The sequence below is a fragment of the Hirundo rustica genome, chromosome 8 (assembly GCF_015227805.2).
Source record: "Hirundo rustica isolate bHirRus1 chromosome 8, bHirRus1.pri.v3, whole genome shotgun sequence".
NCBI classification, from domain to species: domain Eukaryota; kingdom Metazoa; phylum Chordata; class Aves; order Passeriformes; family Hirundinidae; genus Hirundo; species Hirundo rustica.
Window position 1 is genome coordinate 33,006,302 of NC_053457.1, and position 121,896 is coordinate 33,128,197.

The window sequence follows — 121,896 nt, forward strand, 5'->3', positions numbered from 1 at the left end:
AAATCCACACTCTTTGAACCTCCCAGGTGCACGTGCTGCTCTGCTTCCTTGCAATTCTCCTGTTCTGGTGAGCAGGGGTGGGAGGAAGGCTACAGATGCTGTCAGACAAAGAGCCCGTCCCCGTTACTGTTGCAGATGGTGGAAGCAGAATCCTCTTTCTTTTCACGCTATCAATTAAGCAATGTTGCCAAACCCACATCAGCTTCTCAGTCAAACATTTCATTTCTCAGCAGTCTGTGTGAAGTTTGAGAGCTACAGTATGTTCTGCCAGCGGCCTCCAGAAAGCTGCTTTGCATTGTTTTGTTTAAACGGCTACAAAAGTGCTGTCAAAGAGACACTGTCAACTGCAGCTTTTGTGTTTATGTCTTTTTTACTTAAAAAAAAAAAAAAAAAAGAAAAAAAAAAAAGAAAAAAAAAAGAGAGAGAGAGAGAGGGAAAAAAGAAACAAAACCTTGTGGAGTTGAAAGAACTGATTTCTGCTTGTTTTATCAGTCCTTTTTACATTCCTTTGGCAGACATTGGGTTTTCCTTTCTGCTATTCACAGTGCAAGCATATTCAATATTGAATAGACCTTTTTGACAGTTTTTGAGCCAGTTCCATAAGATTCCAAATGCACTGATTCATGGGGATTTGTAAAGTTCCTACAACATTAAAAAAAGTCTACCCTGACTCAAGAATTGTTTTACATCAGGATAATTTAAAACTTCTGCTCCTTCATCTGTATGATTTCTCAGAGCCAGAAAGAAACACTTTCACAACGGATTTGTCTGCCTTGTGCACTGAGAGGGGTACAACAGCAAACACTCACTGCCTAGAAGTCAAGAAATCTAATATTATAAAGGCTCTGCTTTTGTCTTTGAACACCCAAATGGGGGTAGAATGCTGGTCTCAGAAAGAATAGGCCAGTGATTCTCATATTTTAATGAGTATCAGTGAGAAACAACCACTGGACACATTCAAACACAAACTAAATTTCACTACTATGGTTGTAGATTTTTTTATTTGCTGCACACTCTCATATTTTGAGTTTTCCAGCAGCCTGGGTATATTATATTCCTTAAGTATCCCCTCCATTCCCCTAATGCTGCTTCTCTAACAACCAAACAAATACTGATTATAGTTTAAAACTGCTCCTGTTTTCTTACTTCAGGAATATTTCCAGCCCGATCCTCACTCTGGAAAAGCAGATGTGAATCTGTGTAAATTAATAAATGACAATAGTGATGATGACAGTAATGTGTTACGAGCTATTCTCAGCTGCTCCCAGACACACTGGTTACATTTTCTATTCCATGGCCAGCATAAAGGAAATAAATAAAACAGTGGTCCTCAATTTGTTGTCCACAGATTCCCTGGAGTAATTCCCACATAAAGCAGTGAAGTCTACGGTCACCGAGCACAAATTCAATACACAAGAGCCCACATGTTCTAGTGGAATTTTTTTTGGTAGCCCACAAACAAAAAAAGGATGAAAGCCACTGAGGACTGAAGCACATACAAATAGAGCATTAGATCTCTCACATATGTCCTCCCGGGGAAAAACTCCCACAGAAAGCACCAGGAATTAAATCTATACAAATGTAATACAGCTCTATGGAATTTCCTCTGAAGGCCTATAGAATTTAGTACAGCAGGGAGTCCTTTCCAGAGCCCTTTTTTTTTTTTTTTTTTTTTTTTTTCAGACAACTCACAGAAGGATATAATTCTAATGAATGGGATTTAAAAAAAAAAAAAATGTAATTGATCGACAATAATCTTCTATTAAATTATTTCCCATAGAAGTATTGACAGCAATAGCTATTCACATTATTTTATAAAACTGGAGAGATATATTGATTAGTGGAGCCATTCTGTCCTGACAAGGAGAACTCAGAGGATTTATGTTGCTATTCATTGTTAGGCAAAGGGGTTTGTTCTTTTTCTTTTTCTTTTTTTTTTTTTTTTCTTTTTTAACATCTGGAATCCCATGAATAATTACTTTAATTAAAATAAGAGACTATTTTATCTGCTCTCCTTGACAAGAACTTTGCCGCATGCTACCTGGCAAATCCACTACTGCCACAATGTAAATACTTTTCATGGATTTTCTGTGATTTAGGATGCAATTCTCCCTGGGGATTCCCAGCTCTTGGACTTTGCCTGAGCATCCCCGGGTCACCCAGGGAGGAGCAGCCAGTGCAGCAGAGCTGGGCTGGCTCAGTGATGGACAAGGCTTTGGTCCCATGGCAGTGACAAGCCTGGGGACAGCAGAGCTCCTTGCACAGTGAGTGAGGCAGGGGCAGCCAAGCTGCAAAAAGAGAGGGAATCATGGAATTACAGAATCATTTAGGTTGGAAAAGCCCTGTAAGACCATCAAGTCCAACTCTGCCAGCACTGCCAAGGCCACCACTGCCTGATGTCCCCAAGTGCCACATCCACATGGATTTTAAATCCCTCCAGGGATGGGCACTCCCCCACTGCTCTGAGCAGCCGTTCCAGGGCTGGACAAACCTTTGGGTGAAGCAATTTTTCCCAATATCCAACCCAAACCTCCTCTGGCACAACTTGAGGCCATTTCCTCTTGTCTTGTCCCTTGTTCCCGGATAGAAGAGCCTGATCCCACCTGGCTGCCCTCTCTTTGTCCTTTGTTTGTTTGTCCTAAGGAGTGGGTGACAAAGAAAAGGGGAAGAAGAGGATACAGGCTTTGGGAATTCCTCCTGTCCCAGCTTTCTCCCCTTCCAGTTACAAAGGGGAAGAAAAAAAATGTAATGAAACCAACCTTACATGACTTGTAGTGCAGGGGTTTGTGAATTGATTAAAATATCCTGCAGAAAATACTGAGTCTATCTGGGTTTGACAATTTTCTCTAGATCCTCATTAGTTTTATCATAGATTCACCTCTAATCTTTCCTGCAGTGAGGTGGCAAAGTCAGATTTGCAAGGATCTGTTAGACAAAAGTAAAAATCAGGGAAGGAAAAGCTGTTTCTTCCTTTGATTATGCAATTATCTGGAAAGAATTTTTTTTTTTTACATTTTATTTCTTGTTGTCTCCTCAAGTGTCCTTCATTTTGTCTTCTTTTCCCACATTTACCTGAATATTGGCTAAATACATGGAAGCAAAATACTGAATTCTATCAAATTTGGGAAGTCAACCTCACAGGAGCCTGATTTTTTTTTTTTTTTTTTTTTTTTTTTTTTTTTTTTTTTTTTTTTTTTTTTTTTTTTTTTTCCCTCAAGAAAAATGTGCTCTCCGTGCTAAATCCTAGGCCCACTGAAGTCAGTGGCAAAATTCCTAGTACCTTACTCCCCTGGGAGCAGGATTTGGCCTGGCAGGGATGGACAGTAGCTAAACCCACCACCTCCCATCCCTGGAGATCTTCCCAAGGCAGCAGTAATCAAAATAATTCATTTGCAGCTCTAAGCCTTTGATGCATGACTGCTGAGAAAGAAGATTTGTGAAAGCTGTGACAAACTTACACCTCAGCTTTCAGAAAAGGAGAAAAAAATCTGTTACTGGAAAATTTGCCAATTTTTTCCCCCTAGCCCTTCATGCAGAGCAATCCATTTGACCATATAATTATTACTTAAAGGAAAGGAGTTGGTAAAAGAAGCGTAATTTATGAGGGTGAACAAGGAAACAGATGAGATATATGGAAGAAATATTAGAAGAAAAACACAAAAATAAGAGAAACAATGCTGTATAATGCTGTCAGACCTAAATCAAAGTCAGGAGGGAAAAATGAGATGCTCATGTACACAGATTATGCCACCATCGGTTTTTGCTGGAGAAGGAATAACCTTGGCAATCAAGATTATCTGATAATTACCTTTCTTAATGCATTAAATTCACTCAGCTTCACCTTCAGGCATTAGCTGAAGAAAATAATGACACACATCCTCATGGTTAATGGTTAAACCCTATTTCCAAGAAATCTATTACATGTGGTGTCACCTCCAAAGCCACACAATAAAGCATCTTTAAAAGAAGCACTGATAGAAAAAGGATGGGGTTTGGAAACATAAATAGGAGTTGTTTGCATCAAAACATTTTAACATGCAGGCTGTAGTAATATTAATGAAAGTTTGATTGTCTTTGTTAATTAGCTCCCCGCCCTCCTTTGTCAGCTGCAGAACAAACCTTCTCCTGCCAGCATCTCAGGATGCATTAGACATCATTAAACATAATTTTTAAACGAACATTTCATTTAAAAGAGATTAATTTTCAAAGTATGGCGGTGCTTGAAAACTAATCTGTACAATGATACAGCTGCTGAAGAATACCTCCACCTCCTAATTCCCCAGTATTTATGGACAGATCAGTCCACATGCTGCTGCTAATGAGGTTTGGAGAGTCTATTTGATAATCTACTGCCTCACAAAGGGACTTTGCCAAGTGGCCAACCCCGTTCCCATAGCATGTGCAAACTAGCCCTGGGCCAGCAGAGAGCCAGACACATCATATACCCAGTCACACAAGCTCTGGAAGGAATAAATTTAACCTGAATCTGCACATGAGGACATGTCCCTCACAGGCAGCATCTCCAAGATGAAGTCCTGGCGGGATGACTCCGATCTCAGGGGAGCAGATGCTTAACCCAGCACATTCCCCACAGTGCAGACCCCCTCCATAGCACACTCCTTTTCCAGACCCTATCCTCTGCTATTTCCAAAGGAGTGATGGAATTTCACCTTAAAATACTTTGCAGGGAGTTGTTGGGCTCTTCTGGGTGTTTGAATTAGTCACACCAGACACCAGCAGGAACCAGAGTCTTCTATGGTTCATTGCCATCACGATGGGGTCAGCATGGGAGAAGAAAAATGGACCATAGCTGCTTTGTAAATATAGAAAGAAGCATCATTTTAACAAAAAATTTGGTTGGTCTTACAGAAACTGTTTTTTTCTAATGAATAATGTGTTACTGAAGAAATGATCATTTCTGCTTGAGAACAAGTGAAGTCTCTGTCTGCAGCATGCACAAATTCATGTGCTTCCAGAAAAACCTGGGAAATGGTTCTTCCCAACTGGATGCCCTTTATCTCACAGTGGGTTTCCTTTAAAGTGCAAACTAAAACTCTCTGAGACAAAAAGACCAAGAAATTTTAGACAATTCTTCTAAAATGGTCTGTGGACTCTGTCATGTCTCCAGCTGCTCCACTGAAACACGGAGAAGGAAACCTATCAGTCACATCATGGAACTGCTTTAATGGTGCATAATGAAATGGAATTTGTTACAGGATTTGGGAAAAGAAATTAGAGCTTGCCAGGACAGCTGATTTTCTCCCGTGCTAATATAACTCTGGTGACTCCCAAGGGACTCCTGCCTGTCATGGACCTTAATTTAAGCCAACTCTTCAGCAATGTCTGTGAGTAAAGACAGAAATTTAATAACTTTGCTGAAGTCTCCGGAGTTGATGAGATTTCAGCATTATCTTTGGGCACAATAAATACTAAAATGGAAGCTGAATTGGTTTTCACTTGCTATCATTTGAAAGTGTTCTTGTTATTTTTTTTTTTTTCTATGTGGATTGCTTAATTAGAAATACAGGTGCATTCACTGAGCTTTATTTCACTGCTCAACTTAAAAAGCAATTTTTAAACTACTGATATAAAGCAAAACAAATACTTCCCGTTTAATTGGTTTTACTAAAAGTCATTTTAAATTAGTCATTTCTTAAATTAATTAATTTTAATTATACAGCGCCAATATTTATCTGTTAAGTGAAGACCCATAAAATGAATATGAGAAGGGAATAAAGGTGTCACTACAAGGGATGAAATGGGCACCTGCTGTGTCAGTTACTAATGACTGGCCATTATAAATAAGATTTTCCCTTCTGTTGTATGGCATTGTTGATATTTTTTGTACAGTCTAACCATTAACGCACTTCATGTATGACTCAGAGTGTCATTTTATTCTGTCTAACTCAAGACTACAATGTACTTTTCCATGATCAACACCTACACATTCCCCAGTGCCCTGTACAGTGGAGGGGAGTGGCACCGACAGAGCCGTGCCCCAGACATTTTGTGCTGCACTTGGCAGAGCACAGCTTGGCCCAAGAGAGGCTGCTCATCACTGATGCTGTGCAGCACCAGTTGGGGAATGTCCCAGCAGCTTTCCTCAAGCTCTTATGGGTCGTGCTGGAGACCAAAAGCCATTTTTATCACCCACTGTCTGCACCTGACCATCACGTATTACCTACAGATGCCGTGGCATCATTCCTCTCGTGTGTAAGACTCATGGAAAATGCTGTTAAGTCAGTCCTTCAGCTCTCCCAGGAAAAACAGCCACATTTCAACCCTGATTCTGTGCACGTTGGTTATTTAAACAGATTCCCTGGAGTTTACTGCAGGAGAAAAGCAACCCAGATTTGGTCATTAAATTTAGATTCCTTTTGCTCATCTTATTCACACAGTCAAAAAAGGTATTTGTATCATTTTGCTTTTCAATGGATGGAATAAAATTAGCTGCACAACAAGTGTCCGTGATCATGAATTATATAAAGCAACACATTTATTTGGAATTCCAAATGGACAAAAGAATTAAAGACGGTGAATGAGAAAATACACCTGCCAAAAGAAGAAAGGATCCAATTTTCCATGTATAGTACAGATCATATTCCTAAAATGTCTGGAGCAGTCTGAAAATGTTATTCCAAGGGACATATCTTGTTAGTCCCTCTGACAGATGCATCTTAATTGTTGACTGACTGAGATTTTAGGTACCTGCACCGGGGTCAGTGAGCAAGGCCAGGTGGGTTCATCTCATGGAACTGCTTAATCTTTAATGCAATTAAAGGAAAACCTGTGGAACCACTGAGAGAACCCAGTCTGCCCCATGTCTTCATTCCCATCTTCCCAACAGTTATATTCAAAATGTAACTGTGCCTCTAGGCAGAAATCCAGTCTATGGAAGTTCAACATAAGGATGGCCATGCTTGAGGTGAGACTGGAGGTTCATCTCAGGTAAATACCTCTGTTCTAGAGTGGCCAGACCAGTGTTCCAGTAAATATTTGGAAAAAAAACCATTTTTTGAGCATGAGGTTGGTTTTATGGATTTATTAATCCCTTGTTGGATTTCCTTCCCATGAGAAAAAAAAAATTCTGTCTCTTTGAGGCTATAGGAAGCAATATGAACCTTCAGGTGCCATTCTCCACCTTAGATCCAGATCTCAGAATGAGAATCATTTGGGTTGGAAGACCTTTAGGATCATCAAGTCCAACAGTCAGCCCAGCACCACCACCATGGTCACCACTAAACCATGTCCTTAAGAGCCATATCCACACATTTCTTAAACACTTCCAGGGATGGAGACTCCACCACCTCCCCTTCCAGGTTTTCTAAGTCTTTTCATCTCCAACAGTGCTGATCCATCAGATTAGCAACAGCAAGTCTCTGCTTTTGCAAACCAGTCTAGGGACCAAAGAGGTGTCCCTGTGAAGCAGGCATTGAGGACAGTCAAACTGACCCCACAACAAACAAGCTTCTCCAGGAGATGCTCAGCTTGAAAGGACCCTGTCTTTGGTTCCAGCACTGCAGGTGGGCATCCACAGCTCACCAGCTCAGACAAAATCTCCTCCCTGCTGAACACCACACACCATCTGGGCAGGTGGAAACCCTCACATTTTGGTGCCCATGCCCTATGATCCATGACCATTCTAAATGACGCCATCAATGGCTACCAAAAAAGCGCAAATGCCAAACAAAGGACCCAGTCCTGGCTCTATGGTTAAAGGACCTGGAGCAATTCCAAATGATGTAAGGAATTATCAAATTAATTTAAGTTTCCTCCAGGTCAGACAGTCCTGGGCAGCCAACTGGACTGGGTTCAGTCTGAGACCCTGGGCAGAATGGATTCCAGCCAATATTAATAATTGCTTTGCTAATTGAGGCTCTTTGTTTAGAATCTAAAAATTATAATTTAGGGTCTGAGGCATCTGCCATTCCCTTTCACAAAAAATTAAAGCACCTGGATGATGGTATTACTATTTTTCAGCTCTTGTTGAGCATAAGGGTTTTGAGACCTTGAAGTGGTAACATGATTATTTTACGTAGCTTGGTGTTTTCCTTGCTTTCTTTGATCCTTTGGAAATGACTGGAACCATTAATATCCTCTGGGTGACCACCTTTGACCAAATGGAATTACTGTTCAGCGATACAACCGATTTTATCTGCACTAAAAAGAAGAAGGAGAACTCCATGCTACCATTTTTCCACTTTATTTGTGCAATGATGTGAAAGCCCAGATCAACTCAGAATTATGCAAAATACTAGGACATGAAGTGTCTAATTACATTCTGACTTTACTGCTTTCTAACACCCTAAGTCAAAGTAGGTGAACTATGAAGAACATGAAATAATTGCAATCATTATCACATAAAATGCACTGTATATGATTTTAGAGTGGGTTTGGGCTAAATCTATCTTTAGTTTAGCCTCACGATATAAGGTCCCATTTGTGCTAGTAATTCCAAACCTCAGATCAGGGGAGTGCAACAGAGCCTGATGAAAGCCAAATTTGGGTGGTGACCAGAGTGTTTAATTCCTCTGGTGCATCAGAAATTCCTCTGATGAAGAGATCTTGGATAATATTCCGTTGGTGTTACCTCTAGCAGAGCCTCATGGAAGTGGTGAAAATGGAATCAGCCTCTCAAAATCTGGGCCTTGCACAGCTGAATTTTATGATAATATGTCAAGATAGAGAACTTTAATTGCTTATATCTATGCAACATTTTATGAGCTCTGCTACATGCCTGTAGCTATGAGATCTGCTGCGAGCCTGCAGTTCAATCCATTTGCTCTTAAAATCAGCTTCTTAAATAAATTTTTAAGAAAACCCTCAGCTCAGCTCAGCTCTTTTATCCTTTATTTATGCTTTGTTTAAAATTACCAGAGTTGATAAGACCGAGCGAGGTTGCTTTGCACCTCTCAGAAGATGTGTGCACATTAAACATATTGGCAATATTTATTTATTCTGCCATCTGTCCCACCAGCTCCACGTTCTCAACAGTTTGGCCTAGAGAGGGCCAAAAATCACCTGAGCATCATAAACCGAGTCCCTGGCTGTCAGCGTAACACATTGAGCCCACAGCTGCTGTCCTGCTGCCTGATTTAATGAGGTTCCTAAAGTATGTGGACAAGTATTCGGGCTCTTGGTTGCCATGGCGATGGAGCGGGCGCTCGGAGCGGGTGTCAGCAGCATCCCGATCAATGGCAATCAGCTCACGGCCCATCAGCCGTGCAGATGCGCCCGGCCCGGCCGCCTCAGCCTGCACAGACACGGTGGAGCTGTGCCCCCACAGCCCGGCAGGGCTCAGGGCATGGGATCTGTCGGAGGAGCAGCGCTCTGCACGGACATAAACACCTTGTTGTTCGCTCTGTCTGTTCGCTCACTGTTTGGCAAACGCGGCGTTTCGTATCCTCTGAACTCGATCACTTCCGTCAGGTTCCAGGAGAAACCTAGAATTATGGAGTCACACTTTATGCTGAGTTGAAAGGGACCCATCAAGAGCAGAAAATCCAACTCTCGGCCCTGTGCAGGACACCCCAACACCCCCCACTGTGCCTGAGATCATTGTCCAAACTTGGTCAATACTACATTCTTCAGAGGAAAAGGATTCATCCACGGTTGACTCAAACATCTCAGAATTTCCCATCACTTTTCACAGCATTTACTACACTAGAGCAGCACCTACATTTCTGAGGCCAAATGCTTTTTTTTACTGAGTCAGTTCACCTGTTTTCAGAAGACAAACATTGATGTGTAATCTGTGATTTGTGTAGAAGTGTCCTCACCCAGAAGGAACTGAAAGCCAGAGTAGCAATCCAGTGACAGGAAGAAAACATGTCATGCTAGATAATTCAGGTCGGATTCCCACACATGTCCACCACAGCAGACGGGGACAGAATTTTTCCCACACACTTTCAAAGATAAAATTTTTAAACCTATTTTTCCTTCTGTCCAGAAGCAGGTAATTTAGCTATTTAAGTATATCTGGAGCACTCAAACCTGAAAGAAAGGTTGTCTCAGACTCATCACACCCCAAAAAACCCAACAATTAAACATATTTTAATGATCCAAATATTAATTTACCACCTTACAGCCTTGTGAGATCATTCTTCAGATCCAAAGGAAGCTGTTTCTTGCCCCTTTCCCAGCCCTTCTGACAGGAGCATTCAGAAATTATCTTTCAGCCCAGAATATTAAAGCCCAAACAGCACCATATCAGAGGGATTAGTTGCACATGTTTACATTGCATTGGCCATTCAACCTCGCTTGTCCTCAGATGGATCTTAACAATAAAGCAAACAGCTACACTGTGTAACAACCAAAGTGGGTAATCAAGGCCTGAAAACAAAGACAGGGAATTAGAGGGTTTGGAGTTTTTGTGAAAGCAGCAAAAGACGTCATTGAAGTTGGCACAAACTGACATTTAAGAAAGTACCATGTCAAGTCTCCAAAAATCCTGTAAGTATTTTGTAAGGGTAGGTGGAAAAGCACAAGACCATAATGACAAAAATTCAATTCCTCTGGGATCATCTTAGAAAACAGGATCCACATTTCAAGCAAAGAAATTCCCCAATGAACCCACTCCTCTCTATATGAAAAAGCATCAATAATCAGACCTATTCTTGACATGGCATTTTGTCACTCATCAAATCCTGTGTCCAGAGAAGGAAACAAACACCAAAGGAATTCACCTGGGGAGTAGGAATTTCCTTCTGTAAGAACTAATACCATCATTTTTGCTAGAGTTCTGAACAGATGTTTTACAGCTTACGCTGCTCAGCAAAACAGAGCTGAGCCCTCAGGAGCTGAGCCGCACCAGTGCTGCAGCGGGGACAGCATGGTCTGTGTCACTCTGTGGTTTGCCACTCATTGAGGTCGGTTCCAGTGCAAACAAAGCAAACACAGCCCACACAATTCTATTTACAACTGGAGATTTATTTTATGCCATTTACCACAGCCGCAGGTTTCATCAGGCATGTCTCACAGACTGGATTTCCTCATTAAAATGGTGCCATCTTCAAAGAGAGGGTGTTGTTTTCTAAACTTCCATGTCCAATTTTTCTGTGGCAGCTACAGCGGCCAAGGGACGTCTACAACTTGTAATATCGCCTCAGCCCAAGGAATCCGTGACTTGGTCACAATCCAAGACACGCTGATCTTCAGAACAAAATCCACTGCTCTGCTGGTGCTCGCTGCCAGTCCTTGTCAGTCTTACCAGTCATGGGAAGAGGGGATTAAAGGCAAAGGCACATCCAAAGTGTCTCCGGTGAGGAGTGAAGCATTTCAGCACTGGGCCACAATGGAATGTTTCATCTTGGCGAACCTGTCCTTGGTAAAAAGCCACTTCTGCCATGGCATTTTATCTCGCTCTTTTCAGTCAAATTGGGTCTCATGGCATCTTTGCGACATCTTTGGCTTCCTTTGAGTAATTGGAATGGATGAAGTTAGAAAAGAGAATCTACAGTTCACTTGGAAATGCTGCTAAGGGCTGGCAACATATTACCCTGTGACCACGCAGGCTTCAGTGGTCAATCATGAAACCCACAGTTCATGCAAAACATCCTCCCACTGTCTGCACAGGGCCTGGACCCACCAAGCAAGGCCAAGACAAGAAGATCAATAACAATCTCTCCACCTAACCAGATATTCAGACTATTCTGATTGGCAAACCTCTCAAAGCTGTGTTTGCCTTACCTGACCCCTTGCATGGTATTTTCATGATCCTCATTTAAACAAGCAATAAAACTAATGGCACTGACCATTCCCGGTCACTGCAAAGGCAAAACATATGTTTTATTGAACTCAGAGGAACATGGCTCATGGTTCAGAACACACCTGAAGGAACAGGTAGCACATTCCTAACAAAAACTGACTCAGCTGCCCGAGGGCAGAAAGATGAACTATTGCTATGTTATCTGAGACATTCACTTTACTACAGGAGTAGATGGACAGGTGGAAAAGCACTACGGACTGATCTGCTCATTGTCCTCCATACTGCACGATGAGTCTTTCCTTCCACAAGGAACCTCTCACCAGGCTTCAACTTCTCAGACTGACCAGCCCAGAGCATGGCATGGCAGGAGAAACTTCCTGTAACAGAGCACTGGGATGAATGAGTTAATCAAAGTCATCCCTGGAAACACCAGGCTGGTGTCTCCACTGACACCAGCAGATAACTGCCTTCAAACTTGATAATGAAAGCTTACTCACTTATTTCTGCAGTGGTGATTTCCACACACAGCATTTCTCTAAAGATGAGTGGTCCAGAAAACTCCAGCTTGGGATTTTTTATTTGGTCTTTCCATTTTATGGAATATGCAGAAATTGTAAAAGAAAAAGTTTTTAATTGTTTGAGATTGAGGTTGTTCTTACAATATACAGACTCCAGATTTATAGTAGTAAATGAGAGCTCTGTTCCATCTTCTGCACAAAGGCACAATTCTGACTTCTTTCCCAACGTGGATATTAAAAGTTAACTTCAAATCCCTTCATGAAATGGATGTTTATTCTGGGGTTTTTTATATGCAGTTTTTGGCATAGTGTGATTTGGTTTATATTTACTTTTCCCCACCATAGCTATAATTTCCCCTTTCAGGATAGTGAAGTGTTCTCTAATCGGCTTTTATTTTGCTTCATATACTCTTTGCACCTCATAACAGAGCTTTGAAGAGCTCCCACTCTGGTGAGAGAATTCCTATGGAGGCTGTACTTGCTGTAAAATATGATGACATTTGTTAAGTGATATGATTCTCCGAACACATATCCCTGACATCGGCCTCCAGGAGTCTGCATTACAGGGAAGCAGCAGTCCATAATAAGTCCATATACAACAGGGAGTGATGTGATCAGAGCATGTCCTACTGAAACACTTGTTCTTATGAAGTCCATGAATATTGCTTTTAAGTGTAAAGAACAGTAATCTATTCTGGAAAGACACTTATGAACAGAAAGGGGGAAAGAATACTCTCTGATCTCTTGAGCCGAGCTCTCAAGACATCAATGACTATGCACTCATTTATAATCTCCACTAATTTACTGGCTGCCCTAGAGACACACTTTGATCTTTGGGAAGATCTACTGTATCTCTCTGCTTTGCAACAGGCAATAAAAACTGTAACCCTTATAATAAAGTGGTCTAAATAATGTAGTCATAGCATCCAGCCCCCAATTCATCAAGGAAGATGCCACCTTGCACTCTACATTCTTGGCATAAATATTCATCACCAGCATGGGAAGGCTTGGCTGTGCACAACAAGTTTTGTAGGAGATGTCCTTTCTCTGCAAGTACATGTGCTGTGCGAAAGTCTATATAATTAATGTCAAGGATCACTGCTACACTTTGAGCTGAGGATGGGAAGCGAATGCAGTTTGCTTCCCCAAGCTGGCTGGTTCTGTCGGTCAGATTGCTGCCATCGGAGGCTCTGGTTGTTCAGTTTATTAACCTACAGCGTTGGGTACACATGACAGCACCTCACATCCTGGCAGAACAGGGATGTGTTCTGCAGGAGGTTTTGCAGGGGAAGGAAAGCACATGGAAACTTCAGCCCAAGGGCTGCAGGTGCAGAGCTGTGCTGGCAAAAGAAACCAGGTACCATGGGAGAGGTGAGGAGCAGCACTGCTGCACGCCCAGCGCTGAAACACTCCTGTTTCCCCACGTGCAGCTCCAGAGCTCCAGCAGCAGCACCTTCTCCTTGCCACGGCACTCTGAGACAGACAAGAGGGCTCTCACTGCCCTCTCTGATTCACTTCAAATGTTCTCCTGCAGGCCCAGGCTCAGCCCTCTCCTTCTCTCACTTGTCCTCGGCTCTCTCCCTTTCTTTGGTGTTCAGCCCCACTCTCACTTGGAGCACCACACAGCCATGGAGCTGACACACTGTTTGGTGCCACGGTGCCACTCATCCTGCCTGTGTGTCACACCTTCCCTCCACATCCCTACAGCTCAGTTCTTTCATTAAAGTCCAGCCCAGTGCTCAGCAATCAACAGAAATCACTTCTACAGAAAAGCCCCATCATGCACCTGCTACTCAATGCAGCACAGAGGTATTTCTCTGAAAGGAGCAGAAATATTCCTCTGAAACTTCTGCTCTCACCAGTGGAATGGGATGTTCTGCACTCCTTCAAAAAAACAAGTTCAGGAAACCCAACTAAAACTCTGAAAAAAGCAAGGCTCCAGAGCCAACAGACATTTTTTAATATTTTGGCCTAAATAATGAATAAGGCTCCCAAGCAAACACTCCTAGGATTAGCCAAGATTATGAATGTTTCAAGACTGTAAAACAATAAAAATCACAGCCAAATTTAACAGCATTATTTAGCATATGGTACAGATAGAGGAACAATAATAAAATAATTCAAAGAGCTAAAAGTTCCCCATTATAGCTTCTGAATCTGTAGATCCCTTGTACAATTACTTCATAACAGCAGAAAGAAAATCCAGCTATTGGGACTACAGGAAATCCCATGGGAAGCATTTTTCTTAATTGTGCATCTAAACTTCATTTTGCTGGAATAAAATGGATTAAATGTTTTCTGCAGTTATAGGAGCAAGGCATGAAGCACCACCAAGAATCCCAGATCTCCTGTGCATTCACTTTCTGTCACTCAGGGCAACTCTGGAAGAGAGATGCAACACAGAGCAGGATCAATGACAGCACATTTGTGCCAGCTTGGGTTTGCCATGTCAGGATCAGCTTCCCATCCTGGTGTACCTGCCTGGGAATCATGCTCTTAAACAGCACAGTGCATCCACACAACCCCTTGGTGGGATGCTCCCAACTGTATCTGAGGCTGAAATGGAGAGAGAATTGCCCACTTGCAAGCCAGTGGAAAGGAAGGAAGGAAAAAGGAAAGGAAGGAAAAAGCAGATTTGCTGCTGACTTTGCCGAGAACCCTTTGTAATAACACAGGTGTCACACAGGAGTGGGTTTTTTTCTTATGAGGAAGCACCTCCTCAGTGTCAGCAATGAAGTAACAGCACCAGATGCCTCCAGACCTGTCCACACTTGCTGACCCATGGATGTGAGAGACAGCACATGCACAGCATGTGAAATGGCAGAATACACATCTGGGTGCCAAAAAGCATTTGCTGCAGCAGTTGCTCTGGGAACTGTCTTCCCCACTAAATAACCAGATAGACAAGGCTGGAAATATTACCATGGGATAGGCAGATCCAACTTTAGCAGGTTAAAAGTTAACAAATAGTGAAGAAACACAGCGGTATTTGGATAAAGAGAATTAAATATAACTCCTGTTCCCGAACAGACCTCAGCCCCTGAGGGAATAAAACAGTGAGAATTGAATTTTCACAAGCAACCAAAGCCAAGAGACAACACAGAGAGAGGCCTCAGCATGGAGCCCACTGCTCACCTGGAGCCTGGCTGCAGGGAATGGGGAGACTCTGGCACAAGTGAGGTGCTCCCACAGTCACAAAGGAGAGGAAACACCAGAGGAATGTTTTTTTCTGGTGGAAAGGGCAGATGCAAAGGTCTGGTGTGACTTCTCCATGGGATTTCTGCTTTCTTTAAAGTGCCTGTAACCAAAATTAATGACCAAATAGGCAAAGCTAATCACTCATGGCAGTTTCAATACATGAACTATTCATACCCAGTACAATTTAACCTCACATTTATTCTGAACCTTTCATCCCAAGGGTGTAAATGTTCTTTGCAAAACTTCAACACTAAAAGGGGACCTAAACCTCCAAGTTTATTAGAATTAATGATTAATACTCCCTAGAAGGCAGTCCTAAACCAAACACCAACACACAGAGTAATTTTTTTCAAACAGAAACAGAAATGCCCTGTAAAGTCTCCTCACAACAGATTGAGGGGAAGGAGGAACCCAGAGTGATCAGGTATCAGGGAGGGAATATGCAGGTGGACAACATTTAGTTTTGACTCCAAGACGAAGGTGTATAAGGTCCAGGATAGGCACTAGAAATATTATTCCTGCATCTCAGTTTAGTGAGGTATTGCTGTCACGAAATGACCCCCACGGCCATCCAGTTGACATCCTGGCCTTCACAGGTGTATGTCAGAAAACCAGAAACCCAGCAGTAGGGAATGTTTGTATCCCAGAAATGGGAGCACAGGGTTTGGCCAGCGCTCAGCTGGGCCCTGGCTGAGAGGAGCAAGACAGAAGGAAAAGGGCAGAGGGTGTATTTGAAACAGAGAACTGGGATAGGAAGGGGAGCAAGGACCCTGGAGAGTCTGTGGCTCTCTGCTGGCCATGGAATGGACAAGGAGAAGATTTTCTGTTGCTGTTGGGCAGACTCCCCATTCCTGGTGGCCGTACCTGCCATGCTTTCCCTCCAGGGTGATGGTTTGCCCAGCAGCAGGAGCTGCTCTGCCCATGCAGGGGTTTTGCTGCAGCACTGGGAAAGGGCCACAGCCATTTCTTCATCTCCTGCTCCAGGCAACTGCCTCATCTGCCTGAGCCTGGAGGGGAATGAAACTCAGTGTTACTGTCAAGATGCCAGAAAAAAAATACTCAATACCAAAAGACTCCTCAGTCTGGTCAGTCTGACAGACATTAGATGCTCCATGGCTTTAGCTCCCCAGGTAGAAGTGATGACAAATGGTGGTCAAATAGGTGAAGTACTATGGATTGCACTAATGAAACATAGCAGAATTTTGTCCTGTAATTTGCCATGGATAAATGAGATATTTTATTCCATTCACACCACATCTTTATTCTTATTGGAAAGGCCAAATCTCTGTGACTAAGGGTGAAAGAGCTGAAATTAACTCATGGTATATAAGGTTTATAGAATTATGCATATAACAAGGTAGCTTTCCTGTAAGATGCTCAGGCTCAAACATACTAATGTTTTTATTTTTCTAGATTGTCTTATTTTTTAGGGGAAAATACAGAAGTGTAGAGCAAAGCCAATGCTGTTCATGTCCTGGAGTGAGCACACACATGGGAGAGCTCAGCTCACTTCTCTTTTCTGCAGCTCCAGGGCCATCCTGGCCTCATTTTCTGCCCAAGGCCATTCCTGCTCCCAAAGTATTTCAATGCTGTTGGGATCTCTTTCTCAGCTTTGCAAAAACTAATCAAACACTGTTCAGAGGGGTATTTTAAGAGTTTCAGTTTTTTGGTTTTCATTGTATTAAATTTGTAATTTCTCCGTTAAGTTTTCTGTTTCTGCCTTGTTGCACTATGTCCCTGTTTTGGAATTTCAGACACCACTGGCGTGAAAATGAAAACTCCACTTTAACTGTGAGTGAAGAATCAAATGCCATTTGCTGGAACAGGTTTCACACCAAAAAGAGAGCACGGAACATGCTTCTTCTCCATAATTACCATGGAATTTGTGCAGTAGGAATTTGACACAATCAACAAAAATATGAAGAAGAAGAAATGTGTCTTAATGAAATATCATGTATTTGGAATTCATACAGAGATCATGAGAGCTCACAGCAAGAACACACAGCAAACTCCAGCTGCAATCACGCCACAATTTGAGCAGAAATGTCCTCATCACTGAGCAAAATGTCATGGTATAAAGTGATAATGTATTGAATTAAGAAAACTTTTTGGAAAATGCTACTAGAGGGTCTTTTCCTAAATGGATGGTCAGGTTTAATTAGGTTTAAGAGCAAATATGGCAAAGGATCCTCACACAACAGAGCAGACTGCTGTTAACTTTGGCTGCTTCCTGAATTTTCAATGAGATCTCTACTATAAAAACCATTTTGCCATTGCAAACATTAAGGAAAAACTGCCTTCCTGATCAAAGAATGCCCCCTTTTGGAACATCCCAATCCCACAGAACACAGGTGGTTCTGAGCACCACATTCACAGATTAAAGTCTTTTTTCCTGTTGGAGAAGCGTGTAGTGCAGGTTAAAACCAGAGCTCACTTTATGCCCCTCACTCATGGACTGTTATAAAGGCAGACCAACATTAACTATGCACCCTCTGCCAGCCCATGGCTGCACCAAGCCACTCGTTTGTGCCATTTGCTTTTCCTGACCAATTTTACAATTCCTATCTAACTACATTGACTTATCAGCGTGGCATTGAGCTTCATTTCCAAAGCAGCAGCCAGGAAAAGTTAATGATCCAAAAACTAAGCTATTTTAAGCTCTTTGTGGGCTAACCAATCCCTTCCATCCATGGAGTGAAGGGTTTTTCCTCTCAGCCCTGTGGGGACACAAAGCTTGAGGGCTCCAGCACTCGTAGCAGTTCTGCCCCACTCAGAATCACTGAATGTAGGTGGCAGCCCCAGTTTCCCCTTTTCTCTCTCCACTTTCCATTACAGAAGAGATGGCAGCTTCCTTTCAGTCCAGGACAAGATATTTCCCGGTGGATCAAGTGCTCAAGAAGAAGGAAGCACAGCAAGGGAAGTGCTGGTAAATCGCCTCTGGCCTTTACGAGGGTGAAAGTGACTGACAGATAAGCCAGAACTAAATCTCTGAAGGCAAATCTTGGGGCTCTGACCTTTAAACAATACCAAATCCCTCAGAGAAAAAAAAAAAAAAAATTCAAAGCTTAAACTTCTGAGGAGCTCTTTAGACCATTTCAGATCCAGGGGTCCAGTTATAGTGCAATTCTTTTCAGCACTATTTTGTTTCTGCTGGGGAAAATAAAAAGCAGGCACTACTTTTAGACAGACAGGAATTGCAAAGCAATATGGGCACATTCTAGCAGCTGGAAAAACTATGCCTAGAATTAGCCAATATAAGTGGACAGCATAAAGTAGAGCTGTTCTTTCTGATTTGTTTTTTGGTTTTGGGTGGTTTTTTTGTTTGTGGGGTTTTTGTGGTTTTTTTTTGTTTGTTTGTTTGTTTTTTGTTTTTGTTTGGTTTTGTGGTTTTTTTGTTTTGTTTTTGTTTTGTTTTGTTGGTTTTTTTTTTCCTAATGCCACAAGTAGAGCTTTTATTACAGTGCCACATTCAACCTCAAGCAGTGGATGTCCAACTGCATCCTTTAAAAAGCATTGCATTTTAAGAAACACAAGAACATATTAACAATGGAATTAAGTAACTGGCACTATTTGTTACCGCTGATTTTTGAATTCCCATTGGCTTTCCTTATTTTCTCTCCCTCCCCTCTGCAGAACGAGATAATTAGACAGAAGCAAATAAGATGTACAGAGCTAGAAAACAGAAGAGCCTGACATGTGTAGTGCATGCTGTCAGCCATATGGCATTCTATATATATTGTTACAGATGAAAATTGTACCACACACTGCGCTGTACATTAACACTGGAATGGTATACAGTAATTCACGGGAAGAAACTGATACTATCTGCTGTGTTGGCTAATAGATTTTTGAAGTTTTCTCCATAGCATTTTATTTTAAATGACAGTGTTTTCTATTAATGGGTGGGCACTGTCAGTTTGTTGACCCCGGTCGGGAAGGACGTCTTTTTGTTCCGATGGCAGCCATCATTTCTGTGAAGTGATGCATGTAAAAAAGCCAGGAAATGCAATTCACCTCACACGCAGCTGTCACTCAATCTGACATCTACATGTTGGAGTGTTTTCTCAAAGTTTTCTCCATGTGACCTGCAAGTTAAAGATCAGGGAGGTTACCTTCATCCGGCCCATCCATGTGTCAATCATCCCCACCTAAAAATGAAAGTTACAAATAAACTGCAGCTCTATTTATACTCTGCTGTCTGTCCCATCTTTTCCACGTCAATCTCGCCGTCTCTCATTACAGTTACATCACACTGCCACCCTTCCTGCTTTGTGTATCCCAGATTAAGTGTCTTTGTTTTTCTGCTGCTGTCCTTCTGAGCATGTAAAGCCCTTAACGCCTTGGCTCTCTTTTTTTACCCGGTAAAACTCTGAAAGGAAACTTAGAAACATATTAGTGGTCTTTTTAAATCAATGTATGGCTGTAAATCAAACAAAAACTCCCCTCTCCAGACACACAAGGGAAATAAATACAGTCCGAAGCTGAAGTGTCTCAAAGAGAGTAAGGTTAGATGGGATATTGGGCAAGAATTGTTCTCTGGGAGGGTGGGCAGGCCCTGGCACAGGGTGCCCAGAGAAGCTGTGGCTGCCCCTGGACCCCTGGAAATGTCCAAGGTTGGACAGGGCTTGGAGCAACCTGGGATAGTGGAAGGTGTCCCTGCCATGGCAGGAAGTGGAATGAGATGAGTTTTAAGGTCCCTTCGCACCCAAACCGTTCTGTGATTCTATGATTTCGTTCTTTCTGTGCCAGTTGTTGGAGCACGCTGAGGGAAATGCCGACTGCAGAGCCAGGGACCTGGCTGTGTTTTCCAAAGTCCTTGGTGTATCACTATCACTGCACAGTAGAGATGAGGGGTTTTATTATGTGCTGAAAGTTGACTTGAACAGAATTACACCAGGGAAAAGAAAATATTACCAAAACCAAAAAATATTACTGCAAATCACCTCTCCTGGTATTCAAACTCCTTCCTGTATTTAGAAAAATGCTTCATAAAATCCTGACCTCTTCCTAATTAACAGAGGCAACCCTGTTCCCCAACCCCTGAACAGGGAACAGAATAATAAGTTGCAAAGCCCACAAGAAATCTTTAATTACCTCAGCTAGAATAAAACTTCATGGGAAGGACTCTCCTTCAAATCCAATGGCTTGGGATCACGCTCCTTGTACTACCCAAGGAGATAAACTCGACTGAAATATCCACAAAACCACAGAGGGACGATTTGGGAACAGTTTCCTCTCAATTACAAAGCAGGACCATACAATTCCTTATTTTACTTAGGTTTTGTTGCCAAAAATCTGGTCTGGGTTTCAAGCATTTTATTTGTTTCACTGTTAAATCCCAGTTCCCATTGGGAGATAAGGTGAATCAGGGCAAAGTAGACAAATTCAGAGCCTCATCTCCATGCAGGCAGCAAATTTACTCACAACAGTCTTCAAATGTGGTACATGGGGGTTTCAAACCTTGGCCATATCCAGGGAATCCAGAGGTGAAAGAATATTTTCTGCCTGTCTTCAAAGGAGTGTATTTCCAAGCACCATCCTTTGGGAAGTGCCTTATCTGGCAGGCAAAAATAGCTATTGCAGTGCAGAGAGCAGAAAATGAAGCAAATTACCTCCATATTTTTGGCTGGAAATGTTATACCAGGTAGTTCCTCTCACAGTCCTTCGCTTCTGCTCCGTCAATATTTGAGTGCTGCCTACAAAGAGGAACTGGTTTCACAGAAAATGTGCATGGCAAATACATGGAAATGTCTCCATATATCCAAATAAATCTCTAAATATCTCAGCAATTGGATTATTTTTCTTAGGGGCGGGGAATGCAAATTCCAGACTTCCTAGGCAGAAGAGGGTGTTGAACCTAGGCCTGTTTCGTGCTCTCATGCTAGACAAGCACCCGACTCTTGAACGTAGGCAGGTTGGGATCACCACTTCCCTGGTTTCCTCTTTGCTTTCAAAGATTTCACTTGAAAAGTGGAAGTAAAGCAAAAAAAAAAAAAAAAAAAAAAAAAAAAAAGGATTGGTTTGATCAAATGCTGTATTTTCCTCCACAGTTTTAGTCTGGCTGCCAAATTTGGGCTGGGGGAGGAGGTCACCCAGCCAGAAGCACAATATGTTCAGTCTGCTGTGGCTTCCAGTGGATCTGCTCCCTTGGGCCTGCCAGATGGAGCTGCACAACCTCCACTAAAGCCCCTCAGCCATATGCCAGGACTCACCCGTGGCTGTGCTCGGCTCCAGTTCTGCTCTTAACAACAACCAATGGAAATACTTTGATCCTTTGTCTCAGAGCACCCATAGGTAGGTTCTTCAAACATGCCATGAACTCCAGAACAAGAACTAGTGCCCAGACTTCTCCTCCTCCAGCTTGTTGTGTTTTGGATGAAGCTGAAAAATCTCTGTTCCTGTAGGAGCTCACCAGGATTTCATCCCATCACTGGTGTGGCACGGTTGCCTCACTGGTTCCCACTTCTGCAGCCATGCCAGAAGACAGAGTCCTTCCTGCATCACACTGACACAGCCAGACTCTGCAGCAAAAACCACCTAGACCAGGCTCTGGTCATTTGTCATTCTCTGGCCGTCCCCGCTTTGTCCAGGTGCCTGTGTCTTGTGAGACATCCCAAGAACCAGCTGTCCTGAAGAGCTTCCAGCTATCATGAGAAATCTTCTGGACTAAGGAGGTAAAATGTCCTCTGTGCTTCAGCTTGTCCCTCTTGAGGGCAAATCTCCTTCTATGGGCTACAAAATGTGAGGAGTTCCTTCTGTTTTCTGACACAAGCTACGCAGTGGGGATGGTGTTTTCATAAGATGGTTTGTAGGATCTGGGACTGTATTAAATGACATTTTACAGCTATTTTGACTGCCTGGCTGTTTACATTTCAGACTTTCAAACCTACAAGAAACAGACTATATTTACCATTTAATCACAGAATGGCCTCTGGATATTTTGATTTAGGAGATCCAGCAGCGTGTTTGCTGCCCACACTCACTGACCACAGCCTGTGCTCCCCTCTGTTCACAGGAGGACTTGGGCACAAATCCCCCTAAAACAGTGAATACCTTCATCATTTTCTTGTGTCTCAGCTGGAGCACAGAGGAGTGGACTGAGAAACAGGAGTAAAATATTGCAGTGAACTTTTAAACTAAAATAGCAATAGAGAGTTAGATAATTAAATGGGAAACCAGATCCAAATGTCAAATAAGGAGGGGGACATCAAAGAGAAACAGCAATCTCTGATAAAGATCAAGAGAGAAAACTAAAATTTTTATGGCATATGCTGACAAATGGCTGAAGTAAAATGTAACAAAGTAACTTGGTTTAGTAATATTTCTACAGATTGTCTGAGCTACACTGCTGCAGAGATCAAAGGATAGAGCTGGAAACAAAATACCAAAAGAAATGACACATTACCCTTCTACCTCTTCCCCCTCCTGCTGACCCCTCCCCCTCCCTTTTAAATTCATATTTCAAACCCCGGACTCAGAGGCTGGAAATTTGTAAGAGTTTCTGGAAAGGTCATTCCATCAACTGGGCGAGTGGGAACTTTTTATTTGAAATTTCTTTGCAGTATCCTGTCATTTTCTGTCCCCATAAGCAAGGTGTTCCGAAGGCAGGTCCAAGCAGTCTCCAGCTCAGATCTCCTCTCAGCTGAGCACCAGATTTTCCCCGGGATGCTGAGCTCTCCTCTGCCTTTCTGTGTGGGACTCAGTCACATGGCTCAGGCAGATGGGTTTGCTGCAGTTTTTTTCCCAACAATGCTCCATTGTTGTTATTGAAACTTCTCCTCCTTCTTGAGCCCAGTCCTCATTATGTGCAGATTAATCCCCTGGTTCTGATGACTGCGCTTCTCTATCAACACTCGCCATTTGTGGGCATCCTCGAGAAAGAGAATCATTTCTTATTTTTGGTTTGCTTTGTTGACTTGCTTATCACTTCATCATACACTCCAGCTAAATATATTTGTCAATTGAGGCATTTTGAGCATTTTGTAAATAAACCAGCCATCTGTAATTTATTTCAAGTTTATTTGCAGTAATCTCAAATGCAAGGACCCTGCCAATTATTTTTTTTGTTCCTGTTTTTCAATTACTTAAAATTAAAAATAAAATTGCATGAGAAAAAAAAAAAAAACCAACCCTGGTTTTTCCATTCTATTTGAAAGTCAGCTCTCAAGATAGCTGCTTTTCTGTATTATCAGGAGACTGGGAGATAAAGATTATCTCTGACTACATTCTCCTCCTACATGAGAACAAAGACTCTTTTAATAAATGAAACTCAGATTCTTCCTGCTCAATGAGAAAGGATTGCCCTCAAAATAAGCCAGGTGAAATCTTGGGAGTAGATGTTACCTGCAGGACTAAACTAGATTGAATGACCCTTTCTGGCTTAAATCTAGGAAAAGATTGGGGGGATGTGGCAGATGGACAATCTACTTCTGCAAACATGTGATAGTTAACAGGAAATTGCAAGTCCATTGGAGGGCAAGGTTGGACAGGAGGCACAAACACTGACAGATGAAGTGGTTTAGCCAGTTTAAAATGCCTACTTAGTTTAAACACAAAATTACTCTTCAGGCACTTCTTGAAAGCTGGAAAAGAAAAAAACACCTTTCTGCATGATCAAAAGTGTGCAAAATGCTGCAGAGCCTCTGGGGAGCTGTCGTTTTCTGCTAGGTCTTGGTGTTTCCCTGGGAGCTGGCAAATACCAGTTCCCATCTCCAGCCCCACAAGAGCACGGCAGCTACGAGGCAAAGACAGATCACAGGACCCTGAGAGCAGGAAGAGGATGTTTATTGCTCTCCAAAGCACCTCCCCTTGCACAAAAGATGGATTCTATGTAACCCTGGTTAGTATTTAAAAATTCAGGAGAAAGGGATTGCTCAGGATCACAAGAGTGAATTGCTACACTTCAGAAAATGGACACGTGGGAAAGGACAAGCAATGAGCTGGACTGATGGAGACTCACCCCAAAAATTCACCAATTCAATCTTTATTAGCAGATACCACCAGAAATGAAGTGCATCCTAACTCCTTTTGATCCTTCAGCTTGCGTGTTTGCCAGGAAGAAAGTTCAGCAAAATAAACTGTTGATTTTAGGAAGCTATTTGTCCACTCTGTGTAGTATAGGCTGACATTTCCTCCCTGTGAACCATCTTTTGCCATTAATTACACTCATCCACTGAGTCTTTCCTCTGATGTCTCTCTATTTATAGTTCTGTGTCTCCTTTTTTTTTTTTTTTTTTTCTTTTTTTTTTTTTTTTTTTTTTTTTTTTTTTTTTTTTTTTTTTTTTTTTTTTTTTTCTTTTCCCCATTGCCTTTAGGACTGTGGAGTCAAAGAACTAATGTGGTGCCAGAAGAGACAACTGCCATTGGATTCTTCCAGAGCTTCCTAATCTGCTTCTGAAACTTCCTGGAATAAATCTCATCAGAGTGGTAGGGGCCTTGGTTTATACAAGATAAATGTGAGAGCAAACTCACATAATAGAATTTTGAGGGACTTTTTGAGGTCATGTGGTTCAATCCCAGGCACAAGCAGGAACATGATGCCCAATAACTTCTGAAGCCAACCCACTTCCTCAGATGGAGACACCAAACCTGTCTATAAGAGCGATTGCAATACCTTGCCTACCTCTTGTCTTGTAAAACCGCTCTAGGTTTAAAATGATTTAAAACAAAGATTTAAGTCTTGCATTTAAAAACAGACAAAATTCCTACCAAAAAAAAAAAAAAAAAAAAAAAGGAAAAAAAGAACGGGTCTGTGTAAAAACTCTTCATTCATGACTGTGCACTGGCAGAGATTTCCAAACTCCAAGAGCAAGGAAGAAATCCATCGCTGCTGATGACAAGCAACAAGAATTCTTTGCTAGACAATAAAACTTTTCATTTTAATTCCCCGTGACTTCAAGATGCAGAGGATCAAGTGGTTTTGGTTTCGCACTTCACTGCCACAGTTTATTTGGGAACAGAAGAGGTGAGAGATACACCACATAGAATTCCAGGACATTTCTAATGACCAGACAAATCCCTGTCTGAGACTCCATGGAAAATGTCTACCTATTTTCTACACTGAGCACAGAGTTTAGTACATGTATTGGTGGGAAAATTGTTGCACAGTGGTAGTAATTAATGGTAGTAATTAAGTTTCCAGATTATAAAGTGATAATGAAGTGTTGATTGTTGCAGGTGAAGGAATGAGTATGGCACTATATCCAACGGGGGTTTGGTGCCTGAAGCTCTAACAGGCACAGGACTTCATAAATAGATGATTTTCTACTCTTCATTTCCACCTGAAACAACAGAAAGGAAAACAACAAACTTGAAATAGATATTGATCACCAGCATTACATAAATTTAATACAAAATTACATCATTTCAATACAGTTTAAACCAGGATGGGTACTTTGCAGACTGGTCATAAATCTTGTATTCTGATTGAATTAATGACCAATACATGTCCAGCTACAAAATTTCTCATTCAATTCATAATTGATAACATTGCAATCTCCCCTCAGTTTAAATATATTTTTATCTTAGGCAGAAAAAAAGATCTTAACACAGCTTTGTTTCCTGTGCTGGCTCTTCTTTGGCTAGATAGGGATTTGGGATTCTTTTACGGTCCTTCAAACCCCAGAATTATATTTGCAAGAATTACATGAAATTTCAGAGAGGAAAAATACCTGAAAATGAGGAATTCTAAGTAGTTTATGGGGGAAATGGAGAAGGGAGAAAGGCAGGAGAGGAAAACAATAAATTGATTTTTGGTGATTTTAGAAGGGCTGAAGCTTTGCCATGATAGATGATGCATGAGTTCTTGCTCAAAGCTCACCTGGGAACTTCCAGGGTGATGGGGTAACCTGAGTGGCACTTGGGTCCTTCCTGCAGAACAAAGTACACCAAGCCCAAATGGAACAATGACAACAGCAAATGCCTCCCAAGGCAGGAACTGTGACCCCTGCACAAAGGGTCCTCTCCAGGGATCTCCCTCCCAGTCAGAAGGAGTTGCAAGAGGCTCATCAGCAGTGCTTCGGAGCAGAACTTCCAGGGGAACGGGAGAAGGGATCTGACGGCTGAGTGGGATCGGATGCACCAAGGCTCAGAAGTCACCTCCTGCCTGGGCTGCTACGTGACCCTGCTGCTGTCCATGTGCTGCCACTTTGGGATTGGGTTTCTCCTGTTACCTGGATTAGTCAGGGATGCACAGACAGAGAAAGGAAGAAGAAAAAGATTGTGTGGGAAATATCCGACTTCCGTTTGACAATGCTTTTCCTGGTGAATTCTCCCCTTTAACAGCCCCATCTCTGCCACGGCAGGAATCCACTCCCAGCAGAGTGCGATGGGACCCACCTGGGCTGGCTGCTCTCCACGGATTCCTGGCATCCTGTTTCCCAAAGAGGCAGCCTGCCTTTGAGGAGAGCCCTCCTGCCACAGGCCAGGCACACAGGCAGGGGAGGGCGGGGGGCTCCCCCACCTTTGATAGAGCTCGGGCCCATTCAAACCCAGATAAAAGGGACTATTCACTCCCATGCTCCAGGTTGTAAGATGATCACACACAGGCCTTAGAGCAGAATTTTCCCACAGAGCCAGGCACAGAGATGGGGAATACCCTGGGAGTTTCCTGCAGTTTGGGATATTAGCTGTTAGCAAACTGGATGGATCCACAGGCCATGCCAGTATAGACAGCAAAACTGTAAATGAAAGTTGGGGGTAACAACTGATCTAAGTTATTCCCACAAAATAACTCTGCAAGAAACCACAGAACAGCTGTCAGTTATTAATTACAACAAACCCACTACATCAGGAAATTGGCATATACAGGTACTAGAGCAATAATTAATCTCCAGCAACTGTTATCAGCACCAGCTTAGAGCACAGGACTCCAGTGAACTTGCTCAACAGTGGTAAAGAAGCCTTTGCAAACACCTACGTGTGCATGTGCACCATGTCCCACTTACCCACAATCCAGTGTAAAACAAACATGAAGACATCACATCAAGCTGAAATTACTCAAAACTTCTGAGTCAGGTCTTCAAAAACAGAGGATCGAATTTGAAGGTCTTTTGTTTTCCTCTCTGTCACAGGCCTTTATGGTAGACCTTTCTCCACAGCCACGAAGACTTTATTTCCTCTTTTTTTACTACATAAAATCTGATAGTCTCATAAATAAAGCAAAAATCTAAAAATCTGGAATCTGAACAATGCAGCAGTGCTGTGACTGTCTTTGGAGACATCAAGGCAGGCTGCAGTGCAGTGAAGGGGTAAAATCGGTGAATACATTGCCCATGAAAAGAAAAGCCTCAAAAGAAATAATACAAAATTTAAGTCAAGAATCTAACACAAAAATACAGAAAACAGTTTTCAAGAAGCAAAAAGCAAGAGATATTAAGAGAAAAACTGCAGAGGAATGTGGCCTAGAGTAAGATTATAGGCTTTTGGCTCTGATTCTTACCATGAGTAAGGATTAGCCTTGATTACACAACGGTTCTGCTACTATTAGTGACTTGCTCACTTGCCAGTTGCAATAAAAGCAATGCAAAATGTATTTAGTTAATTTTGACACCAGAAAAGCAGCCACAGGGCAGGTATTTAATCATGATTATGGGAGAAAAGTCCCATTTTTTGTTATCTTCCAGAAGTAGAGGCAGAGTCTGCTCTTAACTCAAATCAATGTCATTATGCACATACTGTCACTCCTTCCAAAATATCCTCTGTCTTTATCCCACAGAAATAAATCCAGCACCCTCTAACCTCAGTCTCTGAGGCAATGCTTCCAAAGCACATTTAGTCTTAAAAAAGGCACGGTCCAGACTGAATCAAATAATCTTTCAGCAGAATCAATCAGAACCATTTGCACTATCTTCTCACATGGATTGCCTGAAACCTGAGATTTCCAGAGATCCTCTGTCCTGGGAGATGGGGAACTCATCTGCAGCAAAAACACCCCCACACAGCAGCAGAGATTTCCCCTACAGCAGTCATTTTGTCCAGGGGCTCACCACATTCTTAGTCAGATGATACCACCACTGAGGGTCATAAAAAGACCGAGCTCTATATTGCACATAGTTTGACAAGCAGATAAATGCACTAGTTTCTCCCTCAATAAATTATATTAAGGCTTGATTTCAGGATTATTAGGATTTGGTAACTTCCCAGACATGCTGCAAGTCAATATATAATAGATTTCAGACTTGCTTTAGAGCATCCCTCCCTTGTATGCCAAAGCAGTCACTGGACCCAAGACAGATCCCACTCAGCCCTCTCCCTTTCAAACTGAGTACTCCATCTATTGGTTGTTGATTCCCGCTCCTACTGATGTTCACTGGACCAACAGGAAAAACTAATAAGGCTCCTGCCCCATCCATCTAGAACTCAGTTCACCTGAGAGATGAGATTTGAATTTCATTATTCCAAGGAGGAGATGGAACATACATTTGTTTATGCAACACATTACATTTCCTTGTGTAAGTACAATAGCTGTCTGATCACAGCTATTCAAAAGGCATTTTAGTGTTTGGCTCACTTCCCTCCTGCTGCCCTTCCATGCCTCCCCAGGTAGAGCTCTGACCATTTTGGGGATCAGCTGTGGGTTCTGCCTGGAGCTCTTCACTTGGTCTTGTCAAAGCTGATGCTCAGCCCAAGGAGGATTCTTGGGCAGTTGGCAAACACTGGTAAGGAACAGGAACATTTAAGACCTGGACATCTGCAAGTCTACAAAAGACCTGAAATTAAAATTTTTGGGAACCTAATTTTTGGGTTAGGCAGCAAATTTTACTTAATATCCAGGGTACAGTGTGGCAGCCAGCTGAGGTGTACTTAAGACTATGTAAACTCTCGGAGGGGTGATCCTGATGTCTCCACCCTGAATGTTTCTCCTGTTCTTCTTCAGATTCAGCTTTAGTGGGCCATGCAAGAATCTAAACTACACGAAACTAAACTTTCCATCCTCCAATGAGTGCACTTTCAGCAGCATCACCTTGCTGATCGGAGTGACTCCAAAATTCCTCAAGCTCTGCCAGTGCTGGGACACCCCACAACCATGAGTCTGAAAACCAAGAGAAAGCCCAGACCCTCTTTTTGGCACCATCTCAGACTTCAACTTAATTCGGCTGCAAAATGCATTCTTAATACTTTATGATATTGTCTTGATCCCATCAAAGGTAGGTAGGAAAACACACACACAAAAAGTCTCTCTCTGGAGCATCCACTCTGCCTATCTCTGTGTGTTATTCCAGCTGGGCTGGTCTCTGCTCCCAGGTCTTTGCTCAAGGTCATTCCACACAAAATCTCTCATTCCCAAAGGAACCAATGCAGAACTTTAAATCAGGTAGACAAAGCTGAAAATAACATTGTGGCTTTTGTTTTTCATTGAACTGCCCTCCTGCAACGTGGCAGGAGAGAGGGCAAAGCCCAGCTCCGCTCCTGACAGGTTTGTTCAAAGAGAGGGATGGTGGGACTTGGCTGTATCCATTTAAAAGTAGCATATCGTGCTAACTTTATCTGCAGTAACTGCAAAAGTCCGATACAGGCGACACTTTAATCTGCTTCTAATCTTTGAACTGATAAATACTTCCCTGTTTCGAATCCAAATTCTCTGAGGCCTCTTGAAGGAACAGGATCCTGCTGATTAAAGACGGTGTTAACACCTCCAGTGCTTGGCCTAGATTTTGAGAGAAAGGTTCAGATACTGAATCGAAAGTGCAACTCTTTTAAAAGCTCTTTCCTTCCTCATTACTCATCTGGCCAAGATGGAAATTTGCTACTTGAATTTTCAGAGAAAAAGCATTTGGAAGAGGGTTTGAACTACTGTTGTTAACCTTACCTGTTCGTTTTAGCCTAGAAGCCAGAACTGTAAGTAATTACTTTTACAGAAAAGGATTGTAAGTACAGACCCTCCAAGTCCTCTACTTATTTTTTGTACACCACAAAATACTGATTTTTCCAACACCAGAACCAAGCCAAAGGGAGCACACAGATTCCTATCTTTTTTTCTGATACACTGTTACAGATTTATTATTAGTTCATATTGATTTCTTTTTTGGTTTGTTTTTTTTAGTCGGTAAAAAAAACCTTTCTTTGAAGGTACCAAGACTGGTGTCTCCCTGGTCTTAAATAATGGAGCCGGTACATGGCTGAAGAACTTTCTGCATTGTTTTATTTATGAATTGGCATACGTAGCTATAATTAGGGTGTTTAAAACACACTATGCCATGCTAAGTACAGGCAGATATTTTTTTCCTGGAGTCTTTTGAGCCGGAAAAGCCTCTTTGGGACATTTGCGATGAACATCCATGCCCAAAGACCGCGTGTACAGGCACAAGCTGCCGCCCTGCACGGCCCGAGTGTGCGGCTCCTCAAAGGTTTCCAGCAGCACCATCTACCGGAGAGCCGCTCGCTCCGGGCACGCCGAGTGCTCTTCCCGGGATTCCGGCCGGGAACGGGGAGCGCTGACAGCGGCTTCGAGCGCCGGACACCGACCACAGCCACAGGCGATGCTCAAAGGGACAAAGGGACAAAGATCTCTGCACTGGGGCGGCCGCAGCTCCGGTCCTGGGGGAGCTCGGGCACCGCAATGTAAAGGAGGATATTAAACTACTAGAGAGTGTCCAGAGGAGGGCAGTGAGGATGGAGAAGGGCCTTGAGAGGCCGTGAGAGGAGCAGCTGAGGGCTCTGGGTCTGTTCAGCTGCATCCCTGTGTCCAGGGGAGGAAAGGAGAAAGTGTGGCTGCGGTGGATGATGTGGGAGCTCCCAGCCCAGCTCTCGGCACCGGCACCTCGAGGATTTGGTTCTTCAGGTTCTGGTGCTGTGCTTTCCCTTCTGGTAAACACAAGATCCACTTTTCTCCAAAGCAGTACTTGGAAAGCACTACGAGATCATAGATCTGAAACAAAACTCTGGCGAGATCTCAGAAATGTGAGACGGCTTGGGTTTTACTCTGCCCCCCCTAAACACCTTTTCTAAAAAATCTCAGAACAAACACTGAAATTTTGTGCCTGAAATAATGTCTTATTCTGAAGGAGCAAAGTCAATGGGATGCAAATTCCCAAACACTGATCCTTATAGCTTCACTAAATAAAACAATTACTAACAGCCTCTTATTCCAAAAGATCATTCAAAGAATTTAGATGAACTAAGGAATGCAGGAGATGTATTAAAAATTCTTCTGCTACGTACCTTTAAATGTGTGCCCATCCCCTATTCAAGGGTTTTAGCTCTGTTGAATATGGACTTGCAATCTTCTAGGACAAACTGTCCTTCACTTCATCTAAAGCTCTGCCATTAAATTCAAAGGCAGGAAGGCTGATCTTTAATGACATCCATCTATTTATATCTCGCTTCTTAAATAACTGTAGGAATCTCTTCTCGGTGTGAACAGACTACAGAATATTTGTAAATGCATGCAGGCAATACAATGCACAATTTTGTTCTGTGCTTTCTAGAAGTGTCATCCTCTCAGGTGGAATTACCAGGATTAATTTAAGGACCATTAAAGGACAAAGCCCTTCTTAAAAATGGAACCAGACCAATTTATCTCTTGGTTGCCAAGAAATGCATTTAGGAAAAAATCAGCTACTTTGCATTTTGAACATGAGATAATTTACTAATGTCAACATCCAGCAAAATGGACTCGAGTGTTAAAGTGACTCTGCCAGGGTGTAATTAAGGTTCATGTCTTAAAGGTTATAAAGCAGATATACCTGTACTCCACTGGGGTTGACTCCACTACACTGGCTAATTATTTTTTTAGGAATAATGGCACACCATGTCAGACATCTTGCTGCTGATTTAATAACATTAAGCTTCTAGGAGACAACCTCTACCTTTCAGTTAAATCTGAACTAGCAAACAGGTCATTTAAAGAAGGGACAGAAAAATTCCGGCTGTTCACCTTTTCTCACACAAATACCTCAAAGCACGTCACAATCTACAAAACATCAAAGAATCAATTTGAAGAAGTTTAAATGCACATCCAGACAGGGAAACATAATGAAAATTGCACAGATCTTTTACTAAATTTACTAGGTTTTATTTGAACTATCTTGGAGGCTTTTTGCTTGAGTTTATTATTCATTGTTCAAATTCTTTGGGGAAGTTTTTCCCAGTTGCTGTAATCATCTGTGTTAGCTCTTCCATTCCCACTAAACCCTTTCTAATACAGCTTGATCAGACTCAAGGAAAGCAATTCAGGTGCTGCTCTGCACAGAATCAACACAAGGCAGTAAAATAGTTCCCTTTTATGTATTTCTGAAAATAGTCTTATATTTAACTCCTGAAAGTTATGCATCTGAAAGGTTATCCATTATCTTCTTACAGGAACTTCTGGATTTTTTTCCTGAGGGTCTGGAAAGAATTTAGAAACTATCTGTGTTGTATCCATGTGGGGAGTTATAGTGATTCTCTCAAATATGCTTTGATGTAACTTTAACACCTAATTTCATTTCTTTCATGATGTCCAAACACCAACATATACTGGTTTCCTCATTTCATCCACTCCTCTTCAGCATTAACCATAAAATTAATGTAAATTTCCTCTGTAAATTTTAACATCTTTTTGTTCATGCTGTATCCTCACTGTTAAAAGATTGAATGAGATGCAATAATAATTCTTGGGATACATTTCTGGAATTGTTTGTCACATTAGAAGTTGACTGTTCTGATGTTTTGAGGGGTTTTTTTTTTCAGGTTTAGAAGTAATTACAAAACTGAAGAAGAATTAGCTCTCTCCTGACAGTTTACTTGTTCTACCAGCTATCAATAGACATTTGAAAATACAAATTTATTATCTGAACCAGTGAACCATAACAACAACAAAAAAATTCTACTAGAACAGAAAGGCATGATTTTCATATTAGCTATAATTAAAACAAAATCTTACAGCACAGTAAAGATTAGATCTGGTTGGAAACAGGAATTTTCCCCACAACTTTCTTTAATTTAATTTGTTTATTAAGACAGAAAGGTGAACTCTTCATCCAAACCCCAACCGTTCAATTTTCAACAGACTGGACCTTGATGATGCTGCTGGGAAGGCTGACAAGAGCTGAAATTTTCCACCGGATACAGACAAGATTTTGTCAAAAAGGAAGTGTTATTTAATAGTTCAAAGAATTCCATCTAGTTTAGCTTATCTGTTGTTTTTGAATTTTTTGGTTTATTTCAGCTCTGTCATTTTTTGACACACCAATACCCAGCCCTGCCTTTGTTCCTTATTCCCTGCCATTTTTGATTTGGGTATATCTGAAATAATTTCTTGTTTATCTTTCTGTCTTCAGTTGTTTGCTCTTCAAATTCCCTTCTTAGTCTTGCTTGACTTTTTTCCCGTAATGGTTTGTTCTTTCTGTTGGATGCATTTGGGCAGGATTTCCATTTTCTCTGTTTGGCTTGGATAACCCCCTTAAACCGTACCAGCAGACCAAAAATCTGTGATGCTGATTGAGCAATTAAGATTCTTTAGGCATGTTAATGAAAGGACGCTGACAAGTGACTGAGCTATATATAATCGTGGCCTTTTAGAACACCAGGAAAATAAATTCACTAATACCAGGTCTTTTAAACCCCATTAGAGAGCAAAGTCTGTGAGGCAGCCTGAGCGTTTCATCAGGTCGGCCAGGTCTGTGCTGGGTTTTGATGAGCTCCTCATTGCCATACATGAACTTTCCAGATGAGATTCGCTCGCCTGATTATTTCCCTGGGGGATGGGAAGAGCACAGCCCTAATTAGCAATCTACTTTGATATGAAATAAATATTAATTGCCTTCTCTAATCTGAAGGTGTCTACAACCCTTGCCTTTTACTATTAACAAGAACCCCCTTTTTTTTTTTTTTTTTTTTTTTTTAATTCTGAGATGTTTGTTTTCCTTTTACATATAAATGGGCCTTAAACTTGCTCAGGCAACATTTCATGCTTAGAGGTTTGGTTTGTGCTATGCTTGCAAAAAACACTGGGAGTTTTAATTCAATTTTCTGATTTCTAGAAAAATCTGTAGGATTATGTTTCTGAAATATCAGCCACATATAAACATTCACTTAAATTCCTTGCACAAACAAGTACAGATAATAAATGCAATGTCTTTTTTTATAGTATTTTTAAATACTGATTAAAATACTAAAGGACTATGGACTTGCCCCTGTAAAAGTGCCTACCTGGAATTAATCCAACAAGCTCCTGCTCAACATTTAAGGGATAAAGCACGATATATCAGGAAGTCAAAGAGGTGGCTCTCCACAAAAGCAATTAGAAGTTATCAGCGCAGAGGAATGATTAATAATAAGGTTGGCAAACAAGGCATGGGTATCCTGAGTGTGAGGAATGGGGGTGGAAGAAGAAAAACAGAGAGAAAACAAGAATTCTCCTTTCCAGACCAGTGCTGGATTTTCCTCAAGCAAACCTTTTTTGTGTGTATTTTTCTTTGAAAAAATAGCAAAGCAATTTTCCTACACAACATCCACAGAAATCATCTTCCTGTAAGAAACCTCAGGAATACAATGTAATTTTTACAGCTTCTCCTCTTCAGTAAGAGAGCAATGGCAACCTGGCAGAAATAAGAGGCAGGCATGAAAGCCTAGCGAGGATTTTTTTCTTATTATCACACCATCGCATCTGAAATAATTCCAGGATTCCAGCCAAGATCTCTGACACAAGTATTTGTAATGTTGAGCTAAAATACCAACCCAAAATGCAGCCAAGCACTGTTTGCTGAGACTGAAATCCTCCTGCAGGGTTTCCAGATTTATCTGTCTTCAGGAGATGGGGGGGGGGGGGGGGGGCGGGGGGGAGGGAAAGAAATCCAGAAGTTTTTCTGAACTGATACAGCTTCAGGATTAAGGGTGATCTGCAGACAAAACATTTTGCAAGGCTTTTTATCCCTGCCATGGGAGTAATTCCACTTGAATGTTCTATTTCTGGAGCAACGGGGGATTTTTAAGTTTGCTAAAACAACTGAACACATTCTTCAAAACAATACAGTGGGTCTTTCTTGTGAGAGCAAAGCTAATCAAACACACATCCTGTGCTATTGATGTCAGCCAGCTGCTCGTGGCACTACTGGAGTCTCTGCTTTTAGGCCAACAGGAGTACTATGGACTGTTTCCTCCATCTGTTCTCAAAGCAAATGCCAAGATGGTCAAGGTGTCAGAACATCCCACTGAAAACCACATCAAGGGAGTGACCTCAGCTGCCAAGCCAGGACCGGAGTCTCTGCAGAGGCAAAATCTTTAGAAATAAATATGACAGCGAATCTAGAAAACATTTAATAAGATAATTCAACAGGAACAGACCTAGATGGGCTTTGAGGGCTCCAAAAGACCTACCCCAAAATACCCAAAGGTGTAGTTAAGGAAATATATAATGTGATCCCACATAGCTGCAGCCAACTCTTTGTAACCTGACAATAAAGATATCCTAAACGTAGAAAGACAGGAGAAAGCTGGAAGGAAAGGTATTTACAGGATGGGTAAGTGAGGTGACTCAGGCTCTGAGAGGTTGGAAAATGGGAAAAAGAGAGGAATGGGAAAGGAGGGGGTGACTGACATGGATACAGTGCAAGAAAAAAAGAAAGGAGACTGTTGGCAAAGAACATGCTTTGGTGGAAGCAAAACCACTTCCCACAAAACTGAGAGTGGGGTTTGGTTAAAATCTGTCTTGGGAGCAGCATAAGTTTTCTAGAGGCTGGAAGGAATGGTACTTCTTACTGAAGTACCTGGCAGACAGAAGCTACAGAAGGACGCTCAGATATCCTTGGTCTCTGAGCTCCTCTCAGCTACAGGATCTTGGCTGGTTTGGAGACACTACAGCAGGAGAGCTGAGGGCTCTGCAGGCAGAGCTCGGCTCAGCTCTGAGTGCTCAGCTTCCACCTGAGGTCACCTCTAGGAAACAGGAGCTGAGCACGTCCTGGCTGAGGTTTGCCTCCCTGGAGAGCCCAGCCAGTGCAGGCAAAGCCCACAGAACCCATCATAGCTTCCTTAAAATCCAGATGTTTTACGTCAGTTGCCTGCAAGACATGTCTGAGGCTAAGCCAGCCCTCTCAACCACGATTCCACTGCCATGGGGAGAGGCACCTGCAGGACAGGGGGCAGCTAAAGAAGAGAAGAGCTGCCTTTGGCCAAAGCTGATACCACCACATCACTCCCACTCCACCAAAGATGGCAAAACTAGCAAATCCAAATGTGTAGGACTGTCCATCTCTACCACCTATCTTCCTTTCACTCCCCTTGCTGTAGCAGGAGGATCCAGTCCCTGACACCTCATCAGGGGTAGCAAAATTCAATTTTATCAGTGCTGCCAAAAGACCTGGCTGAATTCTGGCCTGCTATGCCCAGAAAAGAGTTTAAACTCGTTACAAATTCTAGGCAAGCCCTGAAGTTATCAGTGAGGTTTTTTTCTACAGCAATAGTCAGAAAAGCCTGTGGATTCCAAGCTTCCATTTCCATGCAAAGCACCGCATCTCCCTGACTGACCGACCAGGCTATTATGATTTGTGTATTAAAGCCTTGTGTTTTCCACCTATCGAGTGCATAAACAACAGTTTAACCTTTATCCCAAGGCATGTACACCCCTTTACTCCCAGAAAAAAATGAATTCATGTTTAGCAGTCAAATCAGTATCAACCTGACCTTTAAACACATCAGTGTTTCTTGGAAAAATATTATGGCTGGGATGCCTACTGTGGTAAACAATATTAGCTGCTCCAACCCATGGCTGAGCCATGCTGTGAGGAGCCTTATCAAAATAAGGGGATGAAAACCAGCAGGGACTGCAGATCTTCTGACTAACTCCACAGGATATGAAGAACAATGTAAATGTAACAGTACTGGCAGATATATTTCTATATTACTGTTCCAGAGATAACAGCTAAGGTGAATCATTTCCCATCACCTACAGCACTGAATTATTTCAAATTCTGAAGGGACCATATTTATTTCATTGGTAGGTAGCAATTTACTTAGCTGAAGATCATTATATTTATGTGTCTGTGAAATCCTCACAATAATTATATATTTGAGCTGTCTCAGAAGTGCTATATATATTCTCATTAGTCATGTACTTCCAAGGATATTATCATTTTTTTTTCCTTCAACAACCTTTGCAATCCGAGTGTGAAGTACTGCACTGCACATGAACCTCAATTCTTAGAGTTTTCTTAAACTCCAGTTTAATCAAACAGCAGGGTGGCCTATATTCAAATGCAAATGCTAAGCGTGCTATGAAATATCTTCATTCCCTTAAATGACTGCACTGTGGAGCTTATTTAAAACAGACCACACTGTGCAACAAAACAGAGGAGGACATGGGAAAAAAGTCCCCTGTTTGATATTACTTTTGCCAGACTTCTCCAAAAAAGGTCATGAAAATGTTTAGAGCAGGGTAAAGGAGATCAAGGCAAGGGGGTTTCTTTAGTTCCAGTCCTGTCTGTGCCAAGCAGTCAATTATACCCCGTGGGTGGAGAGAGGTCCATTTGTTTTCTTCAAGGCACTTCACAAGTCTCATGTGAAAAATATTTTGAAAACACAAAACATCGCAAGGCTCTAAATGCAAATGGCAGTCCATGGAGCCAGAGATTAATAACCCAAGGAGGACCAGTACACACTGACAGCCCTCAGACCTGGAGGAGAAGATCATGCTGTCCTTCACACCACCTTGTTACCCTCTTCAGCATTCCTGCAGGATCACCAGCTCAGTTTGCCCCTCCCCTTTTTAAAGCAAAACCGAGGTGAGGTGCCGGGCTGGCACACCCGGAGATGGATGCTGGTGGTTAATGCAAACACTCCACCCTTCTGCAGAAAGGCTGAGCCAAAGAAACCCAAGAGCTTTAAAAATATTATTCCCTCACATCGTTACTCACATTCTGTCCAGTTTCTTATTTATCTGAACACCTTCTACAAGCAATAAGGACATGGCCTCAGTTGTATTTTCCTTTACCATCCTTGCCAAAATCAGAGAGATTTCACAGTTTCTTTCTCCTGTTTTGGCTGGTGGATTTTCTTTCTCCTTTCTGAAAATAACTCAGTACAAAAAGATTTAATGTCAAACTTGTTTTGATACACCAGGTCACATCAATTACTCACTAGCCTTAGACATGCCAAAATGACAAGTTACAGCTAAAATCAACAAGCAGCACAGGTAGAAGATTTGATATTACATCTCATGGATGTAGCGCAGTAACAAAGCAACCACAGCCCCTGTAACACTGTGACAGTCCAGCAGCAATGCACTGCAACTACCAAAGTCTGCAAAGAAAAGGGCAGAGGTTAAATTCTGTTTCAGGCTGTGTAAGCACAGGTTGAAACAAAGAGAAATAATTCTCACTCTTTTTGCTGGTTTGAAAAATTGAGCAGTGAGGGAGATGCTGAGAAATATCAGCTCCTTCTATCATCAACCCATTTCTGCAGGAATCTTTACTCTTCCCTTCGGCAAGCACCTTAGTGCAAGGATTTGCCATGAAAATTAAACCCCCATCCTAGTGTTAAAAGAAGTTTCAGTTCAGATCACTGAAGAATCAATTAAAAAAAGCAAAAGTACAAAGTTTCCTGGAAATCACCTGCATAGTAAATGAAAATCAAGCAATGACTGACTTTGAGGAGCTGACTGCACCTCTCACCCTAGGTATTTATCTCTATCTGTGCTACAAACCCATGACACTCTTGACTTTGCTGGGGCTGCTTCCAAGTAGTCCAGTTACACACGGGATCTACCATTTCTCTTCAGGTGAGCATCTATTTCTACCTATAGAAATGTATTCATTTCTTTATTTAGACACTCCATGGTTATGGAAGCAAGCAGTGAGCAAATGTAAATAAGCATGACTTGGCAAACACAGGCTCACTGTGAAACAGCCCCCCCACAAACCCACCCCCAGCAAATTAATCAGCCTAAAAGACTCTCACAGTTTGAAATTGGGCCTCCTAATCTATGATGGCTGCCACGTTTAGTTTATGATGATATAAAATAAACATCACACCCTTAAACTTTTCCCAGGGCTGATAAATCAGCAAGGAGGGGATGACTCTCACGAGAGGATCATGCCTGTGGTAAGCAGAGTCCCACAGATACACAGGAGATGCAATTATGCTGGAATAGCCAATTCTAGAGCTCTGACATGGCTTATTATTTGACTAGCAAACAAGGAACTTCTTCAACTTAATTGCAGCCTAGCTATTCTAATGCTGATCTTTTTCGTCCTTCTTTTCCTTTAACTATGGCCTTCATAGAATTTTGTTTTATTTTAATCCTTTGGTTGTTGATGTGCCCATTTCTGGGATGATTCGTAGCTGCTATGGATATGCACAGCTTCTGGGTAAGTGCAGTTGCTGATAAGATTAACCAGCTCACTTGTCAGAAATTTGTGATTCAGAATACAGGAATTTGCAGCATTAATTTCAGCCATGCACTGTTAGGGGTTCTTAACTGTGGCAGCGCAATGCTTCTGAAATGTACGAAATTACTGACACTCCTGGTGCAATGTTTACCTTTGGATGCATCAGATGATATTGTGCCTTGTACCATGTGTATGGATGTGTGATAAGGAATTTATAACTACAGGAGGCAGCACTAAATATGCATCAGGAATCACCTGCATGATCTGCAGTGTGTGAGGGCAGCTGAGCTCTTACGGGGGTGAGAATCCATGGAGCTGCAGGTGCTGACCAGCACCTCAGCCACACACCAAGGACACAAACTCGTCCTGCCTGAAGCCATTTCCATCCCTCTGCAAGGTAACCCTTCCGTCACCCTAAACACAAGGAACAAATGATTTTCACTAATTAACAAACAGCCTTGGCACAGGGCCCAGGCCCCGACTGCCCGTGCTCCAGTACCGGCTGGAAGGAGCACGGCAGAGCAACTGCTTTGGCAGGTTTGGGACTTTAAAGGTCAAGTAATTACCAGCCTTTCGGAAGCATAAACTGCCTTTAAAGTCAGCAGAGCCAGCAAAAACTGTTAGGAGATTCATCCAACATTTATCTTTTAACTTGTTATCTCAGATACACAAACTCATTCTTATACTGTTTGCATTGCAGTGCATAAAATATTAAAATTAAAAGGCTCAGGGACTTCTGAGGGGAAAAAAGAGAGTAAAACTATTTTAGATTCAGAAACATTTCATCAATATGTAGTGTATTTGCATACTGGAATCAGAGAGTCCTGATTATGCATGTTTATTGATTTTGGCTTTGTTTTGATTAATGATAAAACTATGATCCATCTTGTAAGGTAGCAGGGCTTGAGGGAGCTCAGTGCAATACAAATGGTTTGTATTTTAAGAAATCCTATTTATGCAAATAAGACCACATTCACATGCATTTTGCTCAAGCATGGTTGTAACAAAGCTCTCCAAACATTCCGTTTTATACTCTGGATAGTTTGGAGAGGCATGTTTAATACGAAAATGCTGCATAACAATTACTTTTTTTCTTCATTATGAATGACTCCCATTATATCACCTTGGACAAAAGAACAAGCTTCAATTCCCACTGCGCCTAATTTATTATCACAGCCGAAGATATTGTTTTGTGTCAGAGTGAATGCAGTATTTCTAGAAATGGATTGCAAAAATCCTGCTGGGGAAGTTCAAGGGGCCTAGGGAGAAGTGAGGAAGCAAAAACAATCCAGAGCTGGCTGGAAAAGTTTTTGTATTTCTGGAAAAGCAATGGTGGCATGTTTGCCTCCAGTTTGGAAAGGGGGAGAGGTTTCCATCAGACAAAGCAGCCATAGATGCTCATTATCAGAGTGCAAGGAAAACGCGAGGACAGACTCCCAATGTGTCATGTCCTAAGGACATCAAGAGTTGTGACAGATTCTATTCCTGCCTTATTTACCAGCATTTAGACCATCCACTGGGCAGTGGACTGAAACGATTCTGAATTTATCCAACCAGACATCTGCACATCAAGATAAATAAAATTATCAGCTGGCCTGTGTTCTGACACACGAATTATCTCACAAATCTCAGCAGGATCTTTGTCTGTATGACAGCTCCCATATTGGCCTCTGATGTCTACTTTGGCAGCAAGGTCAGAATCTGGAGTCTAAACGTAAGAGCAACCTGAGAATAAATGACAGAGTGGAGGTAAGGAAAATCTTCCTCCTTAAGTTTTAATTCCAAAACACTCTTTTTTGACAACTTAATAGTCCAAAGCTGTGTTGTAGAAGACGAATATAGAACAGAAGTGTCCACATCTGCAAGTGAGGCTGACCCATCTGCTAAGGGTTCCTGTGACAGCTTATTTTTAAAGGGCGGTGGGGTTTATTTGACTTCTGAGGGCTGTGAGGGCTGGGGACAACAGAACACCAAGAGAACACCAAGAGAACACCAATGGAACACCAAGAGAACACCAATGGAACACCAATGGAACACCAACGGAACACCACCCTTCCCATCATCCTCCAGTGACTCTGAGTATTTGCTTACACAGCAGTTCAGAGCTGCTCCATGCTGCAGGAAATCTGCTTGAACCCCAGGTGCTCCTGTGTGTTTGGAGACCCAGTCAAGGGAAGAGGGAAGAGGAGGGGTCAGGTGCACAGCAAGAAAAGGTCAGGCTGCCTCACCACCATTCCTGCAGCTGAAGGACTGGATTTCTCTTGGAAATTTTGGCTCTTAATATCTTCACTGCCTAACAACCCTTCTTCTACTTCAGGGACTTTGCTAATGAAATAGATGAAGCATCCACCTTGCTCTTCCAGCTCCAGCTGCTGGGAACTTTCCTCCAGTTCCAGAAGAAATGGCATTGCCCATGGAAAGCCTTTGCTGGACGGCGTTCACAGAACTGCAGGGCGGCCTCACAGCTCCACAGGGACACTCCTCTGGAGGGACTCAGGTCAGGAATAAGAGTCAGCACACACTGGGGAGATCCTCGCTATTTCCTGAACACATCCATCCCTCAGCAGGGAGCTCAGGGCACAGGAACTGTTGCCACAGGGCTCCTCCCAGGTGCTGTGCAAGAAGGGATCAGATAAGCCACGAGGCCACACACACATTCCTGCCTCCCAAAAAACAAGTTTCACTCGTTTTTCAACTCACTTGAAAAGGCAAATATGGTTTGAAATTTCAAATTTTGTATGGAACTATTTAACCCAGAGGCTAAAGTTGTTGTATATTTAAGACTGAATTTAGCTTGAAGCATAAAGAAAACTCTAGCATAAATTAGCACATATTGAAAACTTGATGCTAGAGAAATAAAAAAGTTGGTTTAAATCCAAGCAGTAAACCAAAAAAACAATTTTGTGAATTTGCTGGATACTGACAGTGATTAAATAAGTAATTGTAATTAGATTATAGGCTCACTGAGACAAAATAAAATAAATGAGTATTGAAAAGCCTTTGAACTTTGTAAGCATCAAACCCCATGAGATATTTCTATTTATGCTGGAATCAAGTTGTTGCATTTCTTTGAAACAATTTCAGAGCTCACTGATATCAGCATAAATCTGATAATTCAACTCCCAACTGTAGCTCTTACACTAATAGAACACATACCAAAATCAAGCCGTTCAACACATCTGCCCTCCTATGGAACCAAGCTGCATTGCATGTCACAAAATAGTTTGAAGATCAAATGTTAATTCTCATCTAAATGATAACAAGTTTAATTCAGAATGAAAATTAACATCCCACGTGCACTGAAAATCTTCGTAGCAATGATGAAAAGCTGGAAGTGCGGAGTTTAACACCAGGAACAAAGCTAGGATTAGGCATTTTGGATGGGAAATATTGTGTATCAACAGTCTTCCCCTCTCCAGTCCTCTTTCTTTTTTAGGTCTCTAAACCCGGTGCTTAACTCGGCCCATGAAATATTGTGCAATATGTTGATCACGCTGGGTTTTAATTTCAACTCAGCTGAAGAAGCATTGTTAAAAAGAATCACTATATTCCCAGGGGAATCAGGAAATTAAACTTTATTTATTGGGTTTGGCTCTCCTCTAAGTAGACAGAGCCATATAGCATCTGATCACCCTGTGAGGGGAGACGCAGCTTGAAAAAGAGCCCTGCCAATGTGCCGCCAGGCCATTGATTAATGAAGCAATAAGATGAGGAGGTCTGTCACTTAGGGTCATTAATGCATGCCCACAATGCCATTTGAGGCACGAGGGTCTGGTTAATACCAGAGGGCCTGAGCCCACAACAGTTTACATCTGGGCACAGGACTTGGCGCTTGTGCTGCTCTGTTTGCACATGAACATTGCCGTTTGGAGGTGTTGGAATGTACTGGGCAGTCTAAACACAGCCTTCCTTTTCGGGGGTGGCGAGGTGAGAGAGGGACAGGAGACTTTCATTTTAAATCTGTTTTCATAGAATTGTCTGAGTTACAAAATTTGTCTCTCATACCATAGAATACTGAAAAGGATCACAAAAATACACACTCGTTGCTATTAGAGTAGTGCTCTATGAGCACTGTTTCTACACATCCCACAGCAAGGAATTAAAAGAAAAGGTGTTCCTAAGATTCTTCTGATTTTCTGAACTGGCTCAGGCAATGTGGAAAACCACCACACTCCACCTGGTCTGCCAGAGCTGCTGCATTTTGTTTGCAACAGTTAAGCACTTGGCCTTGTGAGAAAGCTCGAGATTTTCCCTGGTTCAGGGGCTGGGCACTCACCTGTGAGTAGGAATTCCTGAAGTCCTGAGTTCCTGTCCTTGCAGTCCCACAGGTCTCCTCCAAGCACTTCTTTCCTTCAGTTTGAATTCAACTTACCTGCTTCAAACTACATTTTTTTCTGTACACCACATTTCAAAAATGACAATTTGAAATACTTTCAGGTGAATATACAAAGAATAACAAGCTTGACCAGACAAGAGGTAACATGCTTTTCATAAAAGCAGCTGCCTGTCCAAATCATAAATTGTGTGTTTTACTGGTTCACTCATACCCACTATGGCTAAACATCCAATTTAAGGTCAGTTAGGATTGCCCCCCTGTTGAATGGACTTTAATTAAATATTCCACAGACAATGTTTTAACAGCTTGTAATTTATTACTTTGTTGGGGAGGCAGGAACAGACCAAGAAATTTGGGATAAGGTAGCTCTGTATAGTTCTTTCCCACTCCAGAGTGGAATGGGTCTCTGTCCTTGCCCTCTACTGCTCATTAGATATTGTTTCAGCAGCAGGAGAGTCTTAAGGAAATTTAGCAATAATAGCAATAATAATAATAATATTAACAGTAACAAAGCTGGTGCATTGTGGCTTGAAGACAGAGATGCCTAAGAAGTTTCTATTTAATTTCAGAAATTTCATTTCTGAATGGCCAATGTATCAGCCTAAACACTGCCACTGATACAGGCCTGTACTCTTGGTTTGACATCAGCACCATCACAGTTATACCAATATTGACCTCAGGTAGGGAAATGTTAAACCAGTAAAAGAGTATTTAAAGAAGCTTAATATCATCCATACATCAACTGTGTCACTGTAATAAATGAGCATCAGCTTTGGGCTTAGACAGAGCTGGGACAGAATTGTCACTGTGCAACCGTGCAGCACAGGGAGGGAAATGGACTCATCCCCAGTGCCACATCCACATCGAGTTACTTCACTCTAACCTTGAGAGTACAAGCTAAGGAACAACATTGCAGCTACATGCAGTGATTAGATTATGAACACAGTGATTAGATTAACAGCAGATGACTTGGAAGTCAAACTGCTCCATCCACACTGAATTACCACCTCCAGCAGCAGCAGAACTCCCCTTTCCAGTGCTCTCTACAGCCCCAGCTTTAAGGACTTCTTTAAGTCTTTAGATACCAAGTAAACAAAAGACAAAATTTCCATTTTTCCTCCTTTTGTACCAAACCCAATCTGCTCTCATGGAACACCAGGGTCTCTAACGACTGTAAACAGCATTTCATTGGTCACAACACCTCACAAATGACACGGCTATAAAAGGTGACATCCAGCTTACCAGGGCCATCACGGCTGAGCATCAGCAGCTTTGAGGGAGGCCATGTCCTCACATCTTGTTATTAGCAAGAAGGACAGAAAGAAGGAAAAAAAACCAAAACAAACACAATTGAAAGAAGTGAACATAACACTGCAGACACAGGCACAAGACTGTCACTGGCTCAGCTCCACTGCCCACCTGAGAACCAAGCTGGCTTCAGCCGGGGCTTGGAAACTTCAGCAGCAAAGTTGTTACTCTTCAGCTCAGCTCCACTAATCACAGAATCACAGAATATCTTGAGCTGGAAGGGTCCCACAGGATCATCAGTGCAGCTCCTGGCCCTGCACAGACACCCCAACAATCGCACCCTCTGCATCCCTGAGAACATTGTCCAAACTCTCCTGGAGCTGTAGCAGCCTTGGGGCCGTGCCCATTCCCTGGGGAGCCTGTTCAGCCCTCTGGTTATCTTTTTAAAATCGATTTTATTTGAGTTCTGTGAATTTAAGTAACAGACTGAAAACACTTCTTAATTAACACAAAAAAGATTTCCTAAAAATGCTGTATAGGCAGTCCCTACATTGATGCAGGCTCAGGAGAAAAAACAGAAGGCAACAATGCTCCTCAGAAGGACTGGAGGATGAAGGCCGTTGTTCCTGTAAAGAGGGTGTTTGGGTTTGATTTTTTTAAAATAAAACAATGCACAAAGTAAGTCCATCCTTATCAGCAGCATTTAGAACAGTATTTGGCTGATTTAACCTACAGTATGCTCATTCTGCTGAGCCTACCTACCTGAGCCTACCTGCACCCACCTGATCCCAGTGAACCAGGAGCCAGGAGCACTTTCCTGTACTCACCAGAAAATTTTAGGGGAGTTACCACCTTATTTCAACCTCTTCTATTCCCAAACAAACAAACAAACAAAAATGTTTTAACTCAATAGGACCTTCCTCACAGAGACATTATCATCACAAGAGTAAACAAACTGATGGTCTCTCTCCAAAGTACACAAATTTGTCTGAGGAATTCATTATTCATTATTCATTTCCAAATTCTGCATATTGTATCTCCTATTACTTACCCAAGAAACACAGGCAGAGCATAAGATATGTGGGGACCCCCTGTTTTATTCAACCCAGCATAGTGTTATTTCAGTTTATAAGGGTTTCATGACCTCTTCAGTTTCTCCTCTGCAATCTTTATTACAATATAGTTGAAAATATGTAATAATCCACAGGTTTTTTTTTTTTCTTTTTTAATCCACACTTTAACCAAAAATAGGAAGAAAAAAAAAAAAAAAAAAAAAGAGTGGGAAAAAGAAATCTGGAGTGTTTCTATTGGTGTCTTAAGGCATAACAAACTACAGCAATTTATTTCACCGCATCCAGTTGTAATGCTAAACCACAGATAAACATTACTAATGGAGCAAGAATGTGTTCCTTCCTTCTGATGGAGGTCCAAGATTGCCCTTTGGAGTTTGCCAAACAGCATGGGGCACTTCGTTCACCACGTGATTGGCACACACTTCAGTTGTGAATAAGTTTGGGGATGAAATTGTTGGCTAAAGCTCTGGAAATTCTGACTCTGGAGCTGTCAGGCAGGCTGTCTTTACTTTGAGAAAAAGCAATTCTTTTTAATAGCACTATGTTACTTGGCTTTTTATTTGGTTTTACATTGTTCATTGATGTCTTGGATTTTGATGTATTGTGCAGCACCCCAAGAACTCTAACAGGGGGAACTCCATTAAAAAAATGAGTTTATGATTTCAACATGTGATAATAAATATGCTACATGTTTGGGGAATCTAATTCCATCTCTTTTGATGGCACACAAAAAGGCCACCAAAAAAATGTGTCTGTTCACCGAAAGGCAAACATAAATGTAATTTCTTAACTGAGCTCATGTTCAAGGCAGTTCTTACAATGAAGGGAATTCTAAGGGTCAAGGGTTTATTTTTCCATCTATCTTGTAAATAAAGGAAATTATCTCATAAACTTATGATTGATTTTATTTTTTTTTTAAGTCGTCATTATTTTGCATAGCAACAAGCTTATTTGTAGGGTATTTTAAGACACACAGTTTAGCTTATTATTTTATTGATGTTAATGGAAGTGATCCAGAAGAGGAAAACACATCATCTGGAAGTCTGACTCTAGGTCTGACTCTACTGCCTGCCACATCCCACATCAGTGAATATTCTGGGGTTGAGTTTGAATTTTCTTCCTTGGGGACAAGTAATTATAAAATCACGAGTTCTTTTAAGATCCAGTCCACCCCAAACTCAAAACCACCATGCAGCCTTCCACTTCAGCTTGAGGTTTTTTTGCCCTTACAGCCGTGAATCAAATTTGTGAGTGCACAAATGTTGTTCACAACACTCTTTCTTTTTTCATTTCTAAAACTGATGTGCTATAACCCAACAGGACATCTATTTTGCACGGCAATCTAATGCACAGCTTTTTAATCTACTCTCTCTAATGGCTGGTCACCTGCTTCCTCAGCCACAAAACCTTTCAGAAATGTTTCTCTCTTACCTGAACACACAGGGGTCTGGCTCCCTGCTGCAGTAATCCCTGGAGGATCCAGTTCCATTATGCTCCTGTGTCAATACAGGTGCTGTCGGCTGCCAGAGGGACAGCCCTGCCACTGATTCAGAAGCTGAAGGAGCTTTTGTATCAAGATGCGGGTCAACCAGAATCAGGTAACACGAGCACAATCCCTATCTCTGTTCTCCTAGCAGAGTTATGTCTAACATATGCACAATCTTGTTTTTCCTTATAGCGCTCCTCTTCTTTAAAGGTTTTATAGAAACATATGTTTTCAGAGTAACGTAATCACACTCTTGATCACAATGAACTCTCAACCGTACTGCCACGTGCACTTTACACAAATGTTTATTCCTTCAGCATTGTTTGAGTTCTCAGTCCGAGGTGTTTGCTGATTAGGATGGCTTGTACAGCTGCAGGGCTTTGTCTTCGCCAGGAGCAGGTTTGCCGCAGCAGCACGGTTTTTGGGCGGTGCACTGTTTCTGGGTGTGGTGTTTGGGATAGCGCCGGGCACAGCAGCCCTCGTTCCCTGCGGCCTGATCCGCCACAAACGAGGTCTGGTAAACGGTTAACAGGTCATTGCTCCCGCCATCGCCTGGCGCACTGGCCCACTCGAGGAAGTTATGGGAGTTCTGTTTCTGCCTCTCTGGATCCAGCTTCCTCACGCCCATGCCCTAGGGAAAAAAAGGATAGAAAATTTCATGCAAACATACGACTTCCAGTCACAGATTCACAGACGAATCTTGTAACAGTCACTACCCCACTGGGAAGGGAACGAAGCTGTTACCACAGTGATTGCAAGAACTCCCGGTTCATCTTTAGCAAGTTAAAAATAATATTGTCAGACTTGCCTGTATGAACATTTTTTGGTTGCATATATAACGGGAAATCTGCTGACCTTCCACCTCTCAGTGCTAATAAAGCACTTTTGCTTTGCATTTCTGTAGCACACCATCTACTCAAGGCTATTTAGCTACACTCAGCTAAATTAATCTTCAGAGGCACCCAAAGAAATAGGTTAATAATTCTGGGTTTGGACTGCAATAAAGAAACTGAGACAGACCATGAAATCTGAATCTTCAATGCTATCCCTTGTGTGTCCCAACTTGGAGACACAGAACCTGATTTTCACACTCCACAGCTCACAGGAAATTTAGCTGGAATTGTGGTTGATCAGTATCTCTAAAACTATAAGACACTGCCCAAAGTGCACAGAAATTGAGGTTACTCAGTGAATAATGAATTCCAAAAAGTCAAGGCCTGACAGAGCCCAGAGTTAGCCAAACTCCTTTTATCACAATTCACTGCTTCCTCCTTTCCTCATTATCCTGTGAACTGTGCTATTTCTTTCACTGCCTGGAATAATATCAACAATCTAAGGGGAATGGAAGAACATGAAACTGTTGCCCCCACAGAAAAGCCCAAAACAATTTAAGTTCTAGTCAAAGTTGTGGCTTCTGCAGCACACATTTAAGCAGGTGTACCGTAAAGAGTTGGAAAAGAATGCATTCTTGAGATATATTGTGGGTATCCTATGGATTTTGTTTAAATTTATGATAAAGATGAGTCTGAATAAAATATTTGGGACTGCAAATTAGCAGTGGCTGAGATCTCTACAAAAATTAATTACAAGGCAAATCACTTAGAGTAGACTAATAGGACATTTAACTGGGTACAAAACCAAACCAGGAATATTAGAAAGTGCCTGTCAGAGACTCTAATCATGGCTTTCTCTTCCCTTTGAATCGTGCCATTCTCAATGACTGTGTGTGCTGCAGCACATGTGACTAACCCAGAGATGTCCCAGCCCTATGCTAATAAAAAGTGTATTTTTCTTTGCTACTTAAATTTTTTCTTCTCACGAGTTTTAGCACCTTTTTTTTTTTTTTTTTTTTTGCTTGGGACAGAGAAGATGCTCTGTCTAATCTCTGGCAGACCAATAGATCTGAAGTTGCTTGATTTGTCTCAGTCCTGGGTACTTACCAAGTCAAAATACTCGACTGCATTGCATATCTCGTGCCTGTTGTCATGAGAAGAGAATGGGAAATGGTTGTTTCCTGCTTTCTAAAAGAAAAAAAATTATAGCAAAAAAAAATTAATTTTTATAAAACTCTGTTTGGAGTCTATTAGTCTTCATTCTTGTGAGATTTCAGCTGCCTTTGCTCTACCATTCCTATGTTAAATATTCCCCTGCACATAATTTTATAGGGGTAATGTGGATTTAATTTTTTTTAATAAAATGATCAGGAGGATTTGCTGAATATATACATGATTAATACAAAAGTGTGAATTTTCAAATAAGAAATGATACATTCTGTCTGCAAAGCAGCAAAATGCTAGATATATGTCAGGACTGCCTTGCTTGATTTAGTAGTAGGCCTAAAGCTAATTAAAATAAACTACAAAAGGGACCTCAAAACTGAATTAGTCTGTGATTTATGAACTGAATGTCATGGACACTGCTTGTTGCAGGGGAAGTGGAAGAGGTATTAATTGCTTAACTAATTTATAATCTCATTCTTTAGCATGATGTTCATCCAGTCTTTAAATGAAACCAGAGTTTCAGAAGAAAAAAACACAACTGCAAAAAGAGCTATTTTAGAAACAATGAACATATCTGACTTTTTTAATGTTTGTTATACATCAGTGCAATATCCCAACTGTGATATTCCCCACCAAACAAAAGAGCAAGTTTTCATGTAACACAGTCTGGAAGAGGTGTTTCAAGAGTAGGGGAACTGAAGGAGCTCTAAAGATCAATGTAACTGGAGGCCTGATGCAGCAAGGAGATTCACCAGACACAAAACGTGCCTGCATGGGGTCAGCAGCATGGTCAGATCTCAGGATATTTGGTTTACTAGGCAGATTCTCTTCCTTTTTTAAGGTATAGTCACAAGTTCACTTGTCTCATACTGATTCACCCGGACTGTAATTCAGTGGATAAGTAAATTCAACAAATACATTCTCATACATGTGTTTAAAAATAAGCATCTTCTGAGTCTGTAAATTTACTAAAATATCCTACTGCAATTAGATGTTAATCTCAGTGTTTCAGGAATAGTGTTTATTACCAGTGCCTAAACAAACTTCCTCAGATTGTCCCATTTTAGCCTTTAGTGCATCTTCATGCTCTCACCACTGATCTCAGATACATTCCCAATTTATGACAGACAAGAATTTCCCCAATTCTGTTTAAAAGGGGAGGGCTGGTAAACACAAGGCCTGAAACACCAGATGAAGTCACACAGCTGTCGCTACAAGATCTCTCTACCCTGATTCTCCTTTTCAGGCAGTGGCTAAGGCCAGATGTTCCACAGAAAGGTAGATGTAATATTAACACAGTGTATACTCATGTTACACTGTATCCTCCTTTCCTGTAGTCCCAAGCTTCCCTTTTAAATATTCCTTCCAAGCCCATTCCTGTCCTTCATTTTAGCATAACCTGTGAAATGAACCCACTGTAATTGCTGTGCTTATAGAAAATGAAAATAGAAAATGTTCTGTGCACAAAGTGGGGGGGTAAAGCAAAGCTCAGTGTGATGATAAAACAAGGACATGAAAAGGTACTTACAACACTGCAACATTTTAAATACTTGTGATTTTAAACAACACTGTATTTCATCGTAAAATTCTTCACAAATCTCATTTTTAAGCAAGCCTTAAAAATGTTTGAAATGAGGAGCTTCTAACTTTTTAATGATCAAAAAGAACAGTCCTTTGTGTAAATTACGCGAATTCCCACCATTCATTGCCAAATAGCCAATCAAATTTCCATTAAATCATCTTACAGGGCTTTACATACAAGCTGTGGGCTGAGATTGATCATAATGTATTCGGTGTCTCAATAACAAAAGAGAAAATCAGCAACAATACAGCAGGACTTCGAGCAACTAAAAATTACAAGTGAGTAACGGAGAAATATGTTTCTTGCGCAGCGCAATTCCTCCATCCCCCGAGGCACAAAGTCTGCCAGCCCGCTGTGACTGCTCCGCTACCGACCCTGAGTGCTGTTCTTACTCACAGCTCCGCGAGTGACAACTTGCAAAAGAGCTCCAAAAATCGGCTGTGTTGCCACAGGAACTCACCTCCACCCGAGCTTTGTATTCCAGCGGCTGTCTATATTCCGTACCCAGAGCGGCTGCCGTGTCCAGTACATGCCTTAGTGAAGCGCTTGTTGTTGATTCCAGCTCGCCCTGCTCCCCTTCATGAACAAACTAGAAAATAATAGAGATTGTGACCCTTTGAAATAAAAGCCAACTAAACACCCCCCCCCCCCCCAAAACACATATAAACCTGTTCAGAAATGTGGGCAAAACAGTATTTAACTATTTTTTTTTAATTATTATTACTTGGATTGCAGCAGCACCTAGTGGCGTCTGGAAAAATGAGGAGTCTCACACACACACACACAACACAATCCCTATCATAAAGACCTTCGAACATAGATAAAACAACCAGACAAGAATTTTAGGAATCTTCAAGTCAAAAATGTCCAGGAACTTTCTGAAAACTTTTTTTATACAGTGATAACCACCTAGGAAAACAACGACCTCCCCCTGCGATGCCACTCCTACTGTTGTACAAGCTCGAAAGCGCAAAATTTTGGGGAACAGCTCAACCAAACATCAGGTCAAAGAGTTCAGAGAGTGAGGAACAGCCCGTGCCAGGAGCGTCACAGTGCTCTGGGATGCCAAGATGAGGCAAACCTTGGCTGGAGTTTTCCAGAAGAGAAGGAAAATTAACCAGGGCTAACTATCAAGTAAGACACCTCCAGCATTGCTGGAAAACTGGGAGGGGAAAAAAATAATATAAATCTATATCCAGCCAGGGTTACTTAGCAAGCCAGAATTTTTGCACACTTTCCTCATAAACCTCAGGAATGGGAAGACTCACTTCTGACTTAAGGACAAAGTCACCCTTAGCACGGTGCTTTTTTGAGAGTTTAAGGATGAAGAAGCCCCGTGGGGGACACGGAGCTCCCGCTCGGCCCTTACCCAGTCGGCGCCGTGCTGGATGCTGGGCTTCTTAGCCCCGTTCTCAGACATGGCTCGATGTCACTGCCGCCCCGGGACGCGCTGCCACGGCCACCGCGGCTCCCTGGAGACCTGCACACACAGCGGGCAGCGTGCAGAACCCTCCTTCTGTGACCTCAGAGCCGCCCCGGCGCTTCAGCGAGACCCGCACGACCGCTGGGCAACGCTGCTCTGCCTCCCTGTGCTGCGGGGGAAAGAGGGAAATAACAGCCCGTCCGAGGGTTGAATGTTAAAAACAGATCAGCTCTGCACAATCGCTTCAGTGACACCTGACAGCCTGAATGGGAACGCGCGGGGGAAAGGAGAGCTGTTTTTGAGGAAAACCCAAAGGATGTTAGAGAATGTTTAAGATGTAACTTCCTGCTCTTTTGAAAAATGGTTTTCCACATGCACACATCTTAATTAAACACATGCCAAATATTTACAGAAAACCTGGCTGCTTTTAGGTTTTTTCACCTTTTTTTGCTCTGGGGTTTGAGTGCTGGCGTTGAAACATCGCAACTATTTAACTGCAGCACACTGGGCCAGTGTAGCACACCAAGACTTTGCCTCCTTGGCCTTGACAGACTGTGAAGAAGATGACACGTGTGTCCTTTTTGGCTTCAAACTAACAGAGACTAGGTTTAGATTGGACATTAGGAAGAAATTGTTCCCTGAGGATGGGCAGGCCCTGGCACAGGGTGCCCAGAGCAGCTGTGGCTGCCCCTGGATCCCCGGCAGTGTCCAAGGCCAGGTTGGACATTGGGGCTGGGAGCAGCCTGGGACAGTGGGAGCTGTCCCTGCCATGGATGGGGTGGCACTGGATGAGTTTTAACGTCCCTTCCAGCCCAAACCATTCCGTGAGTCCATGATCTACATATATATATGTGTGTGTGTGTCTATGTATATTAAAAGATGTATGTGGCTATAGATAGATATAGATGTAATTTAAGAGGCAGTCAGCATTTGTACTCCCTGGCCAGTCATGAAGTGTCCTGCCTTTTGTGGTTTAGAGAATGAGGAATACCATCTACAAGGTAAAATAATCCCATGGGCACTATTAATAATCTATATATATTATATATAAATATATACATGTTTATATATAATAAAATAATCTACAAGATAAAAATCCCATGGGCACTATTTAGGAATTACTTTGTTGGGGAGGAAGAAGCCAAAAAACCCTATAAATATGATTGCCTCTATTCTGAGAATGAGAAACCTGTAAGTGAGATAGAATTGAAAGTAAGTTTTGATGTTTGAGATGTATTAGATACTGGATCTCTGGGAAAACAGTTATGTGACCATCTGAAGGTTACCTGCAGCCAGACCCAGAGGTCCAATGGAATGTTCTGTCTCACCCCTCAATGTATGGTCCATCCCACACCTGTACCCCTCCCCTGAAGTATCAGGTATCTGTAACCCCATTGGCCCAAGTCCTGTTCCAGCCCACCTTGAAGACCCCTGATAAGGGGTCCCAAGGGGGCTGGACACTCTCTTTGCTCTTTGCTCTTTCTGCTTGCACCCTTCCCTGAGGACTTTCCTCTCTTGGAATTTCCTCTCCCTACTTCTCCCTTCCCCCACTTTCCTAGGCCTTGCCACGAGCTGCAGCCTGGCAGCTCCGAGCAAGGCCCCCACATCCCTTACAATAAACCTCATCTTCTAAAACCTAACTTCAGAGATCTCTCGTCTACATTCATCTACACCGTCCTGGAGTCCTCAGCAGCAAGAGGAAGCTATTTCTACATTACTTGCTTACCAAAGCCATCACAGCTTAGCTTTTGTTGAACTCAATGTACAAACAGAAGGCAGTACACTGTTATTTTCAATCCTCTCCCTTGATGAGGTACCCCATCACCTGTTTCTTTAAGGTCCCGGTTATCCCGGAAAGCCAAACCTGAAGAAAAGGAGGCTCGAGAGGACCTTCTGGCCCAGCCGTGATTGGCCTCTAACTGTGCCGGGGAGGCCTAAATTGGAGATTAGGGAAAATTTATTCACGGAAAGGATGGTCAAGAATTGGAAGGGGCTGCCCAGGGAGGTAGTGGAGTCCCATCCCTGAAGGTGTTTAAGGAACGACCGGACGTGACACTCCGTGCTTTGGTGTAATAAACAAGGCAGGGATCGCCCACGGATCAGCCGTGTGTTTTGCCAACCTCAAACACTCTCTGATCCTGCCGGCAGCGCCACACCCGCCCCTCACGGAGCCGCCACCGCCTCCCGCCCCTCACGGCGCCGCCCTCAGGGCCCGCCCTTCCCGCGCCTTCTCGAAAAGTCTCGCGAGAGGTGGCGGTTCCCGGCCGGACTCCCCCGGGAAGCGGCTCCGCTCCCGGCGCCCCTTCCCGGCTCCGTTCCCGGCTTCATTCCCGGACCATTCCCGGGCCATCCCCGGACCATGGAGGAGCCCTGCGCCGCGGGCGCCGCTGCCCCGCTGAGGGGAGACTCCGAGGAGCCCAAGCAGGTGAGCGGCGCTGAGGGGGGGCCGTGGTAGGTGAGGTAGCGGGGCTGAGGGGCGGTCGAGCCGTGGCTACAGACGCAGCCCCAGTGGTGTTTTCATTGAAGCGGTGTTTTTGATCTTCTTTCCAGTTTGTCAGGGCCGGAGTGCGGTAGGGAACACGTTAATTATAATTAAGCGTTAATTGCGAGCAGTGTTGCTGTTGTTATGCCTAAGTACATCGCATTTACGTAAGTGGTGTCCTGTGGAGCTGTTTTTCCCTTGACATGTGTTAGTTCAAAGCTCCTCGCACACGGGCGACAGCTGCGTGTTTTTTGCTGTGTTTGAAAAGAAATATGCAGACACGAGACTTATTGTTTGTTAAGGCAGAAGCGTGTTTAGCTTTATGTTGGTGGTAGTGTTGGTGTTAGTGAACACTTGGTGTTAATGAACACCTACTTTCACAAACTTCAGTGGGAGTCATGTGTTGGTTTTAGCCTTTCTGATCGATTTTGTGTTGTGTGGGCAGCTGACCTTGGTGGCACTTCCTTCTCACACCTCAGTGTGCCCAGGTGGGTAAGAAGGCCACTGTCACCTGCTTGGATCAGCCAGCGTGGCCACAAGACCTGGGCAGTGGTTGTCCCCCTGTGCTGGGCACTGCTGAAGTCCGTCTTTAGATTCTGGGATTGATTCTGGAGCTTTTATGTCAAGAAAGACATTGAGGGGCTGGAGCGTGCCCAGGGAAGGGGACGGAGCTGGGAAGGGGCTGGAGAATTCCTGAAGGAGCTGGAAAGAGGCTGAGCCTGGAGAAAAGGAGGCTCAGGGGGAACCTTGTGGCTCTGCACAGCTCCCTGACAGGGGGGGACAGCCGGGGGGGTCGGGCTCTGCTCCCAGGAACGGGGACAGGAGGAGAGGGAACGGCCTCAGCCTGGGCCAGGGGAGGCTCAGGCTGGACACCAGGAAGAATTCCTTCATGGAAATGGTTGTCAGGCATTGGAACAGGCTGTCTGGGGTGGTGGTGGAGTCCCCATCTCTGGAGGTCTCCAAGGAAAGACTGGATGTGTTGCTTAGTGCTCTAGTCTGGGTGACAGTGTGGTGATCTATCACAGATTGGACTTGATAGTCTTGGGGGTCTTTTCCAACCTAAATGATTCTGTGATAGTTCCTAAAGTAAAGCTTATGCTTGACATAAGTTGGAATTGGGATCACTGGAAAACTCTACGTGCTGGGGAAATGTAAGTGAATATAGGACTGGATTTTGCTCACTTAGTGTTAAAAATAACTTATCACAGAGCAAGCCTGATAGTTTTAATTGCCAACACTTAAATAGAAGGCTGATTTCTCTCTGGAAACCAGGGGTCGGTGCTGTTCCTCGGAGGCAATGAGGTGAAGAGCAGTGCTGTGGTGAAATACTCCTCAGCCCCTCCTCAAGCAGCCTTTGCCCGTCTGCAGGAGAAAACAGACCTGAAGCTGCCTCCTGCCAACTGGTTACGGGAAAGTGCCAAGCTGGGACCAGCAGGGACAAGCATTCTGGGCAACAGCAAAAAAAGTAAACCCTTCTCAAGGTAAATAACAGCAACCTCTCTTTCTTTCCAGGCCTTTAAGAATAATTCTGATTGTGACCTTGGATCCTATATAATTTAAAGTAGAAAATACAGGTTTTACCATAGTAACTACATATTGCTTTGTTTTTATAATTCTCCCTCTACTTTTTATCTTGAGTTGTTACCTCTATGCTCTGATCTTGTCTCCTTTGTAAGTGATTGATGGTGTTGATTATTACTTTGTTCATGTGCGTGTTGACACCTTGCCTGACTTTTTGTTCTTCCCTGGTTGGCCCAGATCAAACTGGACTGGTTCAGCCAGCCCTTCTGCCTTTGATAACAGGTGAAAATGGAACATGTGTTTTCCCTTGGAAACCAATGTATAGCTGTTGCAGGAAAGGAGCCGAGTATCAAACGGACGTCAATATGATTAGGGTTTGATCTCGCTTTATTATTCTAGAAACCCTGGATTTATGTGGTTAAAGGCCAAAGCAAGCACTGTTAAACAATAGCTGATTGGTTAAAAACTCATGTTCAGACGCTCTAAATGATTGTCCATTGATCCACATCTTTTGGCTGCATGGTCAGTTTGTTCTGTCTGGCGATCAGCATTTCTGTCTTCAGCATCCCTGGGAAAGAACAGCAAGTTGTTGCATTTGCTACTTTCTTGCTAATTCAGGCAGTACAGGAGCAGCACAAGATCTCATACTGTTCCCTGATAGCAAGGATTGTTCAAACCTCCTATCACAAGATTGTGGCCTTGCTCTTCTGAAAACTCATCTACAGTTCCCCCTTTTTCTTTCTGAACAATCCACGCTTGATTTACTACTTTCTCTAAACCTTTCTTCACACAAGATAGTGTCAGGCATCCAACAAGAGCAAATATTAGAAAATACCCACTAAATCTCAGGCCTCCTTTAATTAGTTCTTTCAGCCAACCTGGAATGTTGCCTGACCAATTGGTCAACCATCTCTCTAACAGGCCTTGTTGGATACTCTGAACATGCTGTTGTAAATACTGCAATTTCTCATGTGTGGATTCACTGTGATCACTCAAATTCATACAACACATTCCTTTCAAATCCTCACATCCATGTCCCTGCACCAACAACAAAAATCAATAGCAGCTCTATTTTGTAAAACTGCATGCCTTAAGCTATTTTGATCCATTAACAATTCTTCTGTCACCATGGTAGTTGCATTTGCTTGCTTTTCAGCCCAACAAGCTAAGCGTGCTGAATTCTTCAAAGCATTTCCAGCAGCTGCACCTGGTGTAAATACAGCCAAGAGGGTTCTAGCTGCAACACTCATCAAATTAACTTCATCATTACATTTTGGTGTCAAGCCCAATGATCTCTTCTTCCTTTGCACATGATCAGCCATGGTCATGTCCAGCCATTGTCTCATAGAAGAAACAGAGTTAGTTTCCCCAAGTAACACGGACCTCCAAACACATTTGAGGGAATTCCCTGCCAAGCACGATCCCCACAAATTAAAAACACATTTTGGGGAAGAGCTTTGGGAGTGCCATTGTTCCAAAGACTCATCTGACTTTTGCTAGTTTCCATTCCAAGGCATTCAAAACCCTGGGGTGATTTGGAGGTAGTGTTACTTCCACAATAGCTCTTTGTGCCTTTGAATGTGTACCCCGGTGACGTGGAAGTCAGATTTGTCCACCCTGAACATTTATGTGAGTTATCAAATTGAACACCGCAAATGTAGACCCACCAAACCCAAAATGTGTTTGTGTCCAGTTTTTTGATGAATTGCCAATGGGCTGAGACCCTAAAAGGTCCAGTTCTTGTGGGTCCCATGGCAATGGTTTTGTTAAATTGGTAATCAATTCAGCCATACAATGGGCATCTGACATCTCTTTTCTACAGTTGCCTGTGCTATAATTTTTAAACTCTGACACATTTATCCCAGGAATCAGACAGGTTCTAAAAGGGTTTCCTGCAGAGGTCATGGATAAACAGAAAGAACTCTGGCCTGTCTCATTTGCGCATGTAACCCACATGTTCTGACGCACATCTATTTGGTGGATTTTTGGGGATCACAAAAATGGGTGTGTTCCATGGGCTAACTGATGGTTTTATGTGTCCAGCAGCTAGTTGCTCTGCTACTAATTGCCGTGCAGCTTGCAGCCTCTCAGTTGTCATTGTCTGCTGATCCACCCAAACTGGTTTATCTGTGAGCCGTTTGAGGGGTGGAGTTGGAGGCTGCTCTTCAGTGGCCTGTCCTAGAAAGGCTGAAGTGGTGTAGTAGTGATGACAACTCCTGTTTGTGACAATACATCTTGTCCAGTCAATCCCTCTAAATCTCCCGGCAAAGGCATCACATAAGGTTGCAAAACAACTGTCTGTCCTTCAGAAAAACAAAATGTCACTGGGTGCACACTGAGTTGAGGAGCAGTTGCACTGCCCACACCTAACTCTTGTCCTGGTGGTGTCTGGACTGGCCATTCAAAAGGCCACTTCTGCTTACTCAGAATAGTTACATCAAGCATTGCTGCAATTCTCTTCATGTTCCCCATACATGTGATGGCAAGAGTCTGTATGGGTCTGTGTAACATTGACTGTGTAAAACAACTGCTGGTCCTGTGGAGCCAAATCCCCCAGTTCCTCACTGTTTCTTCCAAAAGTCTTCTTCATGTATGTATATTTGACAGGTACCGTGTGGCTGATTGTTAAAAATAGCAACTATTTGAGGTATCCTGCTTCCTTTGCATACAAACATTGGTGGATTCAATGTATAAACCATGATACATATCTGTCCTTCAAAATCGCAATCAATGACACCTGAGATTACAATAAGTTCTTTTATACCAGCTGATGACCTTCCTACTATTATCCCACCAGGAATACTGTCTTGACTAGATAGAGGGCCTTTAGCGTTTGATGGAATTTTCTTGACTGCAGTATTGGTTAAGGTGGCATCTACTGTTGTTTCCACATCCACTCCGAGGCTTTCTCTGGTGGCTGGCAGTTGTTGGTGTAAAAATCCCAAGCGGGGGTTACTGTTACCTTCATGCGGCCTCCTTTTGCGCCCTTGGCTCTGCTTCTGGATCTCCGACAGGCTACAGTAGCATGATTATCAACTTGACATTTGTCACACCTGACAGTCTGATTGCAGTTCATCACTAAGTGTCCTGACTGTCCACACCGATGGCACACTCCTGTAATTCCTCCTTGGCGCTTCTTGGGATGAACAGTTGTTGAGTGTCGCTGTCCTGCTTTTAAAGCAGCTGCTGTTAACTTGGTCTGTGATCCCATTGCTTCTTTCACTACTTCTGCTACCATAGCAGTCTGTGACTGTTGCTCTGCTCTGCTAACACGCAAGAGCATCTCATCAACAGGTGACCCTCGTGGTAAATTCACTAAGATGGACTTTGTTTTGCTCTTGGCATTGTCAAATGCGAGCACTCGAAAGAGGGGGTCTTTCATTTCAGTTGGTAAATCTGGATTATCTTTAATTGCTTCCCACGGACGATTAACAAAATGAGAGTAATTTTCATTGACTCCCTGCTTCACGTTGGAAAAAGTGGAAGCTTTTTTATCTTGTGGTATGCTAAACAAAGCATCTTGAGCGAGCTGAGCAGCCAAATGGTGCAGAGCTAAAGGGTATGACAGTTGAGTAGATGTAGATGAGTAATTTCCTCTGCCTGTGATCATGTCTGCAGTAATTCCATATAAATCATGACCTTGAGGCTGCTCTTTGTTGGCCTCTATTTGTGCCTTTCTGTACCATTCACTTTCCCACATTAAAACCTCAGATGGAGTTAACAACAATCTTGCTAAACTCTGACAGTCCACTGGGGCCATCTTCAGATTTCAATCCATGCTGAGTGACAGTTTGTTTCACTTGTTGCAGAATCTTCCAGTCGGGTGGTTTCCATTCAGCTGCTTGATTTACATGAACTATTACAGCTGGACAAGTGATTGCTGCAGCAGCTTGCCATTCCCCTTCAAGTACAGCATCACGAATGACTCCTGACCACCGGGAGGATGGATTTCACTGTACTTGCATAGAACCTGATTGCGGGGTGTGTGGTGAAGGTCAGCTTTCCAAATCCAATAGTCTTAGTTCCATTACATTCTGACACCGTTGTGTACAGGTTGTCCAAGAAGGAGCTGTTGTTTTTTCTGGAGGTTTGTCTTGTCCTTGTCGCTCCACAGCAAGGTCTTTTAATTTTTCTAAAACTTCTTTCATCGTAGCTTCTGTTGATCCTTCTTCAGGCTGACTTGGGACTGCTGGAGTTTGTGAGCCTGATTCACTTGGTGACTGACTTGAACTGCTGGATCCACTAGATGGCAGTTGTGGCCTGTAATTCGTCTTGCAGTGCAGGAAGCCTTTCCCATGGACTGGGATCAAAGCCAGTGTCTCCCTGGGCTCTGTGCCAGGGTCCCAGACCCCTCTGCCCAGGTCTCCGACCTTCCAGGGCAACCAAAGGAATGCCCTGGCCTCTGACAGAGTATCAAATGGACATCAATATGATTAGGGTTTGATCTCTCTTTATTATTAGCCTGTATTTATGTGGTTAAAGGCTAAAGCAGGCACTGTTAAACGATAGCTGATTGGTTAAAAACTCATGTTCAGACACTCTAAATGATTGTCCATTGATCCACATCTTTTGGCTGCATGGTCAGTTTGTTCTGTCTGGCAATCAGCATTTCTGTCTTCGGCATCCCTGGGAAAGAACAGCAAGTTGTTGCATTTGCTACTTTCTTGCTAATTCAGGCAGTACAGGAACAGCACAAGATCTCACACTGTTCCCTGATAGCAAGGATTGTTCAAACCTCCTATCACAAGATTGTGGCCTCGCTCTTCTAAAAACTACTCTACATTGAACTCTTCTGGATCTTTAGAAACTGGAGCTGACTAATGGCAAATAAAATCTTGCATTTATATCAAGATTTCATATTTCCATCACACTGTAAGCGAAATGAGAGGCACACCTAAGAAGCAGTGTTACCTTCCAGTGTGGATGTTTGCTGAATTGTTGAATGAGTTGAGTTCAGAGTGTTCATAAACAGGAGGCTCAAATCCTTTGCTGAGCAAACAAATTCATGCCAAGTCAGCCAGTCAGTGAAATCTAACAGTTTTGTTCAAGGTCTGTGTTTACATCCTCATCAACTCTTTTAGGAGCTGTACTTTTCAGAGCAGGGTAACATGTTTTTCTGGGCTTTATGAATTTTTCATGTTTATTTTAGATGCTGTGTTTGTCCAGTCTTTTTCTCTAGTGCCAGTATTATAAAGCTGATAACGAAGGTATAACTTGCACATCATGCATGTTTTGGATCTTGGTAGTATCTGGGTTTGTTTTAAAGAGTGATCTGTACATTGAAATATTTCAACCTAAGTACATTGTGATTTCCTTAATGAGGTTGGAGGAAGAAACAGTGTGTCTGTTGCAACATGTAGGGCAGTTCTGGAAAACGTGAATAAGAGGTAAAATTCCATTACAGCTAACTAAAATTAAAGTCTTTAATATGCTTAATGTCTTAAAGAGAAACTCCTTGAAGAACTCTTCTTATTTTCAGTGTTAAAAAGAATCCTTCATTTTCTTTGATTTTTCTTGATTTCAACAGAACTTTAAGTGTTTTAGAATGTCCTGAAATTAGATCTAAGCACTTTCAAAGATACATTTGAAAACTTGAAGAATATGAAGATGAAATCACTTTGTTAATTATTTTAGATCCCATTACACTTGGTGATGTTTAGCTGGGTTATTTTTATTTTTTTTTTAATGAAAGCTTTCAAAGATTTAATTGATATAAAAACCAGGTCTGTAATGTCATACTGGAACTGTCTTAACTTGTAATATTTTTTTTAAATAGCTTTGGGATGGCCTATGACTTCATTGACTCCGTTGGAAATGATGTGGATGTAGTATCTGATTCAGAGGTATGGACACATCTTAAATTGTCTCATTCAAATCCTTACAGTGCATAAACTTTTATTTTAAGATACTGGGATGGCTTTTTGCATCTTTGTGTCCTTTGGGGAAAAGGAAAGATCCCTTAATGAATCACCGATCACCAAGTAAGGGAATTGTGATCACTGAATAAGAAATATAGAGAGAAAGTCATATTTTCTCTGGAGTTCTATAAATAATCTGCAGCTAAAATATGCAGCTTAGTGAATGCAGTACATCAGTCCTGCAGGGTAGTTGTCTTGTGTGTTTGAAATCAGTTACTTTGATGCAAACTGTTACTTTCCAGATGGTGGGGTTTTTTTTTTCCTATTCTTATCTAGAAAAGAGAGCTCCCCTCCAACAGCTTCTTTCCTTTGATTTTTGTCAGCTTTTTTGGTGCTGGTATTATCTGTAGAATTCACATGAGGCTACTCAGAAGAGGAAGCACACTCATGTTAATATTTGTCAGATTTGTATTCACACTTAGATCTCTGTCTGGATTGCTTTGGACACCTGACAAAGAATTGATATTCCTGCTGTGAAAATAAAGGTTTACAATCCGAATCATCCGCTTGCGTATTTTTGTCATTTTTGTCGGTACCTGCTCATGGTGATCCCATCAGAGAATGTGTTTAAGCCATATGTGTTGTTTCTACTGATGTCTTGGTCTCTTTATCGCTGTCATTTGTGTTCTCTGCCCTCAGCAAATGCATTTCTTGGGGAATGGTTTTAAAATCCCTGGCACTGTCAGGTTTTATTTGAGCATGTGTGCTGGGGTAGAATTAATTTTCTTCCCAGTGACTGGTGAGGCACTGTTTTGGGGTTGTCCTGAGCACAGGTTGATAATACAGAGAAGTTTTTGGTGTTGCTGAGCAGGGCTCACACAGCCCCAAGGCCTTTCCTGCTTCTCATCTAGCCATGCTGGCAGGGGGTAGGAAGAGAGAGCCAGGACAGGTGATTCTGACTGGCCAAGGGAGGCTGGGAGGAAGATGAAGGAAGGGAGGATGTTTGGAGTGACGATGTTTAAACCTGGAGTCTCCCCAAGTCACTGTTACACATGATGTGGCCTTAATTTCCTGAGAATTGTCTTCCAATGCGGCATAATTATATTGAATATTGTCTCTTTTCACTTTCCTTCTGCAAGAACATCAAAAAACTCCTGAAGATCCCTTACAGCAAGTCCCACGTGAGCATGGCAGTGCACAGAATTGGGAGGACGCTCCTGCTGGACGAGCTGGATATCCAGGAGCTTTTCATGAGATCGTCTCAGGTGAACCACCTGGTTCTTGATACCTGTGGCATGTGGGCAAAATGCATTATTTCAGGAACAGAGCAGCAAAGAAAATGTTTGGGAATTCCTGAGACTGATATGGGGGTACCAAAGGTGTTCTGTTCTGCTGCAGTTTACCCACAAACTACATCTGATGCCCTGTTTTTATGGTATTGTAGGATTAATATTCTCTGTCTCGCTTTTGTGTAATTACTGTAGTATTGCTAAGCCAGTGGTTAAGGGTTTTTATGTATTTCTTACTGTGTAGCCTCTTATATAGCTAATTAATTTCTAATTAAGTCAAATTTTCAGTAAGAACATAACTTTCCTAGAAGCTGTATTTTCAGTAAATTACTAATTCAGGACTTCAGCTCTAAGTTATTTTCAGGGTTTCTTCTTGTGGATGAGTATTTGTAAGTTTATGAGGCACTTGGTTTACTTTGCAGATGCTTCTTGACATTATTTTCATATTTTTTCTGTTGCCTAGACAGGGGACTGGACATGGCTGAAAGAGTTTTATCAAAGGCTGATTGATCAGAAGTGGCAAAGAAAAAAGAAAAGTAAAGAACACTGGTACCAGAAGGCAATACTTTCTAAATTTTTGTATTACAGGTAACCTTTTGTCTGCATGAAACTTAAATTCTGCACCACTTCTTGGTTTTTGGTCTTGCAGTAAATGTTAAAATTCCATTCTGGTCTGTCTTATTTAGTTCTTTCTCCTTATACAGAGGGAATTGAGGGCTGAGGTCAGGAAATAACATGAAATGTTTTCACAGAAATTGAAGTATTTTATTCAAAATTGAAATACTAAAGAATAAAATGATCAGCATGACTTAATTACCTGCATATCAGCCAAGTCATTTGTTGGCAAGGCTGCATCAAACGTAACAACTCTAAAAACGGATCTGTTTGCGTCTTGTCAGCTGAACTTGTAAATGTTTCCTTGTCAGCATTAATGGAGATGGAGCTGCTCAGCCTGTTCCTTCCACTTCCAAGCAGCACCAGGAGGGTCCTGTTGCAGGTGAGGGTGATGAAGCAGGAAGGGCCTCCTGGCCAGCTCCTTTTGAAATGCCTTCCTCGCTATCTGAAGATCCAGGTGCCTCTAACCAGGTTGGTGTGGAGAATGTTTTACATGGCACCACGGTGTTTGTAGAGCCACAGATGTGGAAAGGTTCTCAGAGGTGCTGCTGCAGCTCCCTATGCTGAAAGAGCTCAGCTAAGGCATGAGGGGAACTTGGCAGGAGGTGCAGTCCAGATTTGCCAGTGCTTCAGAGCTCCAAATTTCAGATATTTGTTCTGTCACTATAATGTTTAATTGCTGTTTATCCCAGCATCTTTGAGAAACAAAGCCTTTGGCTAAGAGTAGTTATCAGTGCCTTTACCTAGAAGTAGGAAAGTCCTGATAAATAGAAGATATGTTTGGAAGCTTAAAGTTTCTTTTTAAATCTGCCATTAAAACCCATCTTCTGGTGGCCCTGAATTTATTAGGTGAAGAAGAAAATCAAAATTTCTGAAAAAGGAAAACAGTTAAGCAGTACTTAAAAATAACTTGCCATGAGATTACACAAGTGAAAGGGGAGATGTTTACAGCAATTAGGCAGCAAACTATGATTAGTATCAGGCCCTAATTCCAGATTTCTATTCTGGCTAAACTTGTTTATGAAAACTGTTAATTCCTGAGTAATATAAAACAGGAATTGATGTAATTTTGGAGATGTTGAAAGATCTGCTGTCTTCAGTCTGCATTAATATAATAATGATGCTACAGTTGTGCTTGCACAGTATTACCAACTGATCTGCCAAATTTAGGGAGTTTCTAACCTACATTGTAAAATGAATGGTAGCTGCATGTGTTGTGTGAAGTGGAGAAATACTTCAGTGCTTGAAAGCTTTTAGGAAAAGCTTTCTCTCTTCCACCCTCTTGAGGAGCCACTGCTCAGTTCAGCAGACTGTTTATCATAGAAGCTGTTGTGCATTTGCTCAGGGCCATTTTCTTCAGTTCATAAATAAACCAGGATAGAGGTTTTGCTTCTGGACAGTGATGATCTGGTGTTGACCCTGTGTTAATAAGGAGCTTCTGTAAATAATTCCTGGTTTCTTCCCAGAGCCTCTGAGAATATTACAAAATACAACATTTTGGCACTAACTATAGAAAAGAAGCATTGTAGTCACTGCCTAGAGGCTTTTTGCAGTTTAATGCAGTTTTATTTAAAGATGTTGCAGGTAAAGGTTTTTTCCTTTACATGCTTTTGTTGTTCATATCTTTTTAAATGGCTTAACTTGACCTCAGCAGCAGAATCACTCCTTATCCTTGTGCTCTCCACAGGGAAATGTGCCTCTTGAACCCTCATATCTAGTGGGGCAGGTGGCCTCAGCCCCCAGAGAACAAAACCTGACTCCTTTGTTCAATGACGGGGAGAACAGTCAGGTACGCTTTACGTGAGAGCTGAACCCGCAGGTTAAAGCAGCGCCTCCAGACTGGGCCTACACTGGAACCAAGGGCAAACCTCAGTCCCTGTAGAATTACCTTTTGTGGCATCTGCAGTTTTAAGTTCCCGTGAACGCGCCGGGTTCGTCACGTGCTGGCTTTTATTTGCTGCTTTGGCTTCTTGCTGTCTCATAATTGCACAGAATGTCATGGAGAACAAGTGTTACACCGCTGATATTTACGGGCCAATTCTGTCTTCTCTTCATGAAGGGACTTAAAAATGACTTTGTGCGTAATATCCTGTGGACCTTTGAAGACATCCACATGTTGGTGGGATCAAATATGCCAATATTTGGAGGTGGGAGATACCCTGCTGTGAGCCTGCGTCTCAGGTGAGGTTAGAATTCACAGATATTATTTATACCAGCCTTGACTGATTTGTTACTCTGCTTCCTGGTTAGCTGTCAGCATTTTTTTGCTATTTTTATAAAAGAGAGCAAGAATATTTCTCCTCGTGGGAATCTGAATTTCAGTAGCTGCTTGTTGGGCATAAGCACTTAAAATGTTATTGAGCAGTGAGACAGAACTATTGCAGTCCCAATTTAATGTCATTACCACCCTTCCAGTTCCTGCCTCTACATGGGCAAAGAATGAGCAAAAACTTGAAGCTCTCTTGGTGTATTTGCCATCTTTTTAAGGCACATTTAGGAATTAACAGTACCTTGCTCTGCAAGGAGTTTTGGAAGGTCTGCGAGTAGGTTTGTGCTATCATTAGTTGCAGCTAAAAATGCTATTCCTTTAGAACTTCTGAAGTACTTATTAACTTGGTAATAGTGTGACATCTGAAGCCTGTGAAATGTGGGCAAAAACTCCAAACTGCTGATGGAATGTGAGCATGTTCCATTGGAGAGATCAGCACATCTGTTTTCCTATAACTCATTAATACAACAGTTCACAAATAATTGTTCTATTATTCATCCACTCTCAGGTGACTTAAACCTAAATCCCATTAGTAAACATCCCAAATGCTTCCTGAAGGGTAAACCAAGATTTAAGTAACACTAGAAATATTTTACTTTAGGGATAACAACAAGCCAATAAATGTGCTAACAGGGATTGACTATTGGTTGGACAACTTAATATGCAACGTACCAGAGCTTGTGATGTGCTTTCATGTCAATGGAATTGTTCAGGTGAGTCTGGCTCTTTGCATTATGCCTTAAAATAATAATTCATTCTTCATTGTCTAAAATTGCCTCAGTTATAACGGATCCTTCACACTGTTCTGAGCAAAGATGACAAAAATGCTGTGTTGCAGAATAAGAAGCATCTTAGACAGCTTGCAGCAGTCGTCTAAAAATAGTGTTCTTTCTTCCCCTCCCTTTCATGCATGCAAGATTCCTTCTTCCCCTGGTGTTTGAGTGAAGGCAAAAATAAAAAAATGCAACAGCAGAAATCACTTTCTTACATCTTGAAATCTGCAGTGTTCCCTTGCCAAGACAGGTGCAAGCTTTTGAATGTTTGCTTATGCTGTGTTACTGTAGACCAGCTGTGTTTCTACCTGGTAGCCTGGAGTTGTTTCCTAGGCTGAGTAGGTTTCATTGAAATAACAGATGTTGTACCTTCTTCCCCTTATTTTTCCTCATCTCGTGTTCTCCAATCACCATGCTTATAACAGAAATGGATCCTTCTTAAAGCTTTGATTGAGTAGTGTAGTCAAGATGTGCTTGCTTTAAGTAAATCATAGAAATTAACTCAATTTATCATAATAGCAGCCTTTGTTTCTTTTATCTGTTGATAGAGACATTGATACATTAATTTTGGTGTCACAAAACCCTCCTAAGCTTGAGTTTTAACTTCTGTTCTTTACAGAAATATGAAATGATCAAGACTGAAGATATTCCCAATTTGGAAAACTCTAATTTTTCTACCAAAGTGATAAAAGATATTGCTCAAAATATCTTATCTTTCCTGAAATCAAATTGCACCAAAGAAGGACACACCTATTGGCTGTTTAAAGGTGAGAAGGTTCAGATCAGTTTGAAAAGATTGATGGTAATGTGACGTTGATTAATGAAAGATTTCCCTTTTCAGCAAGTGGGAGTGACATAGTGAAGCTGTATGACCTCACCACTCTTTGTGAAGAGACGGAGGACAAATACCAAAACCCTTTTACAATGCCAGTGGCAATTCTGCTGTACAAGTGAGTTCTTATCATTTTCGTTGCAATGCTTAATTCCTGGTGCAGTTCTATTCAGAACACACACCAAAAATCATGATCAAATGACAATAATACACAAACTTGCTAAATCTTAGTCCCACTAGATCCAAACAGAGTTTTCCTTTTTCACCATTTCCCCATGTAAATTTCTTTGCTGATAAAGTCTTGTAGACCTCATAAAGTTTGGAAGATCTACAGTTGTAGAATATTGTTTAAAGCTTCAAATTTTTTTTCTAACACAAAGCAATTATCCAGGGATTTCACTGTTATGTTCAACTTTCTCTAAGAGTTGCTTGCAATATGATGCTGAAGAAAAACCAGAACAAGAAACACTATGGCACAATCAGAACCTTGCTCCTGAACTGTCTGAAGCTGTTGGACAATGGCAGACATCCTCAAGTAAGAACTCAATGTTTTCTTGCACTTTTGTAAATATAACAGATGCTGTAACCATAATAAACCTGGTAATAAAGTGTGCTACTTCTTCCTCCCAGAGGAGAGAATTTCAATTTATAAACAAACTTAAAAATTGATTTTATTTTTAAAGAATTCCCATGCTATTTTTTTTAATTAGTGTTTTCTGCTGCCTCTCACTGCAGCACAAGTCTTGTGTCCTGCTCTAAAAGAAGTTTCTCATTACATTCACTCTGTTGTTCTTGCTGCCAGAGAGCCCTCTGGGAGCAGATCCTGGATACAAAGTGTAAAATGTGAATATATGAACAGCTTACTCTGAAACTGGCTGAAAATGGGACAGGCCAAGCAGAGTAGTTGGAGTCTTCATCCTTTCAGATACTCCAAGCCCAACTGGACACAGTTCTGAGCAACCTGCCTTGACAAGTGGGTTGGGCTAGAGAGTCTCTACAGGATTTAAACTGTTTTCAACTGAAAATAAATCCAGAAATGTGATGTGAAAAGGCTGAATCATATTTAGAATGGATTACAAAAGGAGACATGGCACACATTAAACTAATAAAAATATGTGTTCCAGAGTTGTGAAAGGTTTTTAAAATCCCAATGGACTCTCTTTAGTTAATTTTTTTTGCTTGCGTAAGATCCTTGTGTTGTCTCCTGTGATCTGCAAGCTGTTAGAATAGGCAGTACTTGTTCTCTACCTATTGTTTTTTATTCTCTTCTAAACCTGATCATCTTGGATCCTTTTCCCTTCCAGGGAACTTACTTAGGCTCTGCTTACAGGTTATCAGACACCTCTTTGCATATCCTCTGTCCTCCTTTATTTTAAGATAATTTATATTCTTGCTTCTCAAAAATTTAAGAATTAATCTTTTTTTCCTCTTCTTTGCAAAGATTATTGCATCAGCAAACTACATGTTATCAGAGCTTTTTCAGCTGGATGAACCTAAAAAAGAAGACAGTGCAGACTTCCCTATAAATGGAAATTCTGACGAAAGCTACAGCGAGGAAGAGGAGGAGATGCCAGACAGTGACGAAAACGGTTCTTACAGCAACAGTTCTGATCCCCCAGATGACAATAAAGCAGTGGCAATAATCAAATCTGTTGGGGAGCTGTCAGTACCAGAAAAGTACAAGTCTGTGCATCGAATACGTGTAAGTGACACTGGGGGGTATTTAAGGGTTTTCATGGATGATTGAGTTCATGGGCCAAAAGTGGGCAGTGAAATTCAGTTCCCTGGTAGTTTTGCTTTCAGGTTAACTCAAGAGGGCAAAGAAACACTTCATGAGCTGCTCATAAAATCTGAGGTGTTTGAATTTTATGGTAGAGCAGGCTTCATGTAGATTGGTTTTTTTCCTTGCCATGTTCCATTTTGTCTTGATGTTACCTCTCATTTGCATCTTCTGGGCAGTCAGTTTTGTATTTCCTGTGTTGACCATTTCTTCTCTTCCCTCCCTGGTGCCCCACTGAAGCCCAGCTGTGCTTTCCCTGTCTGCCATGGCACCGAGGAGCGCTGCAGGCTGGTGCTCAACCACGTCCTGGAGGTGAGTTCAGTGCCATCCTCCTGAGGATGCTTCACCTCCCACACAACTCTTCATCACCTCTGTGTTTGCTGAATGTTGCTCTCAAGGTCAATGAAGTGATTTCTGCCTTTTGTAGGGTTTGAAGTCTGTTGACAGTAGTGTTAAAAGAGAGAGTGATCTTCCTGCAGCTGACCCCAGCACTCCAATCCCCTTGAAATATGAGGATGAATCCACCAGTAGTGGTCCTGAGTCTCTGGAAAAACAGATGGCCTTATTTCTAGACAAAAGTAAGTTGCATTGTTGTGCAAATAAGACCTTTCCGGTGCCAACACAAACTGCTGCTTCTTTATTTTGATTGTCAAAACAGTGTGTTTAAATCACTAATTACAGCATTGCCTAAGGAAAAGTGCACTGAAAATTGGAGAACAGTCTGTTCCTTTTTAAATATGAAAAGAGAAGCTCATTTGAGTTATTTTGCATAGCAAAGAATCTTTTATTAGTCAACACATGATTTCACTGGACTCTGTTTAGATGTGGCTTTCAGCTGACTTCTATAAGGGCTTGGTATTTTGAGGTTTGGTGTGGAGCACCATAAGTTCTGTGGGTTGTTTTAAAAATAGATGTAATTTCTTTGTGTGTGTGTGTGTGTGTGACCTGGATGGTTTGTGGAAGAATTTCTCCCTCCTGGCAGATTGTGCTCCCACATTAGGCTTGGTGCTTGAATTGCAGATAAAATGTTTACTAGGATTTTGTTTTCTTTCTTGTACCTTTACGGTTGTGAAAGGAAGCAGCAAATGAAGGATGTTTTGTTTACTTAAGTGTTCAAACTCCAAAAGTTTCAGACAAGTCTCTATTTTATTTTGTTCTGGAGTGACGTAAGTTCCAGGAAAGACCTTTTGTTTGAAAGTAGTGGAGTTCTCTGCAGGGCCTGTAGAGGAGCCCTCTAAGCCCAGCCTCCCAAAAAAATACTGCCTACTTTGGCAGTTATTTATTCTTTCCTTTCTCCCTTTGAAAAATCTCTGAATAAGCAGCCAGTTCAGTTTTGAGTTACTCACACACAGATTCCTGCATCTGTGCTTGAGCCCATCCCTGAAGCAGCAGCAGTGCTACTTGCTCTCTTCTGTTTCCCAGTCCATGGGTTTCTCTTCTGTGATGTGAATGATGCATTTTCTCTGCCACATGTACATATTTGCATACACATGGAAAGGATAAGTGCTCTGAATCCTGGAATTTCTAATATGAGGAGAGCTACCTCTGAATAGTGTGTGGATGTAGGGTATGTGCAGTGTTAGTGTCCTTAGCTGGGTGGGGTCTTACTGGTTTAGATTGATCTTTGTCCTAATAGAACATACAGTGCTTAAGAGTTTATTATACTTATTTATTATATATTTAGATATTGTTGTAAGATAGAGGGTTTACAAGTCAGGCCTTGTAAATCCACCTTAAGCAAGAGATTCATTTCTGTGTGCAAATACTGTCAGGGCAAATTTCTGTCCCTTGGTAGGGACAGGCCTTAAATCAGGAGCAGTGACCTGTTCTTTCTGGTTCCCTACCCACTACAGCATCAAAGAGAAGCTTCATCACCTTATGCAGAAGATATCTTGAAATGAGTGGGAGAAAGTGTTTGGTTTTCCTTGAGGGAAGCACCAGGTTATCCAGGTTCTTGTGTGCTGGAGGCTAATCCCACACATGGAGTGTTCAGTCTGTCACTGAGACTGTTCATACAGAAGCTGAGCATTTATCTTAAGGATTTGATGGAGAACATGACAAATTCTGCCTGTGGCTTTCTTGTTCTTTTCTATTGCTCCCTGAGGGAGTTGTGTTGGCCTCTGCTCCTGTGTTTCACAAGCTGTCTGAGGTCAGAGAGGTCTCTGCAGTGTCACTGTCGCTCTGGATTCAGCATCCTGCTGTCAGGTGCAGTGCATGGAAAAGTGCCAGGTGTTGGGTCTGTTTTGTAGATGCCAATGGAGTGGGAGAGGAGCTGGCAGAACTCTGCCTGTGCGAGGCTGGGATCAGGCAATTCCCACAGAACTCTGCCTGTGCAGGGCTGGAACCAGGCAATTCCCACAGAACTCTGCCTGTGCAGGGCTGGAACCAGGCAATTCCCACAGACCTGACCTCTGCCTGTGCGGGGCTGGGATCAGGCAATTCCCACAGAACTCTGCCTGTGCAGAGCTGGAACCAGGCAATTCCCACAGATGTCTGCCTGTGCAGGGCTGGGATCAGGCAATTCCCACAGAACTCTGCCTGTGCAGAGCTGGAACCAGGCAATTCCCACAGAACTCTGCCTGTGCAGGGCTGGAACCAGGCAATTCCCACAGAACTCTGCCTGTGCAGGGCTGGAACTAGGCAATTCCCACAGAACTCTGCCTGTGCAGGGCTGGGATCAGGCAATTCCCACAGAACTCTGCCTGTGCAGAGCTGGAACCAGGCAATTCCCACAGAACTCTGCCTGTGCAGAGCTGGAACCAGGCAATTCCCACAGAACTCTGCCTGTGCAGGGCTGGAACCAGGCAATTCCCACAGAACTCTGCCTGTGCAGGGCTGGAACCAGGCAATTCCCACAGAACTCTGCCTGTGCGGGGCTGGAACCAGGCAATTCCCACAGAACTCTGCCTGTGCGGGGCTGGGATCAGGCAATTCCCACAGAACTCTGCCTGTGCGGGGCTGGGATCAGGCAATTCCCACAGAGCTCTGCCTGTGCAGGGCTGGAACCAGGCAATTCCCACAGAACTCTGCCTGTGCAGGGCTGGAACCAGGCAATTCCCATCCTGCCTGTGCTGAGGGATTTGTGTCCAGCCTCTGGCCTATATTAGAAGGGAGATTCACTGACAAGGATCTGTTCCTCTTACAGTGGGCTCCTTCCAGAAGGGGAAGCATTGCAGTCAGTCAGGAATGATTCCTGGATCGTGGCAATACAAAATGAAACTCCAGCTCATCCTGAAATCATCCAGAGCTTACTATGTCCTGTCTGATGCTGCCATGATCCTGCAGAAATACGGGCGAGCGCTGCGATACATCAAGCTGGCCTTGCAGTGCCACGGTAAGTTCCTTGTCACCTGTGCCACTGCCTGGAGATACCTGTCACCACTTCACGTACGGCTGTGCATGATTTTTCCCTGTGGTGTACAGTGACAAGTCTGACAAGCTTGTGTTTAGCTAAACTCAGTGTCCAGCTCAGTATTCAGGGCAGAAGTCTGTAGTGAGGATAACTTTTGTCACTGATAAATAGAAAGACGATCCCGTTTTGACAGGTTGGGAACTTGAGGGCACATTTGGAGCTCCAGAGCAGTTGAATTTGGGAGAGTGCGCCCTGGTGCCAAGGCCAAGACAATGTTCTGTGCTCCAAGTGATGCTGCTACAAGCCGGTGTTTTTTTCCCTGGTGATTCCCATGTTATTTAAATATATCCTTGACTCTGAGAAATACTAAATCTCTTCAGCAGCTGAATTGGATGCTCCTCTAAAATAGAATATATCTTGAAGTATTACTGAGGAAAAGGATTAAAGTGAAATCAGGCTGTTTAGACTGATACTGCAGTAGTGAGGGTAACTCACTGGGAAGTGCCAGCAGCTTAGTGCTAAAGTGCTGCTTATTTCCCTGCTGTAAGGGAAGGCTCCTGTGCTAGGGCAGGAGGAGGTTTACAGGGCAAACCCACTTGATCTTAGCACAAAGCATCAATAGACTTCTCAATAACCCACAGCACTCTGCAGCTTTCAGTCTTTTATAGACCTGAGAAACACTTCAAAGTCTGCCTTTTGGAAATTATCTGTTCAGGCTGTATCTCCCTTGAGTGAATCTGCAGAAAGTCAGTTTTCCCTTGGTCAAATCTGATGTTAGCATTTGTAATTACCAGAGTGACTGCTCATCTTGGACAACACAGGAGCTCTTTTTAAACCATCAGCTGTGTAGAGCAACTGTGACTTTAAAATAGGTCGTTTCTTCTGAGGATATCATGTTGTCACACTTATTCTCTGTATGCAGACAGGTGACATAAAACCCAATTATCTTGTCAGTCTGTGTCAAACCTTTTGATGTGTAATTCTTCTCTTCCCCCCTCCCTCATCCATGGGTTTTGTTGGTTTTTTTTCCCACCAGATACCTACTGCTGTCTGTGTGGCAGCATGCTGCCCGAGGTGCTGGTGTTCCTGTGTCAGTGCTTAACCCTTTGTGGAGATATCCAGTTAATGCTGGCACAGAATGCAAACAACAGAGCAGCTTACCTTGAGGAATATAACTACCAGACTAAAGAAGATCAGGAGATATTACACAGCCTTCACAGAGAATCCAGGTGCCAAGGTATGATCCTGACACAGGAGAAGTGCCAGACTGGATACATGACAGCCATAAATAATTCCATTGGGTTTCCTCAAAACCCTGCGCTGGGAGAACTTGTGGCAGAGGGATTATTGCATTTCTGTGCTCTTCAGAGAGGGCTCATCCTGCCTGTCATACAGGAGGGGCTTGTCAAGGTATTGTATGACATGGCCTGGAGCTGTGAAACAACTAAAGGCAGTAGCAGTTCCAGTAATAAATAAAATCTGCCTGACATGAGTCTTGTACTTTCTCTGGGCATTTTCCCCTAGACTTAATTTAGACAAATACTGCTTGACACAAAGGCTTTGCATTTTGTTTTCCAGTGTTTGCCTGGGCTACAGATTTATCCACAGACTTGGAATACCAGCTTTCTGTCAGCTGTAAATGCTACGAAGCAGCTTATGAAATCCTGCTCTTCAGTAACTTAAAAAGCCAAAACCCAGAGCAGCACATCCAGGTGCTCAAGAGGATGGGCAACATCAGGAATGAGATTGGAGTGTTCTACATGAACCAGGCAGCTGCAGTGCAGACTGAGAGAGTGGGCAAGTATCCTTCTTCCATTCCTGACCATTTCATTGAGCTGCAGCAGTGATCAAGGTTGCTAATTGCATGAAAAATCTATTTCTGATTATAAAGAGGACACATAAATTACTTGGTAGTTCTTTAATGTCCACTGTGATTATTTGTTTACAGTATATCCTTGTGGCTTGTACACTGTTGTTAATTGAGCCTAAACTGAATAATGGAATATATAGTTTGGAGAAATTGCTTTAAACGTGTAGAATGCTCTCAAAAAGCCATCAGGGAAACTTCAGACTCCCTTGTGAAAGGGAGGGCATGTTGCACTCTTGATGTGTTTGGTTTAGCCCAGCATGAACAAGCAGCAGCTTAATTTAAACAGAAGAATAGCTTCAGTAAAGTCAGCCTGTGAATTTTTTTGTTAAGTAAATCCTTGGAAGATTTCCTTCTGGTTTATTTTTGGTGGGCTTTTTTTGAGGAAAAGCTTTTTAGGGTGAGGTGTTCAGTGGGGGTTTGTTTTTGAAAGCAAACCCATTATTGTGCAGCAGTAAGAGTTCTCTTAAGCAGAACAAGTGAGATGATGGTAGTTGAGTGTAAACAGCTCCCCTTACCCAAATGCCAGCTGTTTGCTGTGACCTTTGTCCAAGTGTTAGTTGATGAATTTTGGCTTGTGCTTTCAATTCTCTGATTTCTCATCATCTCTGGGTTTTTGCAGAGGTTACTTAGTTGAGATTGAATCTTAAAATACTGAATTTTACCTGTCTGTAACAGACCCGTTTTATTTGCTTCATTCTGAAAATTTATAGAAGTAACTCCAATCTTCTGAACTATTACCGTGGAAACAAAATCAGGTGCCTCCTGTTAATTTCCTGGTGTTCTATCAGTGGAATTTCTTTTGGAAGTGTAGTAGGTGTTAATGGTGCACTTCAGGTATTAAATCCTTCACCATATGGAGATCTTAGGAGTATTTTCTTTGAATTGGGCCTTCAGAATCATTTATTACCCTTAAATTCTAGGAGATGGTTTATAAGGGAGACAAAATGGGTAGGTTTGTTCAGGACCTCTGAGGAGTTTGAGTCTCTAAACCTTGTGCTTCACCCTAGTGAGTAAAAACGTCTCGACCACAGAGCAGCAGCTCTGGAAGAAAAGTTTCTCCTGCTTTGAAGAAGGAATTCAGAATTTTGAGTCCATTGATGATGCCACCAATGCTGCCCTGCTGCTGTGCAACACGGGGAGGCTGATGAGGATCTGTGCCCAGGCCCACTGTGCAGCTGAAGGGGACTTCAAGAGGGAATTTTCCCCAGAAGAGGCCCTTTATTACAATAAGGTAACACCTCCCTGGTTTAAGCAGGACCCAGACCCCAAAATGCCTTTTACTGTGAGGTATTTATGACTACTTCAGTGAATAAGTTTAAATTTGGGTGCAATAATCTGGGATAGCTGTCCTGCTTCCATGCTGTCCTAATCCTTGCTCTGTGGGCTTTTGTGGTGGTGTTGAGGTTTGACTGCTGTGACATTCAAATGCTGATATTTAACACAACAAAGTGCCACACACGAGGGAGAAGAACTACATGGTTAGAATGAAAGTGATTAACAAATGGGAGATACTGAAGAAGGCTCAGGGAGCTATTTTGAGTAAAGGGAAGTTGATTCCTAGTTGTTAGAAACGCAGGCAGGAACTGTGTGTGCATGATTTTGTCATTTGTAGGCTATTGACTACTACCTGAAGGCATTGAGGTCTCTGGGGAAGAGGGATGTGCATCCAGCTGTTTGGGATTCTGTGAACTGGGAGCTGTCTACGACGTATTTCACCATGGCAACTCTGCAGCAGGATTATGCTCCCTTATCCAGAAAGGCTCAGGAACAGGTAACAGAGGGCATTCACTGTGTCTGATAAAATGCGTTGTTGGCATCCTGGAATACTGAACAGGGAGCAAAATTGCTGCTGGAATTGTAGAAGCATACAGTGGTTTGGGTTGGAAAAGACCCTAAAGCCCATCTTGTTCCACACCTCCCACTGTCCCAGGCTGCTCCAAGCCCCAGTGTCCAGCCTGGCCTTGGGCACTGCCAGGGATCCAGGGGCAGCCACAGCTGCTCGGGGCACCCTGTGCCAGTCCTGCCCACCCTCCCAGGGAACAATTCCTGCCCAATATCCCGTCTAAATCTTTCTTCCTTCAGCTTAAGGCTGTTTCCCCTTTGTCCTACACTACATGCCCTGTTGAAAAGGCCCTCTTCAGGTATTTTTTTTCCTTAAGTTTGTATTTATTTCTGTTGTAGATAGAGAAGGAAGTCAGTGAGGCCATGATGAAGTCCCTGAAGTACTGTGATGTTGATACAGTGTCTGAACGACAGCCCCTGTGCCAGTACCGAGCTGCCACCATCCACCACAGGCTGGCTTCCATGTACCACAGCTGCCTCAGGAACCAGGTATTGCTCCAGACTCTCTGATTCTCTAAATCCCACCCTTAACACATTCAATCTATGGGGAGCTGATATTTATCCTTCCGCCTGTAGCTGGGATATATTCATTTCAATTACTTAACCAAAGAAACAAATGTTTGCCAACCCTCTCCAAGTAAACCTTTCCTCCATGAGTGGCTCCTCATGAACATCCAGGGAGGGGGGATTGACTCTGTGCCCTCCTGTGAGTGCAGGTTGGTGATGAACACCTGAGGAAGCAGCACCGTGTCCTTGCTGATCTCCACTACAGCAAAGCAGTGCGGCTCTTCCAGCTCCTGAAGGATGCTCCCTGCGAGTTCCTGCGTGTGCAGCTGGAGAGAGTGGCCTTTGCAGAGTTCCAGATGGCCAGTAAGTGTAGCTCTGGCTTTAAACAGCTTTCCAAACCACCACTGCCTACTTCGTTTCATTTTTAGGTAACTGAATTTATGTGAGAGCAGGAGCAATCTGCTGCTCAGAATAGAGTTTTCCTCAAGAGAGGAGACAAGGCACTTTTATCTTGCTGGTTTTCAGCTGACTAGGGCACTATGGGCTTTCTTTCTTTCTAACTCCTGAAGTCTTTGGAATGGAAGAAGAATGCAGTCTGGAACATAAGCCTTTTGTCCTTCATTTTTATGGTTTTTTTAGGTCAGAACAGCAGTGCTGGGAAATTAAAGACTCTGTCTGGGGCCCTTGATATCATGACCAAAACCAAAGGTGCATTTCAGCTCATCAGGAAGGAGCTTGTGGCAGAAACTGAACAGGTAAAGGAGCTTCAAGTGGTGTGGTAGGGGTTCCCTCTGGCTAGTGCCTTCACAAAAGAATGCTCATTTGGCAGTTCAAACAGTCCTTGGTTACTTTTCCATAGAGCCAGTGGCTTAAAGAGTGTGGACAGAGTGAGATGTATTACAGTTCTCCCTGAACCTGGAAGTGGATAAAAAAAATAATCCTCTAGAACATGATGATGTTCTAGAGATGATCCAGAGATGGATTAAAACATATTTATGTACAGGTGTGGACTGCCTGACTGTGAATGGACTTCTTCTTGTGCAACTGTGCTATCCCTTAAAAGTCTTCTCTAAGAACTCCAGAATCTGTGTATAACAAAAAAAGTTCTATCTCTGATGTATGTAATATTTAAATATTAAAAGATGCAGGGCTGTCTGTAGCCACTGTGAATTATTTTCCTGGTGCCTCAGTCAAGAATTACGTGCAGGATGTGCTAATGTGTGTGCCCCTTGCTGGCAGTTTGGGTAACACATGTAAAAGTCAGCTCACCTACAAGAGAGGTGTTTTAAAATCACTCTCTGTATTTAATAGGTGGAATTCAGTCAAATTGTTTTGGGTTTTTTCTCTCCTGTAGATCAGCAAGGATAAAAGTCCTGCTGAGAGCGTGTCAGGGAACGATTCCTCTGCAGGCCTTAACAAAGAGGAAGTCTTGAAACTGCTCGGGATTTTTGAGTCCAGGATGTCTTTCCTTCTCCTCCAATCCATTAAATTGTTAACGTCAAGCAAAAAAAAGATTGGGTAAGTTGAAGCTTGGTCTCCGTTATCCTGACTGCCATGGGGTTGGTGTGTGACAGCGCAGAGTTCCGTGGAGAGGCTGCTGGGTGCTGCTGACCTCATGTCAGTGGAGCTGGGCAGGCAGAACACTTGGGAAGAAACTCAGGCATATCAGTCGTGCTGCAAAGAGAGGGATGGGTGTGGGGGAGATGTGCACTGGTGTCGGAGAATTTACTAACTCCTAATGGAGCCTTCTGTCCTGCTGCTGGGATTCAGGATAAACCTGACTTCTTTTTGTGCTGACTTTGAAGAGGTGTTGAGATTTGGTGTGGCAGCAAATTCCTTCCCTCAGCTCCTTCTCTTGCTTTGCTCTGGATGCGTGTGGTGTTCCTTTTGGGATCCAGAAAAATCCCTTTTACTCCCCCAGCAGCAAGTGTGTGATTGCAGGAGCTGTTCCTAGTGTTCCATGAAGTGAAGTTCTGAAAATGTGTCATTAATTTTAGAGGATTCTTTCAGGCTTGGAAGTTGGGTTAATAGTTCTGGGGATTGAAGAGCTGTTTTGCTAAAAGTAAACTGTGAAATGAGTTCATTGTGTGCAGAAGTTGTCTGCTGATAGTGGGAGACAGGTGAATAAAAAACATGAGAAGAGCACAGCCTGGGTGTGTTTTTAGCTGTTTTTCAGGCAATATTAGGAGCTTTTGCCTCCTAAAAAAGAGCTTCCACAAGGTGGCAATCTGAATATGTGAAACACAGAGGATTTTTACAGGATGATTTATATGTTACCAAGCAGATGTCACAGCTAACTGAGTAAAAGGGGTTTAGTTCTGTTGTCTCATAACGTGAGCAGCTCCTCATTGTTTTGCTTTGTTTCCCCACATTTACCTTGGCATCATCTCAAGGTTTTGCACTGAATATTCCACACAGGGAACCTGTTACAGTTTGAATGCTGTGAAATGGGACTCTTAAAATCTGCTTAACTCCTTGAAACTTGGAGGCCAAGCTTGAAACTACCCTTGGTTTCACCTTTCTTGTGATTTCTGTACATCCTGTGTGCATTTCCTCCCTTCTGCTCTGCAGAAGGAAAGTTCTGCTCTCTGCTTTAATAATAATGGGGTAAAAAGGGAGGAAATTGGAGCTCAAAGGCTGCTTCAGGGCCTCAGGTGCACTTTGGCAAAAAACCAGGAGAACATGTAGGAAAATTAGTGTTTGATGGCCAAACTGGCAGCCTGGCAGTCAAAATGGATGAAATCAGTTCTACCCTCCCGAAGTGGAATCAGGAGCAGAACAGAACTTGGCTGTGCAAATCGGAGGGGAAAAGTAATTGAAAGTAATACTTTGTTCTGGGAATACCTGTAACTTATCCCAGAAATACTTTGCATTTCAGTGGCTTTTTATTGACTGCCTGTTCTGTTTTATAAATGAACCTGATTCCTGCCAAGCGCGTGATGAATTTAATTTGCTTCAACATTTCTCAGTCATTCCCGAAGCACTTGCCATTAACCTGACTGCTGCTCGTACATTTTCTATTACATTACATTTATATTTTATGTTCCTGCCTGCAGTATAAACAGAATGCTCTGACTGCAGCACAGGCAGGGTGTGGGGAGGCTGAGGATATCCCCAGGGATCCTCCCCACCGTTCTCAAGAGCCGTTATTAAATAATTCGCAGAACCAAGAGTCGCGGTCAGGTTCAAGAGCTGTGATCCCTCTGCTCTCTTTCGCAGGGGCAGCAACGAGGAAGAAGCAGTTCTGAAAACCAACAAGCAGGTTTATTCCCTGCTGCTTCGTGCCACTGCCAACAAGGGGCCGTCGCTGCTGGAGCGCACCGAGCTCATGCTGAGTTTGCTGGAGCAGCTGGCGCCCGGCAGCGAAGGCGGCTCGGGGCCGCAGTGAGGGCAGCGCTGCGGGCTGCAGCAGCACCGGTGCCTTGCTGGGAGCGCCGGGGATTCTCCCAGGGGATGTTAGCTCCCAGGGGATGTTTGCTCCCAGGGGCTGTTTATGTGCTTTGTTCCATTGGAACCCGGGAAAGCACAGGGATTCCTTTCTATCCCCACACAGCTCTCCTCGTTCAGCTCCCGGCGTTTCTTTGTTTGAAATGCCAGCTCGGAGTTCTGGAGATAAAAATGGAACTTTTGCACCGTGGGGAAATTCCCCAGTTTTTTTTTTGTTGTTGTTGTTTGTTTTCTTTTGCGGTGAAATCCGTGTTTCGCGTAAAGACGTAACCTCGCAGCTGCTCTGGTTTGGTATTTAATGAAATGTGTTTTGTAAGCGGGGCTGCGCTGCAACACTTCCACTGCTAAAGGCAGCCCAAGCTGTACCAGGAGATTTCTGTGGAATATGTGGATGCAATTCTTAATCCCAGGGAGGATCCTGCACAAAAACCTGTGCCTTTCTAGCTTTGATGCGACTCTTGCAATTTATCAGCCATCTCTGGGATTTTGTTATAGAAAGTGAATGGTTTCAGTTGTGTTGTAATTGATCAAGAATAGCGTTACTTTTTTCAGACTTGAAACTGTGAATAAAAGAGAGGATATTTTTAAATAAAAGTTTATTTATTAAATATAAACACAGCAGTCTGCCTCATTTTTCTTGGTTATGACCCTCCTCAGAACAGCAAACTGCTCAACAGAATTAAAACTATTTGAAAGACAGAAAAAAACCCCTGTAAACTCCACTCTAACAGCTGGGGGTTTTTTGTCCTAATATGTATTATTTGAAGATAAAATTTTCCAGAATACATCTGATGTCCTGATGTTCTACAATTAAACGTGGTTCATTATTGCGTAATAACAGTATGAAGCACTTTCTGTAAAGGTAGAAATGGGTTTTACATGCATTCATATGGAACTAGATGAGCTTTTTAAGGTCCCTTCCCACCCAACCCCCCCTGGGATTCTGTCATCTTCCAGCAGTTTCACCCTGAGAAAGGGCAGTGTTTCATAAGGTAAATGCTGGTCCTGCCGTGCCCTGTGGGACTGATGAACCCACTCTGGAATTACTCAGTTTGGAGGAACAGAGCTGGGCTCAGGTTCCCTCTTGTTCCTGGTGTGGAGCCTCTCGTGGATGGAAATCCAGGTCCCATCCTCAGACTTCACCTGAACTGTGCAGCAAGTGAGGGTTTCTGTTATTCCAGGAACCTCAGCACAGTGCTAACAACACAAGTGACTTTCAGGAGGATTATAAATGAGAACATTATGATTCAAATCTCCTGTGAAGCCACTGGCATTAGCTGGAGGGAGCTTTAGTGCTAAACAGGATTATTTTTCCCCTTTCAGAGATAAACAATTAAAGCATAAACCACATCCGAAACAGACAACTCTAACACCATTATTAACTCTGATAAGCCAGTTTATTTCCCTGTTAATAAATCCTCCTTCACAGAACAGAAACCAAAACCTCATTTTTAAGACCCTGTCAGGGTAACAAGGGGCAACAGCTGCCCTGAATTAGCCCCACACAGAGCAACTTCATTGCTAGAATTCTGTTCCACTAAGAATCTACAATTACCATTTTTACACAAATATTTGAAAAGCAGAACAACAAACAACCACATTTACAAAAGAAAATACTTCATTGGAATAAGGGGGGGGGGGTTTCCTACAAAAGATGTGCAAAGTAAAACTGATCACACAGAGCAACTCAAACCTGAGCTGTGTGCTGGGGGATACCTGAGGTGAGCTGTGGGACTGAGTTCAGTGTCTGTGTCCACAGCTGCTTTTCAGGGATAAAATATTCACAGTGCACACAGGAGGAGAGGGAATAGCTGGATGCTTTAAGGATGCTAGACAGATCCCAGATTTCTTCAGATGTTTAGATGCAACCTCCTCACACCCATCCCTAACCAGGACAGCGCTTCATAACACCATAAAACAATTCCTTGTAGGACAACAGGTCTGCGAACTGCACAGCCCCTCCCGGAGCAGCACTTTGCCCCGGCTGGGCTCTCAGCGGGGCACAGGGCAGCTCAGCGGCGTGGCTGCAGGGCTGTGTGGATGGCAGCAGCCAGCTCCTGGGCCGTGGGGCTCCCTGCAGTGCAGCTCACGGCCATCCCGGCGCCTCGCAGCGCCTCCGCCGTGCTGGGGCCGATGGCAGCGAACTGCAGGGACAAACGAGCCGCTGTCAGCGCTGGGGACAGCGGGAACAGCACCTGCACCCAGCTCTGTCCTCGCAGCTCAGCTCAGGCTGAAGGTGTGCAGCATTCAAAGCCACCCAGCGATGGAGCTACTTAGCAATGACTCAGGGAAGGTGAGTGTTTATCTTGCCATTACAAACACTCAGAGCTCCGAGTCCCACGGAACAGGGAAAAGTGAGAGGAATTTTAATCAGCTGCAGCCTGGTGCAAGCAACAACTCCTCACACCATCACATCACTAAGAGAAAATGAAGTCTAGCCCACTGGAGATGGGGGAAATTGGTTGGGGGAAACATTCCGGGTGAAAACAATTTCTTTTTTAAAATCCAACCAAGGCCAGGTTGGATGGGGCTTGGAGCAAGCTGGTGTAGTGGAAAGCATCCCTGCCCATGGCAGGGGGGTGGAACAAGATGGATTTTATGGTCCCTTCCAACCCAAACCATTCTGGGATTCTATAATTCTTCATCATAATATTTGTATTTGCTATAAACTGGGGTTTTCTTCAGAGAAATAAACAGAAACCAAAGATATAACAGAGGTCTGCCGTGGTTGTAACAGCCTCTCTATCTCATTTGCCCACCCCAATTTTACTGCCTCTTGTATCCCACCATTTTTAAGAGAAGATACCTTGACTTGGTCGATCAAATCCCCGGAAAGCTTCTGGATGTGCTGGAGGCAGAATTTGACTCCGGACGGGCTGAAGAAGGCGATGCTGGCAGGGATGCCCTGGGTGAAAGCAGAGGTCGGCACAGCTCCCTCCTCCTGCATGTGCCAGTGCCTTGGCACAGGCTGACAGGACACAGGGAATGGCTCCCAGTGCCAGAGGACAGGGCTGGATGGGATACTGGGCAGGAATTGTTCCCTGTGAGGGTGTTGAGGCCCTGGCACAGGGTGCCCAGAGCAGCTGTGGCTGTCCCTGGATCCCTGGCAGCGCCCAAGGCCAGGTTGGAGCACCCTGGGACAGTGGAATTTGTCCCTGCCATGCCACTTGATGGCATTTAAGTTCCCTTCCCACCCAAACCATTCCATGATTCTGTATTTCTATGATGGAGGCTCCTAAAATGAAAAAATCAGCAAGCCAACCTTGAAAAATTAAAAGCCATGACTACTTTTACACAAACGACGTAGGGCAGATTGCCCCTGCATTCTGATTTGTGACACACAGAAAGATGCCCAGTGGTATTTCAGTTAGACTGCTTCAAAAAAAGGAATATTCTGGGAGGCATTGTCACCTGCCCCAGAAAACCCCAAAGCGCATCAGTGTCAGTACCTGCTGGGAGAAGTAACAGCTCAAAGATTCCTGCAGATCGGGGTGTTGGGTTGTTTGATAGACAGTGAGGCTCTCCAGGGGTATGCCTGCAATCAGGACATGCAGCCATCATTCATTCATTTCTGTTATTGCAATTAACACCCTAACTGCACTTAAGTGTAACTGTTTTAGGCTAAAAAGACACACAAAAGTCCTGTGAAGGATTTGTCCCAGAGCTATGGGCAGCCATCCAAGCTCCCAGGGTTTACTGCCATCCTCTCCTCAGCAAGTCCCACTTTTACTTCGGCCAATTTGGTTCACAAGCTTTAGATACAACTTTTCTCATCACTGACTAATTAAAATGGGTCTCCAGGGGAAGTTCAACCTTTTTCTCTAAGCGCTGTAGGAAGTACTTCTCTTTTCAGGGCTCCACAAGGAAACAGGAGAGCTGAGGAACTGGGTTTCTCTCCTGTAAACACAAACAAGAACTTTAATTAACTCAGGCCTTTAATAAAGAGTAAACATGATTTAATACATTTTAAAGGTATCAAATGCTGGTTTATCAAATGCCTCACCACAGACACAAGCTCTAAGGTAACTGAAAACATCTGCAGCCTCAATCCACAGGACAGAGGTTACTCAGCAGGAACATTAAAAATATTCCATAACTGGAATATGAATATTGCCTAAAAAGATAACTTCCTTTGTAGAAGGGCAAGGGGAATAGAAATGCATTTTATCTCCTCCTCAACACAACCTGCCTCAATTTGATATTTAAAGTCTGTCCCCGTCAATAAATGACAGAGCTCTCTATAAAAGAATATTCTGGCAGACAAAGAAAAGGACAATACTGTGCTGAAAAGTTCTGGTCTATCTGCAATTCCATTTTCTTAATTCCCCAAGGAAAAACGATTCTGGCTGCACTGCTGGGGTGGGAGTGGATATCCTCACTTGCTTTTGTCAAATTAGGAATTTAACAGCAAACTTGCTTTGCACAGTTTTTGCCTTTTCTGTAAACAAGAAACACAGAGAAAATTTTGTGATTAAATTCTACAGAGATCGATACAGCTTTGCATTCAGCTTTCCAAAGAGATGAAACTATTTTATTACTAATTCAGATTTGTTAATACCTTTTTAAGAGACAATTACTGGAGAAAAAAAAAATATTTTAAGTGCTGGAAGGAGATTGTTGGTTTATGCATGCAGACATTCTTCAGGGATTAAAAAAAAAAAAAAAAATTGGCAGCAGAGTGAAAACCAAATGGCAAGATCCTTGTAGGGATCAACCCAGACACACCTGAGTGTCCTGACTGCACACTGAGGTTTTATTAGAAACCAGAGAAGTTATTCAATTAAAATGAAAAATCAGAAGAAGAATTAACTTGGCTCAGAATGTAAAAAAGATTTTTTTTTTTTTAATTAAATAAAATTGGATTGTTCCAGCATCAATTCCCCTGCGAGCCATGGTGGTTATCTGAAATGTCAGCATGGTACCCGTAAACAAACACTGATTCTTTGGGCACAGAAAAATTCCTTGGGAGTCCTGAACAGCACAACAAGGACTGGGATCTCCTGCTTCTGTAGCCAAATATTTGCCTTGAGAAGAGTAAAGGCAGAGAGTAAATTCCTTTATTTCCCAATCCCTTAAATTGAATTGGGTGCCAAAGCACAAAAGGTGACTCCAAAAAAATCTCATTATTTCAGTTTTTATTTTCTTTCTGGCAACAGCCTCTCATGAACAGCTCTGAATGTCTTGTATCTTTTCATTTACTTCTTTATGCACAAGCAAAAATTAATTTATACGTAATGAACATGAGATAATTTAATCTGTACTTCCAAGGATGTTACAAAACACTTGATCAGCTGAGAGTATTTAAATAAGCACAGCCAAATAAATCCTGGAGGATATTTCTGTGTCTCAACAACAACCAGGCTCCAGTGACTGAAATTCACTGCTTGGTTAAGTTTTTTTCACCTTCATACAACACAATAAACAGGTATTTCATTATCTTGTCTTTCTGCTTGAAAAAAATCCCTGGCAAATATTAATTCATTGCCAGAAGTAGATTTCCCAGCACTATAAAATCAGCTGAAACCTTTCTTCGCTTTAATACATCTGCTGAAGAGGGGAAATGGGTTATTCTTCACTTATGACACGTTCGTGTAGTATTTTTAATTTTCAGAATTTATTATTTGATTGTGTGTTGGCAACTCTCATTTTTATCATTAAACATTCCCTAGAGCTGAGGTATTTTATTTGCCAGTGAATTAGAGAGCACTGTGCCCAGCAAAAACAATCCTTTCCAGCTCCCATCCCATTTTTCTTTTCCCTGTAAATCTCTGCTACTGGGCAGACTTTGCTCAGAAAAATCTTCCTTATTGCTACTGGAAATTTTAACAAATTAGACTGAAAACAGAGGAAGTCAAATAGACTTTAAAAATTCCCCAAAAACCTGGTAATAGGTTGAAAAGCATTACAGATTTAACCTAACGAAATGGTTAAACAAAACTTAAACTACCACTTTAATTTCTTTAAATCTCCTCAACTTTGGTGCTGAAAACCAGATCCCTCTGAAACCACGGGGTAATTCTGGGGAAAGTCACCAGCATTTAAATCTCCTGTTTTAGCAGCAATTTCCAATCATTATAGCTCTGATCTTGCAGTAAAATTAAACTTTTTCCTGCTGGCTCATATAGTATTTATCAATTAACTAGAGGGTCTAGGATTACACGTAAATTAGTATCTTGTACATGTATTTTGAAGCGTTTTTGGCCTCACTGTGCACTTGATTTTACCTCAAGGAAATTCTGAAATGATGGAAGGGACATTACCTTTATTTAACTGCAACATTTTAGCCACTTACTTGAACAAATATATTCAGCTAATTTCTCAGCATTTCCAGCCTTTTCTCCTTGTGGAATAAGACCAATTTCTTCCACTAGAACCAAAAGCAGCAAAGAAAAAAAAAAACAAAAAAAAACCAAAAAACCATGGAAAACAATGAGAACAATTCAGATTTCCTGTCACAGAACCCTGGGATGGAAAGGGACAAACAATTTGTGCACAATCTCAACCCTTGGTTAGAATCCCTCACATCCCATTTCATTTCCAAAGGCAATGACAAAACCGCATCCAAATTAAGAACAAAGGGGTTTCTTTTCCTGTTTTGACCCAATTTTTCAAGCAGTGACCATCACATTACAACACAAGGGGCAGAAATCCAGAGGCTGGATTATATCCATGGATATCCTTGCCTGGATAATTCTAAAGTTTATATAATTACCTCTCTTCCAAATTACCCAGTTCTGATACTTTTTTTTTCTTCTCAGCACCCTTGAACAGCAGCTCCTCCTCCAAAAATTATACTTACTAGCTAGATTTAGCCAATTTTGCCTTTTTTATACCCCAGCTTACCTAAAGAAGCTGTAGCTTTTCCTACCACATATGTTGGCTTGATATTCCACATTTGTTTAAGAGATTTTGACCAGGCTGAAAAACATTAAATTATACTAAATTAAATGAAATTTAAGCACATGGCAACAGAATGTGAACGCTAAATGACTATTTGGACTTCTGTTTAATGCAGAAATACAGCAAAATGATAATAGTAACTAAAACTCCAATACACATTCAGCAGATGTGGATGTACTCATCCTCATGGATCAAAAACAGATCCACCAAGTTTTTTACTGTTTTGTTCTAACCAGAGCAGCACAGGATATGCAGTTTTTTCTGGGGCTCCTGGAGATGAAAAAAGAAATAGAAACTACAACAGTAAAAATTAAAGTCAGAAGGAAAAACCCAAGGATTTATTGCCTTTGAGAGGAACCCAAACAGGAACTACAGACTCGTTTTTTATGATGAAAATATGGATTTTCCTAAAGTCCTAATCACAATCAGGGATGAAATTTAGAGAAGAGATTACTTTTAACCTAAAATCTTTATCTATTGTCCTGTGCTGCTGCAAATGCTACAATAAGCTGAGGGTCTCAGTGCATTTACTGCTTACTCAAGGGTGCAACTTTACTCACAGAACATTGACTTGCCCACAGCCCAAAAATGGAGCAGATCACGTAGAAACTCCACGCCAGAATCAGCCAACGTAAGAATTTGGAAGAGTTTACAAAGATTTGACATTTCTTTGTGATGGGTGTTTCTATTTAGCAGGATTCTTCCTCACTCCTGATCTGTTGGCTTTTATGCATCAGCACTTCTTCACCAGTTTTCAGCTAGCAATTAATTCACTTGAGAAATTTCTTATTCAAGACAGACAACTCCCTTTTTTCTGCAGCATCTCATAGGAATTACACAGGCACAGAAGCAATGGCCAGTTTTTATGAGATGATCTTCTCTTCAAGGGAAGAAAGCAGTCAGCAAGCAAACCAGGCACTGCAGCAAAATATTCCTCATGTGTGAGAGAACCAGAGCTGGCAAAGCTCTCACTAATTAGGAATTTGCACCAAAAGGTCCTTTCTTTCATTTTTAAGTGTGGAAGACACAACCCTTAAAAGCTCAGTGTGGCATGAGCCCTTTATGATGCTAAAAGAATGATGAAAACCAGGTTTTTTTTAAAAAAAATGTGCTCCAGATATCGACTGGTGGGTGGAATAAAATCCAATAAAATCCAAACTTCACAAGGTGCCAAAAAAAAAGACCAAGGAATATCAGTATGCACTTACCTTCTTTTTTACTCTTCTCTTTTAAACATATCTTGATGGCTTCTAATGCTCTTGGGCTGGTAAAAACTAAGCCTCCGTAGCACTCTGGATGGGAAAGCTACTTAGAAACAGTAAATTTAAGAAGTAAAAAAAAAAAAAAGCATTAGTAAATTAATTAAAATAATCAGTTGAGCAATAGTTTATAACCTTGTAACAAACAGAACAGCTCTGATAACTGCCTGAAATGCCCCAATACTTGTGACAACTTATGGTCACACAATTTAAATGTGAACTCTGTCTGACCAATTTAAGTCTTTAAGAAGCAGGGGCAAGGCTCTTGATGCTGTCCATGCAATTTTACTGCACAAAGCTGGTTTGTGGCAACACAAAAACAGGTACCACACCGAGAGTGATTAAATGGGATCGTGGCAACCAAGTCCTGAAAGAATTTCAACCTTACCTTGTCAAATAAGCTGTCAAGAGAGGTGAATTCAAACGATAAAACTGGGATCAACGTTGCTTCCAAGCTGTATGATCCTAATTCCTATCAAGAAAAGGTTTGCAGCTCTTGAAATAAATTCCAAACAGCATTTTTGCTTTTTCAAAGAGCTGACTCAGTCAGCAGAAGCATTTCTCTTTGCAAAGGTGAAACAAAACGGCATTTTATTTCCTTTCCCTGGTAAATCTAGTTTGGCTTTGTTAATTATTTAATGTCACAACATTTTGTTAAACAAACAGCTGTGGGACTGTGGCCTCCCAAGGTCCAGGGGACACCAGCAGTGACTCTGAAGTCCCCAGGTGCTCACCCAGCCCTGCAAATATCCCTGTACACCTCTGTAATTCTGTCAACAGGTTTCTTCGAAAGAAATAATCCTCCTTCATCAGGAATTCTTACTCTTACGGGTGACATTCACTCACATGACCACAGGCAGTAGCAAAAGGGGCCCCAGCAACAGGTCACCTCTATTTCACACCACAGACCCAGTAAAAATACAAAGAATTTCTGTAATCTGAACTCTGTCCAAGTGAACATCATTAATATTAATTAACTCAAACAAAGCTGGTTTAATATCAGTACTTTGCTGACAGCTTCACAATGAATTCACTACAAATGTCCCATAATTAATAAAGATTTTTTGCAGGAAGGGAATATTTTCTAAGATACTTTTTCACCTTAATTTCAGACGTGCACTCCTAATACTGATTAAGCCCCTTTTCCCACCTGAAACAGTTGCATTCATATTTAACAAAGAAGTGACACTTTTATTTAGTTTTCTTGACGTTTACTCACTTTAATGTATGGGTCTGGTCCTGAATCTTTGTCTTTGGGATCCTTCAGCAGCAGAACCTTCATTGTTCACCGAGGAAGCACAGCAGAACCCTGAAATACAAGAATGGAATTTATCTAAATTAGATCTAGAGGACTTTTTGACTCGACCAGTGGCTTGGACAGCTCCAAGAAGTGGGTTGCTACCAGTTGTGCTGCTCCTTACACAGTGAGTAAGCAGTTATTGTGCATTCTCCAGGCAGGAACACCCACCCTGATAAGGGCAGAAAATAACATGCTGCCTTTAGATAACACTGCTTAGGGAAAAGGCTCTAATGAAATTCATCAAGGGGAACAAATTTTAAAGAATATTTCATAAAAGTAGTAACAGGCCCTAAAATGCCAGCAACTAAATCATTGTCTATCTATTAAAAAAGTTATTTATTCTATTAATTTCCGTGCTAGTTTTCACCCTCTGCTCATCAAAATGAGTATGCAAAGATATTGATTTAATTTAATATATGTGTCTATATGCACATATTTATACATCTATAATAACATAGATAAGATTCATTTGTCTTCTCTGATACTCTAGGAAACAAGACAGGACTGAAAACATCTATTCTGCCATAAAAATGGAAGATGATACTTCTCAGTCCCTTACAAGCCTTGGTGCTGAACATAAAGTTACAAAACCTAAGCAAACACACAAATAATACAATCAGAAATCCACTCTCTTAGTGCACATTTACCCCAATCACCAGTGTGGTTATTTTCCTGATAAATCACACTCATATAGGAAAATTCATCTTCCTCTAAACTCTTTCCCTGGATATCAGTATTCAGATTTTGGCAATGACCTAATTGCTCCGAGAGCAAACACAGCTTTCAAAAAAACAACAAAAAAAACCCCCAAAACCAAACCTAAACAAACAAACAAAAAACACAGCCCCCTCCCTAAAACCCCAACAATTTAAAAAAAAACCAACAAAAAAAATCCCCCAACCCCAAAAAACCCTAAACAAACAAACAAAACCCCAAACCACAGATGTGTTTGATCCTTTAAACATTCCAGCCCACCTGAAGTGTATTTATAAAGCTGGAATTACATCCCAAGGCTCTGTGCCTTGCCCTTCTTCTGGCTGGCAACAGCGAGTGCCCAACGCTCTTCCTCCCCTGGCCTCATTAACACCCACCTCTCTTCATTAATTAGACACAAAGTGTTAAATGGAACACGTTCCACATAACTGAGGCGTGATCATTAATGAGCATTTCGTCAGCGCTTAGGATAGATCAACGCGTTTTTTCCCCGTCCGGCACTTTTTTTTTAATAAAGACCAGAATCACGTTGTGCTTACTATGCTCTCCCTATCCCCCTTTTTCTGCTGGTTTGGCTGGAATTATCCAGGGAATCCGGGATAATTTTTAGCGGGCGCCTGATTCCTGGTTTAACTGGCCATTTTTACTAAGGCTTGTTTTTACTTACAGCAGTTTTTGCTGATGTCGGAGACGCTCTGCTCCTTTTAAAGCACAGAATCCCAGGATGGCCGGGGGTGGAAAAGCCCTCCGGGGTCATGGAGCCCGAGCTGCGCCCGATGCCCACCGTGCCCCCAGGCCTTTCTGCAGCGATGGGGACACCAAACCGCCGCGGGCAGCCCGATTTAACCCCTGACAACCATCCCCACCAAGGGATTCCCTTTGGAAGGAAGTGACACCAGCAGCACGGAGAGGAAATCCGGGTTTGCGGGGACAGGGGCGGTGCGGGCCGCGCCTCCCCGTTCACGCTGCCGGGCCGCTCGGCGCTCAGCGGGCGCTGCCTGCCGCTCGCTGTCGCGACATTCGGCGACATTCGGTGATATCCCGCGACCGGCCACACCGCCCTTCGGCCGAGCCGTGCCATGGCCACGCCGGCCAAGCGGCGGGCGCGGGGCCCCGGCGGGGAGCAGAGCTCCCACAGCGGCTCCGGCAGCTCCGAGGGTTCCCTCAGCGGCTCCGAGAGCTCGGCGTGCTCGGACTCGGACGAGCCCATCGATGAGGTGAGCGGGACGGGCCCCACACGGCTCAGTCATGTGTGGGGTTTGGGTTCCTCTCGAAGGCAATAAATCCTTGGGGGTTTTTTTCCTTCTGTTTTTTTATTTTTACTGTTGTAGTTTGTGTTTCTTTTTTCCACCCCCTTGAGTCCCAGCCGCCCGGCGGGCGCTGGGTGCGTGTCCTGTGGGAGCGCAGAGGACGCGTCCCTGGGGGTCGGCGAGCCAAAGTGTGTTCGCTGCGTTGTTGTTGTTGAAAGTTTTTAATTTTTTTTTTTTTTTTTTTTTTTTTTTTTTTTTTTTTTTTTACTGTTTCTCAAAGTGTCGGGGTCCTCGAGGCCTCAGCTCCGGCCCTTGGCGTGTCCGCTCAGGTGTGGGGCTGGAGGCGGCTGCTCGGAAATGGTGCTGTCAGCACAGAGGAGTAGCTCTTTTATTACATTCTGCTATATTTTGTGATTATATTAGTTTGCTTTCTTTTAGTATAGAATCCCAGAATAGTTTGGTTTGGAACGGACCTTAAAGCCCATGCAGTGCCATGGACAGGGACGCCTTCCACTGTCCCAGGGTTTTCCAAGCCCCAATGTCCAGCGTGGCCCTGGGCACTCCCATGGATCCGGGAGCAGCCTGTGCCAGTGTCTCCTGAATTTTACTGCCTGCCAAGGGCTCGTGTGCCTGTTTCCTACGTTACAAACAGGTCTTTAACACTGTTTTTCCAGTGGCCGTGGCTTCGATGTGGGATTGGAGAGAGTTGTGAGGCTGAATGGTGGCAAAAGAAAGGCTGAGCTGTTGAGGTTACTCAGGAAGTGTAATTGAAACGGGCAGTTAATAACTTTGAATGATCTAGAACAGTGGAATAGGTAGGCAGAGTAACCTTGGCAGGTGTGGCTTTTAATACTGAACACCAATAAAAATGTTGGTAGGCACACAGCCTTTGTTGTGGAAGGAGAAGCAGCAGTTCCCATGGTGGCTGCTGTGGTGCCTGGGTCTCATCCTTTGCAGAGTGGGGTTAGTGATGCCAGGAGGATTTGGGGGAATAGCAGAAGTGTGGGTTTGGATGTAATTATTTAAATGTCTGCAGCAGTCTTCACCTTAGCTAATGCATTTCACCGCAGTCCTGAAGTTCCTAGGGTTTGACTGCCTGGATCAAGCCTCTCTGTGGGAAGAGTCTGTGGCTACAATAGGTGTAAGTGTGAGAGTCAGTGCAAGAGCAAAGCATTAAAGGTTTGTTTGTGACATGGTTGCTGGGTCAGTTTTGAAAAGTTACTTTCACAGATGTTCTCTAGAGATCACAGTAGAAAGGATAACAATGGCTGAGATTACTGCAAGGTGGAAAGAAGTTCTGTTTCTGCTGTTTGCCATTACTTGTCTTCAAGTTTCTTGCAGTTTAGAGCTTTGTTCTCCTATAACTCCTTGCCAAGTGTGTGTGATATTCTGTTTCACTCCACAGGAAGTGAATATTGAATTTGAAGCACATTCCATATCAGACAATGACTATAATGGGATAAAGAAGTTACTACAGCAGGTACTTGTTAGCTTGGTTGATATGTCCATTGATAAATAATAGCTAAGGAGTTGTGCACATACATCAGTTCACATTGTCTGTATTGATTTATAGCTTTTATTTCTAACTTTTGCTTGCTTTTATTTGATAATCCCAGAATAGTTTGGGTCAGAAGGGACCTTAAAGCCCATCCATGGGCAGGGACACCTTCCACTGTCCCAGGCAGCTCCAAGCTCCATCCAGCCTGGCCTTGGACGCTTCCAGGGATGGAACAGCCACAGCTTTCAGATCATACCAAACTTCAGAGAGTACCAGTGTGGAAGTAGCAGCATGTGGAAGGTGCAGGAGTAAGCACCTCAAGCAGCTGATTGTTGGTTTTTGCAGTATTATAATGAAGGAAGATAGATAAAAAGCTCACTTTATTTTGTGCTAAGTAGTCCATGAGATACCCTCAGTGCCTGAACTTAGTTCTTGTTTCCTCTCTTCCAGTTGTTTCTAAAAGCTCCTGTTAACACTGCTGAATTAACTGATCTGTTAATACAACAGAACCATATTGGGAGTATTATCAAGGTAAGACAGATGTTGTATTTGTAATTGAAGTACATTACTTTCTTTGTTGAAATGACATGATTTCTGTATTTCAGAGGGGGATCCTGTCTGTGTTATTTGTGTGCTTTCTTGCTTTTTCTGCTTTAAGGATATTTTTTCTGTGGGAACTGAAATTTTCCATGCCTTCTTTCAAGCAAAGGAAGACTTTTATATATTGTTATTGCTGGTTTCTTTTTACATCTGGAAGGTTTTTCACTCCCTGAATTTCAGTGCAGTGATGCTGAAAATGCAATGGAGAGGTGTGTTACCACCTCCATAAGAAATAGGAGCTTGGGACTTCCCTACAAAGACACAGCTCTTTGTCCCTCTCACTGTCAAAGCTTTATTGCTCTGTGGTTGTCAAAATATTCCATGTTTAGTTCCCTGTCTTAAAGACTGAAGGGAGTGGGTTTTGTTTAACGTTTTGCCATCCCCAGGGCTGGGATGCTGCTCATTGATGTGAGCTATCAACCTTTGGTGCCTTTCAGAGGATTCTGCTGTAGAAGGTGCATGGCCTGGCCCTCTCTAAGGCTGGCTCTGAGCACACTGAGACGTTCAGTGGTGCAGCAGAATTTGCAGTGTGTGTTTGCACAGATTTCTTCAGTGCTTTTCATCTGCTGCTGTCGCCTGGAAAGAAAAACATCAGTAGAAATAGAATGCCAGTATGAGTTATTGCTTTTCCTTTCGTTCAACAGCAAGCAGAGGTGCAGGAAGACAGTAGTGATGATGAAGAAGATGATGATGAAGTATTTGGTTTTATAAGCTGCTTGAACTTAACAGAAAGGAAGGTTGGTATTCCTCAGTAACATCTGGTTATAAATATCAGCATCAGTAATAAATGAGACTGCATCCTGTGTAACAAGCCTGGACAGCTGCACCAGGATTTGGAATTCCACTCTGGAGGACTGGGGTTATAAAACTTGAAGTGGCTTAGCAGTAACTTGCTGAGGGTCAAACACAAGAAAAGAAATGGAATGGAGTTAAAACTGGCCCTAGTAATTGCAGGGTAAGTGAGCTGTCAGTCTCTTGTATTTCTTCCCTTTGCTGTGGGGTTGCAGTTCCTTGTTCCCATCACTTCACGACCTTTGTTTGCCCTCAGCTTTAGGCCTGGAGAAGGATCTCAAAGCAGTTGTGCAGTGCGTTAGAGGCTGCTGAGGGAAACTGCCACCTGTAGGCCTGTAGGAAATTTCCCTTGAAGCTGCCATTCAAGGTTTTCTCGTGCAAATAGCTGTATCAGGTGAAGAAAATGCACCTTTTGATTGCAGGGCACGCAGTGTGCTGAGCAAATCAAAGAGCTGCTGCTGAGCCGCTGTGAGCAGAGCTGTGAGCAGCGGGTGGTGGAGCAGCTGAGTAAACTCCTCAACGACAGCACAAAGCCCGTGGGGCTCATCCTCAGTGAAAGGTTCATCAATGTCCCTCCACAGATTGCTCTGCCCATGCACCAGCAGCTCCAGTAAGTTGGTTTATGTATTTTGTTTTTCCCCCCTTGCGTGATGTTGAATGGTGTTTTTTCTTCGTATTTTTCAGGGCTCTTATGTATATAGAGCTGTGTTAAGATGGTTGATGCTATGGATATGAGCAAAGCATGAACAACAAAAAAATTATCACATATATGGTCTTTAGTTATTTTTTAAAATATTTTTTATATCTTCATAAACATTCAAAACTTTCTCAAATTCTATAGAGGATGTAATTTGAGAACATAGGCTGTTCTGCAGAAATAGCTGTGTGTATGTTGCAGTTTTTCCTTGTATTGCAGATTATTTTCACGCTGATCGAGGGAAATTTAAAAATGAGAAGTTTTTTTAGCATGCTGGGGTGTTTCTCTATTAGTATCTCACTCTGGAATGGGAGATTTGGACTGAGGGAAACGATTAAAATATGAATTAGTTTGGACCCATGTAAATATGCAGTGTTTTGATTAGTTTCAGGTGATGAAAAAGCAGGTGAAGTGCTGGTTGATCTCTGCCAATTCGTGGATTATATCAAAAGCTGGGTGAATGTAAATAAATGAATCCAGGGAAACGCAGCATTACATTATTTTAGTGCCATGCTAAGAACTGAGAACAAGGAAGTTTTGTTGGATAAGGAACCAGATAACAGAATGGAGATCATCTTTTTTTTCTTCTTTCATTTTTTTGCCTGCTTTCCTCTCATGGGAGGTGAGATTAGAAGTCAGATTGTGGTCACCACAAATACAACACTTGTCACAGCTCAGATTCAGGTCTCAGCCTCTTTGCCTTAAAGGTTTTGGGGTGACAACATGTTGAACAGAAGGGTGAGCAGGAAAGTTTTCTGTCTCTTCAGTTGCACTTCCTCAAGGAAGTGATAATGTGATGTATAGGGAGAGTTGCAGCTAGAATCATTGCACAGATGCTCTGCCATGAGCAGGATTCTGGGAAAAAAGAGTTATCCTGTGAGCTGTGGAAAAACATCCATATTTTTGTACTTTTAAAGTACAAATAGTAAGTTTAAGTATCAGGAATGCATCTGCAAAATTGATTTTACGAGGCACTCATAAAAGAATAGGCTGCAGTTTGAATATCCTTTCTATACTATATCATAATGTGTACTTATATGTTTGTTTAGGATTTAAATTGTGTAAATATTTATTCCTCTTTAGGAAGGAGCTGGCTGAGGCACAGAGAACAAACAAACCCTGTGGAAAGTGCCACTATTACCTCCTTATCAGCAAGACCTTTACAGAAGCCACAAAGAGCAGTTCTAAGAGGAAGGAAGGGAGAAATCAGCCAAAGGAGGAATTAATGTTTGCAAATGCAGAGGAAGAATTCTTCCATGAGGTAACATGATGATTTAATTTAAAATGCTTCTTTTTCTTTACATATCATCAGCAAGAGATGTTTCACCTCAAATTCAAGGGGAGCTTTTATCAAGATAATCACAAATATTTTTAAATTAAATCCAGGGTGTTTTGGAGTAGTGTTGAGAGAGGAGCAATCAAGCCCTTTTTGTGTGTTGATTTGTGTTTCCTCCTGGGCACCTGTTACTTGCCGAAAATGCTTGGAATAAAGACTTACGGAGATCCTAAGAAGTGGCTCTTGCTTCCCTTTTCTGTCTCTGTTCTACTCAGGGCAAATATTTTAATAAAAAGTGGTGAAACACTGAGATGAAGGTATTACTTCCCATTTCCTAAGGCAGCCTGGCCACACAATTCTGCTGGTCCCAAGCCAGATCAGGTGAGAGGGAAAGGCAGGAAATTAAATTCAAAATGTGCTTTGAAATGCAAAGAATTTCTCACGGTTTTTTTGGGGGGTTTTTATTTGTTCCCGAAGCTTTAAAACCACTATTGTACAATGTTATTACTTTGTCAAGAGACTGTTATTTTTCATTTCTGGCAGTGCCTGCAGGGCAAAGGCCTTGCACATGCATGGGGTGGTTAATAGCAAAGGTTCCTGTGTGTAATCATTTTGACAGCGGCTGTGATAGGGCTGTGACTTTATTTCTTGGGCAGGAGGGAAATGTGAGTGGGGGAATTCACTGGCAGCTGTAGGAATCGTGCTGTAGCCTCTGTGCAGCAGCAGGTTGGGGATTTTGTTTTTGTGTTCCTGCCACAGCAGCTGAAACAGCTGAAGCTGAACTCTGTGTAAATATTGAAAAGCTGCTGGGGAGGAGCCTGTGGTGCTCATGTGTCCGTGGGTGTTATGTTCTAGAAGGCCCATTTTGTATTTATTTATCTCAGCTTTGTTATTTATTAAAGGCTAATCGTGTGCTTTCATCTAAACTCCAGTAATTCCCAGCTCAAAAGGATAGACTCAAACTGAGCATGTTTTTCTTTTTAACAGTCTTCCCTTTAAAAAAAAAATCATTTTAAACATGATGTAGGGTATTAAATGAAGTGTCTCTCTGTTCTTAATAATGTGTGTGTTAAATTAGTGCTGAGTGTCTGTCTTCCCTGATCACACATAATGTTAATTAGATTGCCATAAAATAGCATTAAATGTGGTGAGGCACTTGGAGCTGTATCAAACTGAGAGAAGCCTTTTCCTGCACTTGGCACTGCCCTGGGCTTTATTCTGTTCCTTAAAATTATACCCAGAAAATCTGTTATAACCAGACTTGGAACTGATTAGAGGTGCTCAAATTGCTCTTGAGCAAAGCCACCCAGTGAATGTGGTAATTCATTCAAAATGAGATTTAAAGCCTTGATCTGTTGTTAGTGGAAAGCAAACCTAAAAGGAGAGTGGATCTCCATTTTCCCCCAAAGGGAAGGAATCAGGTAAGATTTTCTGCTTGATGGTCCAGCTCAGAGTTCTTCATCTGGCTTTTGTGAGGACTGGAAACATTCATTAAGTTGTTTTTCTTATCCATCAGGAATGTTTTCTAGGAAAGCTGATGAAAAGGGACTTTCTGTATGGGCTTTATATCCCTGAGAAGAAATCATGCACATTCTAGACACATGCCTGTTTGGAGAAGCAGAAATAGATCTTCCAGTTGCTCCAGCCATCTGGAACCTTTCCAGAGCTTTCTGAAATTCTCCTCAGGATTCATACTGGTGCTCATCCCCTTTATAGTTGATTTCTACTCAGATTCTTACAGATTTGTTACTTTTTAGGACTCTGGCCAGTTTTAAGAATAGGCTGTGAAAGCAGCCGAGCCTCAAAACATTGATTTTTTTTTTTTTTTTTTTTCCCCTCCCTCCTAGCTTGTTTCTCTGATTCCACACTATAATGGTAACAATCATAGAATTTCTTATGAATGATATAAATTCTGTGAAAAGGAAATTGTTCAAAGCACTTTAAATAGTGGATTTTTTGGTTGTTCTTTTTGGTGGACACTTCAAGGAGAAAAAAATACTTCTTAATAAGCGTGGGCATAAGAGGTTCATTATTTTCACTTTGTTTAGATTATGTATTATCTTCATGCTAATTAAACCTTTTAATCTGAAAGCTTTTATTTCTGTTGTTTAGAAAGCCCTTCTGAAATTCAACTACTCTGTGCAAGAGGAAAGTGACACCTGTCTGGGTGGCAGATGGTCCTTTGATGATGTACCAATGAAGCCTCTGAGGACAGTTATTGTAGTTCCAGCCGATGGAATTCACGGAATTATGGATAAACTCAAAGATTATCTCTCACTCTGAGCTCCCCTACGAGCACCAGGTTTTTGTAGTGCAGCCTACAGGACTGTGACCTCACAATATTTGCAGGAGTGCTGTCAAGTCAACGGTTTTGTGCAACCAAAAATAGCCATCAAATGAATATTTTTGAATATTGCATCTTATTTTACTTTGATATCATCATGAAGCACTCAATAAAAACCCAGTGTCAAAAGAAAACCTGAATATCTGCTCAATGTATTTTTAACCAAAGCTAAATCGCGTGGTTTTGTTCCAAAATAATGCCTGCAACTCCTTTTGTTGAGAAAAGTGCTTTTTATTTGTTCCTTCTGTTAAATACATTTATGTCAAAAGTTTGAAATAATTACATGGGTTGGGGCGGGGGGATGTGTTTTGGATATATTGCTTTTATTTATTGTTGTCCAATAGGTGATGGTTCAGTCTGAATTCACTGAATAACACATCTCTGCTCAGTGGGAGTTTGGGGAAATTCCTCATTTTCTTTGCTGTCATTGGCAGTTTTCTGTTCCTCCTTTGTGGCTGAAACAGGTGCCAAGTGATTGATCACTTCCTGCAGAATATCCTTGCTTTCACTTGGAGGAAGATTGCTGAAATAATACTGAGGAACCAGCTCTGCAAATCTGGGGAGGAAATCACACAAAACATCATTCATTTCTAACTGAATTTTGAAATAATTTGAATAATTACTTCCAGGCGTATCTAAAAGAAGCTATAAAGTTGGTATTTCAACCCAAAACTCTGCAAGAATCCAGGGCTCTCTGCAAGATGTAGTAGGAGGAGTTGGTGCTTTCAGTAGCCTTGCACTGAAAATCCTCACCTGCACTTAAGGTGCAATGCAGTTCCCAGTGCTGCAGGCTGCATTAAATAGGAATTTCCCTGCTTTAGAGCAGAGTGGTTCAGTAACATTATGAAAAAAGGTCTCCTAGGAACGTGGGAAATGGAAGAGATGGGAGAGTGAAATGTAAATTCCTTGTGTAAAGAGATTTCTGCAGAAGGAAGACTCTGGTCTCTCCCTGAATCCGGAAATTGTCCATGATTCAGCTGTCTGGGTACAGAAAATACATTAAGAAGAGCATTTGCTGGAAAATAGGTTTTCAGAGAATAAAAACCTTTCCAGCTGGATTCATATGTGAGTACACTGCTCTGTTAACTGATTTTTTTATATATATATATTTTACTTTGTAAGAAACTTCTGCAGCTCATAATGTGGGATTTTTCAATTAATTACAGTTACAGTGGCAGCTATTGAGAATAGTGAGGGCCTGAGATCACAGATCTTCCCTTTTTACTATTTTTCCTCTTCCCAAAGTGATGATTTTGTGGATTTAGGAGTGAAGGAGCATTTGCATGAGAGTTCACTTACAGATGGGGGGAGATCTCGGAGACAACTCGGATGGAATTGCCCTCTGAGATGCTGAACTCGTGGAATAAAACCCACTCTGGAATCCTCCTGGTGTTGTAATAGGATGAGAAGGGATGGAGCTGGGCCACTTGTTTGTGTGTCAGCATTAAGTAGTTCCCTGAGCCATCCACATCACGAGCAATCTGAAAAAAAAACCAAAAAAAATCCAATGTGGAGAGTTACCCATTATTTAATTGATCGGTGCCTATCAGATTTAAACCAGAAATTAAAATTTCCTCCAGATACTTTCCACTGGAACCTCTTCCCAAGTTTGTGTGGGAAAGCTTGGGGCTGGATGCCATGAAATGAGATTTAAAGAGAATGTTGACCTGTGTATTTGAAAGGAAGCTGCAACAAATAAGTGTAAAAGTACCTGAGTTTGGCTTTGAAGGGTCTGTGTGAAAAGATACAGGGATGTATTTAGCTTATATACTGTATTTCATAGACTTTTAAATGCAGTGTGCCAGGCCGTGAAATGTGCAGCTGGGAGAGGTCATTTTTGTGTTGAGCTGGAGCACAGGGATGTGAAGGAAAGCCTGGGGACTGGAGTGGGAATAAATCAATCTACTTTACATTTACAATTACTGTTAGAGTACCTTCCTGAGATGAGGCAAGCTGGCTGTTACACGCACCTAAATATATCCAAGGCATTTCTCTATTTCCAGGCAATTTTCACCTTCAAAAAGGAAATAATTCCTGAGCGAATATTGCAAGTTCAAGGGGTTTCTTGAGGTGAAAGGGTTCTTTGAGTGAAAGGCATGTTGGCAGTTTTCTTATTGCCCTGGAGAGTGTGAACTCCATGCAGTGAGAGATGAACCCCAGAGAAAATGCTGAAATGGGCAGAAGTGTTTGATACGCTGGGAACAAAATGGCTTTTATCCTTTCTGGTGATCAAGGGATTTCACTAATGAACTTAAGTTTTCTGAAAGCATTCTACATAATTTAACAGCGCAGGAAGATGAAGCCACAGTGCTTTTCCTTACATGCATGAAGTAACCAGATAAAAGAGCTTTCTTAATGCTCAGTAGATTTTCTTCTGATCCAAAGTCTGCTCGTGAAATGGGAAGTTCAATGCGCTTCATGATCTCCACCAGCTCGGCTCTGATCACCTCTGCCATGCTCAGAGCAGAGCAGCTCAGGAAATTATCACGGCACCAGTTCTCACTGCTGAAGTCTGTGGGGAAAAAAAACAACAAAACAATGTTTTGGCTTAAAGCAGAACCTCGCTGATGGGTGCTGCTGTGTGAAATAAATGCTCTTGCACTGCTGCAGATGATACCCAAACCTCTGGTAATGAGCCATGCAGACTGCTTAGGCTCAGCTCACAAAGTAAGTGGGCAAAACTTGATGTCCTCACTTCGTTTTATAGAATTGCAGCTATTTCTTCCTGAATCAAATCCCTCCTTTGCCCAGTTACAACTAAAGCTTCCCAGAGAACGAGTAGCAGTTGCATTTTTCAGGCCTTAGGAGATGGAGCTGAAATCACACCTGAAGTGCTGGTGCTGATCCTGCACTCTGGTAAAGGGCTGCTTCTGGAGCTCCCTTCAGCATTCCACAAGACTGAACAGGAAACAATCCTGCTTTCCTGTCTCAGGTTTTTACTCAGTGTGTGCAAATTTATCCCTCTGCTGTCTGAGCGCTGGACTGGGGCTAAATGAACCGGAGCAGGAAAATGCAGTGAAGAGCTTCTGCTGCTCTGCAGTCTCCTGCCTTTTATTTGTGTTCCTGCAAATGCGGGCTTTACTGCTTCCCATTTTTCCCTTAAATTTTTCTTTCAGCTCACAGCTATCAAGAACCCACCAGAATTGTTGGGCTGTTGGAGGAATCGAGGCTCTCCTCAACAGCTTCTATTCATCCAAAACTTGGATTTCGTGCTTCTACAGGAGGAACCATAATTCTGGTTTTGCACAGTGTCACTTCAAATGACACTTGGGACAGTGGTTATGGATCCCTGTTGGGTAAGAGATGCTGTCCTAGGACGTTTTTAATTAATTAGCAAATTAATATTCATCAGCAACAGCTACTCCCATAGGTTTCTCCCTGCGTATCAGCAATTCTAGAAGGAATCACCGGATTTTGGGGGTTGTTTTTTCCTCAGACCGGTCCCAGTGTGCTTGATTTTGGCTCGGGCACACTTGCCTGGCTGTGTGGGGCTGGCAGGGGCTGCCTTGAAGGCGTTGAAGACGTTGATGAGGGTGAAGTGATCTCCTGCCGGGTGGGAGAAGCGGTGCCAGCGCGTCCGAGCGATGTCCTCGGTGCCAGGAGCGGCGTGCAGGAAGCAGCTGGGAGCTGGGGAGAGACCCAAGCCAGGGGTGAAAACACAGAGGTGCACAGAGGTCACAAATTTGCACAAACCCTCACTGCTGTTTCTGGGTTCTCCCTCCCTCAGTTGCCTTTAACCCCCGGAATTGGATGGGTGCTGAGGAAATGAACCTGCTGCATTCATTGAGGGTTTGTTTTGTGGCTGTTTTTTCGGGTTTGTGTAGTTAATGTGTGCTGCAAACACAAAAGAGCAGCTTTCTCCCAGGCTGATGCCAAAAAAGCTTCCTAATCTCACAACCTAATTTAGCCAGAATCCAACAAATGGTTTCTTTATTATAAAAAGACATCTTCTGATTTAACACCTTAATTTGCCCCTCTGTGTTGAAATCTGTGCTTTCCAGTGCATTTTACTTTTGAGTCTTTTCAGATGATTGAGATTTTCTAAAATTGAATTGTGCCTATGCTCAATCATTTACATTTGTCACTGTACTTAAAAAGAACTACCACAAGTTAAAAATCAACCCAGTCTGGGCATAAAAAGTTGTCCTACAAGAAGAACAACTCATGCAGCTTGATATCCTGTGGTTCATGTGTTTGCTGCCCAAAACTCCAAGGTTATATCAGTTTTATAAAATATTTGAAGCAGAGAGACAAGATCACAGAGTAACTCTCTGTAGGTAACAGTTCCATGTTGTTTTTTTAAATTAGAACTTCCTTTATTTTGCTGCACTGAGCTGTAACAAATGTAGATTAATAAAGTTTCATTTTGAAGGGATGTTTCTGACCAAAGGAGAGAAGCCAATGGGCAGCTGAAGCCTGGAAATGGAACTCTCTGTGGGAATTCTTTACTTAGCTTTCATTGTATCCCTACAGTTAAGACTTGAACAGCCAGATGTACGAATTTACTTGAAATAAGCAGGATGAGAATAACAAAAATTTGTTTTTGTGGGTAGATTTGGGAAGAGTCTGGATTGGGCAGGTGGCGCAAGGCGTGCAGGTGAGAGCTGACCCAGGAGTACCTGTGACCATGGCTGCAATGGTGAGCATCTCATCCACACACTCAAATTCACACGAAGCCAGCAGTGACTTGGACAGCTGAGGATCCAGGGGGAATTCTGACATGATAATCCCAAATTCAGAGAGGTTTCCGTCGTTATCCAGCGCTGCCAGATAATCCAGATCTTCCAAAGCCTGCATCAGGCTTTCAGGAGCTGAGGAAAAGGGAAGAGAATTCCAGCTCTTGAGTGGCTACACAGGAATCAATGTCTGAACTCTCATTAGAATATTTCAGCTGTGGGGAAATGATGCTTCTTTTATTTGACAGAGATCAAGAACAAAAAGTAAGGGACGGACGAAAGGCTGAGAAAATTCTGGAGGAAGAAAATAAGAGGTAACAATCATAGAGCTGCAAATCGCTTTGTGATACTTGTTATGTCAGAACAATTTTTGTCAAAAGCCCAGACACAACCCTCAGTAGTGTGCTAGCCTCTAGACTCTGCCAAAACTGCTTCCATTATTGGCAATTTTCAGGTGGGTTTTTTGTGTTCATTCTTTTTTGAGAGGGGTGGTCACATTCGATATTCTGATATTTACAGAAGTTATAACTGTTATTCTCGCAGGTATTTGGAGTTCTCTTGGTTGCGTTTTTAATTTATTAATTTTTTTTTAATGTAGGTTCTTGTGATGGCAGAAGAAAAATGGGAATGCACTAAAAGAAAATCTCTCCCTAGAAATTTGTTCTCCCTTCAGTTTTCTCTTAGTGTGGGTTATAACCTCCATAGGTAGAAGTGAGGACGGTGAGGCAGCAAAAATGATAAGGGAATACAGGAAAATGTCCTGAGAGGAGAGGATTAAGCAAATCCACACTTAAAATGAGAACTTGAGCAGGTCTGTAGGAAACCCAATGGTGATAAAAGGTCAAACAAGCCTAGAAGAGCTTTCTGTGGCTCCAGTTCTGGGGGTCGAGCAAGGGAACCTCAAGGTGAAGTTGTCAGAACTACACTCCAAAAAATTGATTGCCAGAGCGTGAAAGACACAGGTGGAAATGTGGGAAAACTCCTGAAGTGTGAAGGTTTTTAAGGTTCTCTCCTCCCAGCTCTTTTCCAAGGCAGATTTCTATTCCTTACACTGCAAGGTCAGTATCTTTCATGGGTACCAGGCCATTTATGTCCACAACAGCTCTCCAACCACTGCAGCAACTTTCTCCTTACTCCAGCCTGAGGATCTGGTTGATGTTTTCTCAGTTTTAGGGATAACAAGGTAAATTCCAGTCCCCTTGAAGCTGGTGCAGAAATTCCACTGCAGCAGGACGTGGCTTCATCCCCAGCTGCTCTGGCCATTTGTCAGCTTCTGTGGGCTGCTGTCAATCTGTGTATTAATGGGGAAAAAATTCCCTAAATAAAATAAAATAACCAGAACCACAGCTGACCACACAGGCAGGGGGTGTATTTGCATTTGGATCTTCATTAGTAGGTGCCTAGAAATAATTTCTTGCATTCATTAAGGGTGGGAGTGTGTATGGCATCACCAAGACCAAAAGCAAAGCAAGGCTGTAATTAGCTGCTAGGTCACATTTAGCCACACTTTTCCTACATATTCTGCAAGAAAAACTTGAGGTCAGGTTTTGTGTGATCTGTTTATTGCCATCTCTCTGTAACTAAAATGTAGTCAAGGTAAAAGTAAAATGGGAAGCAAACAAGCACCTGCTGGTTTTAACCTCATTCTATTATGTCTGAAGGGGAAAAATAGTTTATTAATTCCCCTTATATGAGCTTTTCCAGAAGTTCTCCAGCATCTAAATCTGCTAATGTGACTTCAGTTAAGTTTAAAACACCCGGTTTTCGGACAATTTCTCTCAGGAACCCGTAAACTCATTTTAAAACTCTGGACCTGCCTCATTTCAATCCCAAGAGTTCTTTCCCTCTGCCTGTACAATTCTATCTAGAGAGAACATTAGTTATAAGAAATGTGGGGTTTAATGGGGTAAACGATGAAAAAGCTGAAGCATCTGAGAAGAAAATACTCTGGAGTTTTAGAGGAATGAGAAGTAGCAGCTGATGATGAACACCAGTCAGTGACAGGAAATAAAAATCAGTGATTGAAAACACAGGGAGAGTAGAAGGGTCATTCAGGTGTGCAGTAATTACTAGGAGATCATGGAAAGCTATTTTCCAGAAGTCAACAAAGTGGTTAGTGCTAGAGCTCACAAAATACATGGTTATACGGCAGCCAATTTCAACCCCCTGATAGCATCAGTAATTTGCATTTTTATGCCCTAGAGTTACTTGTCTTGAGATTTATAAGCACAAATTACTTCCCTGTCTTGCCATGAGTGTTCTGGAAAAAAAAAAAAAAAAAAAAAAAAAAAAAAGATTCCTGGAGTTTTATTGCTCTAAAAAGGATGAGACAGTAAAGGTGGATTAGAGCAGGTGAAGGAACAGGAAAAAAGCAAAATTAAAAAACCAGAGTAGGGTTTTTTAGGGCTTCTTGCCAGCACCAGCCACTGCTGCCTGGAGGTGTGAACCACGAAGATTTGTGACTCTGCTGCTTTCACAGGACCGAAGTTCAAAAAACCTCTCAAGATGTGCCTTGCGCTTTCCACAAGAAGCTGTCACATCCCTGGAATTTGAAAAGGTATTTCCTAATCTGATATTTTCTTTCCTTGCTCTGTGTTTGGCTGCTCAAGACTGGGTTGCTCTGGACTCATTTCAGGAAATCTGACCAGTTTGATGTAAATACAGATCCTGCTTTTGATCCTTCTTAGGCTTAGTAGAGCAAATAAACAAATTAACATTATTCTTAGCACTGGAATGGCTCAGCTGAGAGTTTCGAGCTTCTTAAAACGATATTCTTGGTTTCATATTTTTGTAACTTTGATGTGAACAGAGTAAATTCTGTCTCTAAAGGCAGGTGCTCCTGTAGTCTTCAGTACCACATCCCATTTGGCTGAAATGCAAGTGCTCGAGGTGTGAGCAAATAAATTCAAATTCAAATTGTTGCATTAGGAAGCGAGTGATTTAGGGACTTGGTCAAAATTCTGTAATAAGTGGATATTGGAGGCAGGAATGAAACTTCAGTTTCATGATTTCTAACAGTCCATTTAGCTGCTCTCCTTCTCCTTCCATAGGAATAACTTAAAAAGTTGGAGCTGTCGTGGATGGCAGGCGAAGGGATGTTGTCTTTAAGGGCTGATGCTCTGCCTGGCACACACCAGAGGTTCTGCAGGTTCTGTTGGGCTGAAGAGCAGAAAGAACTGCCAAAGTAGTTACTGCAGGGAGAACAGTCCTGGGGAGAGGTGTTTGCTGTTCCTGACCTTGCTCCTTGGACAGCAAACCGAAAATATGGACGAGCCTACGCCAAGTTTTCCTCAAATTATTGCGAAGATTTTTCTTCAAGCACAGGTTTCTCTGTGCGGGTTTCCTCCTGCTTCTCTTTTCCCCGCTGTACCTTCTGAGTCAGGATTTTTTTATATTTCTGTTTTGCTCTGAAGCCATCAGTTCTATAACTATTATTTTGAAATGATTGCTGATCATTAAAAATTGCTTTCCCAAACTCATACTTTGCAGTGTTTCCATTCCCCCTCATGCTGCTTCATCACTCCTCCAGGACAGGGCCTGACCTGCCTTGTCCTGACAGAATATACTGGGTAATGTCTGCACACATCATTTAATTGATGAAATCCAGAATTCAAAACATCAAAGAATTCACAAGTAAATTTAAGCTCATAAATCTGCCCTGAAGCCATCTCTGTTGAGCAGACAATGGTGCATTGAGTTTCTGTCTGGCAGTCTCCAGTGAAAAATATGCCAACGATTTATTTTCCTGTAACAATTTGAAATTATATAAGTTTATACAACTCTTGTTATTCTGGGTTTTCTAGAGATATACTCCCCATGGAGTTGTAGAGGCATAGCTCTCAAATGTCATGGTCATGACCATCGACACATCATTTAATCTGAAATGGTATAGGGAAATTCTGAATTAATGCAGAATCTGCAAATGCTTTCCCCTTGATTCCACAGAGAAAGTTTACATGGCTTCATCCTTATGATGATTTGCTCAGTTTAAATAAGGATTTGCCAGTGATTTACGAAAGTACTCAAATCTTGCTGCAATCTGTGGGACTGGAATTCTTTAGTGCCACTATAAACCCCAGCAAAGATCTGTCTGATTAACTGATCAAAATGTAAACTCATCCCTGTTTTAGGGGCTCAGGAATCCCACGAACGCACTTCAGAGCTGCAGTGCCAGATTCATTTTCCTCTGGCTCGTGAATTCCAGAAAGAGAAACAAGCTCTGCTGCATTCGCTCCTCTCGATTATGGCATGAATTAAATACAGCAGCTGTAAGCCTGACATGTTTGTTGCTTTTATAATGCAGTAATGAGTCAGACTTAATCCAGGCTTTTATTCCTCCTCAAAGAGAGGCAGGGGGAAAAAAAAAAAAAAAAAAAAAATCCCTTGTGCACGTTGTTGCTGAGCAGGAATGAAATGTTTTACTGATGTAATTTTTGTTTCTTATCTGCTGCATGTTCTCCACATGCAGGAAGCAGATTGAGGAGTACTTCTTGCTATGGATTTCAGTGTCCTCCTGGTTTGTTTGTTCACCAGTTCACGCCTGTGTCTTACTCTGTCATCTCAGTGGAAACTTGATTTTGTTTGGGAGAAATTCACCTAAAACCTCTAAAGCCTCCCTGTGTTTCAACTGCACGGACGAGATGTTTGTTGGACAGAAACAGTGCAGAGGGAAGCCCGTGGCACACAGGAGATGCTGCAATGTTTTAACTCCTTTTACTCAAAGGGAACTCAGCTCCAAGGAGGTGAGGAGTGGTCAAAACCCACGGCAGGGCCAAGGAATTGGATGATCTTTAAGGTCCAAAGCCATTCTGGGGCTGTGCACGTGAAAGCCTGACGTGTTTGGAGCTCTGTGAGCTGGTCTAAGACAAGAACTGGGTCCCCTGACAAATTCCTCCCTTTGGTGTTCCAGTTTCTTTCAGAGAATTCCGCAGCAGGCGCTTCAGCGTCGCTGCTCTGGCGGTGGGAGCTTTGCACTCATCTCTGGAGGATTGTGTAGGGATCAGCCCAGGTGCTGGTAGGAACAAAAGTTCACTGCCTGCTCCAGCGTGGAAAGAAAGGCAAGGTGTGATGTGTCCTGGGTAAAGGAGGAGCTGTGCTGGATCAGGAAATGTTTCATTGTGCAGGGCGGGAAGCAGACAAGGAAATTGGGCAGACTTTCTCCTCTCCTTTCAGAGCACCCCCGCAGTGTTTGTGGCATTTTTCTTTTGTTCCAGCAGTTTGTCCAACATTCCTCCCACTCTTTAGTCATTCCTAAAACTGTTCTATACTAATACCTGCCCCTGACACTCTTGGTCTAGTCAGCAAAAGCTTTGTCATATTTAATATCCACCCAAGTAAAGCCTTTACAAATGCCTTCACAATTTTTTTACACATCAGGGCAATGCTTTCTCCAGCTGTGTTATCCAAAAATACAGCCAAAACTCAGAATTCCTGCATCTGTGAAACCCTCATGTGCCTCTAGCACTTCATTCTCTCTGAATGCTGTCCCCCACTGTGCTTTTAAATCCAAAAATGCTGAATGCTTTCCCTCATATAATCTTACTAATTCCTTCTACAGTTCAAGACCAACTTCCCTCATCTCTAGAAAAACCACTAATATGTTTTAGCATACATATTTTTAATGCTAAAATACATTTTCAATAAGAGTGGGAGCAAACTCTATTCCATAAACATTTTCCATGCAGATTTTGTGGATTCAGCGCAGGAGATGCCGCTCACAAGGCCAAAATTCTCCAGTTCTCATTGGATTTGAATTAATTACCATCAGTCTGGCCGTGTTTTTTCTTATTTGTTTTAGGCATGTTTCTGCCAAACCGGCACGCAAGGGAAAAAGTAGAATCAATTTTTCTTTATAATTCCATTTAACTGTCTATTGCAACGCCCAACAGTGAGAATTAACACTTTATTACTGATTAATCACAGTGAATAACACATAGAAGTGGCCATCCCAGTTTTGTGTATGTGCACGAGGAAAGGCAAGGTAATATAGGAATATAGGATAATATATTTCCCTGTTTGCATTGGAAAATTATCATGAATGAAGCAATTCCCAAACCAATGAAATCAGGGCTATTTCCCTCACTTTAATGCGTTTCAAAGCAACAGCAGAATCTGCAGTGACACTTGGGTTTTGTGATAAGCCAGAAAAGAGGAAAATATCCTTCTGCAGAAAAACACCTAAATTATGAAATCGGGGCAAATAAAAGGCGACTTCCTTCACAGCCTTACCTCAAAATTCAATGTCTTCTCTGCCTCATATTGAAAGGGTAGGTGGGTTTATTTTATAAGGAATATTGTCCTTAAGAACAGCCCGTTGTAAATTTGAGGTGGGAGATGCTGGAGGATAAGGAGGAAGCTCAGTTCCTCCACACAGGTCCCCAGGTAACAACAGTGGTTTATTTGGGTAGTAAACTTTTGATTAAAGGAATGTAATGTGTTTTTTGGCTATCTGTACAGTGCCTTGTACAACAGAGCACAAATTTTCTTTGTGGGTTACAGGAGAATAATGTGTTACCTAGATGAGAAAATACTTGGAGTATTGATTTTTTAAAAAAAATTTTTTTTTTTTTTTTTACATTCCTGTTCCATGCAGATACTTTATGGTCTTTTTTCTAAGTGCTATTGAGCTGAGAACTGCTGTAGCAGGTGAGTAGGAAAAGCAGGTTTTATTACAAGTCCTTCAATAAAAAAACAGTCCTGTGAGCGACAGGGCAAAATTAACCTGGAAATAACTGCCAAACTAATAATAAAAATGCGACAAATTGGTGCATCCCCTCACCTGGGCTGCTGATGAAGTCACAGTGTGAAAAACCTGCGATGTCCATCCTCTTCAGGAACAGGACCAAGCTGGTGAGGTTGGATTCCTGAACTTTAGCTGGGATTTCTGCCTTCATTTCCCTGTGCGTAAATTCTTCAGGATACAAGCAGAAGATTTTCCCTGGAAGAGAATTCAGGAGAATTACCTTTTTTAAAATGCTTCTTCCTTGTGTTGCCATGTTGATTGTATTAATAAATTGAGCTAATGGATTTAAATTTTGAGCTAATATTTCTACCTGATGGAGACATGCCCAGAATTTGTTTATGCACCTCTGCTTGACTTTGGCTGATAGGCTGGGTTAGAACAGAGTCTGCTCTGATTCTAGGATTGTACACCTTCAAATGAAAGAGATATCAAGCATCAGATAAGTACACAAGGGCTGCAAAAATATGAATGGTCTGTACTGAATTTCTCTCTAGGTCATTTTACAGAAAGGGTAGGAACAGATTTCATTTTCTTTTGTTTCCAGCAGCTTGGAAATGAGAGCACTCAGCACCCTGACAAACTGACAGATGTTTTGCAGTCACTCTAAGTGTGCTCTGAGATAAATGTCCTTTTTTTTTTTTTCATGAGGAAATGTACCTTACTAAAGCAGAAAATGTTAACATCGAGAAAAACATCAAAAAATATTATTTATTTCTTCCAATGGCAGAATCCCAACATTTTCTGATAGCATTCTGCTCCCTAACTCCAGAATTTTGTCCTCATACTGAAATTACAGGAGATGAGGGCTGTGTTAGGGATAGGTCATGCCATGATTTATATTTTTTTCTTACTGATGATCTATTTTGATTCAGTTGGGAAGCTGATTCGCTCCCCGCTCTGGCCACGGGCTGTAGTGTCCAGCAAGACATAAAACTGCCTGGATAAGGCAGCTCCTGCCACCTGAGCCAACTCTATCTGCTTTGAGCAGGGTTTTCATAACAAAAAATAAAATATCCTTCAGTGCAGAGCAGAGATTTCTCTTCCTGCAGGTGAATAATTGCTGATCTATCCCAGCTGCAAGGCTCAGGTGGGATTTTGCTCTGCACTGAACTTTTCAGCTGACTCTGAGCCACAGGGACTGGGTGGGAATTTGAACCGGTGAGGGAGGAATGTCGTCACTAAACGAAATCATGGAATCAAAGGGAAAAATTGCATCGCAGATAGAGGTGAGGTGATAGATACCAGGGCTGCTGGATCGGTTTTGTTCCTTTTGCTTTGCGTTTTAAATTCACAACATTTTTAATTCGTTGAATTGTACTTTGGGCTTCAGGTTACCATAGGAGTGAAATTCATTTCTGCCATCCAAGAAATCAGCAGTTGTACGAATAAGTTTAAGAAATAAGCACGTTCTAATTGAAAACTGCTTTTAGTCGCTTCTTCCTTGCACAAAAAACTAATTTTTTTTATAGCTTGCCTTGAGACTGAGTTAGTTTATAATTCCCAGTTAAAAACCTTTTAACATGACAGATTTTTGCAACGGAAATGAAAGGTACTGGTAGTTCACAAGCTTCTCCCTGAACTACCTGCAAGGCCAATCAGGATCAATGATCCCTGCTCCAGAATTTTAGGAACACTTCAACAACAATTTTGTTTATTCCACCCTGTATTACAGAAAGGAAATGTATTGCATTGCTTCTTTTTCCTGCTACTGGAAGTTTTATTTTAGCCAGGACAGTTACAAAACCTGGAGTAATGGAGCTCTCCAGTCCATGTTCCTACACAGTTACTCATCCCTTATATCAGTTTTGTAGAATTTAAAAAATAAATTAAAAAAAATTAGGGTTTTTTGGTTTTGGTTTTTTTGGTTTTTTTTGGGGGGGGGCGTTGTTTGTTGGGTTTTTTTGGTTGGTTTGGTTTGGGGTGGTTTTTTTTAATTTGTTTTGGGTGGTTTATTTGTGGTGTTGTTCCTGGTTTGGGGTTTTTTTGCAGCTGCATTAATCGTTCCAAGGCCGGAAACCAAGAAATGAGGCCAAACATAGAAAAGAACTGGAAATGTTAAGTATTAATTAGAGAAATTGCAGCATTTGGAGGTACCTGGATGGGAGCACATGTCCAGGAGGAGCACAGGCAGCTCGAAAAAATAGATATTCCCTGTGTGAGCAATTACTAGATCATTGAATAAGGGATGAGAATAATCTCTTAAACCAGGAGATCTACCAATAGGTGCCTAAGAAATGATTATATTTTGCTTTATGTATAAAATACTGAAGAGAGATTTTTGACTGATAGGCCAGAACTCAGGTGAGATGCATTTTGCAAACAATCTGTCATTGGTGTGGTGCCCAAATGAATGGCAGTTTCAACTGGAAGCACTCATGTGGCTTTAGAAACTTCAAAAAACTGATTTCTGGTTGAATTTGGGAAGTAGCTGTGATTTCTTGCTTGGTTTTCACGTGAGATGTCCATGAAAATGATTTAAACTCAATTAATTTGCATGTTTAAAATACCATAGAACCTGTGCTGTGAAAGAAGAGGAAACCATGTGACCCTCCAGAGACTAATTGCATTAATCTGAGCTGCACAATTCCCTTTCCCCTGCCCCAAAGAATCCCTTTTGCAGGGTTTGTTTCTGACAAAGTGCTTCTGGTTCCCTTCACTGACCTTTCTTGTCTCCACACCGACATCGATGACAAAAGTCAGGTTTTTAGTCCAGATCAGAGATTCTCCAGAGCTGGTGGTGAGCAGCACTTTCCTCCTGTATTTTTTGCCATGTTTCTGCTTGTCTTGGGTTAGTTTGGGAGTCGGGTCTTGTTTGGTGGGGTATAAAGGAATGGGGATGAGTTTTCCAAGGTCAGGGTTTAAATTGGATTGTTCCTGCCTGATCATCTGATAAGCTTTTTCAATTTCCTGTAATCAAGAGAAATATGGTTTTTTCCTCATGAAATTATTACATTCTTAGTCCAATTGCAACACCTTAAATGATCAAAATATGCAGAAACCCCCCTGCTTTCCCTTTATTATTATATTTAAGGAGATATAGGTATTGTAAGGGTTTGAACTTTTTTCCCCTAATGATTCATAAAATCTATGGAGATTTAATAAAGTCAATAAAATATCCTTAACTTTTGTTGACAGAACATCATCTTTAAAATAATTCACAAATCCAGAGGTTGGAGATGATTTTTTAAAAGCTTTTTGTTGTTGTTTTAGTTTTTTGTTGTTGGGGGGAGTTAATAAGAAACCATTTAAGTTCTGCAGGATTTTTTGAAAGGCACACAAAAATAATTCATGGGCTTGCTCAGTCTGAAAGGGAATTTTTTTAAAAGCATTTTTATTAGCAAACGTTTTGCAAAATTGAAAAGCCAGACTGAGTTTCTCTTCGAGAGTGACACCACATTTCCAGTAGTTATAGTTTGAAAATGCTCCATAAAAAATTGTTATAGAGATACAAGAATGACATCTAATAGCAAGGCTGGCAGCAGGGCAGCTCATAAATCCTGATGTTCCTGGTTAATTCCTATTTTTGTTTAGTTTAAAAGGCCGTTGAGTGCTTGGGAACAGTGAACCATTACCGAGATGAAACTTTAAATCACAGTTAAACAAGAATTCATGGGATGTTGTGGTTTGTAACGAGTGCTCTGTTCATTGTGCGGGAGAAAAATGAGTGATCTCTTCTTGGCAAGAAAGAAATTCCTGTTTTAGCTTTGTGGGGAATTTACCTGTCAGAAAAACCCTTTTAGGCAGAGATAAAACTTTCTTCCCAACCTTTTGAAATGGAAAGATGTGTATTTTCTCTCTGACATTATCTATTGTAAATATGGGTGCTAACACAGAGAATTTATTACTTTATCATTTGTAAAAGTTGCATCTATAAGGTTTAAAGCAGATTATTAACATTATTAAAAGTGTTTCATATCCATCCCCCCTTTAGCAGTGAAAAGCAGCAAACATTACCTGGATAGTTTATGGTAAATTATCTTTGCTTGTGCAAATCATTATTTCCGGGTGACTTTGTTGTTCTAAAACAGATTTAATGACACAGAGTGGAAGATTGGGTATTGCTATCAGGAAAATAATCATAAATGTTGAAATATTTATTTGATTTTGACAGCTACAAAGGACCTGCTGGTGCGGGGAATTTGGGGACTCACTGCTGTCCACAGAAATTCAAAGGCGTCACTCTTTGGAATGGCCAAGCCCATGCACATTCCTGGATTTTCTGTCACGCCTCTGGAGTGACATTTTCCTCCTGCTCTTGTGCGCACAATTGGTTGGGAAGAAGAATCCAAATGGAAAAATCTCTTTGGGAGGTTTAAGGTAAAAAACATTCCTGTGCAGTAGGACGTTGATGGAGACTGGGCCTGTGTCTGTTCCCACAGAACAGGGATAACACAAGCTCTGGGATGCCCAATGCCAGGACAGGCTGCAATGTATTAAATCCCTGCCCTTGTGTCCTGTGCCCCTGTGTGCTGCTCTTCCAGCTTTTTCCACCACACCACAAGGATGTGATGCCACAAGGATGGTGGCCTTTCTTTAAACCTACAGAAAATATGTATTATCCACTCAATATTTATGTGTTGTATAGATATTTTGTGCATGTAAACCACAGCGTTATGCATGCCCTGACTTCTTTGAAGGAAAACCCTGAAGCTATAAAAGCTGGCGGCACGTCTGCAGCCTTCGCTACCGGCAGCAAGGTATTTATTTATACATAAATAAAAACACGCATTTCCCGACGAAAATCAGGGCGGGAGCAGGATAATAGCTTACCTGCTCACACGCCAGGAAGATGACGATGTCCCCCTTCTCCCTGGCGTGGTGGATCTCCAGGAGCAGCCTCAGGGCAGACAGGAAGGGCTCCCTGTGGGCGCTGCAGGAGAAGACGGCCTGGGCGCGGTGCGTGCCCCGCGCTCGGATCACGGGCACGCCGCCGCAGAACCGCTGCAGGGTGCTGCAGGCGTGGGGGGCAGTGAGCAGCACCAGCCTCAGCTCCGCTCTGGCTGCCAGGACAGCTCTCAGGAGGCCAAGCAGGGCGTCTGTGGCCACGGTCCTTTCGTGCACGTCGTCCAAGACAATGACGCTGTAGCAGTTCAGGAGGGGCGTGGACATCATCTCCCTCTGGAGCACCTCATCTGTGCAGTACCTGCGACACACGCACAAAAAACTCTGCTGAATCTCTGGGACTGTTATTTTAAGAAATGAATTTGGTGTCTTGGTTCTCTCTGTTCCAACATGAAACATTTGGTAAGGAGAGCCATGGACATCATCTCCCTCTGGAGCACCTCATCTGTGCAGTGCCTGAGACACACACACAAAACTCTACTGAGTCTCTGGGACTGTTATTGTATGAAATGAATTTGGTGTCTGGGTTCTCTCTGTTCCAACAGGAAAGATTTGGTAGGAACAGGGAGTAGTTTGTAGACATATCACAGCCTCAGTTACATGTTTAAATCCTTCTTTAAGTAGCTACACACTCGATGTTATTCAATGCAGTGGCACAGTGGTGGAAAGGATGCTCCAGGCAAAAGCAGAAATACTCCTGCCCTGGAATTATCTGTTCCTCTTCCATCATGTGCCATCAACAATTCCTGAGCTAGGAATTGTTTGAGGAAAAGAAGGTGTACTTGAGGCAGAGCCAGAACCAAGATGAGCAATTAATTTATACCATAAGACACTCACTTCTGTGCCTGCTGCTGACAGTTTTCTTAAAGGATATTTTTGTTATGTTGCTCAGCAGGACCTGGAATTCTCAATGCAGGTTTTGATGGAGGAGAGGAGAGGAGAGGAGAGGAGAGGAGAGGAGAGGAGAGGAGAGGAGAGGAGAGGAGACGAGAGGAGAGGAGAGGGAGAGGAGAGGAGAGGAGAGGAGAGGAGAGGAGAGGAGAGGAGAGGAGAGGAGAGGAGAGGAGAGGAGAGGAGAGGAGAGGAGAGAGCTCATCGCAATCTAAAACTTCCATGTGAGTGGAAGAGTGACGAAGGCACCGATCTGTGTGTGCTCTGTGGTGGCCAGGACTGAGGGCATGGCCTGAAGTTGTGCCAGAGAAGATGTAGGTTGGATTTTAGGGAAAGGTTTTTCACCCAGAGGGCGCTGGCACTGCCCAGGCTCCCCAGGGAATGGGCACAGCCCGGAGGCTGCCAGAGCTCCAGGAGGGTTTGGACAAAGCTCCCAGGGATGCCCAGGGTGGGATTGTTGGGGTCTGTGCAGGGACAGGAGCTGGACTGACAATCCCTGTGAGTTCCCTTCTAACTCAGTGCACCCCGTGATTTCAAAATATCACACAACTTTACAAAGCAGCTTCGATTTTCATTCTCAAGACCTGCAGCGCTGTCAGCAGCCAACCCCTCCAGCCGCGCCTTGGCCCCAAGGCCTCCAAAGGCACCCACCTCAGGATGGTTTCGGGCGTGCAGCAGCTCTCGAAGGGCACGGAGTAGCCGACCTCGTGGCCCAGGTTGACGTCCATCTGGTCGGCCACGCGCAGGGCCAGCGCCACGGCGGCCTGGCGGAGCACCTGCGTGCACACCACGGCCCCGCGGGGCCGCAGGGCCAGGCAGTGCTCGGCACACCACTGCGGCACCTGCGGGGACGGGAAAACACCGGCAGTGAGGCGCTGGGACTGCCAGCAACCGGGATTCCAAAAACCGGGACTGCCAGCAACCGGGATTCCAACAACAGGGATTCCAATAACTGGGATTCCAACAACTGGGATTCCAATAACTGGGACTGCCAGCAACTGGGATTCCACACAACTGGGACTCCCAACAACTGGGATTCCAACAACTGGGACTGCCAGCAACTGGGATTCCAACAACTGGGATTCCAATAACTGGGACTGCCAACAACTGGGATTCCACACAACTGGGACTCCCAACAACTGGGATTCCAACAACTGGGACTGCCAGCAACTGGGATTCCAACAACTGGGAGCCCAAACAACCGGGATTCCAACAACTGTGACTCCAAACAACTGGGACTGCCAACAACTGGGATTCCAACAACTGGGATTCCAAACAACTGGGATTCCAACAACTGGGACTCCCAACAACTGGGAGTCCAAACAACCGGGATTCCAAACACCAAGGTTTCCACACAACTGGGACTCCCAACAACTGGGATTCCAAACAACCGGGATTCCAAACAACCGGGACTGCCAACAACCGGGATTCCAACAACTGAGACTGCCAACAACTGGGATTCCAAACAGCTGGGATTCCAAACAACCGGGATTCCAACAACTGGGACTCCAAACAACTGGGACTCCCAACAACTGGGACTCCCAACAACTGGGAATCCCAACAGCCGGGATTCCTTTGGCAGCCTGGGACAGCGGAATCAAGCTGAGCGCTCGCCAGCGCCTGGGAATTGCCGATGTCAACACCTGGAATTTCTTAAATTCTCAACGTGGATTAGAAGATTTATCTGGCGTAGGGATGCACCCCCACACCCGAGCAAGTGTTTCCAAATGCGGAAAAGGGGATCCAGTGACACCCCTGACTTTTACGGAGAAGCACCACAACTTTCGGTTCTTCTCTCACTGTGGACAGCGTCAGCACACGGACACTTGGTTCTTTGGAAATGTTTCTGAAAACCTGTGGCTGTTTCTATCAGCAGTTTGCCAAGTTGTCCTTCCTTGATTGCTGGATACTTAAGAAGGAGCACAGAGGTGCTCAGTGCTTTTTGGGGTGTCCTAGCCAGGTCTCAGACGCTCCTCTGGCACCTGAGCACAGCTTTGTCCTTTTGTTTGTGTATCATTTGATATTTTCTCTTTTATTAAAACCTTTGCTGTACGAAACACAACCAAGGAGCCATCTTATGATATTATCAAGCCACTCTGGAGGGTCACAGTTCAACCCTCAGGCTTGATCCATCCTCACAGGGCTCATTACATCTGGCCAGGTGTAAGCCTGTGTCAATCTGGGAATTGCTCAGCTGGGCTCAGGATGGTCGGAATTTGCTGCAGAAGGGGCAGGTGGCAGCAGGGTCACTATGAGCTCGTGCTGCTGGACCCAATGAGGTCACTGCAGTCGTGTTTGGGGCTGGCTCAGCAGCAAACCTGCTCCTGCTGTGTCAGATCCATGGGAAAAATCATATCCCGGGATTTCAGACTGGCAAACGCCACAGCCAATGTGTGTAATTTCAGATGAATTACTCTGCAAACACAAAACTGACGCTGAACTGCTCCAGGAACTTACACAGCAGCTCCCTAATTTATGTATTTACATAACATCAGCGCTGGAAAATATCCATGTGTTGTTGTTATGAGAAATTAAATTTGCAATATAGATATCATTTTAACGGATGTATTAGATCTCAAATCCTCCATTTAATCAACACCTAAACCTAGGTGCATCAGCCACATAGAATTTATTTCTCTACAGTTATATGCATTTCTAGAAACATTTAAAAAACAACCAGCGATGTGCTACATCTTATTAAGGGTTCAATAAAAATTGCCTTGTTAAAGGACAATTTAAAAGCTAACATTTCTTGGCAAGTCATTTACTATCCCACAAGTTTTTTGTGTGGAAATTACGGTCAATAACAAGGGGCAAAAACCTGGCAAACCAACAATTATTTGAGTGTGAATCATTTTTATGGGAACATAGGAATTTTCAGGGAGAGGTGTGATGTCTCTAGTTCAATATGTGATCTCCAGAAGTGTACAGAATCAAATCTGTAGGATATATGAGATGCCCTGCAACAGTAATTATCCTGCAGCTTTACCTGCAAGAAATTTTTTCCCCTGATCCCAGTCATAAACAATAATATTTTGGCCACTAGCACTAACTTAAAAATTCTTTTCTACTCACTGTGACGAGAGACCTGGGTTGTTATGTATTGTTACAGCAGAATTTCATACTCCTGACTGATATTTGTGTACTTAGACTCAGCTGAGGTCTTGGCTTCAGTGATTTCTTTTAACGTGAGTTTTGTAAAGTAATTTTGTGCTGTTGGAGAAAACATTTGCTCCTGGTTGAAGGGAAGGAAAGACCATTAATTCTCCCTGGGAAGCAGCCCTGCTGATTTCAATCCTTCACTCCCTGGGAATTTTTTTCATTTTCTCTTATGTCAAATCCCCTGCATTTCTTCCCTGATATAGCACTAATCAGAACTGAAACACAAAGTAACTGCAGATTTTTATGGGTGCTTGAAGAAAGTTATTTAAATGTTTAATATATATTAAATCTGTATTTGACCGCATTAATCTTTGTTCACCTTCTGTATTTCACTTTCCTTTTCTGGCCTTAATACTTGGATTACAATATTTTACTGACTCTGAAATTCACGCCTCATTAAATGTTCTAAAAATACTTTTAAAAAACCCCGACCAAGTCTGTTGTACTGACCTGGGAGCTCTTGCCAGTCTTTGCATCTCCTGACACAATCACAATTTGATTATGAAGCAAACTTTCCATGAAAGTACATTTTTCTTTCCATATTGGAAGCTCTTCTCTCTCTTTCATCAGCCTGTAATAACGGGAGGAGTAAGGCAAGCCATCAAAAGGATTAAGCTCTAAATCTTCTCCACAGACAAGTATTTCCTCTTCATCCCCGTCGCTGCCGTCGAGTGATTCTGAAATGCAGTGGTTCTCTGGAGAAAAGGTTAAAAACTCCATTTTTCTTACATATATTATTCCCAGCAAAAGCACATTAGTGATGGAAGGAGTCCTTTGTGGGCTGATTGATCATTTTGGCCCCCTAAACCTGAGCAAATCCATTTTTCCTCGCTCCAGGATTAGTTATTTCACAGCTCTTGGATTTAAAAGTTCAGGCTCCGTGTCCAGCTGCCTTTGTGGTCTGCTTGTCCCGCTCTGGGTGGTTTAACAACCCCGGCGAGCCTCGAGAAAATACATTTAAAAAGCAATAATCACCCCAAATCTTCCAAATGGCAGCGATGAAACCAAAAAGGGAATCTGAGCAGCTTCAGCGTCGAGTCCAGCACACCAGCCCCAGCGTTTGCTCTTGTCCAGGCTGGGGAATAATTGGGAGGAGCAGCTGAGCCTGACCTTTGTGGCTGCTGTGGGAGGCTCTGGAGCTGTGATTGCAGGGCTGGCATGTGGGAGCTAATCCCAGCACAAAGCCTGCACCCCTGGGTGCTGCAGCTACTGCCTTTGTGCTCTGCGCAGGGCTTTAGCCAGCCAGGGAGGCAGAGACTCTTTTCATGAGCTCTGTGGATGAGCCCAGAGGTGCTGGGGGGCTTTAACAGCTTTTACCACAGCTAAAATACACCAAATACATGAAAAAAAAAAAATCCCAGAGTGATGCCAGTTCTAATCCTTCAAGGGCACCAGCAGTGGCCTTGGAAGGTGGTGGAAGGAAAACATTACTGATGTAAAACAATTCCAACACTGAGGACTCAGAAGTAGCAAAACAGTTTCCTGTTCTTGGCTGAGCTGTTCTGTGAGAGAAATACTAAATAACACTTTTTATTTTAGCTCCAGTGGGAAGTTACCACCAGGGTGCTGATAATGCCCAGTTTTCGTGCTCAGTTAGGTCGTTCAGCTGCATTTGGATTCCACGTTTCCTGTGATCCTCACGG

At 42.5% G+C, this 121,896-nt stretch overlaps 5 protein-coding genes across 12 annotated transcripts; 2 read left to right on the forward strand and 3 right to left on the reverse strand.

The window, feature by feature from the left end:
- Nucleotides 1-44,031: 44,031 nt before the first annotated feature.
- TEX36 (testis expressed 36) lies at nucleotides 44,032-52,870 on the reverse strand. The gene is made up of 6 exons (XM_058421565.1): nucleotides 52,820-52,870; nucleotides 51,911-52,039; nucleotides 49,809-49,889; nucleotides 47,814-48,499; nucleotides 45,304-45,357; nucleotides 44,032-44,097 (listed from the first exon to the last, which is right to left on the reverse strand). The coding sequence occupies exons 1-4, from the start codon at nucleotides 52,868-52,870 to the stop codon at nucleotides 48,221-48,223; spliced, it is 540 nt and encodes a 179-aa protein (XP_058277548.1). The 3' UTR covers nucleotides 44,032-44,097; nucleotides 45,304-45,357; nucleotides 47,814-48,220.
- A 2,264-nt stretch (nucleotides 52,871-55,134) lies between these two features.
- EDRF1 (erythroid differentiation regulatory factor 1) lies at nucleotides 55,135-81,889 on the forward strand. 2 transcript variants are annotated; one of them, XM_040071683.2, is made up of 25 exons: nucleotides 55,135-55,298; nucleotides 56,628-56,836; nucleotides 62,653-62,719; nucleotides 63,874-63,999; nucleotides 64,487-64,611; nucleotides 64,950-65,109; nucleotides 66,326-66,427; nucleotides 66,698-66,819; nucleotides 67,509-67,620; nucleotides 68,300-68,447; nucleotides 68,522-68,630; nucleotides 68,936-69,047; nucleotides 69,954-70,214; nucleotides 70,533-70,604; nucleotides 70,720-70,870; nucleotides 73,438-73,626; nucleotides 74,681-74,881; nucleotides 75,223-75,441; nucleotides 76,522-76,745; nucleotides 77,127-77,285; nucleotides 77,696-77,845; nucleotides 78,073-78,226; nucleotides 78,503-78,618; nucleotides 79,218-79,381; nucleotides 81,083-81,883. In XM_040071683.2, the coding sequence occupies exons 1-25, from the start codon at nucleotides 55,233-55,235 to the stop codon at nucleotides 81,249-81,251; spliced, it is 3,687 nt and encodes a 1,228-aa protein (XP_039927617.1). In that variant the 5' UTR covers nucleotides 55,135-55,232; the 3' UTR covers nucleotides 81,252-81,883. The 2 variants fall into 2 exon arrangements, with proteins under 2 accessions (XP_039927617.1, XP_039927619.1); XM_040071685.2 differs by lacking the exon at nucleotides 66,326-66,427 and having other exon boundaries at nucleotides 81,083-81,889.
- Nucleotides 81,890-82,685: 796 nt separating this feature from the next.
- On the reverse strand, nucleotides 82,686-92,375 carry UROS (uroporphyrinogen III synthase). Of its 6 annotated transcripts, none has more exons than XM_040071989.2 (11): nucleotides 91,701-91,718; nucleotides 90,891-90,938; nucleotides 90,689-90,778; nucleotides 89,858-89,941; nucleotides 89,419-89,515; nucleotides 88,154-88,228; nucleotides 87,603-87,677; nucleotides 85,124-85,207; nucleotides 84,760-84,845; nucleotides 84,117-84,215; nucleotides 82,686-83,454 (listed from the first exon to the last, which is right to left on the reverse strand). In XM_040071989.2, exons 3-11 carry the CDS (start codon nucleotides 90,749-90,751, stop codon nucleotides 83,323-83,325), a joined length of 795 nt encoding a protein of 264 aa, XP_039927923.1. In that variant the 5' UTR covers nucleotides 90,752-90,778; nucleotides 90,891-90,938; nucleotides 91,701-91,718; the 3' UTR covers nucleotides 82,686-83,322. The 6 variants fall into 6 exon arrangements, with proteins under 6 accessions (XP_039927923.1, XP_039927921.1, XP_039927920.1 ...); XM_040071987.2 differs by lacking the exon at nucleotides 91,701-91,718 and adding an exon at nucleotides 91,417-91,649; XM_040071986.2 differs by lacking the exons at nucleotides 90,891-90,938; nucleotides 91,701-91,718 and adding an exon at nucleotides 92,151-92,375.
- A 27-nt stretch (nucleotides 92,376-92,402) lies between these two features.
- On the forward strand, nucleotides 92,403-100,074 carry BCCIP (BRCA2 and CDKN1A interacting protein). The gene is made up of 7 exons (XM_040071743.1): nucleotides 92,403-92,700; nucleotides 94,139-94,213; nucleotides 94,682-94,762; nucleotides 95,476-95,568; nucleotides 96,046-96,233; nucleotides 97,404-97,581; nucleotides 99,709-100,074. Exons 1-7 carry the CDS (start codon nucleotides 92,563-92,565, stop codon nucleotides 99,877-99,879), a joined length of 924 nt encoding a protein of 307 aa, XP_039927677.1. The 5' UTR covers nucleotides 92,403-92,562; the 3' UTR covers nucleotides 99,880-100,074.
- Nucleotides 100,075-100,160: 86 nt separating this feature from the next.
- Nucleotides 100,161-121,311, reverse strand: DHX32 (DEAH-box helicase 32 (putative)). 2 transcript variants are annotated; one of them, XM_040071741.2, is made up of 11 exons: nucleotides 120,704-121,311; nucleotides 117,743-117,933; nucleotides 116,129-116,501; nucleotides 114,020-114,265; nucleotides 111,669-111,768; nucleotides 111,395-111,553; nucleotides 104,560-104,751; nucleotides 103,418-103,567; nucleotides 102,262-102,452; nucleotides 101,240-101,421; nucleotides 100,161-100,496 (listed from the first exon to the last, which is right to left on the reverse strand). In XM_040071741.2, exons 1-11 carry the CDS (start codon nucleotides 120,971-120,973, stop codon nucleotides 100,304-100,306), a joined length of 2,247 nt encoding a protein of 748 aa, XP_039927675.1. In that variant the 5' UTR covers nucleotides 120,974-121,311; the 3' UTR covers nucleotides 100,161-100,303. The 2 variants fall into 2 exon arrangements, with proteins under 2 accessions (XP_039927675.1, XP_039927676.1); XM_040071742.2 differs by lacking the exon at nucleotides 104,560-104,751.
- Nucleotides 121,312-121,896: the final 585 nt, after the last annotated feature.

What these genes read in the sequence shown, in the direction of transcription:
- TEX36 (XM_058421565.1), bottom strand. Translation starts at nt 52,870, where the DNA reads ATGTCTGAGAACGGGGCTAAGAAGCCCAGCATCCAGCACGGCGCCGAC. An exon ending in TCCAGCACGGCGCCGACTGG is followed by an intron (nt 52,040 to 52,819) that starts GTAAGGGCCGAG and finishes ATTATTTTCTAG; the next exon opens with TTTGTTCATGAAGGGGAGCA. An exon ending in CAGTCGAGTATTTTGACTTG is followed by an intron (nt 48,500 to 49,808) that starts GTAAGTACCCAG and finishes TTTTTTCCCTAG; the next exon opens with GGCATGGGCGTGAGGAAGCT.
- EDRF1 (XM_040071683.2), top strand. Translation starts at nt 55,233, where the DNA reads ATGGAGGAGCCCTGCGCCGCGGGCGCCGCTGCCCCGCTGAGGGGAGAC. An exon ending in GCTGGCCTTGCAGTGCCACG is followed by an intron (nt 73,627 to 74,680) that starts GTAAGTTCCTTG and finishes TTTTCCCACCAG; the next exon opens with ATACCTACTGCTGTCTGTGT. An exon ending in CCAGAAAGGCTCAGGAACAG is followed by an intron (nt 77,286 to 77,695) that starts GTAACAGAGGGC and finishes TTTCTGTTGTAG; the next exon opens with ATAGAGAAGGAAGTCAGTGA.
- UROS (XM_040071986.2), bottom strand. Translation starts at nt 90,751, where the DNA reads ATGAAGGTTCTGCTGCTGAAGGATCCCAAAGACAAAGATTCAGGACCA. An exon ending in TTGACAGCTTATTTGACAAG is followed by an intron (nt 89,516 to 89,857) that starts GTAAGGTTGAAA and finishes GTTTCTAAGTAG; the next exon opens with CTTTCCCATCCAGAGTGCTA. An exon ending in AGAGAAGAGTAAAAAAGAAG is followed by an intron (nt 88,229 to 89,418) that starts GTAAGTGCATAC and finishes AATGTTTTTCAG; the next exon opens with CCTGGTCAAAATCTCTTAAA.
- BCCIP (XM_040071743.1), top strand. Translation starts at nt 92,563, where the DNA reads ATGGCCACGCCGGCCAAGCGGCGGGCGCGGGGCCCCGGCGGGGAGCAG. An exon ending in CGGACGAGCCCATCGATGAG is followed by an intron (nt 92,701 to 94,138) that starts GTGAGCGGGACG and finishes TTCACTCCACAG; the next exon opens with GAAGTGAATATTGAATTTGA. An exon ending in TGAACTTAACAGAAAGGAAG is followed by an intron (nt 95,569 to 96,045) that starts GTTGGTATTCCT and finishes TTTTGATTGCAG; the next exon opens with GGCACGCAGTGTGCTGAGCA.
- DHX32 (XM_040071741.2), bottom strand. Translation starts at nt 120,973, where the DNA reads ATGGAGTTTTTAACCTTTTCTCCAGAGAACCACTGCATTTCAGAATCA. An exon ending in TCGGTGTGGAGACAAGAAAG is followed by an intron (nt 111,769 to 114,019) that starts GTCAGTGAAGGG and finishes TTTCATTTGAAG; the next exon opens with GTGTACAATCCTAGAATCAG. An exon ending in TCCGAGATCTCCCCCCATCT is followed by an intron (nt 100,497 to 101,239) that starts GTAAGTGAACTC and finishes TTTCCTCCCCAG; the next exon opens with ATTTGCAGAGCTGGTTCCTC.